The 144,179-nt window shown below is 40.6% G+C and overlaps 1 protein-coding gene across 1 annotated transcript; it reads right to left on the minus strand.

The window, feature by feature from the left end:
- Window positions 1-47,903: 47,903 nt before the first annotated feature.
- SH3BGRL2 (SH3 domain binding glutamate rich protein like 2) lies at window positions 47,904-107,872 on the minus strand. Its single transcript, XM_074368705.1, has 4 exons — window positions 107,431-107,872; window positions 72,781-72,966; window positions 53,896-53,976; window positions 47,904-50,930 (listed from the first exon to the last, which is right to left on the minus strand). The coding sequence occupies exons 1-4, from the start codon at window positions 107,473-107,475 to the stop codon at window positions 50,919-50,921; spliced, it is 324 nt and encodes a 107-aa protein (XP_074224806.1). The 5' UTR covers window positions 107,476-107,872; the 3' UTR covers window positions 47,904-50,918.
- Window positions 107,873-144,179: the final 36,307 nt, after the last annotated feature.

Below are 144,179 nucleotides of genomic sequence, written 5' to 3' on the forward strand. Positions count from 1 at the left end.
ATTTCTTTCAATCAAGAAAAGTAAAAGAGAACTACAATTATTCCAAATTCTGGATAATCCAAGCGGAAGAACACTTCACAAAAGAAGGGAGAAATGGGGCACATAAATCCTATTGCATTCATGAAGCTTCTTTTAAAACTGAATGATAGTTGATGCTAATCAAATGCAAATCAAAACTACAATGAGGTATCACCTCACACCAGTCAGAATGGCCATCATTCAAAAGTCAAACAAATGATAAATGCTGGAGAGGGTGTGGAGAAAAAGGAACCTCCTACACTGTTGGTGCAAGTATAGTTTGGTGCAGCCACTATAGAAAACAGTATGGAGATTCTTTAAAAAACTAAAAACAGATTTACCCTATGGTCTAGCAATCCCACTCCTGGGCATATATCCAGAGAAAATTCTAATTAGAAAGGATACATACACCCCAATATTCATAGCAGCACTATTTACAATAAATAGCCAAGACATGGAAACAATCTAAATCTCCATCAGCAGATGAATGGATAAAGAAGAGGCAGTATATATGTACAATGGAATATTACTCAGCCATAACAAAGAATGAAATAATGCCACTTGCAGCAACATGAATGGACCCGGAGATTGTCATACTAAGTGAAGTAAGCCAGAAAGAGAAAGAAAAATATGATATCACTTATATGTGGAATCTAAAAAAAATGACACAAGCGAACTTACTTACAAAACAGACATAGAAAACAAACTTATGGTTACCAGGGGGAAGTGGAGGTTGGGGGGATAAATTGGGAATTCAGGATTTGCAGATACTAACTACTACATATAAAATAGATAAACAAGGTCCTGCTGTATAGCACAGGGAACTATATTCAATAGTTTCTAATGGCTTATAATGAAAAAGAATATGAAAAGGAAAACATATACATGTACAACTGAATCACTATGCTGTACACCAGAAATTAACACAACATTGTAAATCAATTATACTTCAAGTTAAAAAAAAGAAAAACCTCAATGATAGCTGATATTCTATAAGAATAAAACTCTGAAAGAGATTGGGCAGACTTGAGAGAACCCCAAACTCTAGCCCTTCAGAATGGGAAAGGGGCCTTGGAGATTACCTGTTCCCTTTTGGGGCATCTGACAGACAGACAAGAACTAGAGGTCCAGGAGGATAAATTAAGTATGGTGCCCAAGGGCAGGGTACGACAGAGCTACTTAAACAAACGGTTACGTGCCTTCCGCCCAGCCATGTGATCCCACTGGCCCACAGGAGGCTTCCTCGGGGAGAAAGTGCTGTCGGCAGGTGTCCACAGCTTCTGCGCTGGCAACCAACCATCCTCTCTTAGCTCGTTTGACTTGCAATTACTCTTTCCTCCTGCCCTCAGATTCCCAGCCCTCCAGAGACTCCCCTCCTCCATTGAGGACTCAGCTTACCTTTGTACATTTCAGCTGTTTTCTCTTTTGGTCTTTAAGTTTCCTGGCTGTCCTGGCTAAAAACTCTCTGCTGCCTCCCCTGAACCTTGGACAGAGCCAGCCCTCACAGGGCATGGGAAGCCAGAAGTTCAAACACAGTGCTGTATCTCGGATTTGAGGTTAAGGAACGGGTTAAACTTCGGTAAGGAAGCCTGTTGGTAAGGTAGACTGGATGGTTATGTTCCCAGCATCTTGTACTTTTAAAGCCACAGAATCCCGGGTTCAGAGTCCATGTTTTGTTGTTATTGTTTTCGTTTACTAAATGAAGGGACTGGGGATTGAACCCAGGACCTCGTGCATGCCAGACATGTGCTCTAGCACGGAGTTATACCATCCATGTCTGAGCTAATCTTGTTACATATGATTTACCTGGAGAGTGTTCTTGTCCTAGGATTGGTCCCAGTGCTCGGGAACAACAACCCATTCACCTTCAGAAAATTCTGGCTCTTAGAAAATTTTTTACATGGAGTTCAAAGTTTTTTCCTCGGAAGCTTCTATCAAGGAGCTGACAATGTTGACTCTTGGAAAACAGCCCTGTGCTCCTGGAAAGCAGCTCCCTCCCACCTTGCAATAATCCCTTTGAATGGCTTCTCCTTACTAATCCTGGATTTGTTTTATTTGACAGAGCTATTGAATATAGTCCCCTGTGCTCAACAGTAGGACCTCAGCCTCTCTCTTCATTGTCTCAATGGGGGCAATATCACCCCCAAGAGGACAAAAAGTAGTTCATAGGGAGCGGGGCAAAAGTACCTAGCTCCTTATGTATGAAGCACAGACATACATAAATGATGTACAGTATACATGTGGTATTCAAACTTCATGGGACAATTAGGACAAAAATATCTAAAAAGCCTCCTATTTGTTTATGTTTACCTTCTAGATTGGAATCTTCATGAGGGTAGGGACTTTGTCCAGCTCATTCAGAAACCCCAGAACCGGAGATGGTTCTTGACACTGTGAAGTGAGCAGTATTTCCTGCAGGTATAAATAATGTGACTTAAGCTCAGATTTAGGGGACAATGTCATCATATGGCACTTCCAATAATCTATAATATCTTTTTCACCAGCACTGCTAGTTAATTTTTCTTTGTTTTCTTGCTGAGTCGGCAATGAGGCCAATGAATCAGCATTTATACAAATCTCCCCCTAGTGATTTCAATGCATGCAGCGTGGGTTAAAAACCACCAGACAAAGGAGAACCAGGACTACAATTATTCCCTGCTTGTGGATAGGAAATCTGGGGGGAGCAGAACTTGCTTAAATATGACAGCGGCAGTTTGAGAAGAGATGTTCCCTTGGCCTCACAGAAAAATACAAGGGAAAACATCCAGCTGAAAAAAGCCATCAGTTACAACAGAACGTGATGTCCACTCTAGCCATTTTTCCTAGAATGTTTTCTCTTTAAAATAATCCAGGAAAGGTAGATTCACAAGCTTTAAAAAAAAAAACTGTACCATCTGCACAGTTCCATCGCTGTGCCTTGCTCAGCACAAGGCTGGAAAAACAGCCAATGTTTATACAGCTTTCGATACACATGAACCAGAGGAGAGCTTCAAGGCTTAGGGAGGACCAGCTGGAGGTGCGCTGAAGCCTGATTGTACCAACTCAGGAGAGCCGGTTGTGATTATTTCTTGAATCCATGTTCAGTCATGCTGCATATGCAACTTGACTTCAGCTATTGTGGGAGTATTTACACCATGAAAACTGGCAAAGTCTGCAAATCAATTTTCTTTGGACTGCCTGATCCAAAAAGTCTGATGCTCACTCTTTGATAAACTCATGCCAATATTCCCCTGCATCATTTGCTTTCAATGATGTGAAATTCTACTGCTGATTTTGCAGAGATGTGGTGGGGAGACAGTGCACCATGGCATTCAGCATGGCGCCATCCCATAGGGTGAGACTGGTAGGGTGGATACCGGGCCAGTCCCTTTGGTCATGTAGCTCACCTCTGTTCCAATTTTATCCACACTGATTTATCTCTGTTGGTTTTGCCTGTTTCATCATTTTGGGAACTTATGTTTGTTAGAATTCTGTATCACTTAATAATTAGACAGTTCTATCAACAGTAACTAGAGATGCTCTTTTAAGTCTCACAAATTTGAAAACATCAACTGTGACATAGAAAACATCTAAAAAGAAAGCATGAAAGGATATTCTTCAAACTACTGACAGAAAGTGGAATTCCTCTCTCATAAGTGAGGACTATGTAATTTTTGTTGCTATTTTGAGTTAATTTGTAAGCTATGTACTAATCTCATATATTGTATATGTAAAGACCAATTTTTTTTCTCAAAGTGGTATCCTGGGAAATTCAGAGACAATGTCATCTCAGTTCATATCATAAAATTTCTTTTCTTGAATAATTTGTCTCCGGGGGTGGTCAATTCCTATTCTATCCCGGACCTGGTAGGCTTGCTTTCTACTGATACAAATCATTTTAATGTAGAAAGACATCCCTTCTGTTACCACTTGATAAACAATCCTCAATCTCCTCATCCTTGGCTGCAGCATTTAATCTCCATCTGACATAGTACATGCAATGGGATTCATTGTTCTCTGCAGGGCTATGAACCCTGAACTTTTATCTATTCCCTCACACCATCAGCCCACTGAAGTATCTCTATTTTATTGGCTTATTATTTGTTAATATTTGGCATCATTCAATACATATGGTGCCGCTGATGAGATGGGGCAGACATTCCTCAAGATGGAATGTAATTGAAAACTACTAGATTGTTTTTTAAAAGTTTAACCTATGCCACGTGGGGTTTTTGAAATGACTGATAATTCCAAGAAAAACTGAGACTGAAGTCTGAGTTACTTAGCATCCATTTTCACAGGGTTGCCAGAAATGACTATTTCGAGCCTTGGGTCAATGAGTGCAATACATTTATAAATAGAGTAGAAGTTATTTAGAAATGTCTGTTAGTCCACTTCCCCGTGCAAGGGTCAGTATCTCTTTTTGGAGTGGTCCTGTCTGTAAGTCACTGCAGTGAGACGCCAACCTCTGCGCGCAAACCCTGGAGGATAAGAAACGTCCTCCAGTGATTCCCACACCTTACCACTAGGGGCGCCAAAGAGCCAGCCATCCAGGTACAAAGCCGAGAGGCAACCAAAAATGCGGTTGATGGCTGCCTGTTTTCCTACTTCACGTAGAATTTGTCAATAAATATGCAAACGGCCAAAAAAGTACGGTTTTAAAGCCAAACCGTGACAACTTATTTTTTCCAGAATGAAGTGTTCTCTTTTCCCATGCTTTTTTCCCACAGAGCCCAAGCACATATGACTTTCTCACATTTTAACAGAATTTCCAAACATTAATCTGTTTAAATGTTTATATGCTTTTAAGTAGAAAAAGAGTTACTAATGAGGTATTCTGCAGGAAAATTCAATTCATTACAAACTATCTGGGAGCTGGATGCGCCATTCCAGCTATGGAGAATCAATCCTTCGCAGGGAACTGGTGAGCCCTAGCGTCTGTGAAACTGGTGCCTGTCATTTAGAATTATACACCGATGTGTACATACCTGCATGCGGGGTGAGTCATTTATATGTAAATACTACGTATGCCCTGTTTTTCTAAAAAGTAATTCATTTGCTTCAGACTTAAAAATCTGTCTTCTTTACCTGTATTTAAAAAAAAAAATGTTATCAGAGCCCAAATTCAAAGCTATTTCTTCAATCAGTAAGCGAGAGTAGCAAGCAAATCCCTGAAGTGACACACGATGCAAAAGTAACGTGACTATTGATTAAATGATAGCTGCATTTCTGATCCCAAGCCTGCATCTGCCTCGAAATAGCAAGAGAAGACCAAACGTCCCCCATCCTGAGCCCACCCCTCACCAAAGGGTACGAATGTGTTGGATTCCTTTTGCATTTTTCCTCCACATCAGCACTAACATCCGGCTTCCAACAGGGCAGTTAGGGCTACTGAGCACAGCCACACGACAGGATTTGTAGCCTCGCAATGGCTCAGACGAAAACAAAAGCATAAATAGAAGACGTGGGCTGCAATTCCTGTGGGCGAGGGAGGTGGGGTCTGGAAGTGAAGGCGAGCTCCCTCCACGGGAAGACTTGGGCGAGCCAGCACACTGACAGGAAGATCGAAGTCCCTGAATTGGGGAGATTTAGACACCTCAAGAATAGTTGTTTGTTGGGAGGGTATAGTTTGTGGGGAGGGTGTAGAGTGCCTGCTTAGCATGCACAAGGTCTTGGGTTCAATTCCCAGTAGGTCCATTAAAAATAAATAAACCTAATTACCACCCCACCCCCCCACCAAAAAGGGAAAGAATAGTTGTTTGTAAACTGTGGTTACCAGGGTAGAGGGATAGGTTAGGAGTTTGGGGTTAACAGATACACATTACTACATATAAAATAGATAAACAACAAGGACCTACTGTATAGCACAGTGAACTATATTCAATTTCTTGTAATGAGCCATAATGGAAAATAATCTGAAAAAATATATATGTATGCATGTATATGTATAACTGAATCACTTTGCTGTATGTACATCTGAAACTAACACTGAAAATCGATTACACTTCAATAAAAATGAGAATTAAAAAATGTATAAATATAAAATTATTCATAAAACAGCACTTTAAAAATCATCAGTAGTACCAGTGCCTGAAGCATTTAAAAATCATTTCCTGCATAAAAGTGACACCATTTATTCTGTATTTGATTTATATTAGCCAAAATAAATCCATTTCATCTTCCTAAAAAAATATAGTTGTTTATTTGTCAGTTGGTTTCCATGTCACTCTGTTTGAAAAATATGTACAATTCCTTCTTTTCACCATATTTTTAAAACAATATAACGATGTCTGCAAATATGGAGGGAAATGCTGGCCAGGGTTTCCTCCAGGGTTGCATCTATATATGTACGTAAAGAGGGAGACATATGTACAGTGGTAATGTCAATCATACCCTTCTTCCATGGGCACAGCCATGTCATTGGGCTCAGCAAATGCGTGCATGCACCCAAATTCCCAGGCAAATGTTTACTCCTATAATTTACAGTATCTGTAAAATGTGAAAGCCTAAATATGAGAGTTAATAGAAACATTTAAGATAATGCCTCTGTTGATAGAGCACAAGAAAAATTTTAGAACAAAGATGTAAAGGGCAATTTAATTTTATTATTGTTTTTACTGAAGTATAGTAGGGCAATTTTAGTAACATCAGAAATCTCAAAGTTTCACACTCAGCTGACACAGACTTTAAAGTCTTCACTGCTATAATTTTAAAATTTTCTTTGAGAGCCAAGTTACAGGTTGGTACTAGAAATGCCTATGAGATATTTGGGTCTGCCCTACACAGTTTTATAATAGGTAAGTTTGCTTTATGGGGTCTCAGTTTCTGCTTTGGGGGAATTTTTCTCTGTACCTGTAATGTCTTCTGTCTTCAAGCTTTATTTACTTGTGAAAAATCTAATCTTAGAAAAAGAGCTGATAAGCTTAATTATGATAAAATATAAAACTGGAGAAGAACTCCCTGGAGTTAAGCCTTAAGCCAACACTAAAACAAATTCTGACAGTGGAATTTTAACCAAACTCACGGTAACAACTACATTTTACACTTAAAAATATTAAGAAGGGACTGGTAGTTTTTCCCTAAAGCATAAATAATACCCATGAATGAAATACCTTGGCTAAATTCTGTAATTAGAAATGAGTGTAATCTAAACATTTGCCAGGGCTAGCCATTTAAAAATTTGTAGCAAAATTTCAAGGTGAGCTAAAGTTATTTGAGAAAGAAAATCTCTTTATCCATAGTGGAATGCATGTGATAGAACAGACATGTCTGTTTAGATTCATTATAGCCGTATTTGTAATAGCAAAAAACTGCTAACAACATAAATATCCACCCATACAAGAATGGTAAAATGATTGAAATATAAAGAAATATATGCATGCAGTAATTTTTTGGTGGTTAAAAATTCTGGTAAAATACACATATAAAACTTCCCATTTTAACCATCCTTAAGTGTACAGTTAGTGATAAGCAATCATTTAAAAATCAGGGTGATCTCTGAATGTTAAAATGATTTAAACCTCCAAGATATATGGTAAGTGGAAAAAATACAGTTCAGAACATTGTGTATTGAAGAAATCTACTTTGCTTTTAAATTTTGTATTTGAAATACATTTAAAAATACATAATGTACAGAGAATACATTTCACCCATAAACCTACTCCTGAGACTGGCAATTCTTAACATTGGTCATATTTCCTTCAATGTGTGTGAATGTAAAAACAAAATCCCGGTAAATTTGAAGTCCCTTGTCCTTTATTCCTTATCCCTTGAACCTCACTCACCTCTTGAGAATCATGAGTTTGGTGTGTGTCTGATTAATCTATTTTTATCCTTTTTCATACATACATAGGTAACACGAATACAATAGTATTATTTTGTGTGCTCTTCAAATTTTGCTTAAATGTTATGGCCTCTTCAACTTGTTTTCTTAGTTCTCTATCACTCTGAAGTTTGACATTGTTTTTGAGTGTGGACGCCAGTTGTACTTTTTGTTAAAAAGATGTGTGTATATGCTTGGTTTTATACGACGGCTTCCTGGCGGCACACAGAAGACACTATTAATAGTATTCACATCTGTAAAGAAACACTGGGAATCAGTGGTGGGGGTAGGTAGGATTTTAACTTTTAATTTTACACCCTCAAAAGTGCTTGAAATATTTCTATAGTTGTTATTTTGTAATGAAATAATTAGTTTAAAGATGTAAGATTTTGATCCTGTTCACGTGGCAAGGGATGTGAACGTATTGTGGCAACTTACATGGGTAAAATGACTTTTCCCTGTCCACACACCACACTGCCCAGGTGAAACGGGGCTGTCAGGGATGCTGTGCATTTCAGTGAAAATATGAGAACTTCTACAGAAGTTATAGGTTCTAGAGGGTAGGTGGTTGAAAGATTATACAGAGGAGGTCACTCAGCTCCCAGCTCACTGAGTTACTGGAAAACTAAAGGAAATCTGTCCACTGGGAATGCACTGAATAGAAGTAGAGGTGAATGGAAGCCACCAAAACACGGTCAGCCAAAACACAGTGGAATGGGAGTCAGTAAATCTTATTTCAAGTCCTGGTTCTATCACTAACAACCACATGTTTTGACCAATTCACTGAACTTTCTCACTGTAGTCTTTTTCCTCCATAAAATGAGAAGACACAGATTTCTCATTCATTCATTCAGTAAATATTTCTAGAACCTCTGGTAGGTGCCAGGCACTGTATTAGATACTAGAAATATAAAAGTGAACAAGATGGAACTCTTAGCCTCATTCTAGAGGCTGTCTGACATCCCAAAAGCCCAGCCACCAAAGGCTAGAAATGAGCGGAGTGCCAGCCGTCAGAGGCCGGAGACTTCTGGCTATTTCCCTGGACAGACTCAGTGATGCTAAGCCAGAGGCCAGATGATGGATGAGAGAATTGTTACTCCAAAGGTTCCAGCAGGAGTCCTCCCCAGGAAAACAGAAAAAGTCCCCATGTTTCCTGAGACTTGGGAAACTCAGTTTCAGCTGAGGAGCAGCAGAATTAGGGGACTCACAGCCCTGACTATAAGAGGGAAACTGGAAGAGGAATGAAGCACTTAATGAATAGAAGAGGATATTTGAATCTTTTAACTTCAATCATGTGACATGAGAATATGGAATTTATTCTACCTCTTATTAGCTTATACTTTGAGATTTCCTTTAAAATTTTTTTATGTATATGAACTTTAAAGTGGCCGACCACTTCAACTTTATCAAAATGGGTCGCATAGTCACTATTAGGGGGAAATCTCCCTTTTCACATTGGAACTGCCTATATGGTCACTGCAGTGACACCATGAGTCACCCAGAGGCGGTTTCTACATCCCGGGCGGAGTCTGAGGGGGTTCCAGGGGGATGTCAGGTTGCTCTGTGAGGCATTTGTCCACCAGAAGTGGAGCCAAAGTTGTGCATGAGCTGAAAAACACTGATTGCCTTGGGGTTAAACTTTGAGGTCCACCCACCATTTAAGAAAGTAAATTAGTACCTAGTAAAACGGGGTTAACAATACCTACTTCAGAGGATTATCATGAGGAAGAATAAATGTTAAGACATGGACATATGGTATAAACTATCAAGGGCTTTACCAGCACGAGACTCTTATGATTATTTTAATTGAAGTTCTGGAAGATATAGGTAATATAGTTCCAGAAACTGTTTCATTGCCTGGACTCATGAAATGTACCAAAAGCCCAATTGGCTTCATCTATTTTAAGTCTCAACCTGTGAACAGTCTCCTTATCTCTTATTTGTGACAAGGACTCTCAATCCTAGAAGGTAGATTATGTGACCTAGTTTAGCAGAGGTCTGAGGACATTTAGAGAAATACGATTTTGACAAAATCCTGAAGGGGAATTCAGATAAGCATTTAAATGAGGAAACACAAACACACCAGAACCTTAAAAGTCCTTATGAGGTTTGGTGTATGATAGCAAATGAATTACAATTCAATTGAATTACAATCTGTCTTTCTTAGATTTGTCTCAATTATTCCTAAATGTGACAAATATATTGTCATGAGAATCTGAAATCTAGGAAAACATTTCAAGGACTTCCAAGCTAATAATGGCAGTAATAAAATTTGTCTTGTAGCTTTTTTTTTCTTACTATCTTTACAATTTTTGTCACAAAAGATAAAGCACTCAATAGCTACGCATTTAGAGAGAAATGAGCCCAAAGATAAAACACTTTTGAAATTGCATGGTTCTTTTTTTTCTGTAAACACAAACAAGAAAAGCAATTTCTTAGCCCAATACAATCAATATCCTCAAAAGATTTTCCAGTGTTCCAATGATGAAATGCTTTATGCATACATAACTCAAATTTAACAATTTCTAGTCATTATTTAAATGAGAAACTTGAATATGTTAACAATTTAGAAGACATTTACATAAAAAGAAATCATTTAGACTTGATAATTATCCAGTCCACAAGAAAATTATGGGGCACTCCTCTGGGAAATACAGAGCAGAACAAATGGAAAGAAAGAGAAATAGAATATAATGGAAATTTGGAAAACAAAAAGAGGAAATCATGTCATTTGAAAAAGGACGAGTTCATATAATAGCTTTTGACTAGTTTGTGAGAGAAAATTTTGTGTGTGTCAGACCCAGGTACGTATCTTTGGAAACAGTTTCAGGACAAATAGTTCTCCATTGGGAGTCTCTTTTTTTAGTTTGCATTCTTTTTTTTATTGAAGTATAATCAGTTTGCAATGTTGTATAATTTCTGGTGTACAGCGTAATGTTTCAGGCATACACATACATACATATACTCATTTTCATGTTCTTTTTCATTATAGATGACTACAAGATATTGAATATAGTTCCCTGTGCTATACAGTAGGACCCTGTTGTTTAGCTATTTTGTGTATAGTAGTTATTATCTGCAAACCTTGAACTCTTCATTGGGATTCTTGAAACCTTAGGTGATGTGGGGATAAATCAAAGCCCAAAGATTAATGACAAAGGGAGCACATCCCTGAAAGAAAGTCATGGGCTGGACCAGCACAAGCTTAAAACAAAGGGCGACTAGAACAGGGACCAGACAAGCAAAAACACTAGATGTCCACCAAGCGGAAACACAGGGACAGGAGTGCCTCAACGCATCTTGTACTAAAACGGCCCGTGAGGAATCTGAACTTACTCAAGAACAAAAATGAAAGTTTCTAATTTTTTCCCCCAGAAGCGTTTACTTACTGGGCTCTACTGACCCCTCATTTGCATGCATTGTTCTGGTAGGTGATAGGCTCCCTCAAGGGCATCTCAGTCTGATTCCATAACTTGTCGAACATGCTTGGTTGTTAAGACAGTGTCACCGTCTTTGTTAAAAATGAGTCATCTCCACTTAAAATTTCACTCTTACATTTAATTTAAAGATCTCTTCTCACCCTCTTGCTTCTCCCTGCAATCAACTAGCATGGACTAGCTTGAGGCTCCAGAGGCTTGGCTGGGAGGACATGGGATGGGTTTTGGGGAAAAGAGGGTAGAAATGGAAAAAAGTTGTATTCTTATGAGGTTACACAAGGCAAGTTGACTTTTTTCTTTCTATCGGTGCTTTGTCTGTGGTAATGAGGTTGCTGGTCCTGTTCTTTTGCTAATATAGTTCATTATCTATACTCATCCCAAAGAACTTCCCCAGGCACCATAACCCAAACTCTGGGGCCTCAGTTATAGGCACACCCTTGGAATTTTGGGGACAGTCTTGTCCTTTCTCTACCCAGCCATGCCACTGTGTAAACTTTCTTTCTCCCACTTGGAGACACCAAGAGATGTCATCAAACCCGATGGCCAAGCAAACATTCAATCAGGAAACAATGAACCATTTTCCCCTTTTTAAACAAGACCACAGATCTTTACTGGATAAAGAAGTTGTGGTATATATACAATGGAATACTACTCAGCCATAAAAAAGAATAAAATAATGCCTTTGCTGCAACATAGATAGACCTGGAGAATGTCATTCTAAGTGAAGTAAGCCAGAAAGAGAAAGACAAATACCATATGATATCACTTATATGTGGAATTAAAAAAAAAAAGACGAACTTATTTACAAATCAGAAACAGACTCACAGACATAGAAAACAAACTTATATTTACCAGGAGGGGATAGGGATGGGAAGGGATAAATTGGGAGATTGAAATTTGTAGATACTAATTACTATATATAAAATAGATAAACAACATGTTTCTACTGTCTAGCACAAGGAACTATATTCAATGTCTTATAGAAACCTATAATGAAGGAGAATATGAAAATGAATATATGTATGTGTATGTATGACTGAAACATTATGCTGTACACCAGAAATTAACACAACATTGTAAATTGACTATACTTCAATAAAAATAATGAGTCTCTTGGCTGGAGGATCATTAGAGACCAGTGCCATACCAAGACAGGGTGCTGGGAGTGGTCTACCCAGGGGGCAGGAAGTGAGGCAGTACATTATCTGTAGAGAATTTAAAAACAATAATAAACCAACTCTAAGTCCCTATGCTTTTTATCATGACCATACGCAGCAATTCTAATTCTAAACCACATCAATGATAAAACACTTCTTCATGTAAGTATCTTTTGTTGGTCTAAATTCTAAACAATTATTGGGGGAGGTGTGTCTCAAATTCATACAATTTATTGCTTATCCTTTAATAGATATTTATTCTGTATGGAAGTTAATTTGAAGAACTCCCCGTGAATCAGCATTTCTTTCAAGAGTAAGTTCATAAAGGTTCATTTTGGACACAACCACTGTGGTATTCCATATTCCTTCTTTTAAGCAGTGTTTCAGTTACTGTTTAGTTAGCTAATGTTAGCACGGTGACTGTGAAGAGAAAGAAGCAGAATCAGAGAGCTCCGATTCTGTTATTCCATGCAGCCACTTGGAGTTTTTATTTGTGTTTGAAAAGTAAAGGAGTAAGACTGCAAACTGTGCGGTCTGACATGTCTGGTTGGTTTGTGCAAATTTCAGTTTGTACATGCAGTATTTTACTGAATTTGAATGCTATCTTTAAAGAGTTGAAATACATTCTCCTTTTTAAATTGCTAACTGAAAAATGAATCAAGAAAATAAAATGGTACCATTCAGCAGTGGCAGAGATTTAAAAAGCACATCACTTAGGAATTATTTTTGCTAGTATTCTCCATGTTTCGCTGGTCAAACACGCAAAGTGGTCAGACACATCCATATTGAAGATGGTAGAGGTGAAATAAAGGAATCATTCTGGAGCTTCTTTGCTATTTCTGGAAAACTTATTGCTGAGCCCATAGAAGAGATGTTGGAACAACTGAGCGCTGGCAGAGGGGCACCATCACCTGTCATGGTCAATGGTATGATAAAGCTGACACCATGACCGATACCCACAGTGGTGTAAGGTGCCAATCAAAAAACTACTCCCAAGGAGGGAGGGTATAGCTCAAGTGGTAAAGCACATGCTTAGCATGCATGAGGTCCTGGGTTCAGTCCCCAGTACCTCCTCTAAAAGTAAATAAACCTAATTACCTACCACACAACAACAACAACAACAAAAACTACTCCCAATCTTCCTGTGTGTCTTGTGTAAAGCACTCTGAAACTGCAGAATTCACTTCTTTTGGAAATGTTGTGTCAGATGTGATTCTTCTGTAACTTTGGAAAACATTTCTTCGTTCATTCGATTTCACCTTGTTGATGGAAAACACCGCAGAATGTGTGTGTAACAGTGAAAAGACCTTCCCAGACTACATGGAACTCCCATTCTGGAACTCTACAGTCAAAACAAGTTTGAAAACTTGATTTCAGTCGTCCAAGTACTATACTATCCAAAAGAAAATGTGGGCCCAGGAAGATTCACTTAAAATTTCTCTCTGCTGCATGCAATTTTTCTTCTCAGAGATACCTCTTTTTCTGTTAGATGAAATTCATCAGATCCTAAAATATTTGCAGAAATCCCAAATCAGCCTTGAACAATGTACAGCAGAACAGCCAGCTTTAACATTGCTGCTTGAATATCAACACACAGAAATTCTGAAGAAGGCTGTAATTATGCCACGTAACGTTGAAAGGACCAAAAACCCACCAAAATGGTCTCAGAGTGCAAACATCTGAGCCGCAGCAGATGCAGAAAGAAATCAGACCTGAACTTTCCTTTTTCTTTACAAGAATCAGTTGTCATAGAGGCAGCTGTCCTCGGGCGCTGAGATATTCCAAAAACTTGTATAAACAAGCCTCACCAGAACCTTCTTCCACCCTTTGAAGCTCTAATTTGGCACCCCTTCCCCTCATCCAGCTGCTGTATAAACCTTTATCTCTACAGGTCTCTATAAAGTACTCTCACAGGTGTAATAACATTTTTGTCCTGTTAATCTGTCTGTTGTCTTTTTTTTAATGGAACTATAGTCAGGTTACAACATTGTGTTAATTTCTGATGTACAATATAATGATTCATTTAGACATATTTATATATATATATATATATATATATATATATCTTTTTCATATTCTTTTTCATTCTAGGCTATTACAAGATACTGAATATAGTTCCCTGTGCTATACGGTAAGAACTTGTTTTTTATCTATTTTACATACAGTAGTTAGTGTCTGCAAATCTTGAAATTTCAGTTTATCCCTCCATCCCTTCCTTTCCCCACTGGTAACCGCAACTTTGTTTTCTATGTCTCTGAGTCTGTTTCTGTTTTGTAAATAAGTTCATTTGTCTTCTTCTTCTTCTTCTTTTTTTTTTAGATTCCACATATAAGTGATACTACATGGTATTTTTCTTTCTCTTTTTGGCTTACTTCACTTAGAATGACAATCTCCAAGTCCATTCATGTTGCTGCAAATGGCATTATTTTATTCTTTTTATGACTGAGTAACATTCCATTGTATAAGATATACCACATCTTCTTTATCCAGTCATCTGTTGATGGACATTTAGGTTGCTCCCCTGTCTTGATTATTGTAAATATGAACATTGGGGTGCATGTATCTTTTCCGATTAGTTTCCTCCAGTTATATGCTCAGGGGTGGCATTGCTGGATCATATTCAGTTAATTCACAGGCCCCTGACCATTGGGACCTAAGCCGGTGGAGAAAGTTTTTCCTCCCAACAGGATATAAGAAAATGGATGTTTACATCAAAAAAAAAAATAAATAGAATTTTAAAGAACACCAGGAGAAGTAAAAAGAGTTGCTGATCTTACATTGCTAAAAGATAGAAAAACAGCCAGGCTTGAACCACCTTATTGTTTTTTTTTACCAAGAATTGGACATTTGTTCTAAAGCAAAGGATCAAATAGCATATCTGATTTTTGCAGAGGAAGGAAAAAATCTAAAACTTGCTGTGAAAAAATGACCAAAATGTATGTTGAATTTACTAGTTAAGGATATTTTAGTAAAAAGTATTTTGACTGGCAGCATTTGAATAGATCCCAAAGAAACAATGACATGCCCAGTATTGCAATTTCTGGAATTTATTGTGAAATTGGATCTTTATGAATTTCTGCTGAACTCATACTTATGCTTAAAGCTTTCCCCTGCTATTTGTATATGTATTGTGTCGTATGAAAAAAAATTTTGAAATTAAAATTAATAAAAAGCAGGTTTTTCTTTTTTAAGCTTTTTTATTGTTTGTGGGGAGAGGAGGTAATTAGGTTTATTTATTTATTTATAGAGGAGGTGCTGGGGATTGAACCCAGGACCTTATGCATGCTAGGCATTCACTCTACCAATTAAGATATACCCTCCCCACAAAAGTAGTTCTTCAACCAACCATGAGGATGGATAAATTAACAAAACTGGCAAGATATGAATATGCAAAGAAGATCCATTTTGACAAAATTAAGTTTTGAAAACAGAAACTGTAATGTTATTCATTACTGGGCTAGACTAACGTGAGGAATAAATTTTTCCCTTTTTTCAAGAAATGTATTAATATAATTTTTTAAAATATATGTGCATATTTTAATTTCACTAGTCCTTTTTTTTGAGGCACAGGTTATGTACAATATTATATGCTTCAAGTGGAAAACATAGTTATTCACAATTTATAGTTACTATATAATTAAAATATAGGAAGCCATTACTTTTTACTTTCTTTTGCAATATTTTGTGAATGCTTTATTATTTTTTTACTGGCTTGATTACATTTACAGAAATTAACATAGCACTTTTCACTGTTTACATTTCTTTTCTGTCCATTATTAGTTACTTGTTTCAGTCTGTGATAATTACTGAAATAATTTTATGGGGGGGTATAAAAAAACTATTCTGCGTATCAAATACCCTAAATGAGCCTCTAAGTGCACCCCTGCCTGAGTCCCCTCCTCAGTCTTTCCTCACAAACTCGCCTCCTACCCAGCCTCTCCCACCTCCCTTTGGGCCATCTCTTCTCAATCAGGGAGGCTGAGGTCGAAATGGAGGCTTTGCACCTTTAAGGTCAATCAACAAACCCCTAGACATACCTCTGATCATTCTTTGAGCTAGAATGCGGGGCACTTGGTACCATGTGTTCTCATGTGCCTTTATCTTCGATTCCAGAAAGCAGGGAAGATTTTGATCAGCTCCTCACACCACCACACATTCTAGAACAAGTAGGAGATCAGTTCTCCAATCACTTCTATTGAACTTGGTCGTACCAGACTGGCATTGCTTAATATGAATATAAAATGATTTCAGTGTAATGGGATAATTTTGAGACTTTCCCTAATAACAATTTTTTAAATTCTCAGCTTTAACTTTAAGAATCTTACATCACTTAAACTTGTAGTTTTTAAATAGCACAGTGGAGAAATTGAAAATATATGATCATACCACTCTAATACACAGGAGAAAAAAATAGGATGAATTAACTTCTTTGCAGCTACTTCAGTACTGACAGGATTGGCCAGTAATGGACACCTTGCTTCTCTTCCCAGCTGAAAAAGACAAAAAGTTTCCAATAGGCGCAGCGTAATTTTGCAAAGAAGATGCATAGTTATTAAATTAGATTTACAAACTTGAGGCTATAGGACATAAATCCTCTCTGAAATCGTTCGGAGTTGCTCTCAGGCAAATCATCTTCCAATTTCTTCATCTGTTTTTGCTTCTCCAGGCTAGACGTATGAGAGTCTGAAGGTGAATGATTCTCTTTGGGGGTTCCTCTTGGGAAGTCATCAATGCAGGACCACAAATGAGCAGCCCAGGCTGTTCCTTGGTCAAGAAGGGGCCAGCTTTTGTTTTCCTTTTCCTCCTGTCACTGGTTGGTGATTCAGGGTCTGGAGATCAATGTGTATTTGATTTTTCTCTGTGCAAGTGAAGCACTTCAGGTACAGCCTTTGGAATAACATTGCAGGAGGGGAAAGAGAAAAACAAGATTGTGAAGCTTATGTGTCTTTTGCTTCGGAAGGGGATTTGTACTTTGTTTCATGATTTTTTTCTAATACACACTACAGGGAAAGAGAAAATTAAGGCTTTTGAATGTCTGCTCTCCATTTAAAGAGGTTGGTTCTAGTTCACTGACATAGAGGCAAGAAAATTAGTAAGCTGAGTTTAATCAAGGTAATTGATGAGAAAAATCTTCAAATTCTTGCGTCTTTTATCTTTTAACAAAAGAAGCTATCTAGATCTGATTTTTTTTTTTTTTAGTTCCAAGCTGTTTAAAGATTGAGACTTCAAAGAAAAAAGCTTAATCATAAAGGTGACACAGTTCTGTCTTGATCTACACAATAAGGTCTTTTCATTTGGGCTGTCCCACCTGCGTTAGGCCATTTCTTTTTTATCATTCTTTGGAATATCGAAACTTCAATGAAATACACTGGGACCTGAAATAAATATTTTCCCAATTAATTAAGACTGGCTTCCTGGCCTGTAAGTCACAGACTGCCTGGGTTGAGTGCCAAAACCTTTTTTAATGCCCTTCACCTGCCTTTCAAATCAGTGTTTGCCTAGTGTCAGGAAACAATTATAAAACAATAAATAGGTGCTGACTAGAAGTAGAATACTGGTTGTGTAGATTTTATTAATTTATGGTTCATGAAGTCGATGGAACCTGCGACTGGATTTTGTCCATCCAACAAGCTTTCCAGTCCCATTCTTCTCAAAACCAACACTGGGCCTTTGGCCACCGGAATGGGATGAACTAATCTGAGTGGTTTTCCCCTCTTGTCAACAAAGTATGAGTCTATGTCCACGCAGAGCAGTCACACTCCTTTCCCGGAGCCAACAGATAAACACTTGAGGGGAGAAAAGGTTCTTTCTCTCTGCTAAATTGGAACTGCCAGGGGGGAGGTTCCCCGCCCCAAGGAAGTCAATAGGAGAGGGTGACCATGAGTATAAGACTTGAAAGCCAGAGAGAACCCTGGGCCCAGTGATCTCCAGGTCTGTCTCTTAGCTCTGGCTCCTGAAGCCCTGTGAAATCTACCACAGTAGCCCTTCCGGCTACCTGAGCACTAAGTCATCTCTTTCTCTGTTTCTTTCTTCCTCTCTCTCTCTCTTTTTGCTCAAAAATCATTTGCTTCCACAACTTACAGCCCTAAATTCCAACCAATCCATGTGCCATTTTTACAGCATTCCTTTTTACTTTGCTTTTTTTAAAATGTATTTTTCCGTTTACATGCAGGAAGACGCACTTTTTTTGATGTGCAGTTAAATCAGCTGTACTAGCTTTGGCAAATGCACGGAGTTGTGCCACAACCCCTGTAACCTGCTATGGAACGGTTCCGTCACAGCCCCAAATGCCCTTACACTGACCCTTTATAGTCACTCCCTGTATCCAAGTCCAGTCCCTGGGAACGAGTGATCTGTTCTCCATCCCAGCAGTTTTGCCTTTTCCAGCAGGTTATATAAATGGAACCACTGAGTATGTAGCATTTTCTGTCTGGCTGCCCTCACTTAGCACAGGGATTGGCAAACTTGTTTTGTAAAGGGCCAAGTAGTCACTATTTTTAGCTTTGTAAGCCATTTGGTCCCTGTTGCAACTATTTAACTCTCCCATAGTAGCCTAAAAGCAGTCACAGACAAAGCATAAATAAATAGCTGTGGCCGGAGTTGGGCTGCAGACCAAATAGTTTGCTGACTCCTGACTTACCATAATGCACTTGAGGTTCATCCATCATGTCACCTGTATTATTAGTTCACTCCTTTTGATTGCCGAGTAGTATTCCGTTGTATGAATGTACACAGTGTGTTTATCCATTCAACAATTGAAACATATCAGGATGGTTTCCAGTTTTTGGTGTTTATGACTAAAAATGCTATCAACATTTGCATACAGGTTTTGGTATGAACTTGAGTTTCGTTTCTCTCGGGTAAAATACAGAGGTGTGAGATTACAAGGCTGTATAGCTGTTGTATGTCTAGTTTTATAAGAAACTGCCAAACCACTCCCTAGAGAGGATGTACCATATTGCATGCCCACCAGCAATGCATGATGATTCCACTTGCTCCTTACCCTTGCTAACGCCTGACATTGCTAACTGGTTTTTTTTTTTTTTAATTTGCCATTCTAATAGGAGTATAATAGTGTCTCATGTTTTTGTTGTTGTCAGTTTGTTTGTTTTGCCTTTTTTAATATATTTTTATTGAAGTACAGTCAGTTTACAATGCTGTGTCAATTTCTGGTGTACAGCACAATACTTCAGTCACATAGGAACATACATATAATTCGTTTTCATATTCTTTTTCACCATAAATTACTGCAAGATATCAAATATAGTTCCCTATCTCATGTTTTTAATTTGAATTTCTCTATTGAATGATGACATTGAGTATCTTTTTAGGTACTATCCATCTATCTTTTTCGGTAGAGTGTCTATCCAAATCTTCTGCTCATTTTTTTAATTCGGTTATTAGCTTCTTTGTTAGTGTTGAGTTTCTGATCTCTTCGTATATTCTAGATACAAATTCTTCATCATATGAGTGATTTGTAAATATTTTCTCTCAGTCTGTGACTTGTCTTTTCAGTCTCTTGAAAGTGTCTTTCACAGAGCACAAGGTTTAAAATTTTGATGAAGTCTGATTGATCTTTATTTTTATAGTCATGCTTTTGAAGTCATAGCTAAGATTTCTTTCCCCCATTCAAGGTCACAAAGCTTTTCTCCTATCTTTTCTTCTAAAAGTTTTATAGTTCATATTTTACACTTAGGTTCATAACCTATTTGGGGTTAATTTTCATATAAAGTGTATACTGTTAAGGTCCATTTCTTTGTTGATGGCTGAGTGGCTATTATTTCCCTGTTGAATTACCTTTGCATCATTGTTAAAAATCAGTTGACTTTATCTGAGTGGGTCTATTTCTGGACTTTCTTTTCTGCTCTGAGGATCTATATGTCTATCCTTTTGCCAATATCACACTTTCTCAATTATTACAGCTTTACAGGAAATCTTGAAATCAGGTGGTGTCCATCCTTCAAATTTGTTCTTTGACAAAATTGTCTTGACTATCCCAGTTTCTTTGCCTTCCTTTATACATTTTAGTAGCAAATTTTTGCTATCAAAACAAAAATCTTCTCAGAGTTCTGACTAGGATTTTCTTGACTCTATAGATCAGTTTGGTGAGAATTGACTTCTTAATAATATTGAGCCTTTCATTAACTTAAATAGAGGGGCACACTTCTCTATTTATTTAGGTTTCCTTTGATTTTATTCATCAGTGTTTTATGGTTTTCACATAGAGAAATTGCATGTGTTTTGTTAAATTTATACTTATATATTTGATTTTGGGGGGAAAGGATAATTTCCTATCACTACAATTATCAATTTTCATTACCAATATATAGAAATGCAATTTGTTTTATATATTAACTTTGCATCTTGTGACACTGTTAAACTTGCTTATTAGTTCTAAGAGCTCTCTTGTAGATTTCTTGGGATTTTTCACAAAACAATCATGTTATCTTTGAAAAATACCAGTTTTATTACTTCCTTTCTAGTCTTGATGACTTTTATTTTGTTTCCTTGCTATATTGCGCTGTTTAAAACTTACATTATGAAACTAAATAGGGTAACTATAGTGAGAAAGAACATCCTTGCATTATTCCCAATCTTAGAGAGAAAGATGGTGATAAGTTTATCAATTTTACCCATTTTCTAAAAAATACTAGCTCTCCACTGCATTGATGTTTCTTCACTGTTTTTCTCTTTTCAATATCACTGATTGCTGCACTGATTTCCTTATAGTTGCTTTGCATTTAATTTGCTCTTCTTTTTCTGGTCTCTTCAGGAGGAAGTACAGAACACCGATTTGAGAACTCTCTTTCCTAATGTAAGATTTAATGCTATAAATTCCCCCTAAACACTCCTCTAGCTACAGTCAGAAATTTTGATTTTAATTCAATTCAAAATATTACCTAACTTTGAGACTTCTTCTTTGCCCCATGTATTATTATTTAGGAGTGTGCGTACAAATCTCCAAATATTGGGGGATTATCCAAATATCTTCTTCTTATTGTCACATGGGCACATGAGATAATACAAAACCATCTAAGCTTTCATAAAAAGAATCAGAAGAGTCTGAGACATTGTCACAAAAATTGCTAATATGTGAAATATTAACTTCAGATAAAATTGTTAGCCAATTTTAGTTTTCCTGTCATCTTTCCCTCTCATGCTTTCACACTTTAGAAATTTAGATAAATGCTTTCTTACTTGTAAATGCTTTGAAACTTGCTTTCCCTTCATTTTAGCCTATTGTTACCTGCTGCTCCTGTTCACTCACATGACCTACTCTATTGTGAACCACTGAACAATGACACCTACATTTATTTATCCATTCTCCTCTTGACAATGCTGTTTCCCATCTTATGCTGTTGTAAACAATGACATCATGTTTCTAAGCATTGTATTCCATATTTTTTGTTTACCTTTATTTTTATTTTCTTTCATTCCCTCCCTCCCACCGTCAATTTAGAAGCTATAGGTAGTATTTTATAAATGACAAATTACCTTAATTTTAAAATATAAATATTTAACTATATATTTTTCTAACAATACTTAAAGTTTTTCAATATTTCAATCACCTTCCTGAACAGGATACAGACCACAGCTTGCTTCAGCTATTCATGAAATAACTCTTTCCTTCCTATCATTTTAATCTAATTTTAATTTTTAAATTTTGGGACACAAAAAAATAGTAGAAGCTGTATATTCAATAGCTAATTTAAAACTTAATTTAATGCCTTTTTATGATGAATTTTGTTTCTGGTAATTCAAGCCTTATGAATTCATTTCTTTTTGCATAGTGTCTCCTTTAATAATTCTTTAATGAGGGTTTATAGATTGTACACAGTCTTGGTTTTGGCCTGAAAATATCTTTATTTTTTTCATCTCAATCTTGAATAATAATTTACCTAGGCTTAATACAATTCTAGGTTGATAGTTATTGTCCCTTTAGCACTTTAAGGATGTTAGTGTATTACCCTCTGTCGGTCACTGCTGCCCGTGACAACCATGCTGTCAGCCTAATTGTCACTCTTTTGTAATAACAGCAAATGCTCTTTGAGTGCTTGCTCTGCAGCAGTGTGCTCAGCACAAATATGCAGTCACTTACCCTTCACAACCGCCTCTGCGGTCAGCAGTGTTAATATTTTCATGTTATAGGTAAGGAAACTAGAGCATCTAGGGTCAAAGAGTCTTGATCAGAGTCCACAGCCAATTAGCAGTAGAATTGGAAATGTGTATTCATCTTTCTCAAGCTCAGGACTCTGAGCGTGCTTTTGGATTAGTGAATCGTGTCCTTCAACTCTGGAAAATTCTCAGCCTCAATCTCTCCAAACGCTGTTTTCCCACTATCTCCATCTTACCCTCTTATCATATTTCTATGTTGGCAGAGTCTGTGCAAGTCATGCACTGCACAACCTTAGGGTCACCATTCACACCAGGACCGTGAGCCTTTCATTTGCAACTTCTTTTCAGTCAAATTGTGTACAGACAATTTTGTCACTTGTCAAAGAATTGATGTTTCAATGAGAAAACTTCTACCACGTGTTTATATATTAGCAATTCCATAGCTGGTACTCCAGAAAAGAAGATCGTTTCTAATGACTGATTCCTAAGTCGTTTGGTTACCTCCCCTTCTTAAGTAATAATAATAATGATGATGATGATGATGACATATTCCTCATGCGTCATGTTTCACCATCTTAAGAATGATTCATGTACCTTATTTAACCTGGTTCTCATCACAATGCTGTGAGATAGTTTGGGAGTATGGTATCATCATCCCCATTTATTAGAGAAGGAGACCAGCTCTCACTGAAACCTGGTGGTTTACACAAGGTTACAAAGCTTTGAACAGCAATTGGACACATGTCTTCCGAATCCACAACAGCGCTCCCAACACTCTCAAAGAAATAGTTATGTGCAGAGTAAGGTCCAAGACCAAAGGAAGACCAGGGGAAATCAATGAGGCCTATTGTATCACTCTTGACTTTTCATTACTATTATTAACTGTACCATAACAGAAACTGCATCAAGTAACACAATTAACCATGGTACAAAGTTTTGATGTGACATGCAATTATTTAACAGAAATATCACCAGTGGTTTCCCATGACTGAAGGATGACGTCTAAGCACCATAGCCTTTTGCATTTTGGTTCCTCCTTACATTTTTCTGGTCACTTTTCTCATTATCCCTGTTCCAGGCACTCTGAATTTTTCACATTCCTGAGAATCTCCAGCCGTTTCAGACCCGACATTTCTCTTCTCTCTGGTTGCTGTCTCCTCTGCCCTTCTGTGGAGCCCACGGAGGAGGCGACCACCTGTGAGGTCGCCATGCATGAGATCACCTCATCTGTGACTTCTTTAACTAGCTCCCTTCTTTTCTGCGCCTGTGTCTTTCCCACTAAACTATGAGCTTCTAGACAGTGGGGGCTAGCTCTTGGTCATCTGTGAATCCGCAGTCCCCAGCACAGGGCTTGGGCCATACCCAGTGAGTGCCTAACATTTTGTGAATGAATTAATTAATTGAAATATAAAAAAGATTTCCAGATCTAATCGTTTTATGAAGTTTTACGGTTTGAAAGCACTTTCCTATGTTAATACCTAACCTTTTATTTTCAAGCTCTTTGAAAGAATACTAAATACTGCATTAATATATGTCAAAAGAATAATAAACAAATTAAGTAATGAATAAACTAGTGGATCATGGCAATAAAATAATGCAATACCTCCATATGTGTTTAATAATTACTACTCTCATTTTAAAACTTAACACAGTTTCATGGGCAATTAACTCTTAAACTTTACTGACATTTAAATCTATAATCTCACGCATTTGATCTTGAAAATTAATGCAATGTAAAAACGTTTAATATTTATCAGGGAATCTGAACAAAAAGGCAGGAGCAAATATCACTTGCCATGTGAGGTATTGATTTCATCATTTCTGACCTGGGAATATAAAATCGATGTTGGAATATGGCAGCCGATGATGAATGTTGGAGGCTAAATGAGCTTCCTGTGTGTGTTCGTTCGGACGGTTAAGTGAAACAATAGGGATCTGCAGTGAATTTCGTCCGTGGCGAAGTTGATTAAATCTGCATGCGCAGTCACGGTGTGATGGACACACCATGGGATCCACGATGAGTTGCTGCTTCGGATAGCGTGTGCCTTACGGGAGCAGCAGGCAGGCAGATCCTCCTCAGTTCAGTGATTTTAACTGCAGATACACAGTTGCAAACAAGTGCAATAGAAAATACTCAGAAGGGCAGCCCCGGAAACACAGACAAGCCATAAACAGACTGGCTGTTTCGGAGACGCAAGGAAGCTGGCAGCTTGATAAGCGTTAAGAAAGAAGCAACGGATGCCTGGCATTCCATTGTCAAAGCCAGACTAGAGAAGCTCATGTCTCTGCTGGGTTTGTAGGCAGGCCAGGGAGGAAAAACACAGGCAAGTATTCCAGGAGAGAAAACTATAAACACACTCTTCCCCACTCCATGCTAGATTAGAAGAGGAATTTCAGGGCTCCAGAGGGAGGCCAAGAGAGAAAATTCCATCATGTAGTTGTGCCGGTCCATTTACCTTTCCCACTCAACCAATATTAACAAGGATCTTGTAGGAGACAGAGAGACTGCAAAGGGAACAGGTCACATCTGTGCTCAGGGAGTTTTGTTTGGTTCAAAACACCTATGATCATTATCAGTGTGATTGTAGTTGGAGGTTACAATGAAGAGCACTTGGTTCTTGCAAGAGCACATGTTCCCACAGAGTCCAATGAGTTCCATATTACACCAGATTCCATTATTATTATGTGATCATAGAGATGTTTGCTTTGGGTGGTATTTAGCATCTTTGAGGCCAGAAGAATATTATTTAGGGAGTGATTTCGTCAAGTGCCTGAGCATGAGTATCTATTTCAGCAGAGGGTAAGAGTTAGAGCTGTTTTATTTATTTATGTGTTCAAATTCAGCAATTTATTTATATCCTAAGGCTTTTTATTCATCTGGTATTCTCCGAGGCCATTTTAGAAATCTCTATGAGGTACGAGCATTAGAACTGAATGATTTTGACACATTGTAACTGACTGTACTTCAATTAAAAAAAAATTGGATGATACTTCCTCAGCAGCTAGATAAGGTATTAATTCTAGGTGTCAGTTACTTACAAAGTCTTTTCAGCGTTTATTCTAATATAATCATAAAATAAACATGAATGCAGACACTCATAGGCTAAAATACCTGCCAAAGAGAAACTGGGGGAACAGTTTTCCTTTTGTGGGACCTTCTGTTTGTGGGTTTTCAAAGCAACGGGCTGTAAACATACTAACATCGTCATTTCACAAGCTGAATGTGAGAATTGGAGGAGGTGGGGGGGGAACATCAGCAAATGTGAATACAATGCATTTTGAGGACCTTTTGCTATTTTAAATAATTCTCGTAAATTTTATTCTAGGCTTCTTAGTGACAAGCGGCCTTTATCTGTCTTGACTATATTATCTCAAGTATTTGGTGTTTCGAACAAAGGCCTCACTTTCCATTATGTTACACTTGTTTAATTCAATTCAATAAACATTTTAAACTTCTACTTCTACGCTTTTCAACTGAGAAATGTGTATCCCGAGGGCCGTGTGCTGGAAAGTCTAACTAGCCAAAGCAAAAACTGGGGGGCGGTTTCTGGAGTCTTTAGTTTTACACAGGAGTTAATTTCAACATTTTTTTCATTAAAATTACTAATACTATATGATAGAAATCTGTATGATGTAAAATTCACTTGGATTTTTAGGACAAAGCACAGCTTCAAAGAAATTTCATCCTAATGCAGTCTGAAGGCATATACTCCTCTGCTGTAAGTGGTACCCTGCGGAGAAAATTCGAGAACATTCTGTGTAAGGTAACTGGTTAGCCACATAGCAAAGGGAACTGCAAAGAGTCCGGCCAAGTTCCCGTTACTCATGGAGCTTATAATTAGGAAGTAGAAAATACGTTCACAATGAACACAGACAGAACCCGCGGAAAGATCAGTTCTGATCAACACAGGTGCTATGTGAGTGTTAAAGTTTGGGAAGGGCCTGGAAATCTGAGCAGAATTCCGACAGGTGGAATGACCAGCCAGTGCAGAGGCTCAAAGGCATGAACCAGGATGGCAGATTTAGGAACAAGAACCCACATCGTGAGGCTGGAACCTAAGTATAGGACACAGGAACACAGATTTATCAAAAGTTGTGCTGAAGTATATTTTTTCTGTGTCATTTCAGATAAATCAATATCCAGTCTTTTAAGGAATCTTCCTGTGAAGGATTAACTTTGTAAAGTGAAAATAACTTTCCCATTTATCTGCCAAAAGATTGGATTTTTAAAATTTATTCAGATTGGGGCACAACCACATGTTATCATCTTTTATATTACGTTGGGTGAACATTTTTTTCTTCATTTACCCACAGAGGGATTTTTTTTTAATTTCCACATACAATTATGTAGTGCCTACCATTGCCAAGCATGGTGCTAGAGCCAAATGGCAAAGACTGCCCCTCCCAAAGGGAACCCTTGTACACTGTTGGTGGGAATGTAGTTTGGTGTAGCCATTACGGAAAACATTATTGGAGATTCCTTTAAAAACTAAAAATAGACGTACTATTTATGATCCAGCAATCCTACTCCTGGGAATATATCCAGAAAAAACTCCAATTTGCAAAGATACATGCACCTCAATGTTCATAACAGCACTATTTACAATAGCAAAGACATGGAAGCAACCTAAATGTCTGTGGACAGATGACTGGATAAAGAAAATGTGGTATATGTATACACTGGAATACTACTCAGCCATAAAAAAGAATGAAATAATACCATTTGCAGAATATGGATGGACCTAGAGATGATCATACTAAGTGAAGTAAGTTAGACAGAGAAAGACAAATACCACATGATACCACTTATATGTGGATTTTTAAAAAAATTATACAAATGAACTTATTTACAAAACAGAAAGAGACTCATGGACAGAAAACAAACTAATGGCTACCAAAGAGGAAAGGGGGAGGAAGGGATAAAATAGGAGTTTGAGATTAGCAGATACAAACTACTATATATAAAATAGATAAACTACTGTATAGCACAGGAAACTATATTTAATAACTTATAAAACCTAGAATGAAAAAGAATATATATATACACACATATATAACTGAATCACTATGCTGTCCACCAGAAACTAACACAACATTATAAATCAACTATAAACTTCAATTAAAAAAAAAAAAAGATAGAAAGCCTTCTCTGAAAGAAGGCTGAGCAGGCCCGCTGCCTTCCTTTTACCAACATATCCCAGCTGAGGCCTGAACTTAAGTGTATAAAAAAAAAACAGTCACCATGATGCTGCCAGTTCCAAACAATAACTCCCAATCTTCTCACAAACTTGGAAGAAAGCAAATAAATCACATCATTTAACTCAATTTCAGTATTTCCTCCCCCAGAGTCACAGGAGTCCCAGGACGGCCCCCCTTACATCCATCTCCCCTCTCTCAGAAGCGAATCCTTGGTTTCCTATGAATAATACTGAGAAATTATACATTGTGAAAAATCAGGAATAATAACCACATGTAAAACTTTTCATCAGGGTGAAAAGAACAGCTGCTGTGTTGGAAAATTATTTCAGTGTCAAGAAGAATATTAACACTGACTCACACGAAGGTCACAGAATGACACAGACAGCAAAAGAAACTGGGGCCTGGTCAGAAGAATTCCAGGCTGCCTGAGACAGGTCAAGAGGGATGAGGTAGAAATGAGGGGTGAGATGACCAGTCACAGTCACCACAGCCAGTGCCTGTGCGCCAGCCCTCTGGGGTCAGGAACTGCATTTTCCCAGTGCTCTCAGAGCTCTCGGGCTTGAATGATAACAAAAAACAAAAAGCAAAGCAAATGGTTTTATGTGACAAGGTCAATTTATTAGTCTTGAGATCAAGGGTCAGGAATATTCCTTTGTGGTGGCAGGTCATACATTTCAGCTACTGGAGCAGCCCCTTCTGCCACCAGGATCCTGGGATGGAGTCCTAAGACTGCTTGGCCAGCACGAAATCCTACAAAGGGGAATGCCCTCTGCTGCACCAGATGATGAATGTGCGGATTTGGGAGTTTGAGCTTACAGCAGGAGGAGGTAATTAGGTTTGTTTGTTTGTTTGTTTAATGGAGGTACTGGGGATTGAACCCAGGACCTTGTGCATGCTAAGCATGCACTCTACCAATGAGTTACACCCTCCCCATCAAGGTCTTTAGAAATATGTGACATACATCCAGAGGAAAATAAACCTAGCCAAGGTGGTATTCAATCAAGAGAGCTTCTAACCTGGTCTTCCCACCCAGGCTTCCAGAATTGCAAAGATAATTACCAATTGTTATAAAATACAGGGTTCATTATTATTCAAGTATGCCAAGGCCAACAGATCAAGAGACGACATAGAAGAGATTGTCATGTTCACAGATCCCGAGAGGAGGGGGCACGCCATGCCACAGCAGGAGGGCCACACCAGGGAGCACCGGGTTTGGTCAGGAGGCAGAGGGAGTGAGGGGAAAATGTGGGCACAAGCCTTGATCGTGGTTCCTGTGAGAAGAAACCGGTGAGGCAGGGTAAACAGGCTTAGGATTGTCTAGTCTGAGTAACGTCAGCAGGCTCTGGGGTATAGCGGCTGTCCCTGGTTGTCTGGCACCTGACCCTGAGGTGATCAGGGCAGCTGGGCAGCAGCCCAGAGTGTGAGAACCTGATAAAGGAGGCGGTTGTGGGGCATGGGCTCTGGATTGGCTGGTGTCCTTAGGAAAGATGCGCTCACAGGTGAGTTGTTTGCTGTCTCCAGGCAGTCCTTCCAGGCTCAGCAAGGTCTCCAGGTGTCAAAGCATCAGAAAAAAAAAAAAGGCATGGTTAATACACCAGCTGAGATCAATCGGATGTAGACATTCATACTAGAGAAGCTCATTAACTCAACTCTTAATAAAGATCACAAAAGGAGTAATTGGGAATAAGTTTATGAAGACCATATGGAATAAGAACTAGAAACATATTACTCTAAATAAGCTTGGGCATAATTCTTCACTACAAACTATAAACACGACGCACAGCGGTATTTATAGTAATTTCCAACATTGTCTCCCTACAAATCCTGGAACCCTTAGCCACATGGCTAAAGGAAGTTCTTAGTTTTTGTCTTCTTCACCTTAGTTCTGAGATCTCATCTGCTGACCGATCTCTTTTGATTCCCGTCAGTCTGGAGGGATGGCTATTTCTATATATTCCTTATAACTAAACTCAAAATTTGTTTATTCTCTTCCCTGTAACCATTGAAAACTTGTATTTCAGGAAGGGAAATTTTCTCCAATTCTATTTCTACATCTTCGTCATTCTGTTATTCACTTTAAATTTTTTTCAGGAATTTCTCCTGAAAGGCGCACTGACAGTTACTTACCTGAGAATCATGGTGATACACAGTTAAGTTACACTGGTTGGTGTCCTAAGAGGTTTTTATCTAATATTTGGTCACAAAATAAATGACACTTTCTTCCTAATTGAGGGCATTCACTCATCCACTAATTACCTTCGACTTTTAGCTCTCATGTTGAGGTTTAATCCATTTGGGGCCCACCCTGTCTGGGCTTCTCCCCCATGCTCTGTACAGACTCACTTCCTGTGCTGAGCTCCGGTCAGTGCTGTGAGGGTGTAGCGGCCTTTCACAAGACAAGGGGCATTCGTTGGGGGTATTATTTTATTCTCCCAAATCAAACTCCATGTTCAAATTCTATTTCTGTCGCTTATTAAATGTCTGACATTCAGCAAGTTAACCTAATCTCTCTATGCCCCCGTTTCTTCTTCTGTAAAATGAAGTTCATAACAATAATACTGGCTTCACAAGGTTACTGTGAGGATTAAATGAGATAGTGAACATAACGCACTTTGTACAACACCTGGTGCATCATAAATGCTCGATAATGGGAAAGAATATGAAAAAGAATATATGTATGTATCTGTATGACTGAAGCATTATGCTGTACACCACAAATTGACACATTGTAAACTGACTATACGGGAATAAAAAAATTTTTTAATAAAAAATAATAAATGTTCAATAGTGGTCATAATTACATCACAAATGTCCCTACTTTGCTCTTCCTGGAGTCTTCCTATATTTTGAATACTTTCTGTAATTTATTGTTCTTATTCATTGTGTTGATTTACTAGTTTAATTCCCAAATGTAACTTTATTTGTGAGTGTCACCACCAACTACCAACTGGTAGACCTAGAATGCAGAGCCCCTTAAAGTCTCCCTTAGGTTTCATCTAATTGAAAGTTTTATAACTAATAAGGAGTTTCTCATGTCAATAATTATATATTTATTTCCAAAAGTTTTATTTATTTTTTTACCCCACCTGGTTATTTTATGTCTCTTTGTCCCACTCACATGCTCAATACTTTTTATATTTCTTTAAGCATATTAATACTTTATTTTATATTCTAGTATCAAATCTCTCCAATATCAAACTCTACTTCTGCAGTTTGCTGTTTCTGCTAATTCTTGCTTATGGTAGTTTATTTCTTCTTACATTTAAGTGGGTTTTAATTTGGGCTCGTTTCCTGGAACACCCTCTGTAAGAACTTTCTGTGTTCTAGGTTTGCAGCACTTATAGGAGAGAAGAGCCCCATTTCCTCCTGAGTGACCTTGTTTGGAATGGGCTGGTCAGAGCTAGTTCTCACCTCTGTACTGTCCCACAGTCCCTCCAGGGCACCTCTTCCACGGAGGAAGGTTGTCTGGTCACAGCTTCCCTGGGAGAGGGCAACTTCCAATGTGGTACCTACCTAGTGACTGACGTCTCAAAGGCCAAGGAGCAAGGTGCAGGGACAGAGAATTAATATACGTCAGGTGATTGTTATATGACAAGGTCCAAATTGGGTGTTTTATATCTAATCTAACTTTTAATGGAAAGTAGTCATCAATATCTCATATCTTGACTCCTACACCCCTACCACTTGCTAAGTGACTCAAACAACTGGGAAAGACTAGAGATAACTGGTTTCCTGAATATGCTGGCTCTCCTAGACACCGTCTTGTTTCGACCCATAATTCTGGAGGGAATTCCAACACTAATTTAGCCTCTGGGGTTGTTGATCCAAGCTTCTCCTGGATCCACATGTTTTTGAATGTTATACTCTCTGGCAGAATGTTCCAAGTGGTCTGGTAACAGTGATTCCAGCTTTGCTGTAAAACATAGGTTTTCTATATCCTTGTGACAATGCCAAAAGTTTGGCTTCATTGCCCAAGGGACTGGGTTTCTCCATGGTGATTAAATTAAGTATTCATTTGACATTTTTGAGAAATGTCCTAGCACTATTTCGAACCCTTCCTCATCCGGATAGGTCAGTCCTCCTGTGAATAAACCATCAATGTTTCCATATGGGTCATCCCAAGCTAATATATTAAAACAGCACTTAAAATGAAATATTTAGCCTAAATGGAGAGGTGTTAAAAAAATATCAGCTGTTGTGTCTATGTACATGGTAAAGAAACAGCTGGAATCAATAGAGCATTTGGACACAGGGCTGAAGATGTGCTTTGTGTGAGGAATATGCCCTTGGGGGGAAAGAATCTTTGCATTTGTGTACAGTTGAAGTGGAAAATAGGAGAGAACCTTGAAGCCAAGGACTCTCTTCAGCTGCATGACAGAAGTGAAGACTGAAAGCTTTGAACATTATCGATTACAAGGCAGTCATGATAAACCATGGAGTTTTAATTAAACCCTGCACACTGGCCGTGAAGGCCCAGTCCCAAACTGGTGCTGAGGGTTAGGGAGTGAGTATTAATAGGGCCTCTTAGGGCATCTAAGTGGCCTGATCATCTTAGATTTGTGCCATCCAAGATGGTAGTAGCACTAGCCATGTGTGGCTATTTACACGTAAATCAATTTAAATGAAATACAGTTTAAAATTCAGCTCCTCAGCTCCTCACTAGGCGCGTTTCAAGTGCTCAACAGTCCCGTGCGGCTAGTGGGCGCCGTACTGAACAGTGCAGGTATGGAACGTTTCCCCTCTTGCAGAAAGTTTCTTTAGACAGCACTGTAATCGGTAGTCAGTAAACACATGTTGAATGAATGAACAAATGAATGCCCACAATTTGAGAAGGGAGAAAAGGCACTGCTTTGTAAAGAGTTGAATCAGTCCTCTTAGAGAAGACATAATATTTATTTGGAAAAAAACAAAACCCAGAAAAAAATTTCCATGTCCAGAGGAATTAAACGGGGGTTCTATCATTTCCTGTGACAAACATCCTCTGAAATCTCTAGTAAAGTCTGTTTTGTTCAGGAAGACATGTGTGTATATGTCTGTTTGTGTATGACTGAAACATTATGCTGTCCACCAGAAACTGACACAACATTGTAAACTGACTAGACTTCAGTTAAAAAAAAAAAGCCAAAAAAAAAAGAAGACTTGTGTGGGTGGGGACTTTTTTGAGGAGCTCAGGGAAGGGGCTGTATTTCACAGGAGGGTCGGCACAGTGTAGAACAGAAGCCAGACGTAAGGAAGGAGGAGCTAGAAGTTTTGAGAGGGTCATAGGTCCACCAAGAACAGACAGGAATCTTCGGCACAGCTTTTAAATTCCACAGGCCAGGAACTATGCTCAAGTCAATTTTACCTCTAACCGAATCACCTTAGCTGACATCTAGGCTGCACTTTAATCTACTACATAATTAGAGATGGTAAGAGGAGCAGAGAATTCCTTCACGGGAAGAAAACCCTCTCCATCAAATGTACACTGCTAGATTCTTATTGATAATGATAGCAGGAGACTAGACAGATAAAAAGACAACTCTGTGACCAATTAACCAGCTAATCTTCCTGAGGATCAGTTTACCGCCAGGGAGATGCCCATCCGTGATACCAGAGGGTCTAGCACCAGATGTCCAGGTCATTTGGTCAACAAATGCCTATTTAGTGCCTCACCTGGGAAGGCCCTGTGCTAAAGTCAATGGGAGGGAAGGAGGGGAAACCTAAATTTTGGCTCTTATCCTCCAAAAAACATGTCATCTCCTTGGCGGGGATAAGAAAACATATTTGGATTATTGGTGATAATCAAATGGCAAATGAGAAATTCTGGAAACAAGTTATAGAACCATTCAGAAAGGAATGAGCTAAAAATTAGCAGACACAGTCAAGAAAGACTTCCTAAAGGAAGGAGGTGGGGAGTTGAGTCGGAGCTTGAAGGCTGATTGGGCAGAGGGCAGGCATTCCAGATGGGGACATGGACGGCAATGGCCCAGCACTGAGGGGGAGAAAGGCTCAGCCAGGCCAAAAGAGGAAAAGCGCAGCCAGGCTGAAGCAGGTGGGTAGGATGGGGAGAAGCCGGAGACAGAGAGGAACAGCGTGGGGATGGGGGTTTGGGAAGATTTTTGAAAGTCAGGATGAAGGGTTTCCCAGATTGACAATCGAGAAATGTAGTGTGTTCAGGTAAAGAAGAATGATAAGAAATGGATACTCTTCAAAGCTACAGCACAGAAGAGAATTACACAAGTACAAAGAAAACAGACGAATCTGCTGTTATTCTAGCAGGAGAGAGATGAGCAGTAAGCAAGAGTGTGCACCTGAGATTTTACAAGATAGGAAAGAAGTAGTCCTAATGGGCACAACATCTAGATCTTTTGAAGACCAAATATAACAAGAGTCCACGAAGAAAGACGGAAATTGTGCAGCCTGCATTGGGAATCCAGGCACATCACCAAATGGCCAACCGCTGGCCACAGAGCCAACGGCTTTAATTACACAAGGATCTGATGGGCTGCTACAAAAGATAATGGGTAGAAGCCTTGGCACAAACAACTGGCTTCGTGTCCTAAATGACTGGGGAACCACAGATGTCTCTCAACCACCTGAACAAAGAATTAGGACAAAAAGGGAAAGTGGCTCAAAAGTGGGGAGAGTCAGAAAACATTTGCAAAAGCCATCAACCCTGAGTGGGGGAAGGAGAGACGTTCTGGGTACAGCCCTGAGTGATATTATCTCCTGACACAGCCTTTTCAGAGCTTCTTTCCAAATTCCTGGAGAAGGGAATGGAGAAAGTGTAATGCTCAGGAGTGAATCAAATAAAATATCTTTACTCTTATGGAAGCTGTTGAAAACACACAACACAGTCACCATCTTTTTTTTTTTCCATCTTTTTTCTTGACCATTTCAGTGTGGCAACAATTAGAGTGAAATCATGGCTGCAACATTGACCTCAACGGCTCACAGGTGGCCACATCCCCATTGGTAATGTTGAAAAATATAAGTCAGAGCCATGAAACTTGTACATGACCATCATAAGAGATGCTCGGTACACATATGAAGGTCCATGATCCCCTGCCTATGAAAATGATAAAAGGAGCCTAAAACTTTCATTTCAGAGACTTCACTAAAATGGCTAATAGCCAATGCTACTGGTTTTTTTTTTTTTTCAATTGAAGTACAGTCAATTACAATGTATCAATTTCTGGTGTATAGGACAATGTCCCAGTTTCGCATATACATACATATATTCATTTTCATAATTTTTCCATTAAAGGTTATTATAAGACATTGAGCATAGTTCCCTGTGTTATACAAAAGAAACTTTTTAAAAATCTATTTTTATATATAGTGACTAATATTTGTAAATATCAAACTCCCAAATTTATCCCCTCCCACTCCCTCTCCCCGGTAACCATAAGACTGACCCTAGTCCAAGCCCTTATTGTCTCTGAATTAACTTTCTAATTGGTCTCCCAGGCTCTCTTCTTCCCAACATTACCCTTCTCTGTGCGCCATCTTCTCCTCTCCCTGCCAACTCTGATTTTCTGAAGACGCAGGTATGATTCTTTGACACTCTTGATTTCAATCCTTCAATGCTTTCTAATCTCTACAGCAGTGCTTCTCAAATTTCAACATAACTCTGAATCACCTGGGTGCTTGTTCAGATGTGATTTTGACTGGGTGGGGGCGTAGCTGGCTCCCCATGCAGCTGCGGCTCCTTGGGCCACACTTCCAGTAGCAAGAGTTCCAGGTGCAAGTTCAAATCCCATAGCCCCTGACCGTCTGGTCTCTGCTTAACATTACAGCTGTGATTCCTGACATCACCTGGGAAATATCTGTCATACCCGAGTTGCTCCAAACCTTCATTCCACCCCGATCCAGGGACACTCACGATTTTCTAGTCACATTTCTTATTTCTTTTGTCAGCCAGTGAAATAAGCACCAACTGGGGATTTGTCCATATTCAAAAGACAAAAATCAAATATAATTTCCATAAGAGCAGAGAAATACATGTTTTACAACCTCTTTAGTGTGAAATGGTTCAATAATATTACATTTGTCTCACATTTGTTAATAATTCACCCACTGGGTCTTCACCATGGTAATCTTCTTTTTTTCCTTAATGAAAATCTCACTAAAGTTTTCATGAGGCCAGTGGTGAGAGAACAGAACTATATTGAGTCTTATGAAAAATAGATTATCCATCCATCTCTAGATATTCTCTTTTAATATTTTCATTGGATTATCAATTGCTTATCTTCATTCTAGCTTTAGAGCTTCTTTTATCATAAAAGTGGCTCATACAAAAGTAGATTAAAATACATTCAGCTGTTTGACCAGGCTTGGACATACTTTCCTAACACCACAAATACTGGGAAGCGATGTTTCTGTGAAAGAAGATCAACCTCCTCCTTCTTGGAGCCCAGAACAGATCCTACTGTAGAAGAGCAACCTCTCATCACATAGTGGAGCTGTTAGGTTCTACCTCATCTCCGGCCATGTCCAACGACATAACCCAGCATCTTACTGGTCGCAAAAACTGCTGAGCTATTTGTACACATTTCTGTACTTTTGCAAATGCCATTTGCTCTGCTTAAAACTCCCTTTCTCACCTCCGTAGCTAGCTCATCCTGATCTTTCAGAACTAGGTCAAATGTCACCTGGATTAGGAAGCCTGAATTGATGGCCTCAGCTGAGCTAGCTTCTTCTTCAGTTACCTAGGATGACCACCATTTGCAATGTGGAAAATCGGATTTATTTGCATGACCCCCCATCTCCACCCCCATTAGTGGCCAGGACTTTATATCTCCTATGACCAGATGGCACAGTGTTGACTTATAAGGTGCTGGTGGTAGACAGAAGAATGCACACTCCTCCCAAAGATGTGCACATCCTCATGTCTCGAATTACCAGCTTGACACTGCTAAAAGGGACTTTGCTGATGGAATTCATGATCTTGGAATGGAGTTTATCCTAGATTATTATCTGGGTGGGTCTAATGTAATGGCAAGGATCCTTCAAAGAGGTAGAAAGTGGTGTCAGAGTCAGAGAAGGACTTAAGAGGTGAAAGCAGAGGTCCAGTTATGCAGCCGGGAGCTCAGGCCTCTGGAAGCTGAAAAAGAAGCAAGGAAATAGATTTCCCTTCAGAGCCAGCGGAAAGGAACGCATCCTGTCAACATCTTGATTTTAGCCTGTGAGACCCATGTTGGACTTCTGACCTCCTGAACTCTAAGATGTATTTGTGCCGTTTTAAAAGCCACTTCGTTTGTGGAATTTGTTACAGCAGCCATAGGAAACTAACACAGTGCTCAAAGAATGCTCCTTTACACAATGCATGCCTAGAAAAATGCCTCTGGGCTCATATTCCTGTCCTTGTGCTCTTTCTAGCTCCTCCTTCTCCCCATGCTTCAAGGGAAGCTGCAGACGATGGCCCAAGACCTGACCTTCCCTTCACACCCACAGCCTTGAGCACCGCCGCCGCTCCGCCTTCTGCTGGCCCGGCTGGGTCAGGGCTGGGAGAGAAATATCTATCACTCCACCAAAACGCAAAGTGCGGCTTCATTAAATATCTTCTATCGCCCACTGGTGCAAGCCCCTGTGGCTGGTGCTGTAGGCCACCTTATTTGGTCTGTACCATACTGTAAGATTCTCTAGAACTCCTTAAGAACCACTACTGCAACAAGGTAAATTCAAGCCAAACACCTCTGGCGATCAACTCCGCCCGCCACCGCCACGGGCTCTTTCCACGCTCCGCTTCTCCCCCAGGAAGACAGAACTGCCTACCTCCTTGGAGAACCCAGGTTTCCCGACCCTCTTAGGTAACTTTCTGAAATACAGCAAAACTTCCCTTTCCCCAGGCCTTCATTTCCAGTTTAACGTATGTGAACATACACTGGAAAGGACTTTTGTTGAAAGGTAGATTTCCTTTTCTCAGTTATCTTCACAGGTCTTTGCATTACTATGGTGACGGTTAAAATGCAACACAAAGTCCATTCTGCAACTTGTACTTAGCTGCCAGGCCTCTAGGTGTCACTACCACTCAAATCCTGTTATCAAAGGGCGCTGGCCGTGCTCATACGTGCTAAACGTTCAGTATTTTTTCAAGATCATCCAGCAAAAAAAAAAAAGCATATTATATAATATATACAATGTATATATTTTTGCCTATGTAATACGTATAATATATATTTAAGGGCCTAGATTTTATATATAAATATCTATTTATATCTATATGAAGAACATTGTTATTTTCCTCTGTTCCATTCCACCTCTAGTTTTCTGTGCAAAATTCAAACTAAGAGAGTAAATGATGTACCTGGCAACTTTTAAATTTTATTCTTTTGTTCTGTCTTTCACATCAACACTGGAACATCCAGGATTTTGTTTGACTATCAGCATATTCATTAAAGACACACCTCACCCCCGCCACCCGTTTTTCTTGTACAACAAGGTGTCAGTGTTTTCCCTTCCTCTGGATTTGCATCCATTTTTGGAGACCACTGTGAGATGATTTGGTTTTTAAAGCAAGTGGAAAGCCACAAACATGGAAGAATGGATGCTTTTATAGAGCTCTGGAAATGCTCTGAAAGTACACAGGTTAGTCACTTACATTACGTTCTTCCCCCACCCATTCTGAAATTTGACAGCATGTGAATGTAAGTATACAATATTTTGAATCCGAAATAAGACTGCTAGGTGGGAGAATTTAGAAGGGTTCAAAAGTAGTGAAACCTTGCCCTCCAGTCCTGCTCCTTTGTGAAATGAAGTTTTTCCCTAAGTTACCACTTTAGAAGATTCGTCTGTCTTGGTTTCAAAACATACAACAAAACTTTTCCAAACACCATCAGTTTAGTTGTTCTAGTTTTTCACTTTATGCTAGAATTGCCTCCTTCATTCACGTGTCCTCATTTATGCCGGGGCATTGATACCACTTCCACAATTTTTCTTGTCACTCCCTAGATTCTTCTTGTTCCTGACTTTGTCAGTAGTGCATCTTACTTCTGATGTCTGCCGTAGGTCACATTTCATGGGCTAGCCAAGGCTGAAATTGAAAAACTGGTAAGAACATTCTGTTTAAAGATACTCCTTACCTCTTTTTTTTTTAAAACTAAGATTTGGTAGAAAAAAAACCTACAACAAATCTCCTCTAAGAGATATATGTATGTCTGTATAGGCGTGCCTGCACACAGAGTAAGTAAATGGGAGCTTTCCAAATCTTACATTTCAAATTTATATGGTCATTTTCTGACAGCTTTGAATATAGTCAAAGCTATTGTTAGACAAAGAACTTTGACTGTAATCAAAGTTATTGTAAGACAAGAGAACATGCTGTTTTTACCGTCCACCCACTCGCTATACCCAAGGAAAATACCGAACAGCAATTAGTTCATACTAAGGGCTGTGTCTAGTTACTGCTAAACTGGCAAACTTTGGTCAGGCTTCTAAACGCAATTCGCATCAATTTCTGACTTCAGAGTTAAAATTAGTAAGAAGCCCAGGAAGGACAGGTTTTTCCTTAACAGAGAAACAACCCAAAGGCTATGTTAGTGAATGAATTGGCTGTGCTAGTTTCTTTTTCTATCTTTCTTTTTAAAGTATGTCAATCAAATTGAAAAAGCGGGTAGTTACACAGTAAAAATGAGTATCAGATTTTGGTCTGCTTTCATCGTAAGCCAGCAGAGGCCCTTCCATTCGGCTACTGGGGAAGTTAGGATGTTTAGTTAACTGATATTTTTGTAAAATATTAAAGTCCCAAACCTCCCTAGCATACGTATTACAGTTGACAAGTCTGGGCTTGTCGGGTACGGGTAATTAATTCCCGGAACTAACATCAATGTTACTACTGATTTATAGACACCTGTGAAATCCACACTGTGGGGTCCACAGACATCTGGCGGACTCCTGTTCCAAGGCCCTACTGCTCCAAGGCCCCTCAGGCGCCCGGCTGCTGCCCTTTAAAGATAACAAAGAACATTCCTTTCCCAATACATACCTGCCTTAGCTGAGATAATGATCATCTGTACAAAGCCTGGAAGCCTGACCTCCAGAACCAGACACAGCCCCCTACCAGAGTCTGACAGCCCTGCCCTTTCACGACTCCCTCCCTTCCCTGTTACCTCAACATCAGCCAATCAGAGACTTGGGCACAAGCTGATCACATACCTTGTGTCCCCTTGCGATGGGACGTAACCCTCCTTAATAAAAGACCTCAGCAACCAACCCTCAGGGCTCACACAGGCACTGCTGTTGTCTATGGCAGTGTACCTAATAAACTCCTTTCTATTTTCATCCTTTGTCCTTAGTAAAGTCTTTTACTGCCCGCACACAGGCCCACTGAACCCCACAACACACACCATAGAACCTAAGAATGAAAAGGATGGAGGATCTGTCCAGTGCAGCTCACCACCACAGAACATTTTCTACAGGTGGGCTTGGTGGCACCACGATGACATCCACACAGTAAACTCCCAAAATGACGGGGCCACACTGGAAGTTACTTGTCTGTTCCCAACAACGTCCAGAATGGTGCTGGTACTCTGAGTAGTTATCTGTTACTCTCGATTTAGGAAACATGACTTGAAGGCACACAAAACCCTCACTACCTTCAGATATCAAAACAGAAAACAGGGGCAAACCTAGCATTCAAGCAGCAAGCCGAGAAAGGCGCTGGGGAGGAATGGAGTATCCTGGACTAGTCATCTTGTGAAGCCAATTACTTTCTCAGGAAAATTAATTTTTCTTTCACTTCAGGCTCACTTGAAAGTTAATAAAGGAAGGCTATCTGGCAGGATCATCCATCTCTCCATTTACCCATCTGCTTAATCACTAGCCACCAAGGACAGAGAGTCTACGAATGCACATAATCGTTGGATTTAATTAGATCTGGCACCTACATTTCCTAATAACATTTTCTGCCTCGTCTTCCATTAGAGGTAGATCTTTTAGGGTGAGTAAATAGGTCAGACTTTACAGAGAAGTTTTTCAGTTTTCTGTTTGCCACAGGAATAAATTAAAAACAAAAAGAGAAAGAGCCGATGGCTATGTCTTTTATGGAAGTATTGGGTTCTTGGTAGTTATTGTTTTGGAATTAAACAGAAATTCCAATGTGAGGCTGAGACCAGTGCTCTAAAAATAGGTGGCTGCATATCCTCTGAGTAACTGGTTACATGAAGAGTCATTTCTAGAAGCTTTAAATTCCTCAGCACCATGCTTTTTCCTTTACATTAAAATTCGACAGCTTTTTAAGACTGAGAACTGCAAAGTAAGGACAACTGGAAGTCAGGTCACATCCCGAGTTTTGCACCTTCCCGTAACATTTATATTTGTGACAAGACACTCACCAGCTTAGTTAACAACTGCTAGCTTCCCACAATGAAGTTCTGGATACTCGACAGCGAGGCATCAGTACTGCTTGTAATGCAAAATTTCATTTCAATTACCCATACTTCACAAAGCACTGACCATCCTATTGTTCCCCATGAACATGGCTAATTTCAAATGAGAAGTCACTAAGAGAATCCTGTTACGTTATGTGCCAGCTATCAGTTTACGGTGTCTGAGCAAATTCACCCTCCAACATGTGCTCTGTAACAATGGACAGAACTCCTTTAAGCATCTTTCCTTCACAGTGAGCACAATGGGTCACTTTCTCAGTAGAAGGTGTGGGAGGGACACTGAAGGAAGAAGGGCCTCTCCTGTGGGGCTGCACAGTGGGTCAGTCTGACAGTGCTGCTTCAACATGGGGGGCCCAGAACACACGGTGCTTCAGGGACCTCGGAGTTCTGGCTTGGCCTGGTGATAACCAACCTCCTCTCAAGCCCCCTGAACACAGACACACGTGCTCCAGGTCTCCCGCCTGCACTGGTATCTCGACTCCCTCTGCCCGCACACACTGGCCAGGGCTCCCCCGGCCCTGCCTCCCTTCCTTCCACGTTTGTCCTCCCTCGGGTAGGCTCCCTCAGCCCCAGGGGAATACATAGCTTTCTTAGACCTGATATCTCTCTTTTACTAGAGTTTAACCGTTCTTTGTATTTAACTTCCCCTGTGTAAATCATCAGGTGGTGTGTATTTCTTGAATGGTCACGGACTGAGATACAACACATTTCCCGCTTAGCAACCAGAAATTGCCAGTAGAAAAGACAGAAGGAATCAAAGTCTAGAAAAAAAAAACCAGACTTTTCAGTACATGGTCATATACTTAATGATCAAATAGACTATCGAACACATACTAATAAAGCATGTATTCCATTTGATTGTAGCATCAGCTTTTATATAACAAACGTATTATATACAAGTAAAAAGAGAACATAAAAGTCATTCCTCTCTTAATGAAAAGCTGACCCAGACCAAATAGTATAAAATAAAAAACATCCAAAAAAGCAGCTTCTGAGATACTAAGCAGTACACATTCATGCTCCCGCGTAAAGGGCAAAGATGATTACATCATACAAACGTCAGCATAAACACGGGTACCAATGTAGTATCAACACACTTCCCACGGTGGTCTCAGTCCAAGACACACGGATCTGGTTTTTATAACATCATATATGGGCTTAGCTGGGGGTTGGTGATTATGCCCTTTCTCAAACAGGAAAGGGTTTATTTTCTCCTTTATCAGATGTTTGCCAGGTAAAAGATACAAACCAAGGTACAAAGGAAATAAACATGACATTAGCGGGTATCTTTGACTTTGGCTAGATACCTGATTTGGTGACATGTCTACCACAAGTCATGCAAAGGATGCTGTTTCAACCAGCAAAAAAATTAAAATATAAATTATAACATCAGCATATTGAGACTATTACCCAGCAAAGGGCCTTTTGCAATGAGAATGACTAAGAAACAGTTTTCGGTAACGGTGGAGAAAACAGATCTTCACCAACGTTTAAAATCCATCCTCTGAAAAAATAAAATCCATTCTGTTAACATGACCCATGTTTAGGAAGACAGCTGTCTCCTTGATTAGATACCACTTCCCACCCAAATTCCCCCCCCCTCAACTTGTCATTTTGCTGCACTGTGTGATTCCAGTGGTGCTCCTGTCCATCCTCACTGCAGATACACCTGCGGGTACAGGTAAAGCTGTCCCTAGAGAACTGGGTCACTCTGGAATGGTCTCAGTAAGTGGCACCCTGGTCCCTAAATGAGTCAATGATAAGGAAAGGGTTTCTTGCTGTCGTCCTAGAAACTGCCCACAAGTCTGAATGCTGTAAGCATTTTACCTGTTAAATATGTCACCACTAAATTGTTTGCCCAGTCACCTTATGACAAGGATGGGAAACCTGTTAGGATTTGGTTCCCCATTTATGACGGGGATCCGGAGAACGAATATGTAAAACAGGCCAGTAAAGGAAGCTGCAGCTGGAGTCATTCCTTCTGGTTGCCAGTCTGGGGAGTAAAATTATTGCTGTTCTCTTCACTTGTGCTACCCGTCCTGTTGGTTAGGATGTGATTAGGAACAGATGGTTTAAGAGCAGTTTACCACGAAAGGCAGGACGGGAGAGAGGAAAGGACAAGTCTGGTCTAGGGTGATGGAGTCAATGTGCCAAATGGCTGGTCTTTTTGCCCCAGCTATGGATCTTGGCGTCATCTTTGAGCCTAGCTGTGGGCTGTCATCAGAGCCTAGAATCTGTATTAAAACCTAGTGATGTTATTAGCACTTGGCATGAAATGGATTGACAGGGAGAAAATTAAGAGAAAAAATATTATCCCAGCCGAACAGATGGGGTAATAATATCAATGAGCTAAGTCAAATTAGCATGAAAAATGTGTCTATCATTTATCTGGGACAGGTTGCTCCACCCCTCCACCAAGGCTAAATCCAGCCTAGGTGTGGTGGCTCATTAGAAAGACAAATACAGAGCCCTGAAGCTGCACGTAGGAGACACAGATGGTGGGCATCTCTTGGCTGGCAAGGGCTATACTATAATCATGTTCTTATTTCAGGGAAGGATTCCAAATAAAATAATCCAAAGAAACATTCTTCCATTTCACGAGTACTGTTACCATCAATTAATGACAGAAATAATACTGGTTTTCCCCAAAAAACTATTTTGCCAGGAGAGTAGCAAAAAGAAAATGGTTAAAAGCTCTGTGCAGGAAAAGGAATTTTCCCTTATACTCACATTCTGCTTTAATCTTTGGCAATGAGACCAGAAAGAAATGTTGAAAAAGCAGATTATCCGTATATTCTTATGAGCTCAAGTGAGTTTTACAGATACAGAGAATGTAACATTTTAGGAAATCTAGGACAAAATTCTATTAATATTCATCACTGTTCTGCAGATTATACATGGTATCAGTGTGATTCATTAAATTCCCTCTTTAAAAAAAGAAAAGAAAAAAAACCCCAGAAAAATGCCACCAGGACTTAGCTCACAGATGAGGACCACTTCAACAGGGGACATCGACTTTATCCGACAATAAAGGACCGAGAGGCTGGACACGGAGAGAGGTCCCATATTACAACACACACACATTACTCTTTTATACCAGGAAAAAAAGAACCTCCCCCTTCACGATAAAAATGCTTCAAAGCTAGAAGGACAAAAGAGCAAAATGAGAAAAGCATTTATCTTGGCAGCAGTATTAGAAAATTATATTCCAGAAAATGTTCACATTTCCTTTCCTATTACAAATAAAGGAAGGAAATATTTTGCCAAAACTCAAAAAGCCTTTTCTTTCTCTATGGTAAATTCAGGTAAATAGGCTGGGTCAGAACAGTACCGTCCAACAGAATGAAAACGTAAGCCACATACATAATTTAAAATTTTCTAGTGGCCACATTTAAAAAAGATGAATTCATTTTTAACATTTAAAATGCCACCATGACTCAGTTCACAGACGTGGACCACTTCAGCAGAGCCCTTCAACCAATATATCTGAAATAGTACCGTTTTAAACGTAATCGATATAAATACTAAAGAGATCTTCTATATCTTTTTCATATTAAGTCTTCAAAATCTGGAATATATTTTACACCACAGCACATCACAGATTCAGTGACATACATTTCAAGTGCCCAATAGTTCTTTGCAGCTTGTTGGTACCACACTGGGCAGCACTGCTCGGTACTGAGAACTTTCATTTCCATTACTTAATGAGGATAGATGTTTGCACTGCAGCTTCTGCAGTGGAAAGTTTGGTTATGGTGAATTTTATTACTATAGAACCAAAGGGGATGTATATGGTAAGAGTGTGGACTGCTGTTTTAATAAAAAGGTCTAAATCTTTGTGCCATTCATTATAAGCAGTACCAAGTTTTCAGCTAATATGCTTTCAGATGCCAGGGTCCTTGGTGTATTAAAAATGCTTCCCCTACTTAGTAGGGGCCTCAGAAGAGAAGACTGCATTGTAGTTTCTTGTTCTTACCCCTGCCAACCAGTTGACACACATGAAAACATGCTACTATCACAACGTATTGGGTTATATTCACATGAGGTTGATATTTCATTTGCTTAAGGATTATTTAATTATGAGTTTGGGTTCACTGCAATCTCCTATGCCTCAAATAAAACATTTTAAAAATGTTCTTTTAAGAATAACATCATTTTGGTTCATTGCTGTAAGTCTGTATCTTGACATACTAAGGAAATGTGCATATATGAACACAGAATCTATGTAAAGTCTATCTTTGGTATTCCTACCAAATAACTGGAATTGAGGAGTCTTAAAACTACTTCAAAGAAGAAGCCTTTCTAGATCATAGAGAAGTTTCCAAAGTACATCTTCACTTGGCTGATATGCTGACAAGGTGAAAATAAACACACAATAAGAACATACAATACACACATTTAACTTCATTTTTTTTCCGAATGGGATAATGTTCCACATGCCTTCATACTTCTGGAAAGAGCCTCAGAAGAATTTTCTACTCCAAATGTGGTTTCTCTCTACTAGATAAGCATTAACCAATAAAAGGTAAGGATAAAGAACTTTTAAAAGTTAATAATTAAAAAACACAACACAGTAGAAAACATGGTAAAAGACATGAAGAAGGATTTCCAGGAAGAAATAGGAATTCCCATAATAAAACACGGTCATCTTAGTAGTAACCAAATATACACAAAATGAAACCACAATGAGATACTATTTTACACTCCCCAGCTTGGCAAAATTTTCAGTCCGATGATCCCAAACATCGGTGAGTATCTAGAGTACCACAAATCCCAGTGCACCGGTGGGAGTTCAGTTGGTACAATTACTTTGGGGGGAAAAAACCATCCTAATCTAACCAGGTTGATGACACACTTTATTGTATGAAACAGCAAATCTCTTCGAGGTTTACATCTACTCTCGTGTATGTGCACCAGAGATCACATAAAACAATGTTCATAGCAACATTTCCTTTTTCTATTTCAAAGCAAGATGTCCCTCAATATCTAGCAACAGGAGAAGGGTAATTTTATGACATATTCATCCAGTGAAATAACACTTAGCAGTGAAAATAAACTAGGGTACCTGTTTCAAAATGATTATGCCAAAATGTAATAAACATAAAAAGTAACAGAAGAATACAGTTTAATTTCATATAAAAACCAATAAAATTTGTTTTTGAGGACACGTACATAGAAGCAAAATAATAAATAAAGGCTACAGTCAACACAGCGCTCAGGAGAGGGGCTCCCGGTAGCAAACAGGGGTGGGAATACGGTCAGGGAAGAGCACACGGTGCCTCAAAGGTAAGACAAGAAGCTGGTGGGAGACACGTGAGGGTTTGTTACTCATTCTGTCAGTGTGTCTCTTACATATAGTGTGTGTGTGCATGTTTATTCCATTGCTTGTGAGAAATAATTTTAAAAATTGGGATGGTTGTAACAAACAAACGAAAAGATTATCCAACATGTTTCAGATGACAAAGCACCACCCAGAGTGCTGTGAACTTACCTCTTTCTCTCATTCACCGCCGGCTGTAATTGCTGCTTCTGCTTCTCTGGTTCTCTCCTTCTTGACAGCGGAGACCACTGTCCTGCTCAGACGGTACCCATCACATTCCAGGGGCTCAACACATGCAGATTAAAGGAAGGCAGCTATGCTCACCACTATACCACCAGTGCTGCACCATGCTGATTAAAGGGATGACCAAACTGACCTGACTTGACCTGCATTTCTAGAAAACCAGGGAAACTTTGAAAATCTGAGTTACCAGTGGGTAAGGATGATTTGGCTCACTTGCTTTCATGATGTAGTGCATTTCTGGAAACTTACAGCCTATTCTCTCTCTTTTTTTTTAAATTAAGACTTTATTTTTTTAGAGTAGTTTTAGATTCGCAGCAAAATTACACGGGAAAATACAGAGCTTTCTCATATATTCCCTATCCCCATAGGTGGATAGCTTTCTCCATTATCAACATCCCTCCTCTGAGTGCTACACTTGTTACAACTGATGAACCTTCATGGGCACATCATAATCACCTCAAGTCCACAGTTTACGTTAGGGTTCACTCTTGGTATGGTACATTCTATTAGTTTGGACAAACATATAATGACATGCACTCATTGTTATGGTATTCTGCCTTAAAATCTGTGCTCCACCTGCCCTAAATAAAAGAAATCAATCTGAAATGGCTACATACTGAATGATTCCAACTATATGACATTTTGGAAAAGACAAAATTATGGCGATAGTAAAAAAATCAGTGGTTACCAGCCTATTCTCTCTTACCGCCTCCTTCACCCTCCCTAAGCTTGGTGCTGAAGGTTGGAAATAGTTCAGTGATGAGATCAACCTCAGACACTGCCTTCCAGAAATGTGTCCTGCCTTCAGAGGTGGCTGCATCAAAGGGGGCCCTGCTATTAAGAGTTGTGGCCACACTGCACTTTCTTCTGCACTGAATTAGGGGACCAGATTCACAGCCCGTGGCTTCAGGGTACTCACAAAACCAGTCATCTTTTGAACCAGTCAAGGGAGGAGTGACTGATTTAATGCCATCCTAGGTCCTGGTCACTGCCTGAGATGATTCTGCAGTCCCCTTCCAACACACACACACACACACACACACACACACACACACACACACACAACCACATGTGTGTCTCCTCCAACGGTCAAATGATCTGTCTGCATTTTACAACTAATTTGCAGCTTTCAGGTACGAGGTTCATGATGGGAGCAGGAACACAGTATCCCAACCGAACAGGAAGGTTTCAACCAAACACAGAACTAAAATTAGAAAAGGTGTAAGAAATGGAAGGGAACAAACATTCCATTTTCAGAATAGGTGTTTTCTGGAATTTATTCCTCTTTAATGCTGAATATAAAATCTGAGATTTCACCAATGCCTTGAGAGACAAATGCACACAAATTGAAATCTAGAAACAATAATTATGCAGATCAAAGTGGGCCCTGACACTTTAGAAAAGATGTTAAATGAAAAGCATTTCTAGAAAAAGCAAAACCCTAGATAGCAAAATCAAATAAAAGACAAAACAAAACAAAACAGAAAGAGGCTTTGGTACCTTTCAACAACAGAAGACAAAAATAAATTTAGTGCATTATTAAATTCATGTAATATAAAAACATCTATGTGGGAGTGTTGCATAAATCTATAAAACAGAAACAAATCTAAAATGTATTAGAGCCTGAGAGAAAAAAAAATCTTCCTTTTCACCTCTGATTTTAACAGAATACCAGAATTTGGAAAAACAAGTACTTCCCCAACTAAATTTTCTTCCAGTCTGCATACACCTTAGCAGGATGGCACTTGGTTTTATCTGAGTTTAAAATGGCATAATTTGATTTTGAGCAGCACATTTTCTTTGCCCCAATAAGCGTACTCCAGGAAATCAAAACTCTGTATTGAAATGCTCTTAGTATTACATGTATGTCTGCCATTCCCACCCACTTCTTCCCGAGGTTTTTAAGACTGTGATGATTCAAACCTGAAGGCAGCTAGTTAAAGGAGGGAGGAAGAAAATCATTACACGTCTGGAATTCAGCTGGTAAAACAGAACAAGGACATAATATTCTCTGAACACAGTGTGGTCCCAGAGGGCCATACCTCAGGACTCTGCAGAGCCTGGGTCCTGTAGGAAATACCCTACAATGTGCTTCGAGCTCACTTATAACAAGCGTGGTACCAGGTGAGGCTGGTCTCTCCTATTTCTTTGCTGAAGCAAAACTAAAAAAAAAAAAAAAAAAAAAAATTTGGGGTGGTGGGGTGGATGGTGTATACCTGTGGTAGTAATTTAGCACTGTATTCCTCTAGTCTCTTTAGGGGAATCATACTAGGCCTACTCTAACCAGAGCATTTCAAAAGTTCTGAGGCTGGTCTGAGTAGCTTTGTCTAGCAAGTTTGGTATTGCCTGACCCCTCACCCCTAGAACTGAACTCACAAAGATTCAGCCTTCCCAAATTGGTTCTTGGTGCTCACCACCAAGAGTAGACTAATGTTAAGTTAGAGCATCATAATATTAATTTTTTTTAAATTGCTGTATCTTAAAAAGAAATTCTCAGTCTTATCAGACTTTACCATGATATCCAGTTCAAAAAAAAAAAAAAAATCCTGGATAGTCCCTGGGATTGATCCAATAGAATTCAACCTGGATCTTATTTAATGCCAGCTAAGCAGTAATAGTCATAATTTCACAGCAGTTTTCCTTGGAGGGAAAATTGTGGATCCTGTATCTGTATCCAGTCAATCAGGAGTCGGTGGCAGGCTTTTCTTCCAGTTGTAGTCCTGGGCTGCAGATTTTGGCATTAGCAATCAATAAGTTCTTTAGTCCACACTCAGCAAGTTGGAAGGAGACAGAACACGGGTGACAGTGACTTAAGTCTTCTGTTCTTTAAATTTCTTACAAACTTCCTGCTCAGAATCTAAACGGCAAAGTTCAGCATCAGGACGCGGAGAACAGCAGACCTTAGGCAGCCCTCTGAATTTATCCTAGTCAAGACTATTCCCAGGTTTGGCAACTAGAAACTCTAAAAAAATGCATAAGCAGGGACAAGGATGCACAGAAGTAGTCTCTGCCCTGATGAAGTAGACACATTCAGTGTTTATCAGCACCCACTCCAAAGAGAGGAGAAATTTCATGTGCCAAGTACAATTCAGAGTTACTCTCTGATAGCCCCTTTCTTGTATGTTCTGCTCTGAAAAATCACTAGCGTTCAAATGCGGAATGAGAACACGTTACTCTGAAAATCTGGGACTGTGCAGTGGCCAGAAATATAAGCTGGTAAATTTAGAGAACCAATGAAGAATCAAGGAAAAAAATTAACGTGTACAGCCATATTCATATCTTTTAATATGCCTCATCAAGTGTTCACAAAATACATCTAACCGAGATCTCCCTTTCTCAAAAAATATAATCCTTTCACAAAATAGAATAAGCAGCTGTTAGTCAGGGGAGCTACATTTAAAAATATATGTGCACTTTTGCATAAATCAGTTGCTAGAGCTGAAATGCCTTCAGATATGAGTCAGATAATTTCCTTATAAATTTACTATCTAATGAGTGCACCTCTTTAAATATATCTTTTAAGCAATCTTAATGCCTTAGGTGAAACTTTCCCCTTGCAAGAGATAAAGAAGCATATCTTTTTCAAAATAGCAATCATTTTCATCCTTGTAACTTGGTTCTAATCACACATTGTTGCAACGATTTCTGGGAACATCTATAGGAGCTGAGGGGATTTATGGGGTTGAGAATTTCCATTATCAAAAGGAGGCTAGGACATCTAATTCTTTCTACAGTTACTACAAAGCACTGGAAAGTGATGCTTGTGATTCTGCAGCAAAAATCTTCTGCCCTTTGTCAACCAACACTGCTCTTTTTTTCTTTCTGATCAAAATATTCTAAGAGCCCGAAGACTAATTTCAAGGACACCATCCAGGCAGCTTAAAGAGAAGCAGGTCTGGGCAATACTGGTGTCAACTACAACCCAGGGCAGAGCCAACATTTTCTCTCTGATGGTGTCGCCCCCTCATCTCTCAGCCCTTCAGGAAGCACACCAGTAACAGGCTACAGGACCTCTGGGGGAGTGAGGCAACTGCAGGCAATTCGGAAAACAAGAAAAAACCCACCACAGTCCTGATTTGGTTTAAAGCAATCATGCAATCCTGTTATACCCATGTCTTCCCCAAACACCTTTTCCATGGCAAGCAAAGTTACTGGTAATGCATGTGGCTTTTGTCACAGTGATGCATTAGGTAAGCAGGTGTATGCTGAGTACCAGGGGGTGCTCCGAAATGCATCTCTGTCATCTTCTACGTGTCTTCACTAAGGTTCTGCCTAGTTATTAAAAAAAAAAAAAAGCCAGTTATTGCATTGTGTTGACAAGAAAATTCACCCCGGCAGTGATATTCTGAATGTCAGGAACGGAGATGCTGGAAATCACAATACATCACTCCCATGTGATTGATAAGAGCAAATCCTGGGTTTCAGGATCAGAGCCCAGATTTAAATCACACCCACCCAATCTGCCAAATATAAACGTGGAAAGAAAGCCATGTGTTTTCAACAGTTGCTGAAACTCCTCTCAGAAGGCTTGATCGACACACACCTGGGTGAGTGGGTGGGCAGGGTTACCTCACTCATGGGCAACAGAACCTGTATGGCCATACCTTTGGTAAACAGCTGATACCCAGGTCCCCCGGGTGCCACCATGGTTCAACCACTGAAGGCTGAGCCCCGGCATGGAGGTGGGGTGGGGGCCTCCTAGACGTGCTCCAGCCTGGGGTGGTCAGTGCCCAGGGTTTACTGGTTGCTACATATTTTTAATATCACCCCTGAATGGCAGGGGTCCAAAAACAGAAACCTCCTCTTCAGCTCTGCTTTGAGTCCATTAAAATAACAAACTGCATGATTTTCTACCTGGAAATTATTGCTGAAAAGGTCTTCTTTCCTCTTAGGGAGGTACCACAGTGGGCCAGTTTTAGGTTACTGTGTCCCCCGCCCCACCCCACCCCCAGGGTTTCATCACCTTCAACTTTTGGAGGAAAGTGGGAAATCTGTATTTTAAATATCAGCAACCCACTTGAATTCTTTAAAAGAGTCTGTGCAGGACAAACACAGCCAGAGCCAGCGTGGCCGGCAGCCCACTGTCCTGTGACCTCCTGCCTCCCCCACCCATCCAACTGCCCAGGGTCAACACGGCACCCATGCTGGTTGGGCCCGTGAACGTTCTTTTCCTGCGGAGTTTCTTCTCTCTCCTCACTGTATAAGAGCAACTGCAGATGCTAATGGTGTTTTTATACGTCCCCAGGAGGCTTTTGAGCCGTGTGTGTGTGTGTGTGTGTGTGTGTGTGTGTGTGTGTGTGTGTGTGTGTGAATTGCAGAGAGAACAGGAAAACAGGAAAGGAGATGAGTAAGGGTGGGGGGCTTCATCCTTTCGTACTTTACCCCCGGGCGCGATCCATCCCCAGAATGTAGACAGGGTAATGAATGACTGCCGAGGTACAAAATAAGCAACAAGAAAGGGGGGACATGTGCATTGCTCTTCCAGATATTTTCACTTCTCTCCTATGATAACGAAATATGAGCGGCAATTAACCCTGGAGCCCCTGAGCAGTTTGGGGTGGGGGGTGTGGCATGAACACGGCACCGTGGCCTTCCACTCTGGGCCCCGGGGTTCCTCCTCAGGTGTGACTGACTCAGGAGCCTGAAAATGGTGAGCTGAATGGGTCGGGGTGCCCAGAGCCCTCCCTGCCTTTGGAATGGTCCCCTGAAATCATGAAACCTCAATGGCATCAAGACCAACTTTCATCCCAGGATCACGAGTTGTGCGAGAATGAAGATTTTGCAGATAGTGGGTTTCCTGAGAAAGTTCTGACAGAATAAATATTTTCAAAGAGAAAAAAAGTCAGCCCGCAGAGTCTCTAAGGGATCTACATCTTCAGGGAAAATGAGAGCAGAGATGGTAAACACGCAGTATTTTTCAAAGGGTTTTCTGTAGACACTGATGTCTGCTGGATTTTAGCATCCACCAGACTACTTCTACTCCAGTTTCTTCCCCAGTTCTTTGAAGATAAATCTGGATTGTTTAATATCTTTGCATATGATAAACATGTTATAAAAATACTATCATTTTCCTAACAAGTATTCCAATGTTCCATCTTTATAAAAATAGTTTTAAGAGCCTTTAAAATATTTTCTGTGTGGGCTTTGCCTCTGTTTAAAACATGTGCACAGAAACCACCCACGGCCATCTGTGGACTTACTGATGTAAAACAAAGCAAGATTTCACATCGGCGAGGAACTACAGGTGCCAGGGTATAATTTATATCATTGATCGTCACTGCCTTCCTCCCACAGGTGTTCCAGAAATGGTACAAATCCCGGGTAGCCTCAAAAGACCTATTACTTACAGACATCAAAGTTCCCAGTAATGTACTTTCATTTCATATTAGTGTTAAAAATAGACGCTTTAGAATTCAGTCTTAATCTGAAGTACAGTCAACTGTTATGGATATAAAGATTTCAAGGAAATACAGCAAAAATGTTTATGTGGTTTTCTCTGGGTAGTAGAATAATAGGTGATTTAAAATTTTTTCTACTTTGTACTTTTTTTTCTAGGCTACTTTCATAATCAGAAAAAAAATAATATTTTTAAAGGGGAAGTAAGACTCAAAATATTACCTTATTTAATAAAGAAATGCTAAAGTTTATTTTGAAAGTGAATCCACCTGCTTTACAAAGTTGCAATAGTACATATCATTTATCGGTCTAAATATTAGAAAAGCTTGTGGCTTTTACGTTCCCTAAAAGACGTATGACAATAAAGTGGCTTCAAGAACATTTTGGTTAGTTTAGGAACTCAGGCATTTTTTTCAAGGTTGACCATTTGTTCTTGCAAACCATCTCCTTTCCAATGTAAGTGACTTAAAACGTGCAAAAGACCTTAAAAATCTGGCTTTAGTTCGGCTAGTTCAGAAAAAGTAACATGAACTTGCACTTTAAAATAAAAAGCACCTATTACTTTTTTGCACCTTAAATTTTTCTTGGAAGAAGGGGGTATAAATTTTAAGTAAACCAAATTATCAATAAATAAAAACAAACTTTAATATACAGCAAGAATTAAAAATAGGACGGGAAAAAACCTGGCTGCTTTGTGTGTTTTTACCCTGGACAGTCCCAGTTGTGCATTTGAGAAAGCAAAAGCTAAACAGTTAGGAGACTATGTATGCATTCCTTCAACCTCAATTCCTAAGAACAATTCAAGAAAGAGAAATTTTAAAACAAGAAAAGATTTACCTACCTTTGATGCCAACTGTGATTTTAGGCCTAAGAATGAAAAGACAGTGTTGCTTTCCTTTGATTCAAAAAAACTGTCATAGTCCTAGAAAAGAGGAGAAAAGAAACAAAAAGCAAACAATCACCTTTGTCTTTGGTGCTTTTGATAAATTCTTTCTGTAAATAAAAAATGTACCACTGCTCCATCCAGGCCAGGGGAAAACTACAAGAATCTACTGGATTTGCTCTGCTTGAGCCTAAACATTCCGGCCTGATGATGAAAGTAACAAATTTTTAATCCTAAACCTGTGACAGATTAAAACGTAAAACATTGACGACAGAAATGAAATCAGAACACGCACCCTCCTCCATGTGTCAAACTAACACTCATTTGTGTGGAATCACCCTGACCTAAGATTTCACTCAAGCACTTCAATATGGAAGGCTGCCTCCCAATTCCACTCTTGATATTTTGTTATCTAGAGCTTTGGAAAAAAAAAAAAAATCACAGATTAAACAGAAAAGCCGTAAAGGTCTCCGTGTGTCAATACATGTGCTTCGATTCTGCTTTTGAAGTTTTCCACATTCTTTGAGAGTGTGTCTTCAGACAGAATAAAAAGATCAAATAAAAACTAGAGGAAACTATATTCTCTATAACATTTATCTTTGTCTCTGACACAGAATCACTCTTCTTTTTCTGCTGTCATGAGAGAACCCATTGAGAAATTCTGGTCAATATGTTCATTAGCTGTTTTCTTCTCAAAAGTTTACATGTATAATACTACATAGTTTCTAAGATGATATAAAGCAGTTTTAAAATTTGATAGAAGTCCCTGTAATAACTTTATGCAGAGCCTGAATATTGTAGGCAGACAATGGTCAGAATCATTTTTAGGCATCCGCCCTGTGTTGGGTGCCTTACAATCAGCATGTCATTTAATGCCCATGACAGCCCACCAGATTAGAGATTGGCTCAGAGCAAGAAATGTTGCCCAAGTCTGCCAGCCGATATGTGAGAGAGCTGAGATTTGGGCTGAAGCATCACTGGTATTGAAATCAACACTTTTTGGATTCTATGATGCCTCTTGCCCAAGAGGAAACCAGGTACAGGGCACCCCGTATACTGGAGTCACCGAGCCCTAATGAACCTACTGCTGAGCTGAGTCAATGGCATTACAAGTACTTTTGAAACCTGTCTAGGAATCTAAATAAGAGCTGATGACGTAGAGTGGACATCTGCTTCTTGCAAAGCATTGCCTCTGCTGATGAAAAATTTTTGAATTATTGGATTTTGTGCAGACTCTCTCGTCAGAGTGCAAGAGTCTCATGTGGTTTGAGGGCAGCTTGGTTTTGGTTCCCGGTCATCTCAGCCTCAGGCCTCACACAGCTGTTCCTTCTGCAGAGCTTCAAGGGGTCCCTCCTGCTGTCATTCAGATCAGCTGTCAGGCAGTCACCACCAGAGAGAAGGCTTCCCTGACCCTGCCAAGAAGGGGTGACACATCTGAAGAGGGAGGCTCAGGGAAGACCTCCTTGGAAAGTGGAGTTTCAAGCTGAAATCTGAAGAATCAAAAGAGTTGGCCAAGTTAAGTGTTGGGAAAGGAGCGTGTGGGACAGGGAACAGCATCAGTGAAGTGGGGCCAGGTTTGAAAGGGATCAGCATATGCCAGACTTTGTAAACCAAGAAAAAGATTTTGAATTTTATCTTAAGTACAAAAGGGAATTGTGTCTGGGTTCTGAGCAAGGGAGCAGAATGATCTATTTCCTTTAAGAAAATACCAATGTCAACTGTGTAGAGAATGGCTCAGAGAGAGGGCAGCAAGAAGGGAAGTGGGGAGAAAGATTAGAAGGAGTACCCTCTTCTGTGGTCATTCAGGTAGGAGATGGTGGCAGCCAAAGCCAGAGCGATGGTAATAAAGGTGGAGAGGAATGGACTGGAGAGAGAGTTTGGAGGAAGAATTGATCATACTCAATTGTGGAACTGGTGCAGAGGGCTGGGGAGAATTAAGAATTAAAGCAGCTCTCATACAACTCAACAACAAAAGAACAAACAACCCAATTTAAAAAAAGGGCAGAAGACCTGAATAGACATTTTTTCCAAAAGAGACATGCAGATGGCCAACAGGCAAATGAAAAGATGCTGAACATTGCAAATCACCAGCGAAATGCAAATCAAAACCACAATGAGATAATCCACACCTGTCAGAATGGCTATCATCAAGAAGACCACAAACAACAAATGCTGGCGAGGATGTGGAGAAAAGGGACCTCTTGTACACTGTTGGTGGAAATGTAAATTGGTGCTACCACTGTGGAAAATAGTAAGGTGGTTCTGCAAAAAACAAAAAACGGAGCTACCACATGATCCAGCAATTCCACCCCTGGGTGTATGTCTGAAGAAAACAAAAATGTTAGTTCAAAAAGATACATGTACCCCAATGTTCATAGCATTATTTAATAATAGCCAAAAGATGGAAGCAACCCAAGTGTCCATCAACAGATGAATGGATAAAGAAGATGTGGTGTATATATATAAATGGAACACTACTCAGCCATAAAGAAAGAATGAAATTTTGCCATTTGCAACAACACAGATGGACTGGGAGGGTATTATGCTTAGTGAAATAAATCAGACTCAAAAAAACAAATACTGTATGATATCACTTAAGAGTATAATCTAAGAATACAACAAACTAATTAATATAACAAAAAAGAAACAGACTCATAAATATAGAGAACAAACTAGTGGTTGCCATTAGAGAGAGGAAAGATGAGAGGGGTGGGGGACTAAGAGGTACAAACTACTATTTATAAAATAAATAATTTTTATAGGATATATTGTACAGCACAGGAATATAGCCAATATTTTATAATAACTGTAAATAGAGTATAACCTTTAAAAATTATGAATCACTATGTTGTACACCTGAAACTTATATAATATTATAAATCAATTATACCTCAATTTAAAAAAGCATTTTGGGTAAAAAAAATTAAAAAGAATTAAAGTAGCTTTCTGAACTTTGTGACTTGATGGAAAAGACCAGAGAAAAAGCAGGTTTGCGGGTAAGGATGGAGTTGAGTTTCAAAACATTAAGTTTGAGAAATTGTATGAGATGTGAAGAAGATACCACCTGGGCAGTTGGAGGTTCCAAGTGACTCTAGGGTATTACAGATTTCATAGAATTTTATGGAAAAGTTGGCAATTTTTTATAAGGAAAACTATGTCACAAATAATACAGGTCTCAATTTGATGGACAATTTAGGCAAAATCCCAAGAACTGAGAATGTTGTTACTAATAATCTTCGTAACAAAGATAGTTCCAAATAGTTGAGTAGCAATTCACTCATCTGGGTTCAAGAAATAATCCTGTTGGACAAATACTTTCTCTACCTGATCATATGTAGCTTATGTTCTACTTGGTAACAGGAGGAAAAGGGCTAAACTGTAGCCAGGTGGTCTCACCCTTGTAGATACCCACCATATAAAAATCGGTGTACTTGTTTGTTTCTCTTTGTACATATTCTGCCACTACTCAGTGTACATTCTTTCCCTAGGGAATGCCATTCACAGCCATGGCCCTAATTAACTTATATCTCTAACTCTGACTTTTCTTCTCAGTTCTGGTTCCATAAGCAACTAACTGTTCATAGACTCAAACATAATGGGTCTAAATCACAGTTCATGATCTTCCTTCCACCCCGCAAGCTGGATGTCTCAGAAAAATGGCACCACCATCTCATGGGCTCGACCAGTCAGAAATCAAGGCATCACAGAACTCCTTCTTCCCTCAACCAATAACTATCTTACACATCCCTTTAAACTCTCTATTTTTCTACATTGGTCTCATCACCTTAATTCAAGCTAGACTTCTGCAGTAGCACCTCAATTCATCAACCCTTCTCAGTCTAACCTGTTTCCCTCCAATAATTCTCAAGCAAAGACAGACTGATCTTTTATAATTGCCATTTTGATCATATCACCCTCAGCTCAAATCCTTTCTTTCAAGACTTCTCATTGCTCGTACAATGCAAATTAAAATTCTTATTACGACATAAGAGGTGCTGTAAGGTCTGACTTAGACAAGGTAGGGGAGAAGAGAGGTCTTGTCCTTCCACCTACACCAACATCTACATCTGGTTCACAGATTCATTTCTGGGAAACCCAGTGGCCTACATGCTCAGACAACTGGAGATGTGATGTCCGACGATCTACTATCCAAGTTATGACCCTGACCAACTCATTTCACCTCCTCAGACTGTTTCTTCTTTTCTGTATCAGATACCACCAAAGTCCCTTGAAGCTCCAGAGTTCTATAAAATGATGGAACACGCAGTGGAGTGGCTCTTAACTGGGTTGTTAGCTGTGTCCAGATGTAAAGTCCAGCCTATGCACTCCTGTTGCTAGACACCTCTTTGAGGAGTTTACCCCTCTCGGAATAGGAAGCATGTTTAACTGAACAAGAAAGGGAAGGGACAATAGTGAGAGAAAAAAATTGAGGACTAGTGACTTGGTCATCAAAATGCTGTCCCTGTTCTTGAATTCTGAAAGGTCTTTACCTGTTTCTACTTGATTAATAATCTCTGATGTCAGTGTGAAATGCAGGAATGAAAAAATAGAATAATGTAAGACATTAAAAAAAGAAATCATGTCTGACTCAATCACTGCGGCGTGAATTTTAAAGACTGAAGTGTGAACATGAAAATACAGTGCTTGCAAAAGATCAAAAGGCAAGTTACAATGAGACTTAACATGTATAATTCAGATTTCAGTGTTTATATTAAAAACTTTAATCTCAAAATGATTACAATTCTCCAAATCACAAAACTAGAAATAAGGTCAACTCTCACAAGCAAGTTTCATATATACAAAACAAGATGTAAAATATATACATGTAGAGAAGATATGTAACATTAAAAACTTAAAACATTAGAAAATTAAAACCCATTTAACTAACATTGACCCAAAACTGTTCTCATCAATGTTAGTCACCCACAAAGGTATTGAGAAACGTCAGATATTTAGAAATCTCAGAATGGCAACATTTCTTATTTATATAAAAAAACTCTCTTGAGCTGTATTTCTGTCATAAAAATTATACCCATTATTTTTATTTTATGAACCTTTAACTCAATGCCACATCACTACAGGCAGAAGACTTCCAACCTGAATATTAAATTGGATCCTCCCAACAGTTAAGCAATTGTCACTTAAGGTAATTAACTCCTTCCAAAGTGACAAATACAAAACTTGGTAATTAACTTTAAAAGCAGAATAATTGAAAGGAAATCATTTTTAAGAGTCAGTGTTAGAACAGGACCTGACACACACCAGGCAACGTGGAGGGATGAGCAGTGTTTGCGAATTAATGACGGACCTGCTACGTTTGTAGGTCATCTTATGCTAGTAACGTAATTTGAGTAAATTCCATTTCTGCTCTAATATTTACAGATTTTAAAGCATGATATAAAAGTTATACTTTCTGACATAACAAAGTTTTGAATGGCCTAATGAATCTCAAAGTGTAAGAGGTTAAATTATTTTCTTTGTCATGTTTAGACAAAGAGTAGGTGATTTATCATTTAAGATCTAGGATTTCTTAACAGTTAATCCCTTCTTTTAGAGGGTTAATCGATTATATTAAATCATAAATTAAACGGTATGATATAAAATAATTTAAGTGTAGGAAGTGTTAGAAATTTTTTTCATTTTTCAGTTTTATTAGGTAGAATCGTTAGTTTGACTGCATATATACAACATATTGCATGTAAATACATACACACAACATACTACACATATTTTTAAATTCACACATATGTACTATTCATTGTTTCTAAGAAGTTTTAGAACTTTAGTTTTTTAAACTTACATAGTTATCAAAGGAATAAAGCCAACCACAAAATAAGAATTAATTCAAAAAGATACATACACCCGCTGTTAACAGCAACATTATTTATAATTGCCAAGATATGGAAGCATCCTAAATGCACATCAATAGATGAATAGATAATGAAGATGCAGCATATATAAGTAATGGACTACAACTCACCCATAAGAAAGAAGGATATTTTGCAATTTGCGGCCCTTCATTCACTTTTTTCCCAGAAGTGTTAGAAATTCAAAAATCACCTCCTATTAAGATATAAGTTCTTACACTATGGCCTTAGGCATTCCCCAATAAAAGAGAAAAATCTGCTTTCTTATCAAGTTCACTTCACTTATCAGGCTTATTTAAAAAAAAAAACATACTAAGGCTCATACTGCAAATGTAAAAAGCAGTGCATTTTAAAAATTCACTATGAAGTTTCTAAATAGGCTTGCTGAATTCCTTATAGTCAAAGACACTCTTTTTCAAATGTCTGTAAATACATGTCTGCAAATTGCACATTGTAAGACTTCCTGTAACTAAAGAATCTAAGATCTGTTAACATCACCTTTGGAGAAGAATACAAACACATAAAGCACATCCAAGAAAAAATCATTCAGTTTCAGAAGCTGGTAGGTCTTTATTACATTTAAAACAAAGGCGGAGAAAATTCACGTTGTTTCCAGTGATGACTGCTTATGAAAAGAAAAAAATTCTGGACTATGTTGATATTGGGATATGTATGTCAGTAACTGAGCACTGTTACTAATGGAGTATTTATCTAAATGCTGCTATTTTAAGAATAAGCAAGCTTAAAAAAAAAAAAAAACAGCTAAGCAGCTATTTAAAAGAAAAGGGAAAAAAAAAAAAGTAAAGCTTCCATTACCTATACTTCTGTTTGCTTTTAAGTGAAAACCAACGTTAGAAGCATTTATAAGTTCGTGATAAAATCTACAACAGGTAGAGCCCACAATAGGCCCATTCTTCCACGGAGCTTACTTAAGGACATCACCCGACCACTGCCATTAGACTATTCTGGACCAGACGAGCACTGGAGACAAAGCCCTGAAAGTTCTCTGCCCTTTTAGCGTTCCCTAAGAGAATGGCAAAGAAAACCCGCAGCAGCCACTCTGGAAAGCTGTATCCTTCCCACGCTAAGTCAACAGTTAAGTGACGGACCCACATTCTTTCTCCGTGCCACGGGCCTCTCCAAGCAGAAGGCTGCGGGGAACAAAAACAGCACGTGGCCCCCAAGGAAATGGTGGCAGCAACTGCTTCTAAATGAGCCACAGCAAATTTGGTTTACCCCAAAGAAGAAATTCTTTAAAAAAAACAAACACCTTGGTAAGACTAAAAGATTTACTGCTGCTGCTGCAAACAGGCAGAGACGCCTTCCTGAGATTTCTTTTAAGCCTGAGGGTTGCTTCTGAGCGGAATTTCTAGATTCAGTGGTTAAGGGTCGTTAACGCTATATTCTATTTTGTGAAATCCAGATATAGAAGGAAAAAATGGTTGACAGCTCCAATCCTTGGAGGATATGTAAGATGGAGTTGTCTAAAACAGCTTCATTCAGCAATTTTGAGGCCAAATACCAAAAATATGAATAAGCCCAGAGCTGAAGATTTAAAATTCCTCACTCGTGTTGAACATTTCTGACCATGACTAGTATAAGATGGCAGAGGAAGTAAATTACATCTACTCAAGCACCCACTGAAACTGGATGGGAAAAAATTTTTTTGCTAAACATAGGAAAAGCAACCAGCAATAACAATTTTAAGAAATACCTAGAGGATTAAGTGAAAAGGCTAAAATTAATTAAGAGAATCTCTTAAATAATCATATTTGTGTCATTCTTCTTTAAGCCACAGGAGTTTAGAAAAATAAAATTATATAACTCTTCCATGACTGCTTATAAAACTAAAGAGTTCTATAGACAGTAGGGTTTATATACCACTCAGCCATTAAAAAATTATAAAATAATGCCATTTGCAGCAACATGGATGGACCGGAGATTGTCATTCTAAGTGAAGTAAGCCAGAAAGAGAAAGAAAAATACCATATAATATCACTATGTGTGGAATCTAAAAAAAAAACCACGAACCAACTTATTTACAAAACAGAAACAGACTCACAGACATAGAAAACAAACTTATGGTTACTAGGTGGGGAAGGGATAAATTGGGAGTTTAAGATTTGCAGATACTAATATATGTAAAATAGATAAACAACAAGTTCATACTGTACAGCACAGGGTACTATATTCAATACCTTGTAGTAACTTATGGTGAAAAAGAATATGAAAACGTATATACGTATTTTCATGTATGACTGAAGCACTGTGCTGTACACCAGAAATTGACACAACATTGTAAACTGCTATACTTCAATAAAAATATACATATATACAAAAAAGAAAATAGTGTTTATGTTTATAACAATATAAATGTACTATATTTACATATTACATACTATAATAGTTATTATATTTACAGAAAAGAATGTGACTGTAACAAACATTTGCAATGCCGTGTGTGTGTGTGTGTGTGTGTGTGTGTAAATCAAAATGGGGGAGAAATGACAGAAACTCTGAGAATGCAAATTTCTCATCTTCCAAAGAAAAAAGGTAAATACCATCTAAATTTTAAAATCAAGTAATACAGATAGTATCTGAAACACAGAGTGGCAATAACTTAAGAAAACCACAAACCAGTACCTCAAAAAAGAGGCTAGCTCTTGGGAATCTGGGGGAGGTCACTTACCAAGAAGGGCAGAGGAAAACTAACATTTCACTTTGGACCCTCCTGTCAACAGGCTTTATTGTCTTAACGCTGACATTAACATGGCCTTAGTGTTCTAAGAGTTTTGTTTTCTTTTCATTAACTTTAGCGGCATAAGGCTCAGTAAAGAGGAAAATTTTAACAAAAGGAAAACTGCCAGTTTGGATATTAGTTCAGATATACCACAAAACATGCAATTGGGGTCCCCTGAAACTGTCCAGATGAAGGTTTTCCATATTCAAAGCACAAGGCATTGTTTTTAAGGAAGACATGTCCCAGGGATTCATCACTGTAGAGTATTGAGGCAAACATCTCAGTAAGGTGAAAAGGGAAGATTAAACATTTATAAACAGAAGAATAAAAACTAGGATTACACAGAAGAGAAAACCACAAGAATATCTAATTAAATTGCTATGCTTCTGGGCATCCAGCAATCAGCAATAAAGAGGAACTGATACCACCCTTTCCCATCTCCCTTTCCTGGTATCTGAAAGGATGCCACATGAGATCATTTACAGTAAAACATCTGAAGAAGATTCTCCTTGACTAGATAACTGATCTTTAAGACAGAAAGCCTGGGAATACAGATTTTCAAATGCAGATCAAAAGTTTCCTAAGAAAATTCTACCTGTGGGGTGGGTAAGCTTCTAATAGAGGTGATTTCCCAAATAGATTTCATTGTAATGAGAAAAAAGATTCAATAAGCTTGCTTTTGCGATATCTGGCTTCGCGTTTTATTAATCAACAGGAATGCGTGGACACAACATTGTAAAATGACTATAAACTCAATACAAAAAATGTAAAAAAAAAAAATCAACAGGAATGTGAATGCTCAGAACCTTGACAAGGTAAGACCCAACAGACTGGGTTAGCTACCTGCTCGGCTGAAAACATCCATGCAGCTATTCATTCATTCTGACAACCAATTTTTGTTAAGTATGTCCTAAGTTTCTAGTATTTTGATAGGTACCAGGTACTAAGATAAATAAGCCACAGAGTCTGTGGAGGGTGAGCACAAGGAACTCAGAGACTGCCTGAAGGCAAAGACATGGAAAAAAATTTCTACAAGCTGAAAGTCATAACAGGGGTGATGACACACAGGTCTGCTGGGCGAGGAGGAAGGGGAGAAATAATCAGAGTCCTAGTTAATTAGAGAGAGTCAATAACAAGGCCTGTTTGAACTGAGATTTGAGAGAAACAGGACAGAATTATGTAGGAGGTAAAAACCACAATATTTGGTAACCAAGAGGGTGAGGTGAGGAAAATGAGTGTGGGGTGATTTTCAGGGCTTTGCCTTAAGTCTCACATAAATGATGCAGCCATGAACTTACATAAATAACATCTATACTTTAGAGATAGACCACATCTCCAGTGGATGATGAAAATCTTAGACTTTAACTATAATATATAATTACTACAGACATTTGGACCATTTGGACTTTGATATAGGTCAAATTTCTGTCCATCACAATGTTCCACTCCATTCTGCCAGATTTTCATGAAGGAGACTTGGGGAAAAGCTAATCCTATGTTTCTCCAATGAGACCACTACAGAACCCCAGGAAGCAGAGGGAAATGCAAATGGACCGTGGAGAAGCCTGCAAGCCAAGCATGACATTTTTAAAGGGTAGGAAAACAAAACAAACAAAACCAAACAAAAATTGAACAAAAAAGAATATGCAGCAGAGAACTATGTGACCCAAAGCCTGAAGTATTAACCAGGTGGCACAACCCCTGATCTAAAGAATTAGAAGATATATTTTGAGGCAGCCCCTGGAGATGTGAAATGTCTTTGGAGCCTTGTTTAATCTCAAAAATTCATGGAAATCAGATGTCCTGCCCCATAATACATCAATGTTTGTTTTGCTGTTAAAAAAAATATTGTGTTTTGGAAAATCTTCCAGTCAAACGGCTGCTCTGGGTAGATGGGCACTCTCTACTCATATGACTTTGGGCACCTCCAGGCCCTGAGAAACCAATTCTGGTTTTACCAGCAACATGTACAGTAATTATTTCATTTTAACTCTTACTAGGTTTCACTAAGTGGCTTTTTCTCGATTCTGAACCCAGATTTTGAGGCCCCTGACAATAACCCTTCATATCTCGATGACAAAATATCCCCCCAAATTTTTGTTGTTTGACAGAGGATTCTCACAAAAGCAAGAAGAGTGGAATAGCCTAAAATGAGAACACATTTTCTATAATAAAATTCAATTTCATGCACTTTTCAGAACAGCTTGCCAGTTACAAACTATTGTTTCACGTGGCTAGAAACAAACCAAGTAGCCCACAGTGCAGGGGATGATTAAGTTAATTATAATAATCCATCCAGGGGAATAATATGCAAACTCTAAAAAATTAGTTTACAATGACATGGAAGCTACTTTTGTTAGAGAACAGAGCAGGGTACAAAGTGGCATATAGGACGGTCTTTTGAGGATTTTGGTAACCATGGAGAGTCCTGGAACTAAGATACTGAGGGACAACTGTATATATGTGTGTGTATATATACGAGTGTGTGTGTTGGGGGTGGTGTCTCCGTGTGTATAGAATCTTTTTAAAAATAAAATCATACGTATGAAGCAGGGATTTGTAACACTGATAATTAAGGGAGTTGGTTCTTCAGCATCAAAACATCCGCAAACACACTAAAATATATTATCGCAAGGCTGTCTTCTCAAAAGTCTTACATAAACACTGCACTTGGGAACATATATTTAGGTGCTCTTGTGGTGTGCTTCTGAATCTCCACCAATGGCTAGAAAATGCTAACACATCTCCTTGTTTCCTTTCATATTTAAGGAAGAAAAGGAGAGGAGACTCTGCCAAGGACCACTGCTGGTCACGCAGCCTTTCTGAGCCTCCTGAAGGTCAGTCTAACCTATTTCTGGTCCACTTCAAGGCTCTAATTAACCAAGGTAGTACAGAGAAAGGCAGTCGTAGCTGGCCCCCAAATCATGACTTAAAACTAGTCTATAGCTTTAATGTACCTTTATTTGGTCAGCAATACCACATGCTTGGGTAGGTACAAATCTAACATTCTATAAGCATCATCTAAAAGTACAAAAAAAGTAACTCAATAGTTTTAAAACATAAATCATCTTATAAGTTGCTGCATGGAAACTGATCAAAAGGGTATTTTTCTATAAAAATAGTCTGCCATCTGTCTCTCAGCTGAGCTGTCCTCTCCTCCTTATGAGAGAGGACTTCACATGAGTACCTCCAGCCACACACTCCACCTCACTTCATCTCTCTCCCCACCTTCACCCAAAGCCCATTCTGAGTACTGGCATCCTCAGCCATGCATGCACCTGCTTGTCTTGATTATCTGAACAGTCACTGTGTTTTTCCCCCTTGATGGTGAATCCACAGACTGGTTAATATGACACCAGTCAAATAAAACTTGGCTGCATTCCCATTTCTAACTTCCAGGTTTTTTTTTTTTTAAATAAAATGAAAGAATTAATAAATCAATTCAGCAAAGTTATGGGGCAAAAAACCAACATATAAAAATCACTTGTATCTCTACACACTAATAATGAACAAGTAGAAAAGAAAATCAGGAAAATAATTCTATTTACAGTAGCATCAAAAAAACAAAAACAAAAAAAACTGAACTTAGAAATAAACCTAACTAAGGAGGTAAAAGGACTTGTACACTAAAAACTATAAAACATTGCTGAAAGAAATGAACAGATACACAAAAAAATGAAAAGACATCCTATGTTCATAGACTGGAAGACTTAATACTGTTAAAATGTCAGTGCTGCCCAGAGCAATCTAAAGACCCAACATAATCCCTATCAAAATCCTAATGGTGTTTTTTGCAGAAATAGAAAAAAAAATCCTAAAATTCAAACAGAATCTCAAGGAATCCCAAATACGCCAAAAAAGTTTGAAAAGGAACAAAGTTAAAGAAATCATACTTCTAATTTCAAAACATACAAAGTTACAGTAATCAAAACAGTGTGGTCCTGGCATGAAGACAGACATATAGACCAATATAATAGAATAGACAGCCCCCTAAAATAAACCCTCATGTATATATGGTTGAGTGACCTTGAACAAAGGTGACAAGACCACTTGATGGGGAAAGCAGTCTCATAAACAAACAGTGTGGGAAAAACTAGATATCCACATGCAAAAGAATGAAGTTGGATCCTTATCTTACACCATATACAAAAATTAACTAAAAATGAATTAAACATAAGACCTAAAACTATAAAATTCCTAAAAGAAAACATATGGGAAAAGCTATATTTGATGAGTAAAGATTTCCTGGATATGACTCCAAAAGCATAGGCAACAAAAGCAAAAACAGACAAATGGGACTACATCAAACTTAAAAACTTTTGTTCACCAAAGGATACAATCAATAGATTGAGAGGCAAACTAAGAATGGGAGAAAACACTTGCAAATTAGATATCTGATAAGGGGTTAACATGTACAAAGAACTCTTACAACTCAACAACAAAAAAGTAAAAAAACCCAATTAAAAACAAGGAAAATGACTTAAATAGACATTTCTCCAAAGACAACACACAAAAGGACAATGTGCATAGGAGATGCTCAACATCACTAACTATCAAAGAAATGCAAATCAAAACCACAATGTAACACTGTAAACTGACTATACTGCAATAAAAAAAAAGTGGAAACCCCCCCCCATAATAAGATATCACCTCACACCCATGAGGATGGCTACTCTCAAAACAAAACAAACAAACAAACAAAAAACCAAGAAAACAAGTGTTGGTGGGGATGTAGGGAAGTTAGAACTTCTGTGCACCTTTGGTGGGACTCCAAATGGTGCAACCACCACGGAACACAATATGGTGGTTCCTCAAAAAATTGAGAATAGAACTACCATACGATGCAGCAACCCCACTTTTATGTATACATCCCAAAGAATTCAAAAGGATCCTGAAGAGATTTTCGCAAACCCATGTTCAAAGCAGCACTATTTACAATAGCCAAGAGGTAGAAGCAACCCAGTGTCCATCAATGGATGAGTGGAAACACAAAATGTGATACATACATCTAACAGAAGCCTTAAAAAGGAAGGAATCTTGTCACGTGCTTCAACCCTAAAGGCTGAATGTCTGTATCCCCCCAAAATTCATACGCTGAAATACTGATGTCCAAAGGCCTTTGGAGGGTGATTAGGTCATGACAGTGGAGCCCTCATCGATGAGACTAATGCCTCTTATAAAGGAGAGCTGAGAGAGCTCCCTTGTCCCTTGCCCCAAGTACGGATACTATAGTGAGTTGGCAAATGCAACTCAGAAGGGAGACTTTACCAGAAGCCAACCATAATGTAACCCTGATCTTGAACTTCCAGCCTCCAGGACCGTGAGAAATAAACTTCTGTTGTTCATAAGCTACCCAGTCTCTGGTTTGGTTACAGCAGCCTTAATGGACGTGCAACATGGATGAACCTTGAGGCCATTATGCTAAGTGAAGTAAGCCAGTCACAAAAGGACAAATACTGTATGATTTCTCTTCTATGGTGTATCTAAAGTAGTCAAATTCATAGATACAGAAAGGAGAATGATGGTTATCAGGGGGCCAGAGAGAGGGAACAAAGGGAGGTTACTGAATGGGTATCGAGTTTCAGTTCTGCAAGCTGATCAAGTTGTGGGGACCTGTTTTACAGCAATGTGAATATACTTAACATTACTCAGCTGTCCACTTAAAAGTGCTTAAGACAGTAAATTTTGTATGTTTTTTCGACAATAAATTTTTTTAAGAAAAAATATAAAGAAATCCAAATTTTTTCCCCCTCCTGAATGGGGAGGGAGAAAAGAAATGGGAGTAACTGTTTTCCTTTTTTGTAAATGTGTCCCTTTTCATTTCTGGGGTGTTCCATATCTGCCACTTGCACACAGAGAGAAGAGAGTTTAAACCTTCAACATGAGGATCTGAGCTTTCTAAACTCCAAATCAGGCACTAAAACCCATGAGAGAAGCCTAGGCGCTGGGATGTTTACCTTTGGATCCCATTTCCAGAGAAGAATCTTGCTCATGGTAGGATACACCAGGGAACCGGCGAGAACAACCAGTCTGTGTCAATGAGCATTCCTGACTACAAGTAACTGAAATGGATGCTGGCAACTTAAAAGGGGAAAAAAATGTATGGAGGTATAGTCGGGGAGCTCATAGAATCCAAATTAAGGCTAGAGGACCAGTTTAGAAAACAGGAGGAATTTCTGTGCCTGGGAAGCCAAGAACACACCCAGACCACATCCCAGGATCAGCCACCTTAGGACACCAGCCACGGGCTATGCCTCGCCCCATTACCCCCCGGACACTCACTGAGCCACCTCCTACTCATCCTGTGTTTCTGCATCGTTCCCTTGATGTGCAAATCTGAGCTGGGAAGAACTGATTGCATCTGCCAGGGAGTTTCCATTTCGGTGAGGAATTCCTCCCAATGGGCAAGATATTCAAAAGCTAAAGGGGAGGGAAAAGGCAACTGGCCACACTGGCTAGCAAGTAGCTCAGCGGCTGTTTATATCTCACATGCCTAGCGCATCCAGTTTAACATAAAGTAATAAGTTTCCAGCCAATTCCAGGAAACGGGAGAAGCTTCATATTTACTAGATCCTGTCACTTGCAATATGGCGTGTTTCCATAGGTCATCCGACGAGACAAGATCCCTCATAAGCCATCCCTGGTAAAGCACGGTGCACAGGAGCAGGTGGGGTGAATGCAGCCGTGGTTAGTTGCCCTCTAGTGCTTTTCCTTTTGTCAGAGTTGAATTTATCCGACCTTGATAAGAACAGACACTGTCTTCAAAACTCCTGCTGGAACAGACTATAAAGACAGAATGCACACACCAGCTCTGCTGTCACCATCACCACGGGACTAATGCTGCTCAAGCAGAGAAGATGCCATTTATCGGGCACAGTTTAATCAGTATGGAAGCTGCTGGCCAGCTGCTGGACAAAAATGTCCATAGACTCCGTACGGCAAAGATACACAGAGATTTAGAAAGTCATAAAGGGGTGAAAATAAGGGGAAGGAATTAACTTTATTTCACATCACATCCTTTTATTCATTAAATACATTCCTCTACTCAAAGGACTCTGAAGACTTCTGCTTTTATGGTGATGGAGCAAAGATGTCTCTACTTCCTTTCTCTTGAGAGGTCAATGAAACAACAAGGGTTAAAAAAAAACACTCTATTTTTTAAATAAGACTGGGAGACGTCCATGGTCCTGAACCATAACATAAGCAGGAATTGGGTAGAAAAATGGTGAGGGATGTTCAAGAGCAGAGGGCGGTCAAACCTCAGTGTCTGCAGAACAGCATCACCAAGAAACAAGCTGCAGGACCCACGGGAAGCATCAGGAATTGGAAGTGTCAGCTCTTGTGAAGATGGGGTGAGTGGCCAATGGCAGGAGACAGGGAGACTGTTTGAAAGTCTGTAGAAGCAGCAGATACACTGCCAGGTGCCTCACTCTCCCCAGAGGAGCTACACTGTTAGTAGACATGGCATCTCGGAAGCAACAAACTTATAAACAGCAGCGCTGAAGGGAGTGGGGGGTGAAAATGGGGATATGAAGTGAGTTATGTGCATGACAGAATGCGACCCTCCAGTTCTCTCCCCCTACAGGTCCAGAACTCCAGAAGCCAGGCTGATAGATATTCCTGAAGCAAGAAACTGAAGGGCCATTCTCTGGGAATATTAAACCATCATCAGAGAAAAGGCCACAGACAATACTATCAGTATCTGCAGTGAGAATGCTAACAGGCTACCCAGTCATCGTATAGCGAGGTCCAGTGAGAAACAAGCCTACAGGCGTATACAGGCACACACAGCTTCTAATCAGCCTTCTAGTGCCTCATCACTTAAATAAACAAAAGACGAGGATCATCAGACATCTGAGGAAGGCTCACCACACCCATAGAAAGGACCATGATAAACAAAGTGAAAAAAAGGAAATTAGTGGAAACATGGACAATACTAGAAAAGAGAAGAAAATGTCAAACAAATCATATTTAGTGTCTCCACTGAGCTAAGATCTCGCACTCATCTCATAAAAGCACAACGTTAAGAAAGTAAAAAAGAGGGAAAAAAAGATGGCATTAAAAAATTCAGTGATACATATAAAATAGATAAACAACAAGGTCCTACTGTATAGCACTGAGAACTATATTCAGTATCTTGTAATAACCTACAGCGGAAAAGAATCTGAAAAAGAATATGTGTGTGCATGTGTGTGTGTGAATTACTGAATTACTATATTGTACACCAGAAACTAACACAACATTGTAAACCAACTATACTTCAATATAAATTTTTTTTTAAAAATCCAACAAAAGAATTCACAGGTAATTTAGAGAATCTCCTAGAAAACAGGACAAAAAGTTAGGGAAATGGGCAATACAAAAAAAAAAAAAGGTCCAATGTCGAACTTAATAGGCACTTCAGAGAAAGAGAACAGGGAAAAAAGCAGGGAGAAAATTTTCAAAGAAAATAATAGAAGAATATATTTAATAAAACTCAATCATATAATTCTTAGACTATAAGGACCTACTGAGCACTCAGCACAGTGAAGGAAAAACAGGTAATTTACAAAAAATTTTAGATTACACATGAGTAAGAGATTGTAAAAACTTGCATACAAGAAATTGAATAAAAACACACAACTTGAGGAAAATGGCATTGGATATCTCAATTACAGCACTAGAAACCAGATGATAATTCTTCTCAACCTCGAATTCTATACCCAGCCAAACTACTATACAACTACAAAACCAGAATAAAGGCATTTTCATAGCTGCAATGGCTGAGTGACCAAAAACCACCGGATTTTTGTTTTATGCTTTCTAGCACTATTTGACTAGTAGCTTTACTTTATTTTGAACTGTACAGTTCACATACATTTTCAACTATTATCTCATTTTGGTCTGTGGGCACAGAGTACATTTTCTAGACTCTGTAATCATGAATGGGATCTACCCCTGGTTGGCATATACATCCCCTAATAAAATATGAGACCATGACATTAAAAAACTCCACAAAAGTAACGACCATTATTCTTACATAACCCTTATTCTTACATAATAATGTACTTAAGAAGTACTTTAGAAAGAGTCACAAATACCTGGGAAGTAAGATAGGTATTATCATCCCTTGCTTAAAGATGAGAAAATTGAGGCGTAAAGGGATAAGTGACTTTCCAAAGGTGTCAAGCCAACATGAAGTAATACTGGAACTCAAATCTGTGTCTAGGGCCAGGTTCAGGCTTCTCCTCATGACACGTAAGAATGCTGTGCACAGTCTTCATGGCTTTATGTCTCAACATCTCATTCTCCCTTATGTTCACGGAGAACTGTTTCCTTTCTAGCCACCAAAAGCACTGCTATCCTTTTGCTCACCCTGACAACAACAGTTATTTATTTCACCTCAAACACCTCTGCCCTGTAGTCCCACCCCCTTCTCCAGGCCATCCTTGAAGAACTGTTGTGCACGTCTCAGAATAAACACTGACTCATTTACTTAGAGCTATGGCAAAGAGCAAATCCTAACTACTCATTAGGAAGACATTTCTTGATTTTTTTTCTTAACCTATAAAGTCAGAAGGAAAACATAATAGACAAAAGTGCCTTCAGCTTCTCATTGCTACATATAGCAGGGAGGCCCCTAATGTATTTTATTTTTTAACCTTTTTTAAAAAAATTTTTTTAAAAATTGGGGGGGAGGAAGTAATTAGTTTCATTTAGTTAGTTAGTGAAGGGACTAGGGAATTGAACCCAGGATCTTGTGCATGCTAGGCATGCACTCTACCACTGAGCTATACTGTCCCCCCATCATATTTTAGATGTCATAATGACCCATCTGGCTCATGATCATATAAAAAAGGGAAACTCTGGTTTATAATCAGAAAAAAATTAGCAGTTTTTTATACTAAAGAGGAAGATTCAAGAATATTTACTCCTTCCACTCTGCCTCCCAAATTGTATTAATCAAAAAAATAGAACACAGTAAACACGCACATACACAGGTGCCCTTCCCACCTCCTTTCCCACAACAAACACTGAGGCAAGAAGACACACACACGCATGCTCTCACGTTCACATGGTCTGGGACCCTGAACTCATACACCCTCCCAACTGCACGCTCTGTTAGACTTGTGGACCTGAATTGCTACTAGGTGAGAAGGTCACAGTCTTCACTGAAAAAAAAAACAACTGCACTCCGGGTGACTCTGTGTTTTGAGGCAGGCAAAGAAATAACGTGATAACCATCTAGCTACTTACTCCACAGTATCGGTCGTCATTGAATATCTGAGGTGGCAGAGGGTTGCCCTGAGCAGGCTTCTTCTCCGGGGGGATGTTTTTGTACATCCACTGCCTCTGTTCTTCTGACATTGTGATGTCCACCTCCTCAAACTCTATCTTGTTGGCTTCCAGAAATCTCACTACATCCTGCTGCTTCTTCTTTATCTGAAAAGAGAAGACAGACAAGGAGAAATGTTCATCTGAAACAATGTGTGAATATTTCCAAATTGAACTAGATTTGATTTCTCTTTGTCAGAGGTCACTGATACAAAAACAAAGGCATTTTCGCAGATGCCACACACTGTCCAGTCCCTGGTTATCCAGGAGAGGCCTAAGCCAAGTCCTGTCACAGTGGTTTCTCCACTTAGACTCCCCAGAATCCTGGCGCACAACTCAGATTGTCTGAAGGAACAGACTAGGCAGCAGGTGGGAGATTCACTTAGTTCTCAGGGGGCCATAACCACTCCCCACTCCCACCCCCGGAAGCTGACATGTACAGTCATGAAAGCCCCCTCTTCCCAAAACCATTTGAAAACCAGGGATAGCCCATCTGAGGTGTTGACACTTCATTGATTCCTGGGAGCGGCAATTTTTATTCCCTTCAGCAGCCTCTTTCAGATATTCCACAGCTGCAGCCACTGTCATGAAAGCATCCTTTCATCAATTCACATGAGAAAAATGTTCTCCACGTCTAAGGTGAGAGTAAACAGCAAGCACCATCCTACTTTGAACTCTTATTTCTTAACTCTTATGGTTCCTCTGATCTTTCACGTTTCCTTCTCCCGTCACTAGGGGTCAGGTGTGCTCTTGAAGACCTGCAAACACATCTGGAGGTTTTCGAAACGTTACCGAGGTTCGTACTGATTAATTGAGATGGGGTGACAATATTCAGTATCTTAAGTGCAACATGTGAAACATGAGAAGACAAGCATGCTTTTTCTAAATGATTCTGGGAAATCTGCATAAAGAACAAATTTAGGCAGTAAAGTAAATTTTATAATGGCCAAAGAAAAGAATCACGTCGAGAGGTCAAGCAGCTGGAAAGACCGCTCATCACAGAGAACAAAATGCTAAAGAACAAACTTTCAGAAAAAAACCATATGTTATCACTCATATGTGGAAACTAAAAAGAAAAACAAAAGAAAAAAGTACACTATGAACTCATCTACAAAACAGAAACAGACTTGCAGACACAGTAAACAATCTTATGGTTACCAGGGGAAAGGGGGTGGGAAGGGATAAATTATATAAAAATAGATTTTAAAAAAGTTTCTTCTGTATAGCATGGGGAACTATATTCAATATCTTGTAATAACCTTTAATGAAAACGAATATGAAAACGAATATATGTATGTACATGCATGACTGGGACATTGTGCTGTACACTAGAAACTGACACATCGTAACTGACTGTACTTCAATTTTAAAAAATAAAGAAAAAAAGAACGAACTTTCACATACTGATTTTCCCCATCCAGTTCCCCCACAAAAGTTTCAGTGACATGTGTCTCTGAGGTAGAAATCTGTTACATACCATGAGCAAAAAGGTTCTGCTCCCTGGATTCAAGTCCATGAATGACTTAACAAGATGGCATAGTTAGTAGGGACAGAAATAAAAAGCTGGCAAAATAGGACATCTTTAAGCTCAATGATGTTATAAGAGAATTCCTTGTGTACAGTTATAAATCCGAGTCGAAAAATGACACCTCAACTTTAATTAAGCCACTTCTCATGTCTGAAAAAGTTAACTTTCCTGCCTCACTCATACAATTTCAGAATATAGTTATATTATTTCATAACTTCAGTGTGCAAAAAAATATCATTCATCCTACTTAATTTCCCCTTATAGCCTTACCAGGTCGTTTTTATTGTCCCAGAGGTTAAAAGTGTTCACCTATTTTGATCAAGTCCTAGTGTGTGTTCTAGTCAAGACAATCATGTCATTGCCCTAAAATCCTTCCTTAGTGGGTCCCCACTGCCCTTCGTAAACCAAACAACAAAAGGTACCTATGGCTGTACTACCCAGATAACTGCCAAAATTTGAACAGAGGAAGGGGTCTGGATTTAATGTCCATATTGGGAGCTCTGCATACCCAGCTCATTTCAATTGTTCATGAGAGTGATCAAAAATGAAACTTATCCACAGTCAAACCCTGGTTTTCCATATTTAATGTATAGACATATGACATTCACTATTACCCTTAAATGCAGGTAATTAAAAACTCACACATTCTCAATACAAGCGTAAGTCAATACATATATACAGCTTTTTTACTCCCCCACCTCCTGGCCCTAAACACATAGACACACACACACACACATACACACAACATTTATTGCTGGACTATAATTATCTACAGCTCAACTGGTCTTTCCTTCCACAGGATTATATTCAGTAAAAACAGCTGCACCTTGTCTTTTCCACTCACCGAAATATCATGAGCACTGGCCCCTGTCATGAAAAATTTTTCAAAAGCATTAATTTTAATATCTTCCTGGCAATTCCATCATGTAGCTGTACAGCTAACTATTAATACATTGTTGGGCAGCTGGCATGCTTATAAGTTCCACCACTAGGAATAACAGCATGCAGTGAATATCGTTATTAATAAATCTTTGACTGTATCTCTCAATACTCCTTTAGGACCAAGCCCTGTGAACGAAGCCCAGGTCAAAGGGCGGAGACATTTTTCGGAGTCCTAATGGACTCAGGCCAAACTGCCTTTCAACAAGGTCATATCAATTTATGCTCCCGTTTGCAATGACTATGAGTGTCCATGTCCCAACAGTCCTCTGTCCTGAATGCCAATATTTGAAAGTTGCATTGTGGAATATTAAAAATCAAATGATGTGGGGTGATGGGCAATGACTAAACTTATCGTGGTGATCATTTCACAGTAGATACAGACATCCAATCATTATGCTGCACAGCTTAAACTTACACAGTGTTATATATCAAATTATATCTCAGTAATATAATTGGGGGGGGCGAAATGGTTGCTGTCCTAAGAAAACATTCAAATGCATCATTATACACTATCAATGCTCAGGAAGCAAAGGATAGTTCCTCACCAACCCTGGTGACGGTTGGCGGTAGTGTCAGAAGTGAAATGTCTGTAATCATATCTGCATTTTAAGAGGAGAGCAGGAGAGGCATGACCAGATTTGTGTTTCAAAGAGATCGCTTTAGCACTATGTACCTTAAAAAGAAAAAAGGAGAAATTCTGTATGTACTGTTAACACTGTTATGAAAAGGTCTCCAAGATGTATGAGTAAGCGAAAAAAAAAAAAGCAAAAAAAACCAACAACTGTGTGTAGACTAGACACTTTTTAAAAAAATAAAACAAACCAAAAAGAAGAAGAAGAAGAGAAACAGAAATAGGAACATTTTTGTATTTACTTGCATTTTTTCATTTTTTAGAGAAACACTTGAAGATGATATGAGAAACTAACAAAAGTGGTTGCCCAGGAGGCAGGGCATGGGAACTGGATGACGGGGGCAAAGTCAGAGCAAGAGTTTTCCCTCTCCATGTGTGCAAACATTAAACTTTTTTGGAAAGTGTAAATGTGTCAATATTCAAAAGATTAAATAGAAGAAATTGATTTTGATAGAGAAGGAAAGATTCCCTAGAAAACAACTCGGAGGGGAGCAGCAGTGCCCGGCCGTAGAGGCACGGGGCGTTTCATAGAAAGCAAGTTTCCCAGCAGGGCAGGAAGCTGGACTTAGAGCATTTGGTGACTCGCTGGCCTCCATGGCTCCTTACACTTAGAAGAAAGGCCAGAAGATTACAAAGAAAAGAGAGAGGGAAAAGCTAAGGCCACAGAAAATTAACTAATACCATGGTGAATCACCCAAATAAACAAGCAGAGGCATTTAACCCAGAGAAGCAAGTTTCAAGGGGATGTTTGTGACATTAGCCTCAGGAAGGAAGATGAGTCAGCCACCAGGGCTGATTCTGAGATCTCCCAGGTGAGCGTGGCTGGAACTGTGGGAGCCCAGGCATGAGTGGCAGGGGCAGGCCAGCTCAGGAGGCAGGACTGGGGAGAAGCTGGGGCTCGGGGTCATGGAAAGGCTTCCCACGTGGCAAGAGGAAGCCATCAAGGTCACTTCCCATGCTGGCCTAAACCCAAAGTTTGAATAATAATAGCACAAACCATCACTTCCCTGACAAAAGAGCTTTATTCTCCTCACATTTCAACCGTCCTGAAACAAAATGCATCTTACAGTCAACATCAAAAGAAATGTGGGGACATAGGACTTTCTCAGAGAGAAAATCTCTAAACGTTGATAACCAGACAATCAGGGTGGTGCTAGGAAGTAGAAGTTAAGTCTCTCGTGATCGAAAAGGCCTATGAATTAGAAAGTTGTTAAAATTATTTTTTTCCCTTTTGTTTCAGGGATAGATAAATATCTACAGATAAATTTACTTTGTGAATTTCATCTGTGCATCACTGTATACAGGTATTTGTGAACCACGTGGTATGTGCGGTACTTGTTAAAGGGCTTGAGAAGTCACGAAGCAAAGTTTACACAAGCATTTACCAACAAAAAAAAGAAAGGGGGGAGGGTATAGCTCATGTGGTAGAGCGCATGCTTAGCATGCAGGAGGTCCTGGGTTCAACCCCCAGTACCTCCTCTGAAAATACATTAAACCTAATTACCTCCCCCACCCCCACCAAAATAATTAAATTAAAAAAAAAGACATTCAAATAAAAAATTGTGGGGAGCAGGGGAGGAAGAGAAGAAGTAATTTGTGGGGCAATAGTGGCTGCCTTCACTGAAGTCGATTTGGACACGGGATCATGGTACCTATGACTCGTGTAGCTGTCTTTTTTTTCCTTCAAACACACTTAGAAGCCATGGCAGACGATGCTAGTTACTTACCCAGTAGCCAATCTCCTTTTCTTAATTACAGAAGCCTGGTTTTGTTTAAGAAAGCAACGTGCTCAGCTACAAAAACTTGTGGACCAGAACTCCTCTGCAACTAGGGGTGATCCCATGACACAGTGCTGGCCAGTGAGATGTAAGGGAAGCGCCACTTAATGAATGAACAGACAAAGCCCATTCTGCACTTGGTCCTCCTTCTCCTTTCCCTTGCAGAAATGCACACGTGGTGACTGGAGGTGCAGAAACCCTTCGGCAGATGTGGTAACCAACACTAAGGATTGCCAAGCAGAAGGACAGGAGCCTGGGTACTTGACGAAATTTTACAGCTGCCACAATAGTCCTGTGCAGCCTCCTCGAAACCATTCTCGGTTAGACAAATAAACCCCTAATTCATTAAGCCACTCCTTATCAAATTTTCTATAGCATGTGTCCAAATGCAGCGCTACTTGGGAAAACTCTTAACTGCTACATAAAATGTCTTCAGCAATACTGTAGTATGATGGATTGAAAATAAAAGGTATTATTGCACAGCAGAGCCCAGAAAATAAAAGCTGTAAGACATCAATTTCACATAAGTGAAATGAGTATTTGTCACTGGATAAATAGATGAGTTTTCATTTTTTTCTTTGTAAAGCAACCACAAAGTTGTTGGACCTGAAACAGGAAGATAGCTACAAAGGCATGAAAGTTGCATTTCACCTTATCATTCAAACATACCCCATTACACAGCATCCGAAGCGATTAAAGGGGACAGACGCTGTTAAATCTCTTGGGCTAGATCGCAGGTAGGCCTACAGGCCAATCCTAGCTCGCTTGCTGTTTTTGTATGGCCCACAGCCCATAACAGTCTTATCTTTTTAAATGGTTGAGGGGAGGGGAATCAAAAGAATAATAGTATTTCATGACACGTCAAAATTCAGCGTCCATAAATGAAGTGATATTGGAAGACAATCACCTCCATTCATTTACACACTCTCTCCGGCTGCTCCTGCCCCACAAAAGCACAGTTGAGCAGTTGTAACAGAGGCTGTCTGGTTCCCAAAGCCTAAACTACTTATCACTTGCTCTTTTCAGAAAAACGTTTGCCAAACTCTGCCCTAGATCATGGATCTTCATTTCCGGCTCAAAGCTCACTCTCTCAGTGAGGCCTTCCCGAAACCACATGATTTTACATTTTTACCAGCCCTTCCCAGAACTGCCTATTCCCCCTTCAATTCTTTTTTTTTTTCACCATCGCATCTGACCGTAGCGACTGACATACTGATCATTTTACACATTTGTTTGTCCACCTCCTCTTAGGATAATACAAATTCCACAAGGGCAGGGGATTCTGTCTGCTGTTTTGTTCGCTGCTGCAGCCCCAGGGTCTGGAATGGTCTCTGGAACATACCAGACGCTCAATAGACAGTTGTTAATGAACAGACAGGATTTTCACAAGGGGAAGGACTGGTGTAACAGCAGAGCTGATTCTCTCATCAAGGAGGATGAGATACCTCACATACCACCTCCCAAGCGAGCCCTCTCTAACCACCTCAGCTGAAGTTTTCATTAAATGCATTACAATTTTATTTATTTATCTGTTTACTTGTTTTCATGCTCATCTCTCTCTCCACAGGATCAGTTCTGTAAGCATAGGGACTGGCGCACAGGAAGCCCTCAGTAAATATTAACTGAGTGGATGATTAAAGAATTATCACTCCAGTGCTGAACATCAAAGATTTCCAGGTGATATGCCAGCGATCAAAATGAGTTGATAATTTAATTTAGGAACAAATGGAACTGAAGTTTAGCCAAACAGGAACGTAGATCAAACACCAATATTTCTCAGTTAATGCTAAAACTGCATGAATTTAAAAAAGTAGCATGTCTAGGAAGCTACATGGAACTGTAAGAGAGCCTAAATAATTCAGAAGACTCTCTAAACCCTGAATGTGAAAAAGGCCTCGCTTCTAACGTTGACACTGATATTGAAGAAAGTCGTATGCGATCGCATGTTTCAAGAAATGTGATTGTCAGTTAATTTTAAAAACTGCAAGTGAGTAACGTAGTACTTTGTTTTGCCCAAATGTTTTTAAAAGATCGCTGATATATTTGCAAATTGATGGCAACTGAAAATTAAGCAAATATGTTGGTATTTCTCTGACTCTGCGACCCCAGAATTCTATTGCCCTCAACCCCTTCCCCCAAATATCTCCCAGAGCTCTGAAACAAGCTCCTCACTTGTGCTTCAAAGCAGCCCTCCTGGCCACTGCACTGATTCGTGCTACAGCACTGAATGCATCGCCCCAAAACTCCTATGTTGAAACCTACCCTGCTCCCAGGTGATGGCGTTAGAAGGTGAGGTTGATGGGAGGTAATTAAGTTATGAGGGTGGAGTGCTCTTATAAAAGAGGCCCAGGAGCTCTCGTGCCCCCGCCTACAATGTGAAAAGACTGCAGTCTGCAACCTGAAATTAGGGTTTCACCAGAACCTGATCATGCTGCCTCCCGGATCTTAGTTTCCAGCCTCCAGAGCTGTGAGAAATTTCCATTGTCTAAAAGCCACCCAGCCGGGGGAGGGTATAGCTCAGTGGTAGAGTGCGTGTTTAGCATGCACAAAGTCCTGAGTTCAATCCCCAGTACCTCCATCAAAAATAAATAAATAAGTAAACCTAGTCCCCCTCCCTACAAAATAAAAATTAAAAAAAATAAAAGCCACCCAGTCTGCCGTATTCTTACAGCAGCCCGAGCAGACTAAGGCTGTACACCTCTACCCTTTCAACTCAGGACCCAGATCTGCTGAGGACCCCAATCCTGGGCAACCCACCCCAACCGGCGCCTGGGTAGTAAGCTGTCTGGGCTGGTGCCGCTGATTCTGCTGACGTGGCATGAGAACTCGATGACCCACGGAAATCTCAGTGAAGACAGGGGTAGCTTTCACTGGCAACCTCCTGACTCCAGGAATCCCTAGGGATGGGATCTGAGGACAGGCAAAATAAATTACATTGCACTTGACTTAGACTTACCCCCCTGTTCTGAGGCACTGACTTATAAGTAAACTTGCACTCCAATACCCTCTCTTCTTATAGGATTAGTTCTTTCCCAGGCGGCTGCCAATTAACTTATGTAATTAAGCAGCCCCTGCCAGATTCCTTCCACACGCTTTCAGACGTGTCTAGTCATGTTTGAATTCCGGGGTGTACACAGCTGAGGCTGCACCCTGGGACCTTGGGAGTCACTAGTAAATACGGAGACATGATCAATTTGAAAAATAAAGCACTTGGTTTTTTTAAACTGAGATTTAATGTGAGCAATTGTGGGAAAGCAAGTTTAAAGGCAAATAAAACATAGATGGAAGACAACAAGGAAAACTGGGGGGAAAATGTATTTTAGAGTTGGACTGTCCTGGTTCTAATCCTAGCCCTGTCAGCTGAGGAGTCTTGGAGAAATTATGAAGCTTCTCTTCTGGCCTTAGTTTCTAGATCTGTGAAATGGACCCAGTATCTATTTTCATAGGTTTATTGAGAGGATTAAAATAAGAAGAGAGCTAAACACAAATGGGCATTGCCCAATTGTTTCACTCAATCAGGCGTATTAACTTTTCTTCCTTTGCCCTAGATGTGGCCTTCTGCAAAAAACATAAAGTAACTTTCTGAGAACTTTCAAAGGCTTCAAGTATTTGATGCAATAGTTCTTTATTTCACCTACTTTCACACTTCAAATACACAGTTTTCTTTCTTCTGACTTGAGGCAGATGTAAGGCTGATCAGGGCCTTTTATGTATCTCACATGAAAAAAGTCAAAGACAGGCCGAGGAAAGAGAACAGGAAGGATGGATTTTCTTGTAACTTGGTAAGACTTACAGAGGAGGGGCTCGGCGAGACTAGGACGGGTGGAGGGCCCCGAAGACAACTCCTCCTTCCAACTAAAAAGGGAAGAAAGGACTGATGATCTTTCCCTGGTCAAAGACCCCAGGAAATTTCCAGCGATGGAGTAGGATACCTCAAAGATACATCATTTCCGAGGTGGAGGGTATAGCTCAGTGGCAGAGCGCGTGTTTAGCATGCACGACGTACTAGGTTCAATTCCCCAGTACCTCCATTAAAATAAATAAACAAATAAACCAACCTAATTATCTCCTCCCAAAATACAAGCAATAAATAAATAGTAAAGAAAAAGATACATTATTTCATGGCAAATTCTTTAACTAATGCCACCCCGTTGGACTCACTAGGCATCATATTGTCATAAAGAGGATGCAGACAGCAGGAGGTGTGGTGGCAGATGCTAGGCTAGTTACCCCAGAGCTCTTTGCTACCTCTCCGGTGAAGGCTGGAAAACTAAAGCCTCTGTAGTTATCTTATTGCATGCATTAATTCTCTTAAGTGGTATTTTCAGCCACCCTTGCAGCTGGGCAGCCACGTGATCCAGATCTGCGGTGAGCTGTGGACTGAAGTCAGTGGGGAGAGCTTCTGCACAAGGGCTGGCTCATCTGCTGACAAGGATGGGTCAGGATGCCCTTGGTCCCTGCCCTTCCTCCTTCTTCTTGCTTGGAACCCCAGTGCGAGGGCTGGAGGTGCAGGAGCAGCCTGTCCACCGTGAGGCAACAGCATCAGGAAAAGGCCAAAAGAATCCCCAAAAACACAGGCCCTGAAGAATGAGTCTCCAGACTTACCAAGAAAAGCCAAAATACCTGTATTGGTTTCAGCTCACGTCAGTCAGGTTCTCTCCTACCTGGAGATGGGCACATTCCTCCCTAAAACACCCATCAATACGTTTCCTTGCTGGGGAGCAGGATGGAGGGTGCAGAATAAACCCCCACAAGCCCTCTGCTCACAGTCAGCATTCAAAGGCTGTTTAACTAAACGTGAGATTACACACAAACTATTGTGTCTCTGGTGTCTATTTCAGTCTATCTTACTAGAAAGCAAATAGCAGGTTACCAAGCCAAAGATAACAATGAGAGGCTGTCTTGCAAGAGACTGAAACTTGAGTTTTAGGGAATCAGAGTGTCAGAAAGGTGAATTATGAAATACAGGGCAATTTTTGAAAAAAAAAACATTATTATATGTTATAAATCAAAACAATACAATTTTAATGATTGAAAAGATTGTGATTGTGTCATTAGTACAGTCCTGGCACTTACTAGGTATTCAACATATTAGTATTAAACAAATAAACATTATTGAGCTTGAATAAATACGTTTAACACATTTTTTTTAACCATGAAATATTTTGGGGTCCTGTTTTCTTAACCAGCCTGCACTAGCTTCTTTTTTCCATGATTATAATGTTAAGTCATCTTGTCAATTAAAAAAAAAACATAATATCATCCTGAAATAATTATTTTTTATATTACCTTCCAAGGATTCAACATTTAGTAATAGACTTTATAAAGCTGTCGTAATAGCATACAGATTTGGGGTAGGATGTTTTGGTTGTACTACAAATATTTTGTTTTTTATAATCTTTGTAGTTATTTTATTGCACGCATTAATTCTATTAAGTACTTACTCTAATGTTTAGAACATTAGCCTACCATGGGAAATTTAAGTGTGTTCTAGGGAAATTTTTCTTTTATAAGAAAACTGTTCCGAATGGGCTGACATTTTTCATAAAGACAACTAATACCAATAGTAAGTTACCTAACAGATATTACATCAACCATCCTTCAATTTTAAAAAATGGTAAAAATGGAATATCAGGGGGAAAAAAAGCACATAGAGACACACAGACACAGACTCTCTTCTTTCTTGCTTTGTCCCTTCAGGGTAAAGATGATATGCTATCAAGGAACTAATTTATAAAATGGATTTTAGGAAATGTTTGATACCATTATTTTGTTACTGAAAATAATGCTTATTGTCTACAAAAATTGTCACTGTGAAAACATAGAAGCAATTTTCTAATCTACTAAAAGTCTTTCAAATAAAAAATTCCAGTGAGTTTTTTTAATGTAAAAATCTAACATTTTTCTTTCGGTTTTCGGAAACAACTGACATCAGGGAAGACAGTGTGATACAAAATTGCATTACTGATGAATGGGATCAGAAAAATGATCACTGTCCTTTAATTCTAATGACGATCTCCTCCATCTGCATCTCCATCTTTTTAGGAGTTACCTTTTTGACAGTGATAACTGTTAAAAGCAGACCTTCAAACTGTATTACTGATCTTTAGCTCTCACTGTTCTCATTTAGAAAAAGATGTTTTTGATGAAAGAGAAATTTCTTATCATTAAAAAACAAAACAATACTGTTACAACTGTCTCCCATTACTTTATAATTGCTTTTGTTGACATTTTATAATGCACATATTTTATTAGAATAGTTACATATATAGAGAATTTATTTAAAGTATGTATAGAGAGGAAATACGCTCAAGACTTTTTTTTTTATTATTGGGACATGTGATCAAAACACTCTGCAGACCATTGCACCAGAAAACTGTGAGTCTGCAAACACACAAGATTCTATATTATTTTCTTTGATGATATAAAATAATGTCTAAATAACTTTCAAGCCAGAAGGCAAATCTCTTTTCTAAACATGTGAGAAGTACTAAATGCTATCATTCTAATTTTTCAGTGCCTTATTTCTTAAACTAGGTTTTGAAGGTCAATTCATAAATTCCTATCTTGCAAAAATGGAGGGAGAAAAGAATGCCACCATATTTCCTGAAAGTATGGCTTACACCTTGGTAATCTTTGCCAAGAAGCATCCTCGCATACCTGTAACCGGGAAAATTACCCGACTGATAAATCCTAAAAAACAAACTAGAATTTCACGTAAATATATAAATACACTATAATGCTAATATAGTTTCTGAGAGTTAACATAAATGAGACACGGTAATAAATTTAGAGGCAGGAAAGACAGGAATATAAGCACATGCTAATGTACTTGAATCATCATAACACCTTACAAAAGCCTGCATCATCAGCCTTCTCTTCATACCAATACTTGGAAGACAGCACATACTTCCGCAACTTCAACCATCTCCTGTACGGAGTTATAGCTAAAATGTGCATTTCAAAACTGCCCTCTTTCACAAGGGCCAATCCACAGTTCCAAAGCCTTTCTGGAAATATATGCTTAAATGTCCCACTGTCACCTCAAACTTGACTGCTTAAACAAAACAAAAATGACAACAAAACCTTGTTGTTACAAGGCAAACCTACCCATCCACCTCCTTTCCTAACTTCCCTGTTTCTGTTAACAATACCTCACTGTGTGGATGACTCAGCATGAGCACAGAACTGCCTATAAGTCTGACATTTATTGTTAAAAAATAACCCGTCTAGGGGGAGGGTATAGCTCAGTGGTCGAGTGCAAGCTTAGCATGCATGCACAAGGTCCTGAGTTCAATCCCCAGTACCTCCATTAAATCAATCAATCGATCAATCAATCAAATTACCCTTCCCCCCAAAAAAAACAAAAATAACCTGACTAAATTAATGCCTTCACACACACACACACACACGCACGCACGCACTGTTTAACTTGATGAAGACAGCCTCTCCCAGCTCAGTCTGGTAGCATTAAAACAGGGATGGTGCCGAGAAAGTACAGGGCTGCGAGGGGCCCTGGTTCATCTGAGACTTTTTCCAGGACAGTCGGAACATCTGATGAAGGTGTCAAAGGCAGTGGCCTGATCCTCATTTGCGCCACTTAGCTTCGATTTATGTTCCAGTTCTGGACAAACCGGAAAGGGGATGGATCTGTGTCGCCTGGACAAGGTCCTTCTATCAAAGCCTCAGATTCCTCATCGGTGACATGCAGATCAGAATCTGGCACAGACAGTGGCGATGAAAACTAAATGATGTAATGCTCACAGGGTTCTTAGTGCACAGCACACTCCGAAAGAGCTCAACACAACACATGGTGATTACTACTAGTGTCACAATTTTATTTCTAAGGCCACAAACCTCATCAGCTACTCTGTTCTCTGGAAAGCTTTTTCTCCCACCAGTCACTGGGGACGCCTGGGCCACTACAAGTCCATGGTCATTTAGCTCCTCTCTCTCCACTCATTCAGTGAGTCACTCATTCGTTCATTCCAGAAGGACATTCTGGGGGTTGGGCAGGTGCCAGGCACTGTGCTAGGCATGGGGCAGGGGTACACACATGCCTCTGCCTTCTTTCAGCTCGTCCCCGACAAAAAGCTGGGACCTACAGGGAGTGCATGGTCAAAGCACTGATAGTGCCTGAACCATAAATCTTGATCTAAACACGGAGAGGATCCACTCTCTGGAAACACACCCTTTGGTGAGAACAGGTTTCCCCTTTAGATCCGAGCATGATGCTATCACAGGCGTACATGTTCTGGCAGGCTGAGTTCTCACGCTAGCCTGGCTGCACTCCCATCCCGGCCGGGAAGCAGGCTAACGCTGCCCGCAGGTGATGAGGGCAGGAAGGGGTCTCTTCGGGTGCACCCCTGCACAGAGGCTTGTCATAGCAGAATGCGGCTCAGTGCGGCGTCTAGACTCGCCAAACCCAGGAGTAGACAGGTGCTATTCCCTGTGTTGTGTTTCTGACTTTCCCATCCCCACTGCACATGGGGACCGAGAGGAGGAATTCTAGAGTTAAAACTAGGAAGCGAAACAGAAAGAACCACAAATGTCATCCAAGGAAACAGGAATCAACAGACGTCCCTATGGCCGTCCTCAAGGACTCAAAGTCCACCCTGGTGTATTTATATTATAAATTCATAACCAACATCAATTTTTTTTAAAGCTGATAACCAACATCAGTTTAAACACGTGGTTATTTGGAGTCACACTCGGTTGTCTCTTTTGGAATTACAGGTTTAAGATCAAGAAGTTAATATGTAGGATAGAACTAGACATTATCATATTAACTGAAGTTAGAGATAGACAAATATATGATATCAGTTATATGTGGAATCTAAAAAAAATGATACAAATGAACTTATTTACAAAACAGAAAGAGACTCACAGACATAGAAAACAAACTATGGTTACCAAAGGGGGAAGGGGAGGAGGGATAAATTAGGAGTTTGGGATTAACATATACACACTACATATATAAAATAGATAAACAATGACCTACTGTATACACAGGGAACTCTCTTCAATAACTTGTAATAACCTATAATGGAAAAGAATCTGAAAAAGAATACATATACATATATATGTATAACCTAATCACTTTGCTGTACACCTGAAACTAACACAGCATTGTAAATTAGCTATACTTCAATTAAAAACACTTTTTTAAAGGAAGTAAATATGTAATTAAATCATATCATTTCATTTACCTTCCTAACTGAAACTAAGGCGGGTATCAGAGTTTATGGTCTACAGATGTTGAGTTTAAAGAAATATTTCAGAACTGCTCAAAGAGAGGTTCTCGTGGCCCCGCCACCGGAGAATGATTCTTCCCGTGAACTTAAATCTAACCCACAACTAAGGACAACACTACCTGTCATATTTCCTGACTGGGAACCAGTACTTCAGAGTAGCTCAGGCAACTCCCTCACGTGCCCGATCACAGGGTACTGAAACAATATTGGCTTCTGATTCTGGGTATAATTTTGAAAGACATCCACGTAAGACAATGTGAGAACTGAATTCAAATTTAAAAGAAACGAGTCCTAAAACAGGCCACCTCAAATTTACTAACTTTATTTTCCAAAACTACACTTAAATGTTGAATCCCATGTGATCATATATTAGAAAACCAGAAAATTCAGAAGCTCTAGAGTCTAGTACCACCACCCACTCACCTGCCCAACCCAGAAACCTGGATTTCATCCTTGACCCTCCCTGATGATACCATTAATCATCAAGTCAGTAATCATCAAGCTTCGGCTTTCAAATTTTTTCCTGAACCCATCCACGCTTCTCCATTTTCACTCCCAGTAGCCCACGCCACGCCACCATCTCTGCCCTGCCTTTTTCCTCCTGCATCTTTCTTCTTCTAGCCAGATTTCCCCAAAACCCACTTTTCACAAAGAAGCTAAAATGAATTTTTGTTTTGTTTTGTTTTTCGGAATTTGTTAAAGAAGCATAAACCTAATGGATTCACATCTCTGTTTAAAAACCTTCCAGTAATTTCCCATTGTCCTTGAGATGAAGGTAGAAATCCATGCCCAGGCCCACAAGACCCACCTCTGCACCCCGCACCCCTCTTCCACCCACCCTGTAGCAGTGGTTCTCTCCCCATCAGTGCACCTGGGTCCCCTGGAGGACTTGTCTAAAACACAAATTGTGGGAAGGAGGTAGACTCCAAAGTTTCTGCTTTGGTAAGACTTGAGTGGTGCTCAAGAATTTGCATTTCATATCCATACAATGGAATGTTACATGGCCATCTCAATGAATGAGGTACTGATACAGGCCACAATATGCAGGAACCTTGAAAACATTATGCCAGAGTGAAAGAAGCTAGTCTTAAAGGATCATGTGTTGTATAATTCCATTTACGTAAAATGTCCAGAGACAAGGCCCATCTATAGAAAATAGATTAGTGGTTTTCGAGGGCTGGGGTGAGGAAGATGGGGGCACTGGAGTATGGCTAAGGGAAGTGGGATTGGCACCTGAGGTCCCAAATTCATGTAATCTCACACCTCTCCTTTCCCTACACTTATGTCCTCACCACAGTGACGAACTCTTGCTTCCCTTGCCTTGAAATGCCCTCTTGACTTCTTAACATTTAAGTCCCACTCCTTCTACAAAGCTCAACTTAGGGCCCACCTCTCACCCAGTACCACCCTAGTCCAGAATCTTCTCCACTTACGTCCTCTGAACTTCTACCCATATCCCTCTCGTGTCTAAGAGCCACTGAGTCTTGTCAAGTCAAGTAATTTTCAGTTCTGCAGGGCTGGGAACATATGCTATTCTTCTCTGAATTTCAAGTATCTTGTACACGGCCTCAGCAAATGATGACATGGGCACGGAAACAATGGACGTGAAATTGCCGACACCCATGTCAACGATCTGGAAATGAGTCATCTGCCCTACAACTATTCAATGACCTGGCAACCGACACTTTTGACAAAATGATAGAACAGAGACACAGAGAGGTTAGTTAGGTAATTTACCCTGTAGTTGGGACTGGAATCCAGATCTCCTAACAAGAAGCCCAACGTCTGCTTCCCTCTTCTGCCAAATGATTTATGTTTAGGAGTTGGGAAACCAAGAATCCTTGTCCCAGAATATCACCCCCAAATGAAAATTCAAAGCTAAGCTCCATACATTATGCCCAGCGATTAGATTAAGGATATTAGCAAGGCAGCAGTTAATATTTAAAAATTAAGCATTCCAGGAAACACACAATGCATCAAGAGTCAGAGATGCAAAAACAGAAGGGAGGAAAAAATCCCACAAACATTTCAGATATTGAAATGGTCAGATATGGAATATAAAATAAGTATGTTCAGGATGTTCAAAGAAAGAAAAGAAAGGTAATTAAAAAATAAGTGGTAGGTGGACTTTGAGCAAACTAAAGTTCTTCAAAGCTTCTAGAAGACATGAGTAAAGGACCATGGCCACAAGCTAACCAATCAGCCTCCACGCCCCACACCAGTGCCATCCAGGAGTCCAAATAGGAATCCAAATTACAAACAGAGAGGCACAGACCCACCACGCCCCTATAAAAACAGTGCCAAGGGCACAGACCTGTTTCCACTCACAGCAAATGCAAATGAACCAAAAGCACTCTCCTTTATTTCTTTAAGGGACAGCTTTAAGCACTGCCAAATAATCACAAAAGTTACTTTGTGCCAAAGACATTAAAGTGTTTACAAATCCCAAGAGGGAAGGACACCCACCATTGGAGCACAAGGGCTCAAATGTACAAATTAAAGTTTCAAATGGGCAATTATCCATTCAAAATCTCAGTCCAAGGGCAAGCCACTAGAAAGGGTTTCTAAATGGGAATAATCAGACGACTGAAGATTAAATCCAGAGAACAGGCCAAATGACAAACACACCCTCCTAAAGGTCACTCTCATCTCAGAAATATCCACTCCCTACTCCAAGGTCCATTCTGCTCCACGAGGAGGCTTTGCGGGCATTCAGTCATTTTGTCCTGAAAACAGTTACTGAGCACCAGGCCTAAGATGGGTCAGGTTCACTGTGCGATTGCAGAAATCAGTCTAACTTCGTGGTTCACGTGGGTCATACCTAACTTATCTTATCCCCCACTGTGCCCCTCAAGTCTGCTCACAGCCTCATTGCTCCTCAAAGCAGCAGGGGTCGAGGACCACTTTGCTCTTGTTACTGCAGTCTGCACGTTGCCATACTTCCAAGTGCCAATGTTTTAGTATTCTGATACTTTCAAAAAATGAACTTCTAGACAAAGGAAATCACAAAGACCTACAAAGTAGACGCTTAAAGTTTTCATGATTGTAGTCAAAAAACCATAAAGTTATTCTGTAAACTTGCTAGAGAAGTTTCTAAATGTTTACCCTCAATCTCAGTACTTCTATCAGTAACAAGGGTGGGTCCATAGATCTTACTTTGAGGAGCCCTGCTCCAGGATGGACTGATAAAGAAATTGACTGGGTCTTTACATAATGGCTCCTCTCAACTAAATCATTTCCGTGTTGTCCGCACTTCCTATCCAAGTTCTGTTTATTCTTCAAGGCTCAGCTGCAAACCCACACTGCACTCAGCTCTGCCTACGCAGTGTTTCTCAGGTGGGGCAATTTTGCCCCCCCCCCGAAACATCTGTCAATGTCTGCAGACATTTTTGGTGGTCACAGTTGGGGGTTACACCTAGTATCTAGTGAGCCAGGGATGCTGCTAAACATCCTATGACGGACAGGACAGCACCCCAAAATGTCAATAATGCTGACGCTGAGAAACCCTTACACCAACCACCACCCTCCCTAATGGTCTCCTTACGAACCCGTTATGCCCCACGGTCATCAGCAATCTAGCATTTAATGACACAGAGCCCGCACTGTTTATAACAAAATGTGTGTCTGTACCTCTTTTCCCAACTTAACTATAAATTCCTCTGGAGGATGAAGATCATGTGCATCTCACATCTGCACCTCCCCCAGGACTCAGTAGGGTAGCTCTGGGGAGCTGCTCGCCACGTACCTGTTAGCTGATCTGTCTCTTTTCCCACCTGCTTGACGCAATATAAATGGCTCTAACTAATTTCTCCATCAACTCATGCATTAAACTACTTTTACTCTGCATTTTGAAAAAAAAAACAAAAACAAACTTGTATTACTTAGTGACAGGAAGCCATAAAAAAAAAAATGAGCAAAAGCCTGAAATGAAAGATGTGAGTGGTTTGATGTTATTGTTTTTACATTCCCCGTCAAGATTACATGTTTACTTCCTTCAAGGAAAAAGTCAGCCAAGTATAAAATATGAACCTAGAATGCCACTATTTTGCCAGACTATCGATGAAAATTACATACAACTGTTCTTACACACGCTTCCTGCTAATTAGAGGATACTTTGCAGAAAAAGCTGCTCTAGCAAAACTTGCTATGATAGTCAAAATCTGCTGCAGTGAGGAGGAAATCCTGCTGAGGATGGCACTTTGCACAGGCAAGAATGACAGGGCTGCAGCCCAAAGCCATGCCTCTATCAGGGGCCGGAGGTGCTGCCCTGCAGCAGGGTGTTTGGAGTATGTTCCTCCCATGTCTCCATCAGTCCATCCACAGAGATCCCGAGAGATGATCTCCAAACTACGTCTATTTACATTTGACAAAAAATATGGGGACAGTGATCATTTTCACAATTACATTTTATGGGGGATCATATAATGAGTTCCTGTTTCCACAGTGGGCGCACACTGATGCCTCAGAGAAAGTCTGGACCTTCCCACCTGAATCTTATGGACCCGCCCCATCAATTTTCTCCTCCCTCTGTGGGCTACTGAGCCAGGCTGGACGTTCTGTTTCAGTCCTACACAACTGCCAGGAGGAGCTTTCAAAGCTTGCTGGAATCTCCGCAGACATCTCACCCTTCCCACGTGACCCTCAGTCCTGCAACCCAGGCAAGATAAAGTCTGTCTTGAAGAGTGCCTACAAATTCAAGTGTCTCCACCTCAAACTCCTGTCTATCTTCAGCCATGTAAATTCTGCATTCTGTCTTGACTCAAAACAGTAAGTGGAGAAAGTAACAAATGAGAATTAGGGACAGAGCACAGAGAGGCAGCACAACGAAAACGCAGAGTCTCTCAAAGGTCAAGGAGCCATGGGTCACTCAACAGGTTTTACAAGACCTCATGGAGACCTTGAGATGTTACAGACACTGCCCGAGGAACCAGGGGAACACAGGTGACCAAACAAAGCCTCTCATTTGATGCAGTGTATAGTCACTGGGGGAAGGGGGTGGGAAATTGGGCTTGTCACCAGGTAACTTCTGTATGAAACTGGCAGTGACACAGAAGTGCCTGCAGGGTCTGTCAGGGAAGGAAAAAGGCAGGTGCTTTGTAGGGAAGAAACACGGGAAGGGCTATCATGCTAGTGATGTGTAAGCAACGGACAGAAGCACGGCATCAGATATGTAAAGAGAAGGAACATAAACAGCTGCTAAGATGATGAGGAACAAGAGTCTACAGCTATTAAATCAGAAGCTAGAGAGGAAGGCAGATGGACGGCGAAAGAAGACTGCAACTGGGGAACAGACTCAAGAGCCAGGAAGTTACTTTCTCCTGGGATTGGAGAATGAGGTTTTCCGTATAAGTGAAACCCAACCCTTTAAGCACAAATTTATTGTTATCTTATTTCAAGCTCCTTTTAGTTTAGAAATCTTTCTAGAAGGCACCACATGTGTTCCTGCATTGTTAGTGGAGTACCTCAAACCAAGATATGCAAACCTGATTGAAGCTGTTCTGGACCAAGAATCACGACGATGACCCATTTTAAGGTCCTTTGATGTAGTGTGCTGACATTCTCAGGGTCCACTTAGGTGTCACAGCCTGCTGGGTTACTTTATGCCAAACAGAGCCCAAAGCTGTGCTTCTGGAATTCTCCATTTCTGCCTTCCAAAGGCAGCTGTCCCCTCTCAGGGCTTCCCGTGGTGACCCGCCTCCTTGCTCTGGACGCCCCCTTTCCCCTCACTCCCTCTGTCCTAGCAAAGACTCCTGCATCATTCACAGGACAGCCTCCTGCCCCACAGAATGCAGAACAGCCAATTGCCTCTCAGAGGTTTCTCTGCTGCCTTCCAAATGAAGGTTCTAGAATTCTGCTATCTGGCTAAGAGAAGTAATACTATAATAAAATTATCTCTAATAAGGTAGATTCTTCATGCCACTTATTTAAAAAGCAGTGAAATAAATCATGTCCCTCGAGGGCTTGAGGTTGTGCATTCAGACTTTCATCTACATAATCCACTCTAGTCGTGCCCTGGCATGGTCACCCACTCTGGATTAGCTTTTATTTTTGCTGTGGAAGCTACCAAAACAGTATTTCTTTTTCATGTGTTCAATAAATACAACATGCCAAGTTCTCAAATAGGAAACTCAGGGGGAATAAAAAGATGAACAGACCCGTCCTTGACCTCAACAAACTTAGAACTTGTAGTTCAAAGCACTTGGGTACAAAATAATTGTAACCAAGGCTGTAATGTGTTGAGGCCCCAGGAGAGCAGTTCCATGGGCTGGAGGGCAAAGGAGGGAGGGAGAAAGGGGCCTGGGGACGGCTTCACTGGGAAATGTTACTGGCATGGGCTTCAAAGGAAGGTGGGGACTCTGACTAGTCCCAGTGCAAAGTGAGCAAAGTCAAGGCAAAGAAAACAGCAGGAGAAGAGGCATGGGAGTGGTGGAGGGTATAGCTCAGTGGTAGAACACGTGCTTAGTGTGCATGAGGTCCTGGGGTCAATCCCCAGTCCCTCCATAAAAAGTAAATAAATAACTAGAAATTGACACAACAATGTAAACTGACTATACTTCAATAAAAAAAAGTAAATTTTTAAATAAAAATAAATAAAAACCTAATTGCCCGCCCCCCAAACAAGACAAAAAAAGAAAAAAGAGAAAGAAGAAAAGAAAAGGCATGGAAGGCAGGGGTTTAAAAAAAAAAACAAAAACCTGGTGTATTTACACAGAAGTCCAAAGGACAGTGAGAGAAAATGCTGCAAAGGTAGGTCAGAATCGGATCCCAGAGGACTTACCCAAGATGCCAGGCCAAAAAAGTTAGGCCCCAAAGACAGAAGCTCTCAGAGACCAATGAGGTTTTTCTCTGCATTCTGAACCTAACACAGACTTACTCTTGTTGAAAGGCTGATGCTTTTTCCCCCTCCTTTAATGGAAAGGGATTTCAAAAAGGTGAATTATTAATCATCTCATCTCCGCTCATTATCTCTTAGAACCAAGCTCGCTATTAAAATATCCCTGTGGAGCTAACCACAGGGCACCCACGTGTCACACTCCCTCACGCCACAGGAAGTGCCCACCAATGGAAAAGCGCCAGCTAGTCTAGAACAAAGGGCAGCCCGCACGGGCAAATCAAATTCATTTCTTTGACCAAAAAAAAAAAGAAAAAAAGAACAGGAAAGGTGACTTCTGTTCCAGTTCACAAGCCCATACAATATATTTTGGGGAAAAAAAAGTCAATTTTCCATGGGAGGCGTTTATTTAAGCAGCATTTTCTAGAATCTTAAAAACAGCCACCCTCCCAATTCAAGAGATGCTATCATTCTGTCTAGCTCTGAATATGACTTTCTTTGCCTTCATCCAAATAAATACACCTGCCCTGGAGACTTACCTAAGGGACAGATCATTCTAGCATAATATTCCCTATGGCTCTGTTTTCTGTGCTCATCTTTTCTCCTCAATCAGATTCTTAGCTATTTGAGGGGAAAGGATCATGCCAGATAATCATGCCACGTCTTGAATGTGGCTAAACACTGAGCGATAGAAGGTACTCATATAAATGGGAATCGATTAACTCAATTAATTTTCAAAATATATCCCCTCAAGACTCAATTCTGTCATACTGGCTTATGTGCGGAATAAAAGAAAACATTAAAAATTGAGAGCTAGATCTCTAAAAGAAAAAAAGATCTAAACCAGTTCTCAAGAGGCAACAGCAATTATCAGTCATTAGGGAAGTACAAACCAAAACCATACTGAGACACCACTACACACCCATTGAAATGGCTAGAATCAGAACCACAGACATTAACAAGTGTTGGTGAGGATGTGGAGAAATTGGAAACCTCGTACATTGCTGATGGGAATGAAAAATAGAAAACTGCTCTGGAAAACAGTCTGGCAGTTCCTCACAAGCTATTGCTGTATGAACCATGAATTCCTCTCCTAGGAATATAGCCAAGAAAACTAAAAACACATTTATGCAAAGACTCCAACACAACCATTCACAGCAGCATTGTTCATAATAGCCAAAAAATGGGAGCAATCCAAATATCCATTAGCTGATGAATAAATAAACAAATTGTGGTATATTCATCTAATGGAATATTATTCAGCCACAGAAAGAAACAAAGTGCTGATACAGTCTACTGGACTTTGAGAACATGTGCTAAGTGAAAGAAGCCAGATACAGAAGGTCACATCCTGTACAAGTCCATTTATATGAAATGTCCAGAATTGGCAAATCCACGGAGACAGAAAGTAGACCCGTGGTTGCCAGTGGCTGGGGGAGAAGGGAATGGAGAGTAACTGCTAATGGACACGAGGTTTCTTTTGGGAGGATGATGAAAGGAATTAGTGGTGACGGTTGTGCAACACAATGAATATACTAAAAAACCACTGAAATGAACTTTTAACGGGGGAAAATCACAGTATGTGAATTATCTGAGCTACAAAACAACAATAACATACTGAGAAGCCTGAAGCCCCAAGAAGCCAAGTTTCCTGTCCAAAGACACAAAGTTGATTAAACGGCATTACCAGAACCAGACTCCAAGTCTCCCGATTCCCAACACACTGCTCCAGAAGGATCAGGACAAGCAGTGTAGACGGGAACTAGTCATTTAACAGCTCACACCTCAGCAGAAGAGAAGGATGAACTATATGATCTCTTCAGTTCCTTCCAGTTTTACCACATTCCAAGTCTTACACTGTGAGCATTTCCTCTCTGCTACTATAGATGAGAGCAAGGGTTCTCAGTCGGGCAGTGGGGGGGGGGGGGTGTCCCTCTAGGGGACATTTGAGAACGTCTAGGGATATTTTTGGTTGTCACAACTGGGAGGTAGAGAGCAGGCATGCTGCTCTATGTCTGCCATGCATAGGACAAGCCCCACGACAAAGAACTACTCAGCCCAAGATGCCAATAGCAGTGCTGCTGATACGCCCTGGCTGAGGGTATGATCAACTTCATTTTTAACCTTTACAAAGAAGTTCTGTCCTAGAGTATGATGACCTCAAGCAGCAGTTCTGAGATTACAGAGTGACTGGGAGGCTGGCACAGCAAAGATGGGAAATAGACACTTTTTACCTCCCATAATAATTAGCTTCCACAAGGAGCCAAATATTCAAATACCCATAGAAGTCTGGCAGTTAACACAAAGAGATGAAGCCAACAAACACGTAATGACCACTTAGGGCTATTACTTCCTTCTTCCCACAAAAAAAAATTTCTCTGGCTCCTACTCCTCATGAAACATATATAACCCTCTTGATATGGTCTCAATATGACCCCCTTTTGATAGACATAGCTGCAGAGAAAGACTTTCTATTATAAGAAGAAGAAGAGCATGAGCTCAGGGACAAATGGTTCAGAGTTGGGAAGACGTGGGAGTGGTGGGGGGCTGTGGCTACCCCAGGGGTACATGACCCAATGAAGGGGCCACTACTCGTCAGCTTCAGTGGATCCTCACCATAATGGAGTGAGGCACTGGGGTCAAGAGATCTTCAGATGTCTCAAGAAGAGAGGGAAATCCAGATTCTGTGTGTGGGTGAGAAAGACATCTCCCAGGATTTAAAATCTTTGCTCACATGAAAAGCTGTTCAATATTGCTAATTATTAGAGAAATGCAAATCAAAACTACAATGAGGTACCACCTCACATTGGTCAGAATGGCCATCATTAAAAAAGTCTACAAATGGTAAGCGCTGGAGAGGGTGTGGAAAAAAAAGAACCCTCCTACATTGTTGGTGGGAATGTAAATTGGTGCAGCCACTATAGAAGACAATATGGAAGTTCCTTAAAAAACTAAAAATAAACTTACCATATGATCTAGCAATCCCACTCCTGGGCATATATCAGAGAAAACTCTAATTTGAAAAGATACATGCAACCCAATGTTCATAGCAGCACTATATACAATTGCCAAGACATGGAAACAACCTAAATGCCTACCGACAGATGACTGGATAAGAAAGATGTGGAATATTACTCAGCCATAAAAAAGAATAAAATACTGCCATTTGCAGCAACATGGACGGACCTAGTGATGATCATACTAAGTGAAGGAAATCAGAAAGAGAAAGACAAATATCATACGATATCACTTATATATGGTATCTAAGAAAATGACATTCATATGTGGAATCTAAAAAAAAAAGACAAGAAATTACTTATGAAACAGAACAGATTCACATAGAAAGCAAATTTATGGTTACCAAAGGAGCAGTGGGTGGAGGGATAAATTAGGAGTTTGGGATCTGCAGATAAAAACTACTATATATAAAATAGATAAACAACAAGGTGGTCCTATTATACAGCACAGGAAATGATATTCAATATCTTGTAATAACCTGTAATGAAAAAGAATATGAAAAAGAATATATATAAATGTTTAACTGAATCACTATGCTGTACACCAGAAACTAACACAACATTGTAAACTGACTATGCGTCAATAAAAATTAAAAAAATTTAATAGTTCATTTATTTAAAGGTGAAAATTCACAAAAGACTGGAGGATTATTGCTGACTTAATTTAAATGAAACTCATAATATTATTGATGGCTGCCATCTCATTAAGCTCCAACAACTCTACAAATGGGGATACTGAGATCCGGAGGAGTAAAAAGACTTGCTAAGCTACCCTGCCAGTTAGGGTCCCAGAGCCATAATTCGAACCCAGGTCTTCCTACTCCTAAAATCTACATTCCCTCCACTTCCAGGGGTACCATGCCAAGTTACTTTAAGAATACAAATTACAAATGCAAAGCCCCGTGAATGGTAGTTATTATTATGAAATATTAGCCTGCATTTCAACACATACTCCTTACAGCTTTTATCAGTCTCTACAGAAGCAAAGCCATCATTTTCACAGGACCTGAGGACACTGCACCTAAAATGATCTGCTCAACAGCTGAGTAAGGACCCCTGGAACTGCTCTAGGGGTCCAGACCCTTTCCCCTTTCTTTAGCTTGAGCTCACACACTGTTATCCTAGCCAGCTTTCTGGGTCGGCACACCAGGTTCTCACTGGTCTCCACTCAGGGGCTCATTCTGGTGGGCAACATTGGGTAATGAAAAAAGAACCAGACGCAAAAATCAGAAGACAAGGGTTTGAATCCGGTTGCATCAAGCTGAATGATCCTAGGCATGTTACTTCATCACTCTGTGCCTCAATATTTTCATCTGTAAAATGGATATAATAAATTGCCGTCTGCAAGGATTAAACAACATGCAGAAAAAAATCCTCCCACATTGCTGGGCACAGGTAAACACTCATTGTTCACCTGCCGTTTCAGCGCTCCCAGGCTCAGTGCGGTAGGCAGGCTTAACCTAGAATCCACCTATCGTGGTATTTTTCTCCCTCTCCTGTGTCCACCACCTTTTTCCACAAAGCCCCCTTATCTCTGTTACCACCATCCACTGTCCATCTGCCAGATTTGAAAGCACCCTACATATATCGACAAGCATCAAGATTCAATGATCAGTTTCACAGTCAGGATAATCACTGTCTTTTCCGGGAAGTACCACTCATCTTCATTAAACATAGAAATCGTGACCTTTCTCCACTGCCACCTCCCACCCCAATATTTGAGGTGAGATGTTTGCAGAGGATATTATCCATCAATTCAATCCATTGTCTCATATTTCTCTTCCCTCTTACTCACAGACTGAAAATATTCTATATTCAGTTACACAAATTTGAAAGACAGAGTTCAACTACACAGAGCCTAAGACAGGGCTGGCAAACATGTGGATAAGCCCTGGTCCTCCCTCTTCTGGAGACAGGGTAGACATCAACAATCAATCACACTGTGTGTTTTCCAGCTGATCCCAGAACAGGCTCCCAAACTCCTCTCCCAGCTCTCCAGGCAGCCATCATCCATCAGACAGAGCTGCCATTTGGGATGAAATCTACTTGCCAAGTTTAGGAAGCCTTAAATCAGACCGGGACTCTAAAACCATGTACTATGTAGAGCAAAGAGCAGTGCCCACTTGCACTGTAGTAAGCACTTTGTAGGCAGTGAATAAATACGGTTTTGTGACTTGTGCACAACATGCTGTGTTATATAATGTGTTCAAAAATTACAGAAGAACTCTAATTAAGTGGTTTGTTTGGCGGGAACAACCTCAAATTGGAATGTTCTTATTAATTCAAGTTTCAGTTGAAAACTCTGTACTTAAATTTACTAAAAACTCTCCAAAAATAATAGCATGCACTCTTGGTTTAGTATTATGTACTGTACGTAATATTTTGATTAATGAACTTGCACGATCCAGGGTTATAATTTTTCATGTTTTTATTACTGCTATTACTACTACTGCTGCTGCTAATGATGATATAATAGAAATACTAACTAACACGCACTGAGTACTTCCTGTGAACCTGGTACTCCACTAAATATCTTATGTGGAAGACTTCATTCCTTCAATGCTCACAGCGATCTTACACAGAAGGTACCAGTCCTGTCCCACTCTTACAAATGAAGAGGCTGAGGCTACTTGCCTAAAGCCATATCCTTCACCAATGGCAGACAAGGATTTGGACCAAGCCTCCTTTAACCATGAGGCTGCACCAGGGCAGTCAATGGGCTACACTGTGCTGTTTCCATCTGATGACAGAAAACCCATAGATGAGGCAGAAGTAGCTGTTTGGGTTGAATATAAACTGATTCTAGAATTAAAAAATCAGCAGATACTCAACCCAAAGACCAACTTTGACTAGTATGTACTTTATCATAAAAGGATAAAGCAACTCAAACCTCCTGTCAACTGGGGATCCAGGCTTTGGGAAATGGCTAATTCCCATTCAAAGGAACTGTCTCTAATGAATGTAATTACTAAAACAGAGAACCTGGAAGCTTTAATCTACATGGGAATGTCGTGAATGAAGACCATACTCCCAACTTCCTGTGCAACCCACAGGTGGAAAACTAACTCAAAAGCTATGCTGGCCGTGTTGCTTTGGGTTTTTTGTTTTGTTTTGAATATTGGATGGGTACAGAGCAGTGGCTGCTGCCTTTAACTATACGTATTTGCATTTACCAAATACCACTGAGCTGACTTCTCAAGCAAGTCACCTAACTGGGTCTCTCTTACTCTGAGCCCTTCCACACCCAAAGCCACTAAAACCAAGGTGACAAAAAGCTACTTCCAAATCTGAGTTCTCTATCACTGGTTGGAAATGGAAAAATGCATCCTGGAGTGGCAGAGCACTCGGCCCGCAGTCACAGCCAACGTCCCATTTCCGGCTTTGAGAACTCCGAGATAATTTGGCAGAGAGCCCACAAAGGTCCCACAACAAGGCGGACACGCCCTGATGGACACCACGCCCCACTCTTCCACTTTCAGGGGTCAGTGTCAGGAAACCCCCTCGGCGGTTTTGCCAGCCCCAAAGAACCACGTCCCCTCAGGAATAAATAAGCTGTCAATGGTAACAAAAGGTATCAGATCTAGGAGACCAACCGAACTCTTCCAGTCTCCCAGGGGCCGTAGAGCCTCAAAGTACCTGGGATTATAGGTAAGGGGGCGGGGTCTCCCCACCTCTGCTGGAATCTGGTTCAGCTTTCAGTCCTACAGCAAAGCTGTCATGAGTCCATAAGGGAAACATTCAATTAAGAACTTTTCCTAGGTTGATTTCTTTGTTGGAGTTTGGAAAAAAACCAACACACAAGTTATAACAACATTACCTTTAAATGACCACAGGTCAGTTCCTGAGTGACTAGCCCATGCTGGCAGATAAACTCAGAAAAATCCATTAAAAGGACTAAAGGGAAACCACTGCCTTAAACTAGATTGCTCAGTTGCAGATGCTGTTGGTTTCCAACCTCCAACTCTCCAACCCCTCCTGCCCCTCCTCTCCCAGCCCCCCGAACCACCAAGCAAAAACTTGGCAGTGGCAAGTACTCATCACTGTTGGTCTAAAAGCACCAAACAGAAGGGTTCAATGACATGTTGTTCAGCTCCAACTAGAGAGAGGACCCCAAAAGACAAATGGACATAATCAGAAGTGGAAAATCTTCCTCACATGCTAATAAGCATTTGCCATTCCAGAAAAAAAATAAAATTTTCACTAGGTTTCTAATTGGAAAAGCTAAGATCCCTTTTCACAAAATGGACAAACAGAATAATACAAAATTAATCACAGAAAAATAATGAACACAGGAATATGATTTATATCAGAACTTAGGTTTCTAGCTAACTGTGGCTAAAATAACACCCATTAAAACAGTTCCTACTGAAAGATTGATGAAACCTGAAAGGGTCTCCTGAGTTTACAGTTTGGAGGGTAAATTTTGAAAAAATTAACATTTAGCAGCTGAATGAATTATTTCTTGATCCTATTTTTTCAAATCTGCATTAAAATAGTGTTTTAAACTTTCATATATAAAGATCAGGAAGTCATGCTAATTTTTACATTAGAAGTGAAACATTTATTAAGAATCTAGACTTTTTCTATTCTGTCACGCATTTCTAACTTTACTGAAAAAAAAAAACGCAATTCACTTCAGAACTTTTTATAAACTAAACATGAAAAAAATTTGAAGAAATATTCTTTAGAGTTAGGATCTCACATTGCTTCCTGCAGAACTGTTGGGGTTTTTCCGCAATCACTGTTTTCTGTTTTTGATCAAAAAATTGGAAAACACAGAAAAAAGACTCAATTAGTCTTACATTCCTGCAATGTGGAAACCACCTCATACTTTCATAAATAGTTGTCAAAATTTAGTTTCCTCAAATAGAATGCAATATTTATTTAAAGTGTCCTAATGCAAACAGATTTTTTTTAAGTCCCTAATTTCGTAAAGGAGTCCATGCCCTTGATTATATTTACTATTTACAAGTTTCAAATATCATAGAATGGAAAAAATATCAAATTTGGGAAACATTAAAATGAAGAAGAAAAACTGTAGTCAGGTGTCTTCACTTGAGATATTGATAAATCAGTCTCCCTTTCTAGCAATGGACCTTACTATATATTGACTATATTCCATATAATTCCACATCCAGCTGCTGATTTTAAGATTCAGGAAATTTGCCCACAGTCTTTCTAATGAAAGAGGGGGAATGCCATCAATCAGTCTTTCTATTTCAACTCTCATCTTGCATGCTGTTACGGGTGTAATTATGTCCCTGCAAAAGATGCTTAAGTCCTAACCCCCAGTACCTATGACTATGACTTCTGACTTATTTTGAAAATAGGATCTTTGCAGATGATCGAGTTAAGATGAAGAAGTCATTAGGGTAGGCTCAAGTTTATCTCAACTATGTCCTTACAAAAGGGGGAAATATGGACACAGAGACAGACATACACACAGGGGAATGCCATGTGGACACGAAGACACATCACGGCCCTCCACCTACGTGCTGAGGAGGGCCAGAGATTAACAGCAAAGCATCAGAAGTTAGGAGAGAGGCATGGAACAGAGCTTCCCTCACAGCCCTCAAAAGGAAGCCACTGAGTCAACACCCCAACCTTGACTTTTAGCTTCCAGAACTGTCAGACAGATTTCTATTCTTTAAGCCCCACAATTTTGATACTTTGCTAACGGCAGTCCTAGAAAACCAATACACAAGACTTCTCTGCCTGAAGTTCCCTTACAACTTTGTCCTCGGGGCCCCAACTTATTCCTGCTTCTCCTGATTATTCCTTATACACTCCCCACCACTTCCCTAAATGCCCTCCACGCCCTCCCATTCCAACGCCCTGCAGTGCTGTTCCTTGTTAGGGGTACCACTGGCATTTTTCACAGGGCAGCTCTTATGGGGGACTGTCTAGTACATCAAGCATCCCTGATACTCTCATTCCCCTAAGGGCGTGACAGTGCCCACAGTGGAGAAATTCTGCTCCAGGAGCCTTGAAGCCACCTGTCTGCCAGACTTCAACTGGGGGTCCCACTGTCTACCGCGTATGAACGCATTCAGGTCAGTCAACTTCAGCCTCTCCCTCTATAGAATGGGAATAAACCTTGCCATGCGTGACTCTGAGGATTCAATGAGTTAAAGATCCTGGCAAGCCCAGGCTTACCCTCACTAGCTCCTTCTGGCGTTAGAATCACTTATGAATTAAGGCTCACACCTACCTGGTCACATCCTGACTTTAACTGCCTCAGAACTCCTTTTAGAAGCTCCTGTACACAAGTGAAGCTTCACAAAACATCCTGTGGAGATGGAACTGATCACTGCATGTTTAAAATAGTTCTAAGTCATGCAAAGCCAACCATGGGTATGCCTTTCTACAGCTGCAAAGAGCGAGAGGAGTCTGAGCATAGTTTCTATCTGTTCCCCTCCACCCCTACCCCTATTTGAAAACACAGTTGCAGTCGTGGGCAAAGGTCCATGTTTTCCATCTCTGCTTCCAATTTCTTTGTAACTTTCCCTCCCAGGGACGGCCCCCTCCAACATCCAGGGATGTACAGCTATAGTCTAGCTCATTTCACCTCGTCCCAGGGAAACATCCCCCAATCAGTCCTTCATTCTCCCTGAAGAAATGGCTTGCATCCCACGTCTTTGGGAGATGGAGAGTCAGCACTGATTTGTACCATGAAGGCAGAGTCTGTGTCTGTTCTCCTGAGCATCATACACACCTAGCACCCAACAGAGAGCCTGGTACTTAACAGGTTTTCAATGATTGTTTGATGAGTGTGTGTCAATCAATGTATGAGTGGACGCACGAACAAATACATTCAGGAGTCAGGAGATCTGGCTTCCATTTAAGCCTCAGCTCTGCACCGACTGACATAAATGACCTCAGGGAAGCCACTTAACCTTTATGCTCAAATCTTCTTCTCTGTGAAATGAGGTGGTTGGACTCACTAGCAAATCTCTTTCGGGGTTCGTCCAGCTCTAACAACAGAGCCCAAGAACTTGAACAAAGAGTGGAAAACTTTATTTCCTTTTTGAGAAATTTCAGGCAGGACAAGCAGGAGGGTAAAGGTTTTTTGAAATCACATACCAGGGGTCCCTCCCTGCCAGGCAGCACCCTGTTCCCTGCGGACAGAAGACTCCAGACAGCATACCAGCCACAGGTCCTGAAGACATCTCTCAAGATGCTGAGCACCCTGGAGTTTGTTATTATGGGTTGCTTTCAAGGACTACCTGTCCTCAAAAGAGGTCCACAGGGACTTCTGCCACCTGCCCCTCCCACCTAAGGTCCCTTCCTTTCCAGCCTGAACAAGGTGGGCTCAGGCACTATCTCCCCAGCTCCAAATCCAGTTCAGTCCCTCTCCCTGCCATCTGCCTGAGGCTCCCACATGCATATTTTATGATTTCTGGCACATTTCCTCCTTATCTGACATCCTGCAATGCCTCCCTCTGCTGCCTATATTATTTCTATCTCTGGTAAGAATGTTCCCGAAAGAGGCATGTGTCCTTGGGCTGTACTTTATTACCGGTGGTTTCACCTTTCCTGTCTTATCTCCCTGCCTGCTCCCCACCTGAATTCCTCGAGGATGGAAACCACACCCTCTGCTATCCTCCAATTCCCAGAAGACCAAGGACAGAACTGGGCAAAGAGCAGACCCTTCGAAAACGCTTGTTGAAAGAATAAAATAATGAATGAGTGAAATCACTGATTCTAATGTTTTTCAATTAGGAAGTCATATTAACATATTTCCTGGGTAAAATTACCAAGACCGCCCCTTTTGGGTATAGAACCAGAATAAGTTAAATTTAAAATGGTGCTTCTCTGACTTCGCTATTTTCTTTAGACTGAAATAAAATGTCCTTGAGTACGACATGAATGACAGCAAGATGATGGGCTGCATAAGAAATCTGATTTTTAGGAATCCATAGCATAATAATGGGGCATTACTTTTATTTCCTAGTGACAGCAGGTTGTACCTGGAGCTGGGGAAGAGAAAAGGACAATTATCCCTTAGTGTTAATTATTCCAATACCACTTTTAAGTGTTGAAGCAGGAGAGTTCAGGGAAATTAGAACAAGACGTGAGGATTTTCCCTAAACAGGTGGTTTGTTTAAATCTTTTGTTGATTCAGGCAGAGCATCTTTTTGGAAAATTCCTGGGACTGACTTAGCTGCTTAGTCTAATTCTAGTCACATTCTTTCCTTGCAGTTTAATAAACTTCAGCTAAAACCAAACTGACTCGGGAATCAAATTCTTTGTTCCTCCATGTACTTGCTGGTGACGGTTGGTCATCGAATAGAACAGAGCCAATGGACAACACAACATTGCTGGAGGGGAAACATTGCCACACCGTCATGACAGCGGAACTCGGCATCATGCTGTCAGCCCCAGTGAGCCTCTTCTGCTCAACAGTTGACCTAAATGATCCCATTCCACCTTAGGAGTCATTAATTCTTGCATATGAGCATAATCTTATCATTATCAAAAGTATCTATATGATATAATTGCAGAAGAACATAGGAGATATTACAACGGGTGAGACTCAATGACTAAGGATTGCTTGAGACCTGAAAAGATCAAGTACGTTAAACTAGATAACTAGTGTTTACCAACTGCATGTCTGTGATAACCAGAGTGTCTTCCAGCTCAGATCGATTCATGTCAGAAGACATACCATTGGGCAGGGCAGTGAGGGGACCTGAGACCTCACCAGAGACCTCTCACCACAGGATAAGAATAAATTCACCTTGATACTAATATGTATATTGTTAAAGTGAAGGAAGCTGTTATGAGGATTTATATACATTTACCCAACGAATGAAGTCCAACCATTTTGAAGCTAGAGTGCAATTCTGAGTTATTTATCTCAATCCTTCATTCTCTGGACAAGAAACTCAGGCAGAGATGAGGTACCTCAACCAAGCTCACATCACTCGTCAGAGCCTATCTCAAAACTTGGGTATCTTAAGTCTAGCTTCATGTGCAAAACACCTAACATTAAATTTAAAAATTAAAAAGGCACATAGCAGGCAGACAATAAATATTTGTTAACAGAACTGAGAAAACAGAGATGCGGGGTTCCAAAACTCTCCTGATAAACTACCTACTGACAGGATAGGCCAATTACCTCAAGTTTGACTTTGACTTGTCCAATGTACATAGTGTGGGCTTCTTAATACTGTAAAACATCCCTTCTGCAATCAATAAAAGGCTATGGTAACAATTACCGAAATTTGAAAAAAATCTATCCACAAAACAGCACGGGTTTCCTCACACATGAAATATTGCTTCGGTGGAGAAATCTATAAAAGGCAGGTATGACTAAGCAGCCACAAATAACAAGAAACACCAGAACTATCAGGACTCTGCAGACCAGGGCAAGCCTGCAAAGAAAGATAAATTGTAGTTTCCCATCTACTTTTTCTAATGCAAAAGAGGGCCTTTTTTCCTATTAGAAGTTAATTCCTTTAAACAAAAACAAACAAACCTCAGTGTTGTATTGCAAGCAACATTTTATTTCATCCTCCATCTCACCTGTTTCAGAAAGAAATTTGGGAAAAATCTGGTTGAGTTGCTGAGCAGGTAACTGGCCAGACCAAATTTTAAGCCATCAATATTGCGCTTTTTTGTTATATTTGTATATATCTCACCAAAGAGCTTCTTAAATCTATAGTTTAACTCTTAGCTAAGGTAACCAAATCTTAATCACGTAAAATATTGCTACACGTCTTATTCAGTGGGCTATCAAGTATATTACTGAATTTTCCTTAAAGTCTGACATCTAGCTATGTAACTGCTTCTTAAAAAAAAAATTCAAGGATATCGACCAAACAAAACAGCTTAAAATAATTAAAATGGCCACAATTTATATATCCCTAAGGTGAAACTGAGCACATTATTCCATTACAGGGGGAAAAAAACAAACACATCACATTTACATATAGATGTAAAAATATTTATAGCACCCTAGGCAAAAAAAAAAAAAAAAAAAGGACAAAACAAAAAACCCTGGCACTACTGGACAAACCTGGTTTACGTTCTCTTTGCTCAGGTACAAAACTGAAGAAATGCACTTGGCGGCGGGGCAAGGTGGGTGGAGAGCAATTCCCACTTAAACTTGTTCCATTCAGAAGCTAGGGGAGCACACCAAGCAGCCTAACAAGCGCCCGTACAAAACCTAACTGTGCTGAAAGTCCCAAATCGGCAAGAACTGACACCAAGGGAAGTGGGGACCCCCCCCGGGGACCCCCCTCATGAAGCTCTCGGACCACCCCTCCTCAAATTCCCAAGCCACGGAACTGGCGCTGGGGGCTTCCCGCCGACTCCATTTTCCTGCCGAGCTGTCTCCCCCTCAGGCGGTGCAGAGTGGGCATGTGGGTGAGTCCGGGGTCCCGCACCCACCGCTGCTCCCCGCCCTATTCATTGTTGTCCAAGTGCGATGGATCACCTGCCGGCGCGGGCTCCCGCGGCCGGACGCGCAGCGCGCCGAGACGCACAGGGGCGAGCGTCGCGCGCCTCCCTCAGGACCCGCGCCCGGCGCCCCCGACCCGCGCAGACCCGACCCCGGCCCGCGGCCGGTCCCCTCGCGGTGCTCACCGCCACGAAGCCCGAGGAGGAGGCGATGAACACGCGGATGACCATCGTCTCGCCGCTCCAGGACGGACCGTGTGCTCCCGCGGGCTCGGGGCTGGCGCGGACACGGAGGCAGAACTCGGCTGAGAGCCGCCGCCGCCGGCGCCGCCACCGCGGGGCACAGCACTCGCGTCTGGGAAGATCGCGGGGATCCGGATCCCTTCCGCCGGGTCGGCAGATAAAAGCTCAGCGCCTCCCGGCCGCCGGCCGAGGTAAGGGGGAGTGGGGAGGGGAAGGGCGAGGGCAGGGAGCCGGCCTCGGGGCGTGATGGGAGTTGTAGTCTCTGTCCCTCCCTGGAGTGGCGGGTGAACCGAGCTCCTTCTAGCCGCCTCCTTCCTACGCGTCCATCCCGGACGCGCGCAGGTGCCTGGAGGGCAACCCGAGGCTGGAAAGCAGCTGTGACGGGGGTGGCGAGGATCCTGGCCAGACGAGGAGGGGAATAGAAAGCTAGGCAAAGGGGCTTGGCTCAGAGTCTAAGCTTGGGTTCTGTGTTGTGGTTTACTGGTTTGGAGCATCCCCATCCAGAAACGTCAACAAACACTGTGGTGCTTCGGAGATCAATCGTCTCCGGGCCGCCTGTGACCCCGCGGCTGGCGGGGTGGGGCGGGCCGGGCGCTTGGAAGGTGGCGGCGGTGGCGGCAGTGGCGGCAGTGGCGGCAGTGGGGGCAGTGAGGACCTTGGGGACAATGGGGGCGGTGGGGCTGGGCGCTCCTCTGTTTTCCCAGCGGCTCTGGAGATTACAGAAAGGTGATTCTCTGGGGTAAATGAGAGGGTTTCTTTCTGTGTAGACGCTGAAAATTAGAAGCCCAGGTGAGAGCACAACCGGTATTTTATTTTTCTAGCAAAACTGTAATTGTAGTAGAAAAGAAAATAAATACTAGGAAAATTAGAATCCTACTATCAACATCGGGAATCAGGACCCCACCCGCCCCACTCCCTTCCCTGCACAATGGCTTCGCCTCACTGCACCTAATATTTACAGTTGAGCCAAACCTGTACCTTTTTTTAGACCTGCTGCATATTCCAGCGCAGTCTCCCAGGAGGGTGCTGTTAAATAAAAGCTTTTATGTAGTTGCTAATAGTTTAGGAATACTTCTTTAGCAAGTGGTTTCTGTTTCACAAAAGCGCAAGCCTTTCACAGTTTTGTGAAAATGAACGTGTTTTCCCGGCAGTACTGTATTTACTTTCTTCCTTTCGGCAGGGGAGTTTTAGCAGAGTTCTGGGAACAATGTTAATTAATAGTTCTAGAAAGAAAGAAATTAGATGATGAGGTCTCTGGCTCTTTGGTGAGTTTCTTGCAAGAATGCTAATCGTTTTGAAGAATTTGTTTTTTAGAGCGATTTCGAATATTTCAGGTGTATAACCTTTCTTATTATTTATCTTAAGTCATTTCTGTAGTAGTGTATTTTTTATTTAGTACAATAACAGAAGGTACAATCCTAATGGGACTTCATTTCTTCTTACTGTTGAACAATTTTACCTATAAATTTTGCTGGAAATACTGTCTCTCTGCAAATGTGCTTTAATTTGGTTACCACAAATGTAGAAATGAATGTTTATAAATTTTAAAATAATTTTCTTAAAGGCAAATGCTGTATTTCCTGTATAAATGAAACTTCATAAAAGTCTAAATTTTCTTCCCTTTGGAGTGGTTCAGCTTGAATGATATGGTTAAACTCAGCAAATGGGAACCCAGAGCCTATGCTCTGAAAGGTACCAGAGTGTATGAGAAGCTGAATAAGTCATTTCCTGAGTCAGCAGAGCACCTACTGTGCGCAAAAGAAAGGCAGGCACAGAAATAGTGCCAGAACAAGACACACTGTACCAATGGAGTGTTGTGTGATATAAAGGAAAGAGAGGGAAAGGGTGGCCTTGTAGAAGAGACTTTGAAGATGAGTAGGATTTCTGCTGGCAGACAGAGGGAGTGCAGGATGGACTATGCAGAGTCTGTGAGAACAGCATGGAGTGGGTTTGGCTTCAGGAAGGGCTACGCGGGTAGGGGACGGTGCTGAAAATACAGCTTTGGATCAATGCAGCAAGGGGTTCTCACCGGGTTATCTGTCCAGCTCCTCGCTCTTTTCTGTAATCTGTTCCTCCACTTTGATCCGAGGGATCGTAGGGGTGGTGTCCCAACGCCCTTTCTGTTCACACAGCAAGACCCAAACCCCTGGACACAGCTGATTGCTCTAGGGCTGAGCACCTGACCTTGGCAAGGCCAGGCAACATCTCTGCCCTAAGGATTTGGAATTAGGACTAAGAGAGAGAGAGCTTGAACTTTAACTTGTGACATGGGAGCTCAGAGCTTTTAGAAGCCATGTTCCAACATGAGAACCGGAGAGGCCGAGGCAGGTAGTCAGCAGGAAGAGAACAACACAGCAGATGTGTGGAGGGGAACAGAGATGCACTTCTGGGAGTCCTGTTAACGCTTTAACCCAGGAGCCCTAAAACTGGCCTGTGTGTCAAATCCAGTTGGTTGTCTATTTTGTAAATAAAGGTTTATTGGAACACATTACTTTTCATGTTGTCTATGGTAGAGTGACAGACACCAATATGGCCTGCAGAGCCTCATACAGAAAAAGTTGGCTAGTTTCCATGTTTATGGTTCAACTCCTATATCCCTTGAGGCCTGTGTCATATTCCTGTGTCCATATCTTAAAGTCCTCATCTTACCTAAGTCACTTCATACAGGTTTCTGTTTTGTGCAACTAAAAATGCCCCAAGAAGTTTGTACTTAGTTTGTAAGCATTCTGAGGAAGAGAAGGATACGGTCTGAGCTATGGTTTGAGATGATTACTCTGCTAATAGTTAGCTCTGTGCTCTCCACCCTGGGTGAAGAGGTTTATCTCCAGTGCTCATGTGCAGGACAAAATGTTAGCAGTCCAGGAACCCGCAATAGCCTGTCTGGGGTTGAGACCCAGAGAGTGACAGAAAGTAGAAGGCAATCTGGGATATCAGCTAAGAGTCCAAGATCAGCATCAGGGTATCATAGCACGAAGAGGATCTGATGCCGATCTCACAAGTAAAGTCTGCAGATAAAGCAGGTGGCTGAAACTTAAAGACAGAACTCAGAAAATGGAGTAGGTCATTAGGCATTAGGGAAGTTGCTCCTGCATTGCCTGAGAAGTAATCCCTTTTACGAGTCATCATAGACCATCTGGTGAGAGTAGGTTTTTTTCCCTTAGCTTTATTGACACATAATTGATGTATAACACTGTGTAAATATAAGGTATACAACAGTGATGATTTAACATACATATATTAAGGTTAGTTAACAGACTAGCGTGTTTTAAAGCAGGGGTTTTTAACTTTTAGTAGTATGAAGTCTACAGATTCTTTCTCAAAAAAAACTTTCTAAGTACAGAAAATGAGAGATAGGATTACAAAGGAAACTACTTATATTGCAAAACAATTATCAAAATATTAAACAAAGTCACAAATGTTTGCTGCTATTACAATGGTGTGTTGCCTACATTCCTAATTGAAGACATAGGTAAATTTCAGTTACAGTTTAGTGAAAATAAAAAGATTGTTTTTCCTCTCATTCAAGTTCATGAATTCCCTAAATTCTTTCCATAAGTCCCTAGTGGAATGGGTACGTGTGGGTGTATGTGTGGGGGTGTGTGTGTGTGTGAGTGTCAAGAATCCCAAGTTAAGAAATCTTGGTGTCTGACTATATCCAAATCTGTAAAAGCCTGTGAATTTGCCTAAGAAGAGGAGCCATGAAGAGTTCCTTGGAGAATTCCTCCATTTAAAACTTGGAAGGAGAACAGGAATTAAGGAGTGGAGGAGCAGGGGGAGTGGGTATAGCTCAGTGGTAGCATGCGTGCTTAACATGCACGAGGTCCTGGCTTCAATCCCCAGTACTGCCATTTAAAAAAAAAAAAAAAAAAGAAGTGGAGGAACAATCGGAAAAGTACAAAACCAAAAGAATACAGCATCACAGAACCCAAGAGAAGGGTTTTAAATTTCAAGAAGTAGGGAATGGAATAGCAAGAACACCACTGGAAGTCAAGGGAGGCGATAATAAAGATGGAGGCTTTGAGTTTGTTAGGTAGGCAGCCTGAGTTCATATTCCCGCTTTGCCACCTAACATCTTGGGCAAATTTTGTCACCTCCCTAAGCTTTGGTTTTCATGCCTATATAATGAGTATAAATAATGGCTGTCACTTCAGATTGCTATGAAGATTAATTTTGCTTAGGATTTTCTCTTAAGTTATGCCTTATGGTATCTGTCAGCCCACAGCCCTGCTGCAGGATACTCCCAGTCCACCTGGTTACAGCTGTTTGGACCACATCTGTGTACTCCCCACAGTGTGACTTATTACAGCCTGAAAGTAATTTATGACAGTATGACCAGGCTTAAAAAAATACATGTTGGAGGGGGAGGGTATAGCTCAGTGGCAGAGTGAGTGCTTAGCATGCACGAGGTCCTGGGTTCAATCCATTAAAATAAATAAATAAACCTAATTATCCCCCACAAGATAATTTAAAAAAGGAAAAAAAAATCCATTTCTTAAAAAAAAGAATACATGTTGGCCCTCTTTCAGGAATTTGCAGTTGGAAAATGGAAAGACTCAGGCGATTAGCAGTAGAAGTGTGAAGGAGCACGCTGCGAGTTGGGTGGGTGGGGATGCAAAGCTCTGAGCATGTAGAGGCAATGAGGGAACTGGTTGAAGAATAAGAAGATGAAGTCGGTCTGTGACAGGAGGAGAGGAGCTGCTATGGAAGGAGAAGTGGAAACCCTAACAAGGTGGCGGTGGCCATCTTCCATCCAGTCTCAGTGCCTGTGAACCCACAGCTGCCAAAGTTCCTGCCCTTGGGTTGCTGTCTTGTATCTTCTGCTAGTTTAAAGGGTCTCTTTTCCTGGTAGCTACACCATCTAGACCAGAATACCCACGTAAAGTGCAGATAATAAATCATGTCCCTATACGGGTTAGGAAGCGACATAAATGAGGGAGGGGAGGTAGGTCCCAGAGCACAAGTTTTCCCTAGGAGGGATGTAGTAAACTGGACAGCACGACTCAAACATTCAGATTTTTGTCTAAAATATTCTGATTTTTCAATGTGGACTTGATGTTTAAAAACTGAGCCAACTAAGCCAAAACCATCCGCAAGCCGTGTACAGCTCTGCAGTTCTCCAGGTTTCTCCCTCCCCTGTAACTAGAGCCCTGAGCCCAGTGTTTGGCGCCCAGCAAATCCACAAGAAGCACTAGGCACTATTATAATAATGGTTTGTTATCATCACTGACCTTTGCGAGAGCAGGCGGGCGGAGGCAGAAGCCAGATTGCAGCTGCTTGAGGATGGATGGCTAACGAGGCAGCAGAGGCAATGATCTAGGCTTTCTGATTGGCCGTTGAGGAGTGATAAGAGGGGAGGAATGCGGACAGAAGCTTGCAGGGGAATTAGGGAACCGCAACATTCTTCATTCAGGTTTATCTCCCCATTAAATGAAGAGCTCTTTTAAACAGTCTGGAGTCACAGCTGTCCAGGTTTTATTTGGGGATGGAATTGAATTCGATTGTTAATTCTGTTTTCTCAGGGCTGCCCTGTTCTTAACATCACTTAATCCAGTACTACATAGCTTCCCAAGAATTTAAATTTTTTTTAATTGAAGTGTAATTGATTTACAAAGTTAATTTCAGGTGTACAGCAAAGCAATTCAGTTATATATATATATATTTTTTTAGATTCTTTTCCATTACATGTTATTACAAGAAATTGAAGATAGTTCCCTGTGCTATACAGTAGGTTCTTATTGTTTATCTATTTTATATATAGTAATGTGTATCTGTTAATCACAAATTCCTTATTTCTCCTTCCTTCACCATTTACCCTTTAGTAACCATAGTTTGTTTCTGTGTCCATGAGTCTATTTGTGGTTTCTTTAGATTCCACATATAAGAGATATCATACGATATTTGTCTTCTCTGTCTGATTTACTTCACTTAATATGAAAATCTCTAGGTCCATCCATGTTGCTGCAAATGGCATTATTTCATTCTTTATTTTTACGGCTGAGTAGTATTCCATTGTAATATACCACATCTTTATCCAGTAATCTGTCTATGGACATTTAAGCTGTTTCCATGTCTTGGCTATTGTAAATAGTGCTGCTATGAACATTGGGGTGCATGTATCTTTTCGAATTGGAGTTTTCTCTAGATATATGCCCAGGAGTGGGATTGCTGGATCATATGGTAAGTCTATTTTTAGTTTTTTAAGAAATCTCCATACTGTCCTCTATAGTGGCTGCACTGGTTACATTCCCACCAACAGTGTAGGAGGGTTGCCTTTTCTCCACAGCCTCTCCAGCGTTTATTTTTTGTAGACTTTTTAATGATAGCCATTCTGACTGGTGTGAGGTAATACCTCATTGTAGTTTTGATCTACATTTCTCTAGTAATCAGCCATATTGAGAATCTTTTCACGTGCCTGTTGGCCATCTGGATGTCATCTTTGGAGAAATGTCCAAGAGTTTAACTTTGTAAGGAAGGTCAATAACTACGCCATGCCTGTCACAGTCCCTGTTCTGCTCCAGGCAGCTGCCCCTCTGAAAGCTGAGTTAGCACATTTGGCTGTCAGTGAGCCACAGATTTGTGGGAGAGAGGTTATAAGCCAAAGGGCAGGGGTAGGTCAGAGTGATTAAGAACCAGGCCTCTGAGTCAGACCTGGATTAATGTCACAGCTGTATGACCTTTCTTAGGTGGTTTATGTAACTTGCCAATACCTCCAAGTACAGGGGGTAGGGGGGACTTAATGGAGAAGATGTGAGTTAAGTGCTTTTCACTCAGTGCCTGGGACATAGTTTGGACTCTGAAAGTATTACCTATTATGAATCATGCAGAGTAAATCAGAGAATGGCCTTCATTTGCATAAAGCATATGAATCCTATAAATATTTCTGTTTCATGTCTGTGATTGGAACTTTCTAAATAACAAGGATCTGGTTCGTCTAAGACTCTTTGTACAGTGCCATGTTCAGTTCAAATACTTAACAAAGTCTTTTTGATGTTAATGAAATTTAGAAGCCGTACTTAAGATAAAAGGAATATTAGTGAAACAAAGCAGCAATGAAGTCAAATAATGCAGCTAGAATTTCATAGAGAATCCATCCACTGCTTTTATGTGGCTTCCCGGGGCCTGTCCTGTCTATTCTTAATAAAATAAAATCCTAATTAACAGAACCATACTAAGCAATCCCAGAATTGGATGGAACTGTCAGCACTCCTGTTTAAGCACTAGAGGCAAGTCATAGAGCAAGGAATTAGGCTTGAAACCAACATTCAGGACATATCCTTGAATCAGTTCACATTCAACCCAACCAACAGAGTGCCCTCTCCTTTCTCACAGGAGAAAACACTTTCATTTCCCTGATGCTTTTGATCCAGGAAAAATGGGGCACAAGAGGATAGCCATGTGCCAGGTCTTGGGCAAGTCCCTGGGATGCGCCCCACCAAGTAAGGGTCTTTGGGTTCGTGCAGGAAAGAATTCAAGAGTGAGCCATAGTTGAGTAAGGGTGGATTTATTCAGAGAGATGCACACTCCATAGACAGAGTATGGGCCATCTCAGAAGGCAAGAGAAAGTCTGAGATATGGGGTTGCTAGTTTTATGGGCTTGGTAACTACATATGCTAACTAGTGGGAGGATTATTCCAGCTACTTTGGGGAAGGGGCTGGAATTCCCAAGAACTGGGCCACTGCCCACTTTCTGACCTTTGATGGTCAGCCTTGGAACCTTCATGGCACCTGTGAGAGTACCATTTAGCATGCTATTGTATTACAATGAGCGTATAATGAAGCTCAAGGTCTACTGGGAGTTGAATCTTCCGCCATCTTGGTGCTAGTCTCTGTGTCACTCTTTCAGTGGTTGTGCCCTGCCCCCTCTCCTCCTGTCTCACCTTGTTCCCACTCGAATATGAAAAAAGTTAGGAGAAGAGAGCTGAAGAGCGGGAGCCACCATCCTGGAGCTGTATTAGAACTGTCACAAGGAAGGTCTGAGCTCTGCTGGGAACCACAGGAAGGACAGGAAACCTCTGTGCAGTTAACATCTCACAGCTGTAGTCATTCAGGACGTGTCAGATGCTGGGCTGCGTGCTGGGGACTCAGCAGTAAATCACAGTCCTGACCCTCATGGAGATTATGGCTAATCAGGAAGGTGAAAACTGAACAAGTGTATGCTAGGTGCTTGAAGGAAAAACTATTTTTATTGTTTGTTGTTGTTTTTAATCTTGTAGGATTCTCTTAATCAACTATTTTTGGTGTGTGTGTATATATATGTATGTATGTATTTTTTTTTGGTTACCTTTTTTAATTGAAGTATAGTCAGTTTACAGTGTTGTGTTAATTTCTTGTGTACAAGATAGTGGTTCATTTATATGTATATATATTCCTTTTCATATTCTTTTTCATTATAGGTTACTACAAGTATTCCCTGTGCTATACAGTAAAAACTTGTTGTTTATCTATTTTATATATGGTAGTTAGTATCTGCAGATCCTGAACTCCCAATTTATCCCTCCACACCCTCATTTTCCCCACGATAACCTTAAGTTTATTTTCTATGTCTGTGAGTCTGTTTTTGTTTTGTAAAGAAGTTCACTTATGACTTTTTTTAAGATTCCACATACGGTATTTGTCTTTATTTTCTGGCTTACTTTACTTAGTGTAACAACTTCTAGGTCCATCCATGTTGCCTCAAATGGCATTATTTTATTCTATTTTTTATCACTGAGTAGTATTCCATTGTATAAATATACCACAACTTCTTTATCCAGTCATCTGTTGATGGACATTTAGGTTGTTTCCGTGTCTTGGCTATTATAAATAGTGCTGCTGTGAACACTGAGGTGCATGTATTTTTTTCAGATTGGAGTTTTCTCTGGATAAACGCCCAAGAGTGGAATTGCTGGACCATATGGCATGTTTGTTTTTAGTTTTTTAAGGAATAGATGGATGGATAGACAGAGAGAGAGAGAGAAAGATAGATAGAAAGAAGAAATGTTCACATATTGAGGTAGGGGGAAGTCATTCTGGCTTATACGTAAGTTAACCTGAATTTTTTGCTAACTGAAACAGCCTGTTTGTGGCCTATCAAACTACATGGTACGTCTGCTTTAATTATTAAAGAAAAGGGAACATTGACCAGAAGTAACAAATGTCCATGTTAAAAAGAAAGATTAAATGCCCCTGCTCCCGGGAAGTCAGCGCTGATTCTTCCTCAATGATAAGACCCCCTTCCCAGGTGTCAAGTCCGTACTGACTCAATGTGTATGTGCCAGTCTGTTTATTTTTTGAAACCTTGAAGAAGTGTATTCCTGACTTGTTCAATGTTCTTTTTTCTGACAAAATAGAAAACTGTGCTGAAAACCCTGCTTCTCCAGAGCAGTTTTACAGAATAGTCTGGGAAGATGGCTTCTGGGCTATAGTTCTTTGTCTGGCTCAAATAAAGCTCTTTTCTATTTTTATTACAGATTGTTTATTGATGATTTTCATTGTGCATATATATATGTATCTCCCTAGGCACCACCCCTCCCAAATTGTATGCCAGGTTGGGAGATGATATCACAATAACAAAATAAAGGTTAAGAGTTGATATTGCTTAAATATCTAGACAACACAAATTAGAGGAACTCCCAATACTCTACAATATTTTGGTTATTAGTTCACTACTTTATAAATGAGTATCATATTATAATAAACAAAAATTTACATTTAGGTTGTTGTTGAATTCTGAGACTATTTTAATTCCTCGTGAATACATTACTAATGAGCTTTCAGTTCATTATAATTTCTCATTATGCTAGGTATAAAGGCCATTTAAAATAATTGCAACTGAGGAAGTATATGAAAATGTTTATCTGTAGCTACAATTAGAGAAAATGGAAGAGTCAGGTTAAACAAACACAAAGTCTTGTTTTTGCAATTATTACTTTCTTTTAGGGTTTTCCTATGATTTTGAAGAGCCTATTGAGTGGAAATTATGAACATTATTTGCTTTTAGTACTTTTAAATACCTGAGCCATAATGATTTTGAAAAGGACATTGAAGTCTTTGCCTTTAAATTCCTCAACTCTTTCCTACAAGTAAAATCAAAGGGTGGCAAAAAATATACAAGCACTTCAATAACTAGGTTACCACTTCTTTTCCTGAGTTCTTTGCATCCATCTCGAGACAGTTCATTCAGAAGCAACTTAAATTGCAGGTATCGCCCTACGTTGGTCTCCACTGTGGTGAGAGCCGTTGTGTTTCAGTAGCATCTTTGAGAGGGAAAGCATTTCTGCATTAAGTGGAATTCCATTTAACACTGAAGTCAAGGAGCAAGACTTCCCTGTGAATGTAACTCATTGTATTTGGAAGCCATGATCTGGCCCAGGTATCACTAAGTTTATGGCAGAAATGAAGCATTTAACAAAGGAGTTCTAGTTCTTCCAGTGCTCATTGCTCTCTGGTTGTAAACCAAACATATTTGAAACATTCATTAAATTCTTCTTACCCCAAGAACAATGTAATGGAAATGCCTTATTTTACTTTAACCGCGATTTACATTTCCCAGAATGTGGAGCTTTTAAAAAGCCAACCTGTTCACTTTAATTGTTAAACACCTGCTCCCTATTAGCAACTTAACGAATCTCTTCTCAGCAATTTGCATTTTTTTAACTTTTTAATAATTATTAAGACCTCATCTCTCAGGACCAGGAAAATATTAATATGTTTTTGTAATTCCTGAGATGCATGTGACTTTGACAGCTTTTCAACAGAGGGGGTATTCTGCAATTTAAAATCCATACCACAGCATTTATCGAGTTCCTACTAGGCACTGGGCACTCTTCTAGGTGCTGGGACTATCAAGATTTGTAAGACAGAGTGTGTGTGTTGGAGGTGGAGTGAACAGTTTTAGCACAAACTAACTCCTTGAGTAGAAGCACAAAGGCCAGTGAGTGAGTGAGTGTGTGAGAACTGTGCCGGGGAATGTGGAATATGGGTCCTTGGAGAGGAATCTTTGTAGTATGATCCAAAGTTTACTTGCAATATGTATTATTACTGTTCTGGTTTTAGGTGATAAAGTAGAATAAGTTATATTTTCAGTAGTTAAAAATCTCATCAGTGTCTATTTTCCTACAATTTGCTAGTTTCCCTTTGCTCCTCAGTTAAGGGTAACAACTGTGTATGTGGAGTCAGGGTTGAGGGTCAGAGCTGCAGAAGCAGACAGAATTCTGCAATACTGAATAGCAACTTATCAGCCTGAAACAGGGACAGGCTTCCTGTGTCCAAAATCCACTTCTGTTCCCATAACAGTTCATATACGTGCAGTGTCAAGTTTGGCTAAATCTGACAGACTTCTAGCAGCAGTGGTGGCGTTTGATTATTTCACATAACAGGAAGAGTACAGGAGGTGAACCCAGGTTTATGGAAGCAATCCAGCAATGTCCTCAAAGCCCAGGACCCTTTCCCCTTTCCAGTCTCCATCCTCAGCATACTGATGTCCTTCCTTGGGCTAGTTGACTCTTGGTTACAAGATAGCTGCCTCAGCCACAAGTATGGCATTGTCATACTATCATCCCAAGCAAGAAGAAAGGAAAAGGCAAGCAGATGCTTTACTCTTATCACAGAGAAAAGGCTTTCTCAGAAGCCCTCAGTGGACTTCTCCCTAAACGTCTTTGATCAGAACTGGGTCATATGGCCAACTACAAGGGAAGCTGGGAGAGTGTATAACAGGAAGGAGAATGCCAGAGGCAAGACAGGTTTAGGTCTAAATCCCCGAGGACTGGGGTGGAGGGTGGGCATACAGCCAACCCAACTACCAGGGTTCTGCCAGCAAGGTTGTTGGGTCTTCGACTAACAACTTATTCAGGAAGCCAACAGACCGAGAAGATGGGAGACTAATTAATGTCCTAGAGAACCATCTTACCCAAGTCAGAGTTCAGGCTCCTTTTTAACTAAAAAAGAGGGACAGGATGTGGCTGATTGTTGCAAACTCCTTGGTGTTGGAATCCTTTGTTCTTGCAGCCATCCACATAGGTCAGGTCACGATGTTCCTGTAAATCTCCAGTAAGGCAAATGTTATTTTCTATTCTGCATTTTATCTTTATATGAATGGATAAGTGTTACACCCTTCAAGGTCAGAGCCTTGAGAATAGGCTGTCCTGTATATTTCAGGCTATAGACAACATTTTTTGTTTTACAAAAGGTGCAGAACCAGCACGACTGAGCACAGGAAACAGAGCAGAGGGTTAGAACCAAAGGAACAGACCTAATATGGAGTCAGGTTTGTTCTTCCCTATTACAATTCCCCACTGTCAATGTCCATTTCACAGTCTTGTGGGAAAGGGGGGGACAACCATTCTGGCTACTTCCTGCTGAACAGAGGTGATGAGGGGGTGATCATGGAATGGAATTGATCAGCCTTGTACGGGGAACATTCCTTAGAATCTTTAGTCAGTGATACAGTCCTCTTTCCTTCTTTATCCACAACTGTTTGAACCTGATGAAACCCCGTAGGACTTCACTGAATTCGGGGTTTTGGGTTCCAGTTCCCAATACATATCTATTAATGTTAACTTTCTTACTGTATCATACTAGATTCCTGTGCTCTTTATTTGGACAAGAGTAAACAAATAGGTTGGCATTTTTCCAGCTACGCTGAAATTATCATCTCAATACTTATCTTTTTTTAAAGAGCAACCTAAGTCTTCCAAGGGTTCACAAACCCATCGCTCTCCAGGCCTGTCAGGAGTTGGGTCATTTTTTGATTCTGTTGATGGTGGTGCTGCTTTAATCTGAGTGTGATGAATCCATCGCTTTACCCCAGCTAACCTGACAGACGAGTGTGTGATGAGTAATACCACGTGTGGTCCTGTCCACCTTGCAGTCAGCTGATGCTCAGGCCATTGTTCCCTCCAGGTTTTACACAGGACTCAGTCTCCAAAGTAAGGCTACTTTGGTTGGATAGGCAGACCTCTTAGAGGCAAACTCATGAAGAGAGGTTAGTATAGCGCTCAAAGTTGTAATATAATTGGCAACTTCTAGGCCTTTTAGAGCATTTATAGATTCTCCTGCCCGTGGAGACACCTGGAATAGCCTACCATACGGTATTTCAAAGGGACTTAATTTACTTCTGCTTCTGGGAGCCACTCTGATCTGTAGCAGGGCAACTGGCAAGGCCCTGTCCCAAGTTAAATTAGTCTCTTGACATATTTTGGCAATGTTCCTTTTTAATGTATGATTCATTTTCTCGGTTTTTCCTGTCAATTATGGATGAATGTAGTTTCCAATTAATTTGCACTATTTTAGACACTTGCTGGGTTATGCTAGAGACGAAAGCAGACCTGTTGTCACTTTGAAAGGTCCTGGACAGTCCAAATCAGAGGATCGTTTCCTTAAGGAGGCGAGGGCTTTAACCACTTAAGAGGCTTTTTCTGTCCGGGGTGATATGCTTCCGCCCATCCTGAAAAAGTGTCCACAAACACTGGCAGGTACCTGAAATTTCCCACGGCTCGAGGCATTTGAGTAAAGTCTATTTGCCAGTCCTCGGTGGGGCAGTTTCCTCTGTGTTTGGTCCCCGTCTGGAGAGGTCCGACGGTAGTCTGGGTCTTTTTTTTAGCACAAATCATTCAATTCTGAGCTACTCGCTGAATGGTCTTTTGTAGGTTGGGCCCCGTTGTATACTTTTGAATCCACTGTAAGGTGGCATCTCTCCCATAATGGGTGTTGTTATGTATGTGCTGCAGCACAGTGTCCAGTGTCTCGGGTCAAGACAATTTCTCATGCACTGTATCTCCAGCCAGGTGAGCTGTGATCAGGAGTGAAACCCCAGTCTTTGGCCCTCTGCTTGCCCATTTCTGAATACACCAGCTGGTATTTTGACAAGTCCGTCTACGGTAGGAGTGACCCTATCAAGGCGTGATAATTGCCTTCCTTTGCTGTTCTCTTTGCAGCTTGGTCAGCTAACCAGTTGCTTGTTATTACATGAGTTTCGCCTTTTTTGGTGGCCTGGGCAGCACATTATGGCCACTTGTGAGGGCTTATGGACTGCTTCTCACAGTGACAGGATCTCAGAAGCATGTTTTGTCTTTATTGTTTGAAGTGAGGAGCCCCCTTTCTTTCCAGATTGCTCCGCGAGCATGCACCACGAAGAATGTGTTATGACAGTCTGTGTATGGATTTGCTCGTATGCTTTCAGTGAGTAGTAGGGTCCTTGTCAGAGCAAGGATTTCTGCCTAAGCCAAAGAAACAGCTCTGATATGGTGTCAGATTTTTTCTTCCCTCCTACAGCAGCAATCAGTGACTGCTACGGTCATTTGCTCAGTGGGACCTTGGGTAAGTCATTTAGCGTCCCTGCCTCAGTTTCAACATCAGTATAAGTAAGAGAATTATAAAACCTGATTCCTAGATTTGGGGGAATTATTAAATGGCATAAACCACTCTAAGAGCTTGAATAAATGCCTGGCACATGGTAAGCTCTCATAAGTATTAAAAAGAGGCACTATATTTCCCAAAGTGCTAGATTTATAACCCAATTCCACAGAGTTTTGGAACTGGACCCTGTGCAGAAGATACAGAACTGGAAAACATGATTTCCAACCCGCAGAGGAGAGTTCTTTCTACCAAACATGTCTGTTACATAATGTCGACCCTTTCTGCTTTTTCCCTCTGTTATCTCCTATTCTTCTCCCTTTCTCCCATTCTCTTCTCTCCCTCTTCCCCACTTGCTCTCACATCTACTCTTCTATCTTCTTTTCCCATACCTGCTCCTTTTCCTTGCTCCTGACCCCTTTCGCTTCCTTTCTGGCCAGGAAATTATCACAGCTTTGCCCTGTTCCTGACTCCAAAGGCTAAAAAAAGGATGCTGACCCTCACACAGGGCTCCAGATCGCTAGGAGACAGTTATCCTCCAAGGACTAACAGGTGATCTGTTCAGAGCTCGGTTAATTTATCCTGTGTGTGCTAAAGCATAAGTAATTCACAAGCCAGGAGAGTCATGCACCTAGTGTGCCAGGATTAGATGATAAACAGATTTCATTGCATTAATTTCCTTTTGCCATATCACTCTCAAAGATCAGAAGAAAATCATAGGGAAAGGCAAAACCCTTCCCATTTAATCAAAACGGTTTATCCACCTTTTAAAAAATAATAAGTAGGGCAGAAATAGGACAAATGACTTAAGAAATGAACTTTGAAAGACTCTATTTGCCAAAGAATTACCCAGCAAGAAAGAACATTTGTTAATCTCAAAAAAAAAAGGTAGAACCTGGCTCCTGGGAGACTGATGAATGGAACACAACAGAAAAAGAAAACAAGAGAATGCATGTGTTATGAGCTTTGGAGACAAGCATGGAAAGAAGTTAGCATCAAGAGAATTCACATATGGGGGGAGAGTATAACTCAGTGGTAGAGGGTGTGCTTAGTGTGTATGAGGTCCTGGGTTTGATCCCCAGCACTATTAAATACAAATAAACCTAATTGCCTCCCTGTCACAAAAAGTTAAAATTAAAAATTAAAAAAAAGAAAAAAATGCTGAAAAAAATCACATACTATATATTTAAAGCTATTCTGAGAAATCTGAAATATTAATTTTTGAATTTAGAAGCTCCAGGCTCAGTGTGCAGTATAATCTTTCTTCACCCAAACTGTATGTCTTGGATGTTAGCAAAATCCTGTGTTCCTTTTTCTTTCTTTTTTTAAAAAATTGCCTTTAAGTTAGCACGAGATGGAAAAGATTCCCATTTGTACCTACTAGAGAAGAGGAAGGGAGGAAACCGGAAGTTAGACCAAGCGGTGTCAAAGCCTCACCCTTCCCTTGTTCATTACTCCCCAGCTGTCCATCTAAACAGGAAAATGTCCAGGGTGCCTGGGGCAGGATCTGAGGGAAAACAGCAGAGTTTCGTTCCTAGTTACCCTCATCTCCACCAAAAGCAAGTGGGTGGTTGGGATGAATCTTCCAGGAATCGACTGTACCTGGGTTCTCTGCCTCCAGCCAGCTGGAAAGCCTTGGCAGAGGTCAAAACCTCAGATGCCGGTGAGGACCCAAAGGGAACGAGCAAAGGCCAAAGGGGCCACCAGTAAGATAATACAAGCAGCAGTACTTGTTCTGAGATTAAATAGCAACAGAAGTGCAGGACTGCAGAGTAAAGTATGCAGGAGCGAAAAAGGAAGATACGTACAAATGTATGTGGATTCGCAGGAATATTGTTAGTATTGTTAGGGAGCAATCACCACTTTCTTTTATGTGAGAAGGGAGAGCAAGATATACATACAGATAGAAAGTAGCAAACCAACAGAAATAAAACAATTGGTTACCTATAGATGGGGAGGGAGGGCAGCAGATGGAGGAGATGTGGATGAATATTGTCAACTTCCTTAACTGTGTTTTTATATAATTTTGAATGTGAGCTGTATAAATGCTCAAACATGTTTTACCTATTCAAAAATAAAATTTACTTATGAAGAAAATAAAAGCAAACCCATTTTGAAATCAAACCAAAACAAGTTACTCTAACTATATAGTATATGGATATATATCATATATATAGAAAATAGTTTTCAAGTGACTTTGAAACATAATACGCTTACTGTTCAGCTTTAATTGACTATATTCTGGGGACGAAAAGAAATGCCCCTCCAAAAAAAAAAAATCTAAAATTCACCAAGTAATTTTCAGCTATTTCCATTTTAAACCTACTTTATGTATATTGTAAACTACAGCAAACTATTAAATAATGTTATTAGAAACCGGTATTTTTCTATGTAACAGAAAAGAAGTACAAATATAAAATTTAAGAAGTTAAGAAAAGCCATGTAATACTAAATTTGAATTGAGAGTATCAGTAAGAACTCATGATTTAAATGTTTTTCTTAGCTTAAGCCACTGAAAGAACTTACAGGCAATGACACTCCAATGGTCATGAGCTCACCAAATACAGAGATATTGGATTTTAAATACTGTTCTCCAGTGAAAGGTCCCAGGGCTCCTTGAAGAAATGGCTGATTCTGGATCTGGGGCGTGGAAAGAACAAGGTGAGCCCAGGACATTTTTTGCATCAAGAAGCAGGGAAGTGCTCGAGCTGGTGGGGACATCACAAAGGACACAGGAGCCAGCCTGCTTGAAGGAGCTTCCTCTGGCCAGGTTTGGTACAGTTTGAGCACCAAAAGTGACTGCAGTTGGTTATAAAAATTGAATAAGAATATGAAAAGGAATATCTGTATGTATATGGATGACTGAAACATTATGCTGTCCACCAGAAACGGACACAACATTGTAAACTGACTATACTTCAATAAAAAAGAATGCAAATTTTAAAAAATTTAAAAAATAAAAAGCCACACATCATAACACTGTTCAAAGAGAGAGAGACAGAAAACAACTGATTTGCCACCATTGAAAGTGACTGTAGCAACTCTTCATTCTGAAAGTTAGCAACCAAAGAAAAAGAGGCACTTACCCGGCCTTTTTAAAATTCATCCCCAATAGGTAAGGAAAAAGCTCTCGTTTACAGAGGCATGCCTGCAAATAAATGAAGAAGAAATGAAAATTTAGAAAATCACCATTTTGCAAATAAATAGTGTCAATGGATGTGTATTCCATTAAGTACAGAACAGGTGATCCACACACCCTGCCAACCAGATTTTCAAGGGAATCCCACCTTTACCATGGAAAGACCTGTGGGTTGTCATGTTAGCCAAATGATCATATTTAGGGTCACTGTTGTTGGACAACCTGGCATTCTGTCTCCTGATTGAAGTGATATGAGGTACAGATCACCTGTGAATTATCCCTGCTAAAAGTCTTTTAACATAATTCCAATCCAGCCTTTCAACCCAACTTCCAGTTTACAGGAAAAATCAGGGGCAGGGAGGGAGTTAAATGATACGACAAGAAAACAATCAGAGAAGTCCAGAATATGAGTTATTCTACCAAACTTTGGCCTGGACTCTCCTGAAAGTCAGTGTTCTAAAACCAAACAAACATACCAAAGTTTGAGGGGCTGTTCTTGTTTAACTTGCTAAACCAAATACAGTGAGTGAAACTTGATTGGTTCTTAGTTCAAAAACCAAAGCAATAGCTATAAAAGCCATTGGAGACAAGGACATTTTAAGCTGGACTGTCTATTAAATTTGGATATAAATAGGGAGCTACTGTTAATTTTCTTATGTGTGATAATGGTTTGTGCTTGTCTAAGAAAATAACCTTAGTCTTAAGGAGATGCAGGATGAAATAAATCTCAAGATGTCCATTACTTCATTTCAAACATTCATATAGATGATAGATAAATAGTTGTGTAGGTAGGTAGGTAGGTATGGAAGAACCAAATATGGCAAAATTTTAATACTTGCTGAGTCAAAGTTTTGATATTTGTCATAATCAAAAGTTGGGTGGAAATCCACATGTGAGTTAAATAGAGTAGGAGACAGTGTCTGGCACTTAGTAAGTTCATGTTCCATGCATTTTCTTTTTGCTTGCCTGGGTCACTGAGCAGAGTTTCCCACAGTAACAAGGGCAGCATGTGAGAGGTGGAAGGCACCAAGGAGATCATCTGTCCAGCCCCTTAATGTGACCGTCAGGAAGATGAGGTCTGGTCCCTGAACACAGTGGTTCTTTGAGGCTTGGCTGCTCTCCCCAGTGAAAGAATGAGCTCTGGAATCAGGAAGATGTGGATGCAAAGCCCCTGTGTGATCTTAGACAAGTCACTTAACATCTCTGAGGTGTATCTCCCTCCCATATCCTCCTAAAGGGGTAATAATATGGTCTCACACAGTCATTATGAGGATGAAGTGAGAACAACGTGCATAAAGAACTTGGGGCAAACCGCCACAAAGCTGACAGTCCCAGTACATGCTGGTTCTTATTACTTCTGCCTCCAACTGCTTGCCATCCTCTAGTTTCTCCCTCCTCTGACCTGTCCTGCAGTTGCCGCTTTCAGCATCCATCTCACTTGGGCTTCCGTGAGAAAGGCCAGGTGCAGGACCACAGTGCAGACAGGCTCCTACACTCTGCTACCATGCTGACGTGCCCTTGTGCTGAGGAAGCATCACTAACAGCTGTTCAGGGCCTCCTGCTCTCCAACGCGATCAAAGACGGTGGCTTCAGCCCCCATTCTTACCAGAGAAAACGTGGAAGAAATCGGGGTGGCTCAGAACAGATTTTATAACAAGAAATAGAAAATAGGAAGAAAAGTATAAATCCGGAAATCACTTGACAGTAGACAGGTGCAATTTACTGTGTGCTGCAGCTCACAGACAGGAGGAGACAATGGCTCTTGAAGTGAAAATAAATAACCACAGCTCGGGGAGTGTTTAATCCATATCAGTTACTGCAGTGGGTGCTTTGCAGGTGTGATCACACTTGATCTTCATAGCAACTCTTTTTTAAATGAATCAGCATATTTATTTTAAAACATTTTTAAAGTTTTTTTTTTTTTTGTAGGGGAGGTAATTGGGTCTATTTATTTATTACTATATTTTTTTTGATGGAGATGCTGGGAATTGAACCCAGGACCTCGTGCATGCTAAGCACACACTCTACCATTGAGCTATAACCACACCCCCAACTACGGCAGTTCTTTAAGAGAGATATTATTCCCCTTTTTCAGATGAGGCTTTGGAGGCTCAGAGAGATGGAGTGATTTTTCCAGTTAGCTGCTGCAGAGTCATATTTGCATCTGGGCTCCACTTAAAAGCCTGCACTTTAATTAACCAATAAGGTACATCAGCTGCGGAGTTATCCTGCCCAGAAATGGCCTCATGGAGGTCACCATGGTGATAAGATCCATTCGGCTGAACCCGAACTGCTGTTTTTTCCAACCACGTCAGCCAGGGAGTACAGGCCAGGTGTAAGCTCATGGCCTAGTCAGTGCAGCCCTTCTTGCTAACTGTCTGACACCCAAGCTCCACTTGAGCCCTTTGCTCTTACTCCAGGAGCAAGTGATCCCCGCAGTGGGGACCCCAAAATTAAAGCATCTGTGGGGCCTCATGGCATCCAGAGCGGTGGGGTGATGCCCAACCAACCCAAGAGTGTCTCTTGAGTGCTGGTGCCGAGGCCACTGTCCCCTGTGGACGTTAACAGTGAGTCCTCCGGGCCACCTCTACCCACACCCATGTGGGTCCCTGTACGAGGAGTCTCTGGGCTGAGCCCTGACAGGGGACCAGGAGTGGCTTACCTGGCCTTTGAGCCCTCTTCCTGGGGAACAAATTGCCAAGCCACCTTGGGTCACTTAAATGGCTCTTTCTGTTTCTGCTCCCAGAGTCCCACCAAATCAGAAAAAGGCTGTAGCCCTCCTTCTCCAGGGACCTGCCTGCTGTCTGTCCTAAGTTACAGTCCCAGCCCTTCCTAAAACTGCCCTTTCCCTCTCCTGTGGCCATGTGCCTTACCCATAATGTTGTCCATCATTTTTCACCTCCAACTCTTTGCTCTTTTTTTTAAACTTTTTGCTCTTTCTACCTGGATCACCTCCATCCAATCCACAATCTCCAACTGGCTAAATCTAATCACCTTTCAAGACTTAGGTCAGGGGTCACCTTCCCCAGGATAGTCTCTATGAGGTGCCTCCCGACAGACTCCCACAGCATCATGTGTCTCTAACATCCATGGTTATTAGCATGGCTTCTGGAGCCAGACTATCTGGCTGTGAATACTGGCTCTGACACCTACCAGCTAAATTACCTTGACTTGTTTAAGAGGACTGAGTTCATACCCACATGGCACTTAGAATAGCGCCTGGTCATTGGAAGCAACAAACAGATGTTAATTATTACTGCTGTTAACTCCTACTGCTCGTACCACTGGCAGCCTGGTTATATCACTCTGGGTTGTAATTCTTTATTTGTCTGTCTATCCCATGATCGGGGTCTTCTCGAGCACAGAATTATATACTATACACCTTGGTATCTTCCATTCCTCGTGCGCGCCCTTGCACATAGAAGCGTTTAATGAATGCTTACTGGAATTGGAGGTGGGTGGGTGGAAAAATGAGGTGAATGTGGGCAATTCCATAGGATAAAACCTGAGAACAGTGTCCAGTGCTGGTCTAAGGCATGGCCTTGCTTCAGGTGATGCAGGTAGAATGGGGTGGGGGTCATCAGTGTCAAGGGAGCAGAGAACTATGAATCCTGGTGTTCGAGAGATCATCCAAATGGGTATTTTAGTCACCAGGACTGGGACCAGGAGGTACAGGGATGTGCTGGGAAGGCAGGAAGCCCAGGGATGAGATCCTTGCATCAGCTGGGAATGTGGGCAAGAGCTGGAAGATGCTCTTACAAAGGACGAGAGAAGGTATGGCATTAAGAGAAGGAGATTGCCTCTCCCTGCTCTCCAGCCCCACTACATCCTCAGTGCCCTGGCCACCAACAGCTGAAAATATGGACTTCGTTGGTTAGCTGGTTGTTGGGAATCCTTCCTTGTCTCCCATAGCTGTGGCATTTATATGTGTGAACACATGTGTGTGTTAGCACACGCAGAGCTTCCTGTTTTGGCTCACTGGCTTACTGACCTCACTGCCCCCGAATTCCTCATCTCCCTCGACCTCCACTACATCCTATTTCAGTCCTCCTTGCCTTGGAATTTGCTGTCCTATATATCTATCTGCTGTGCGACCTTGGAGCAGTCACTTCATTTTTCTGGGCTTTGATTTTTTTTTTCTCCATGTAACATGGGGAAGTTGAATTGTGATCTCTATAGCAGTATTTTTGAACCTTCAAGTCATGACCCATTAATGGGTCAAGAAACCAATTTAATGGGTCAGACGAACATCAAAATAGAAGACAGAATAAATAACAAACAATAATGTGAAATAGACTATATGTTAATGTATGTGTGTGTGTGTGTGTGTGTCTCCTGGGTTGTACATAAGTGTGTTGCTTACTGTGCATCATGATCAAAAAAAAAATTGAAAGCACATTTCTTTAGACCCCTTTCAGCTTTAAAATTCCAGATGTGTAAAATATTATTTCCAACTTTTTTTTTTGCAAGTTTGAGGATGGAAAGGAGCAGAAAAAATTTCATTTTTAAGGAAGATTTACTCATGACAACGACCAGCAACTTCAGGTTGTGCTGACAAGTCAGTTATACTATCTTCAATCAAGAAATTGTTCATGACAGTGCAATGGCAGGTACCAGATCTAGAGTAACATACTTTGTGTAGCTCAGAAGTTCACGTTGAGGGGTCAAGAGGAAGCCCTCTGGCTCCCCTTTGGTGGCAGTTCCATATTGAACACAGAGCATCTGCCAAAAGATGAGAGGGCGAAGGGCAGGAGGAGGAGGAAGACGAAGAGGAGGAAGAGGAGGAGGAGAAGTTCATATTTCTGGGGGGGAGGGGGATAGCTCAGTAGTAGAACACATGCTTAGGATGCATGAGGTCCTGAGTTCAATCCCCAGTACCTGTATTTAAAAAAAAAAATAGTAAAATAAAAGAAAAAATAAAATAAAGGTAATCAGAATGAAAAGACTCAAAAAAAAAAAAAAAAAAGAAAGAAGTTAATCCTTCCTTCTCCCAAATCATACTGTAATTATGTGGTGCTTCCTTCCTTGATGCATAAAACCCCAATCTAGCGCAGTGTGGTCAGCACAACCCCTTCTCAAGATCCTGAGGGTGTTACGCACTAATAACACAGGAAGGACAGACTCAAGTCCGGCTCTGACATTCGAGGTCTGGTTACTTTTCAGTGAGTGTCTTTTGAGCACCTATTTGTTTAACTGCAGAAGTCTGCTTTTCCTTCTCTAAAACAAGGAGGATTAGTTAGAACTCCTCTGAGTTTCCTTTTGTATATAACTACCCCCATGCACTGAGATCCCACTGTGCTCTATACACAGGACCTCTATACATTTTCTGCTTTTTTTCTTACGATAACCGCATGACAGAGATATTTCAGCTCCTAATTTTTGGACATGGTGTGGAGAGTTAAGTGACAGATCCCATGACTGAAACCAACTCTGGTCTCTGCCTCCAAAGCCTTGGCTCTTTCTATTATACTTGTTTTGTTGTTGTTGTTTTATTTTGTTTTTTAATTTTATTAATTCCAACTTGTTGACTTTCTCTTTTTTGGGCGGGAGGGGGGTGCAGTAATTAGGTTTTTAAATGTATTTTTTAATGGAAGTACTGGGGATTAAACCCAGGACCTCATGCATGCTAAGCATGCACTCTACCACTGAGCTATACCGTCCCCACTCCTTGTGGTTTTTGAACACTGATCCCCTCAGGCTTGCTTGGAGGGCAGCAGCCCTGGCCCGGGCCTACTGTCTCAGAACCCAGCCAGGGGGACTGCTTCCCATGCAATTCTGGTTAGTCTCAAAGTTTGAGGACTGTAAATGTAAATTAAAATGTAAAAAAAGTCATAACCAAAAAAAAAAAAAGTCGGACACACTTTAGTCTAGATGAGTTGATGATGTGGCTTTCCTAAGAGACCACAGCACCTAACACTTACAATGTACTTTCTAACGGCCAGGACTCTGCTGGCTTCTTTATGTGAGCCCAGTTCATGGCAGTGCCATGTGAAGTGAGTGCTCTCCACGTTTTACAGGCGAGAAGCCTGAGGCTCAGGAGGTGCTGCTGAGGGTGAGGGGCAGAGCCATGAACCAGGCCATGTGGCTCCACTGTCCCCAACAGCCACAACTCGCTCCTCAGGCAGGAAAAGAAACCAGATAGCAGAAAAGAACAAGGAAGTAGGAAGACTGGACAGAGAGCAAGAAATGAGACTGAGAAGAAAGTGTGAGGCTACTGACCCCAAATCTTCTTTATTTCAGTGTTTTCTATCAAGAGCCTTAGTGAGATAGCCAGAAAAACCAGGCACATTATGTGACGTTTATTATGAAGCAAAATGAGGAAAACAAACATCTGCATTTCCAAGTTCTGGTTAAAAGAGGTGGCTTTTAAATTGGGAGTTCAAAGTTTGCAGGTACTAACTACTATATATAAAATAGATAAACAACATGTTTCTTCTGTATAGCACAGGGAGCTATCTATACTCAATATCTTGTAGTCACCTATAATGAAAAAGAATATGAAAACAAATTTACATATATATGACTGAAGCAGTATGCTATATACCAGAAATCACCATATTGTAACTGACTCTACTTCAGTTAAAAAGAAAAAAAGACAAAAAAGTAGAGGTGGCTTTGTCGTCAAGGAAGAAGCCAGGACTCAGAGTGTGAAGACGGGGGCTAAAACCAGCTCTGCATCACTGTGGGAACAATTCAGACTTTTATGGAGCTTCTACCGTGTGACAGGACACCTTAACCACAACCTCTCACTTAAGCTCTCTGTGCTTCTTTACCTGCAAGAGGGGCATACAGTGTTGCTGCAAGTGTCAAACCACATTAAATATTTGGACCTGCCTTGTGGACCATAACAAAATTGACAGATGTTCAAGGGCGTTGCTGTCAATATGAAGTTTCTTCATCATCATTTGTCTGCCAAGTACCCGCTGTTCGCTCAGCATTGACTAAACTTGGGGACAGAAATGAATTCCTGGTGTCACAGCCATGGAGACCAAGAGTGGAACAGCCAGGGACTGAATATCAATACCTCATTTTGTGCCTGTTTCTTGTCCGTTCCGTAAGTGCCTTCTCAGTATTGCGGATGAAAAACTATAGGGTTCCAGAGGTTAAAGACATAGCCTGACCTTGAATTTCCTTTGAAAGTCAGGATAAAAGTAAAAAAGCGCTTCTTTTGGTGCCAAGAGCACTGGCTCCAGGTGAATGTGACTTTTTTTTTTTTTTTTTTTTGGTAAAATACAATAGATAGACAAAGTAGAATCCCATTTATTGTTATTACTTCTGATTAGTGGAAATCGTGGGACTCTCAAAATTCAAATACAGGATGGTTTGAAAACAGAAAGCCACCTGTCTTAGTGCATTCAGGCTCCTATAATAAAATGTCACAGACTGAGTGGCTTATAACAACAGAAATTTACTTCTCCCATTGCTGGAGGCTGGGAGTGTGAGGTCCGGGTGCCCCAAGGTGGGGCGAGGGCCCTCTTCTGGTCACAGACTTCTTACTGTGTCCTCATGTGGTGGGCAGGGTGAGGGAGCTCTGTGGGGTCCCTTATAGGAGCGCTAATCCTGTCTATGAGCGATTGATCCTCATGACCTAATTACCTCCCAAAGGGCTCACCTCCTAATAACCTCATGAGCAGGATTAGGGTTTCAACATATGGATTTGGGGCAGGGGGAAACAGTCAGATCACTGCACTGTCTATATCTGCTGAAATGATTCTGTCCATGCATGCATTTATTCAAGAAATACTGTTTTTTTTTTCCTATAATCTGTTCATCAACTTAATCTTGATACTTCAGGCCTCTACCTGAGTAGACGTGGGCTTCATTTAGTCAGTATTGGGGCTCTTCCTCTCCCTCCCAGGGTCGCATCAGAATCTGGGAGGGAGGCCCACAGAGCGCTAAAAATGATGAAACGTTCTACAAATGTGGTCTTTGATTGGGCTACTATAATGAAACATCACAGACTGGGTGGGTTAAACCACAGATATTTATTCCTCAAAGTTCTGCAGCCTGGGAAGTCCAAGACTCAAAGTGCTGGCAGATTCTATTCTTGGTGAGGGCTCACTTCCTTGGTCACAGACAGTGACCTTCTAGCCCTGTGCTCACATGGCCTTTTCTCCCTGCGTGTGCTGGAAAGAGAGATCACAGTGGTGTCTCTTCTTCTTCCTAAAAGGGCATTAACCCCATCATGAGGGTCCCACTCTCACGACCTCATCTAAGCCCAGTTACCTCCCTCCGACGTCCTCCAGGGGTCTGCCTCTCCTTCAAACTCTGTCCTCTTCCGTGGGTTTGGCTTTTGGAAAACAACATCCCAAAGGATCTACAGACCCCTCTGTTTCCTGTCTCACCCTGTGTCTCCTCTGAGGCAGTGAGTCGAGGAAGGAGAGAAATGGGCAGGGGGAGAGAACGGAGGGTGTTTATGGAGCAAAAGTGTAACTGAACAGCTCAGACTGTCCCCCAGCCACAGTATCATGGGTGGGGTGTCTTCTGGACACGGAGGACGGCAGATGTGGCTTCTCCCCTCTCGCTGCCCCCTGGCCAGGCTTGGGGCTGGGGCCAGATGCCCGGGTGCCAGCTGCCCTGTCTCACATCACCTGATGCTCCAAACCCCTCTTCCAAAGAGGAAGCACAATAACATCACGAAAGAATCCAGTCAAAATAATTTGCTTTTCAGGAGTAACTGAAGGACAATGATCTGACAGGTGGGCGTTCCAAAGTTCATTAAAACACTGTTTCTAAAGTTTACACAAAAGCATTCTCTTAGGGGGAAGGGTATAGCTCAGGGGTAGAGTGTGTGCTTAGCATGCACGAGGTCCTGGGTTCAATCCCCAGTACCTCCATTAAAATAAATAAATAAATAAACCAATCCCCCCAACCCCACCACTAAAAAAAGCATTATCTCTAGAGTTCAAATACTTTCATGTGACAAAAAAGAATATAACTCCTTCTCTACATTATTTCCCCAAAATATTCCCAGAAATTATGGATAGTTTACTATAAACTAACATAGCATCTTTATAAGGGTCAATTTCACTCACTTAAGTGAATGTGACTCTTTCCTTCTCTAGGCCCTTGCTTACCTATTTCAGGCACTTTAGGGGAAAAAAGCCTTCTTAAGGCACTTGAAAGCTAGGTTTTGATGCTGTAATAAGAATGAAGAGAGTTATCCTTGATTCTTTTCATTTCTGATTCGAAAAAGGACAGCCTGGATGATCTTTTATTAATAGCTGTGGGCTCAACAATGTGCTGCTTGGCTTGGGGTTCACAGCCCTGCAGAGGTGTCCCCATGTGGGCCTCTTGGGTAAAAAAAAGTCCCAGTAAATCGGGTCTTCCTCAGCAGGGAGCCCTGGGTCCCCTGAGCAAAGCCAAGGACAGCAGGGGCTGCAGTCAGATGTCCCCGAGGGCTGCCCCCAGGCCCCTAGATGGCCAGGAAGAACACAGGCACCTGAGTGGGACTGGCTAGCGCTTGCTAATTCAGTCCATTCTCCACACGTTTCCCACTTGATGAGTAGACAGTTCTTGATTCAGTGCATTTTATGGATTGCTGGAGGATTTCTGTAGCAAACAGTTAACCTTGAACAAGGTGAGCTTTTCTGAAACCAAGTAGGTTTCTGAGCTGCCTGTTCCTGCTTTCAGTTGGCTGTGAACTCAGGAAATGGCCATTGATTTTTATCCCAGGCAGAACTTAATTCAAGAGGAAGTTTGTTGCCAAAACATCCAAGCTTCAGTCAGAGTCAAATCAAAATGGTTTTATGTCCCACACAAAATGAAGTCCATGAGTGTTGACTAGAACCTTACTGGATGACTTATTGTAATGCAGTTACTAAGAATAAGAAAAAGCATCTGTTTCTATACCAAAAGGCCATGTTCATTAACGTCACAACTTGTGAACTGCCCGGGGCATTTCTGAAGATAAAAGTGGCCCCGCCGGGCACAATGCAAGCCCAGGATACAGCTTCCCCATTGGCCTCAAGCCTATGAGATCCTCTGTCTTTCTGAGCCAAAAACATGAACTCCTGAACCACTTTGTTTTTGAGACTCTTGTGGCTCTAAATATTTGCAAATAATTTAAGAAATGTATATTGAATGAAAAAATGCATGACTGAGAAAAGTAAGCTTAGTGAGTCAAGTAACATCCAAAGTTACTTAACCAGTTAGCAGTAATCTTGGTCTTGAAGCCTCCATCCAATTTCTATTTCATTCTTCCAGTTAGCTTCTTTGGACTCTTTCAGCATTATAAAAAGGGGCAGTAATATTGTGCCCTCCTTTGTTTCAGAATAAGAATGTCAGCAGAATGTCTTGAAATCTTTGAAGAAGCAAATGTAAGTCAGTGTATGGAAAGGCAGGCGTTATGTCAAGCAGCATACCACTAAAGCTCTAACAGGTGGGGTAATAACATTTCTAAAATTCTCTAATTTGACATTGGAAATGTGCCCTCCTCCATGTGCAGAAATGCAATCATCATTCTGTTTGCTGGGCTACATGAGAAATGAGACTTGAATGGCCTGCCTTTTTTGTTCAGATAAGTGGATGATAAGATTCTAGCCAGTGTCCTCTAACTCTGTGTCCACAAGCACACTTGCTGCAATAGTGGAAAAGAAGACCATCTTTATCATAAAGGCTGCCAGGCTGAGACTTGACTGATTCTATGTTGGGGAACCCTGATGGCTAATGGAAATACAGCTGTGTGACTGCTTGGATCAACATGGCTATTGGGTAAATGGTGTATGAATGACTCATTAATAATCACCGTAGAAAAAGCATTGTCCCAACTCTGTTGACTTAACCGTGCTGTGGGGCTGGGGATGGGTGAGCCTGGACAGAAGCATGAGGGATGAAAGGAGACTCCTCTAACTGGGAGACCCATCTGTCAGCAGGGAGAGGATAGGGACGGTGCTGTTGGGGCCCTGTTCCTTCTAGTCAACAAGGATGTATCTAAACAACAGCCCCCATGGTAGGCAAAGACTTTTCTTTTTAAAAAAATTATTAATTTATTATTTTTATTTTCTTTGGGGAGATAGATAATTAGGTTTATTTATGTATTTACTTATTGAAGTGTAGTCAATCACGGTGTGTCAGTTTCTGGCATACAGCATAATGTCCCAGTCATGCATATACATACATATATTCGTTTTCATATTCTTTTTCATTAAAGTTTATTATAAGATATTGAATATAGTTCCCTGTGCTATTTTAAATTTGTTTTTTTTTTATCTATTTTCATATATAGTGGTTAACATTTGCAAATCTCAAACTCCCAAATTTATTTCTTTTTAATGGAGGTACTGGGGATTGAACCCAGGACCTCGTGCATACTAAGCACACACTTCAGTGCTAAGCTATGCCATCCCCCCCCATCAGACAGAGACTTCTCAAGCAGTACATGCTTCCTGCCCTTTATATACATTTTTCTCTTCATTAAACTTTCATTTTGCAGCCAGTGCTATCTCACTACTTTGATGCCCAGCACAACAGCTTCAAATACATATCTTAATGTCCAGTGTCATGAATTGGAAAGGTGCTTATCACACGAGGGAAAAGTCTGTTGCTTACCAATGAGGAGGCACCTCTAGCACCAAAAGTGAAAATGTATGTTTTGTGTAAATGATCAACTAGACTCTCCACCCCTCCCTGTGGCAGCCTTGATAGGAAACCGATTGTTACGGCTGTGGAGTGCTACACCCTCAGCCTCCCCCACAACTTTGCAGGGTGTGAAAGGTCAGTCTCACTATTCTCTTAGCAAACAACTCGCATTTCAGCATTCTCTGCAGGCGGCGCACCCAAACCTTGCCAGGCGTGAGACAATTACCCAGGGAACTTAAAATAAATGCATATTTTCCAACTGAATCACATATCTGATGAATCAAAATTAGTGGTGAGGAGCGTGGGGGTGGTGGCAGGACAGCCGTCTTTCTAGCAAGCACTCCAGGTGGTTCTGATCTACAGTCAGAATGGGAAGCTGGATTCCTAGGTTGAATTCTGGGGGGAAAAAGTAGAGAGATTTTGTAGGTCATAAGAGAATTTCCCCCCTGAATAACAACTGCTGAGACAGTCTAGGAATCTTGGTAAAAACCAATGTCAGGATGCCCCACGTCACTCTCGTCCTGCTCTCGTTTGGAACTGTAATCTTTCTGAAGGAGGCTTTGGATCCTATTAAGTCAGAACCTCTTGAACAGTTACCATGTGCCAAGCCCTTTGGGCAACTCAGTAGGTTAAGCATGTTTTCTGTTTAGAGGAAACTGACACTGAATCTAGACTGAAAAATCTAGACTCTCATGCATGAGTAATCAGGTGATAATCTACAGACTGAAGGAGCCAGAGGTCCGGAAGAGATGATCCTGGAACACCTTGACCCACATGATGCTGGTAACTGTCTTCCTAGGGGGCCAAGGTTGCTTCTTTTCTTTCTCATAATTGATGAAGTGCCCAAGGGCAGTGCCTATGTGCTGAGTGCAGCTGTCCCAAGAGGGTTAGGATGGAGCAGCATGGAAGCACCTCCCACCTCTGATGGAAGAACTGAAGAAAGGCTGGAATATGCAGTTATGCCAGAGATCTGTGGAGAAAGTACTCAACTGGACTGTGCATTTAAAGAAGGGAGGAAGATGATGCTACTGAAGATAAGAGAAGAGGAAATCCAAAGGGCCAGGAATTCTGCCTTCTGCCAGGTACACTGGGAGCCCAGCATGTGCTGTTTGTCCAGCTGTGCCTTCTGAACCTGATATTCCAGCACGCCACCTGCCTTCCAGCCCTGAATCTGTCCGGCAGACTGCTGGTTTTCTTGTTTGTCCATGCTCTATTGCAAGGCTAGAGGGCCACTGCTGTGGTTTTGAAGTTACAGGGAATCAGCCGAGAGGAAGAAGCACCGAACTACAGAAAAACTTAAGACCAGCTGCACCAAACTACATCAGCGGAGACCACAGTGAGTCTGGGAGCAACCCAGGCCTCTGTGCAGAAGGGCATGTTGTAAAACAAAGTTATTTACATTCTCTTAAAACGAGTGCAGGGAAAGATGGATGGGGTTCTGGTAGTAAAGTCAGCAGAAAAGTCTCTTTTAAAGGTCTGAAGAATTCTAAAAATGCCCTATAGAGGGGTGCTTGTCTCTCTCTATTCTCACAGAGAAACTGTGTTTTCCTTTTAAAAAATTGAAAAAACATATTCAGGTCCATCTCAAAACTGGAGCCGAAAGTTTAATTCTGAAAATAATGAACATCCAAAACTGAAATCGTTTTCTCAAAAAAAAAAAAAAGTGGTAGTAGCTAACAGCATTACTTATTCAACGTGTACTAATAGCAGAACTTTCCATCCAGATTTTAGTGTGTAAGTAAATGACCAAATTTGTTCATTTATAGAAACTGATCTGAAAAAGGAACTTTTCCTGAGCTTCAATGACAAAAAAAAAAAAAAAAAAAAGGTATTTAGTAAAAAGAAAGGGGAATACAGGTTTCTGATTTCTAAAAAGCCAAAGATCAAAGTTCCTTGACACAGTCAGTTATCACATTTTAACCAAAAAGCAAATGACATCTAAAGGGTCTGCCAGCCAGCCAGCTGGACACCACCGGTTAGACTGTTTTTCTGTGATGCACCAGTGTCAGTCCCAGTAGAACCAGTCAGCAGCTCAGCATGGCAAGGGAAATGCAGTGTAAGCATCACTGTGACAGAAGAAAGGTCTGAATTCTTCCAGCAAGGGTATTTAATGCCCGGCATGAAGAAAATAAGTCTTCAGCGACCTGAGAATAGGAAAAAAAAGGCAGCTGTAGGTGTGTATGTGGCTAAGGAGAGTTAGGAAAACAAAATATATGTGCCTCCCCGACTAAAACCTAAACACATTGTGTTAGGATTTTCCTGAGGCTTCAAGGATGGACACCCAGAGATCTAAGCAGGGCACACTTGTCCTCTCCTACAGCTGAAAGGACACTTTGCAGCCCCCACCGAGGATCAATAGGATGCCCGGTGATTGTGAGCCATCTCCCGTCTCTGGAAAAGCCCTGCAGCATCAGTTTCCCAACATGCAGAGTCGGGTTTTGACGACCGATTCAATAGGACTAGAAAACTTCATCACATTATTATCTATGTTCAGTTAGAAGCCCCTGATTTCTTTCTATTGGGGATGAATATGATTAAGTCAGCAATCTTAAATGCCCAGGAGAAGTAATCAAAATAAAATTTTCCACCAGGTTTCATCTCAGGTTGAAATTTGCTTCCTAGTGACCAACTCTGCCATAATGCTTTCAGATACTTGTTTTTGTTTCCTGATTTGCTCAGCGGGAATCATTTCTCTTTGGACTGTGTTTAATCAGACTGACTATAATCAACCGCGCGTGTTCAAAGTTTTCCTTACAGGACTTGCATTTTGACTCTCCTGTGCACCAGCAGTCAATTCATGATAACAATGCTTATTCGGCTGCTTGAATTCCCAAGATTTCATCTGGGCACTTAACATTTGGGTTGTTTTGTTTGTTTGGTTTTGGTTTTATATGAATATAAAATATATAATATATATTATATAATAAAATATGTAATATAAAATATATATTCATATAAAACCAAAAACCAAAACCTTTTTCAAATTCTTTTCTATTGTAGGTTATTACAAGATATTGAATATAGTTCCCTGTGCTATACACTAGGTCCTTGTTATTCATCTGTTTTATATATAATAGTGTACATCTGTTAATCCCAAACTCCTAATTTATCCCTCCCCCAACCCCTTTCCTTTTTGGTAACCATAAGTTTGTTTCCTATGTCTGTGAGTCTATTTCTGGTTTGTAAATAAGTTCGTGTCTTTTTTTTTTAAGATTCCACATATAAGTGATATCATATGACATTTGACTTACTTCACTTAATATGATAATCTTTGGGTACATCCATTCATGTTGCTGTAAATGGCATCATTTCATTCTTTCTTATGGCTGAGTAGTGTTCCATTATGTATATACACCACATCTTCTTTATCCGTTCTTCTGCCAGTGGACATTTAGGTTGCTTTCATGTCTTGGCTATTGTTAGTGCTATGAACATTGTGGTGCAAGTATCTTTTCAAGTAAGAGTTTTCTCTGAATATATGTCACTTAACATTTGAATCTAGGTATTCATTGACTCAGTTCCCCACATTTAAAAATGTACTATGAATATTACAGCTTTACGACAACATTGAAAATTCAAGGTGGTTTTGGATAATACTCTGTGAAGAAAATTATGATCTTAATATTTGTGGAAATTAATTCCTCATGTGACATACAGGGTGGGGGGTAGGAAATTAAACTGTAAGAAGACTGAAACAAGATTATGGAGGTATTCATTCACATGATTCATAGTTCAACAACTCATGGTTTTCTCAGGATCCTGTGGATTGCCTGGGTGATTCTTTCCTGGCTGCACCCATGTGGCAGGTTGGCCGGAGGCTGGGCTCGGCTGGGCTCAGCTTGGCTGTCAGCGAGGCACACTGATGTTAACCACATGCAGCCTTTCCACATTTCTAACACTGTGGTGGGCTCAAGGCAGCATTCTTAAAAGGAGGATTCCAAGGGTGTGAAAACAGCTATAAAACCTTTTAAATGAAGCTACAAGACCTATGTCATTTCTGTCACATTTTATTGGTCAAAGCAAGACATGAAGCCAGCCCCAGTTCAAGAAGAGAGAAAATAGACATCACCTCTTGAGAAGAAAGTAGCAAAGTCACATTGCAAAAAGCTTATGGGAGGGGAGAGATGGATGCCGCCATTTTGGAAAACCATCTACCATACTCCACCTCTTAACTAAAACAAGTCACACTCCAGCCACATGCAAAGTCCACTGATCACCACCTTTCTCTGCAGCTCATCATATTAGGGTGTCTGCTCCAAGTCTGGGATCTAGGCATCTCCATCTGGTGCAAACGTGGAAGGGTGAGTTCCTTGTGCCCCTGTCTGCAGCTGCTCCATGTGGTTCTCTCCATCTAGAAACTTGTGAACTAAAAAGGCAAGTTTTCTCTTCCCTATACACCCAACACAATGATGACACAAGGTCAGGAAAACTGCAATAAGCTAATGATTATGTACTGGGACCCTGTAGGGAGTGTTACCTGAAAATTGGGTTTGCTTCTTGGTGGGTGCAGAGCCAAGTCCATGACCTTCTTTCAAGACCTGAACAACTCAGTAGCCATCTTGTTAGTTCTCTGCTCTTTCAAAGTCCCAGCAGGGTTTCTATGGGGAAGAGCTGAAGGCTGGAAATACAGAATTATGAATGATTGGCTTTCATGAGATCCTAACACAAGTTTTCCCAGAGAGGTTGAGCAGCATTTGGGGATGGAACCCTGGCAGATTCCAACAGCTGCCCAATTCGAGCTTGTCACGGTTTCAAGTTGCTCATTGGTGGCTGGCGGTTTCTAATATATTGTCTTTTGGGTCATGGGTGGGTGGGATGGTCAGGGCTGGGTTTTCTGCCAGTTGTGATATGACAGTTCTGATCACAGTTCCTGTAAGTTTGCGCAGGGAAAGCTCTATTTCTAGTGAGAGATATTGTTACTGAACAAAAGATTGTGTGCTTAACGCACAGTGAAGCCAAACAACTCATATGAAATGTCAGAGTTTGGAGCAGACAAAGGCCAATTGCCGGGCTAAGCAAGGAGGATGGGTGGCTCGAACTTGAAAAACCCGAACTCTCTGATGGTTTCTGAGGAAAAGTTTTTGTGGGCAAAATTTGGGGTGAAGGCTGTGGGGTGTGTGTCTTTCTTCTGATTGGTTGGTGGTGAGGTAACAGGGTGGTGTCCAGGAATCTTATGCTTGGCCTGAAGTTGCCAGCCTCCACCTGGCTGCAGGGCCTTGGTTCCTGCAGAAGAACTCAGGGATATTGTTCTGTGCACTCCCTGAGGAGGAACCAGGACGCTGGCCAAAGTCTGCACTCTTTTTTCTTGGCTGTTCCTCGGGGGTTTCTGCATCTCCTCCCTTTCTGTTTAGCAACTGATTGAATCTGTCCTTTGGAACTCAGGGAAGGTCAAGGAGACTGAATGAAGCCTACTTCCTACAAACAAGAAACGAGGGACACGGAAAGGATTTGTACCAGGGAAGACCCCGAAGGGTCCTGCTCCGTTTCAATATGAATCTAGAATGTTCTCTTCTCTGTGCCCGGGAGAGTGTATATTCTTTGCACGCTCCCACATTTGCAGAAAATTGGATTTTTGGTCAATGGAGAGCCTCATTTCCTTGTAGAGAACAGTTCTTGTGCTTTAGTTTACCTTTGGTTTATTTGTAAATCAATTGCAATTGAAAACATAAATGTATCCACTGCTGGGACATCATCGCCTAATTGTAAATTAAATAAGCATGATAGCTTCTCAAGGATTGAAAATCAGGGCCACTGCAGCACTCCAGAGATTGCTTGATGCCCTGGAGGGTAACTGGGCCTGCCTCTTAGAGGGCTTCGCCTGGGGGTAGACCTTCAAAGCAGTTGTGTAGTGTTTCATTTTGGTTTTGAGTCACCCTTTTTAAAAATAACAGAAATGACAGGTTTCACTGTCAGGTCTATTTTCATATTTATCTAGCTACAAGGTTATGTAACCCTTTGCTGTGGGTTTGGCAAGAACACAGATAGTACAGTAACCATAGCAACACCGCTTTGGCTTGTTTTCTGCCTGTCAGCTTTTTTCAGCATCACATTCCTTTTAAAGCAGAGGCTCTCTCCTCTCTCTCTCTTTTTCACTCTCTCTCCTTCTCTCTCTCTCACCCTCACTGTCTCACCCTCACTCTCTCTTTCCCCCAGGTCCTGCCCCTTTCTCCTCTCCCCTGCACTCTCCCCTCTAACCACACCCTCAGCAGACTGAAAAAGAAGAGACATTTCATATAACTCCCTCCTGGTTTTTCAACCTCTAAATTATTCCAACCTTAAATATGAATCTGAATTATAATGTTTCCATCATCCAACTGCATTTCTCACTTGTCTCTCTTTTACTTAAATAGGAGATAAGGGAGGGAAAGCAAGTATAAAGCCAAAAGTTACCAAAATGAGACCATTTTTCTTAACCTTTGAGTTCAGGCAAGATCACCTAAGTCCAAATAGGCAGACGTGTGCCCTCAAGGACTGTTGGAAGCAGATTCTGCTCCTTCTTTAGGGAAATCTGACTTCCAGCCACTCTCACATTAACAGCCCTTCAATGCCCATATCCTCATATTTAGGCATATTAATTAAAAATCTGGAGCCTGTCTTCCCATCCCAGTTAGGATCACTTTCCGTCTGGAGTATGTTCTTTAGAATTTCTTACAGTGAGGGACGATTGTTGTTAACTGTTTCAGATTATGACTGCCTTTATTTCAGTCTCACTCTAGAAATAAAATTATAAATCTTTATTGAGATACTTTAAAAGAGACCTGCTAATATTCTATTATGAAATAAAATTCATGTTTTATGGCAAGACAAGAAAAATTTTAACATAAAATTTTTTCTCTGTCCTTTGACCTCCTCCTCTCCCCCACACTGTGCGTGCTGTATCTGCATTAGGCATCAAGCAAACCTCCCCCGTCGGCAGAAATACCTGCTCAACCATGAAGAGCAGCATTCTCCCAGCATCAATGAGACAACGTCTTAAAGATAACATTCCTTCTTAATCTTGTAAGGGACCGTGATGATGCTTAGATCTGGATTACGTAAGCTGTCAATAATGCGATAACATAGTCATTTAATGTACAGCCTTCTCTCTCAAAAACTTTCATAGCTGTACCTGAACTTCTAATGGGTAGAATAGTTCTCAGAGCTTTCTGAGATGCTCTTCCTGGGTTATAATCCTCAAATTTGGCTCAAATAAAATTTTAGTATGTATGGCTGAGTTGCTTTGCTGTACACCTGGAACCACCATTGTAAATCAACTACACTTCAATAAAAAAATAAAATTTTAAAAAATGAAATTTTCTATTTCTTTCTTCGATTGACTGAGTAATTTTTCACTGACATCATGTATGTGGATGCAAAGACTCAGAACTTAAAGATAGCAATTTTACTTCAATTTTAACACAATTCTGAAATCCACTAAGTTTCTTGTTGTTGTTTTGCTTTGGTTTATGGACCTTAACAAGCTGATCCTAAAATGAAAGATTCATTAGGGTCCTTTCAATGAAATGGCAGAGCAGAGGGCAAAGAATAACCAAGTCACCCTTGAAGAAAAACTACAAAATGGAGCCAAGACCATCTGGAAAATTGATATTTAACATCAGTGGCATTGCAGAGTGGTGGGGAAAGATTAGCCAGTTGATAAATG

This window comes from Camelus bactrianus, chromosome 8 (assembly GCF_048773025.1).
Source record: "Camelus bactrianus isolate YW-2024 breed Bactrian camel chromosome 8, ASM4877302v1, whole genome shotgun sequence".
In the NCBI taxonomy this organism is placed as follows: domain Eukaryota; kingdom Metazoa; phylum Chordata; class Mammalia; order Artiodactyla; family Camelidae; genus Camelus; species Camelus bactrianus.

Bases quoted from the DNA above. Each gene is read 5' to 3' on its own strand.
- SH3BGRL2 (XM_074368705.1), bottom strand. From the start codon at position 107,475: ATGGTCATCCGCGTGTTCATCGCCTCCTCCTCGGGCTTCGTGGCG. The intron at 72,967-107,430 runs GTGAGCACCGCG...TTCTCTTTTCAG, and splicing joins CCTCCTCGGGCTTCGTGGCG to ATAAAGAAGAAGCAGCAGGA. The intron at 53,977-72,780 runs GTAAGTAGCTAG...CCTCTTTTCTAG, and splicing joins ATGACGACCGATACTGTGGA to GACTATGACAGTTTTTTTGA.